Source organism: Salmo salar, chromosome ssa04 (genome assembly GCF_905237065.1).
Source record: "Salmo salar chromosome ssa04, Ssal_v3.1, whole genome shotgun sequence".
NCBI lineage: Eukaryota > Metazoa > Chordata > Actinopteri > Salmoniformes > Salmonidae > Salmo > Salmo salar.
The window spans coordinates 42,374,134-42,494,847 of NC_059445.1; the positions used below are offsets into that span (position 1 = coordinate 42,374,134).

The window sequence follows — 120,714 nt, forward strand, 5'->3', positions numbered from 1 at the left end:
AACAATAACTTTATACTTTTATTTAGGTAGGAACTCCTCATACATGTACTTACTCAGCAGACGACAGACCCCCGTAACAGTTTGGAAGACTGGACGAGAGAAGCAGGCCTGAAGCCTCAGAGTGGTCCCGTTGGGTAGGCCCAGTCTCAGGGGCTTGTGCTGGGGGGTGAGGCTCAGGCGAGCATCGGCATGGATCTCATACTTCTCAAGGGTCCAGGATAGTTGGAGCAGCCACTGCTGCTTCTGCTCCCACCACAGGGCATGGTCTGACCAGTCCTTCTTTATCTCTGGGGTGGACAGAGGAGTCTGTCCATGATTTACATTAACACATCTATGGTGTGTCTCATAGATACTTTGAATCTTGTTTTGAAATCAATATTCATGTTCTGATTTACAGATATTGTGGAGTATGTATCTATAATAATTTACCACACCCCACGATTAAAAGATATCAACAACCCTGAGGAATAACAAAATAGATACTCATATGCAATCTAAAAATATACTGTATCTTAAATATCCTCCCAAGATGGAAGTTGAAGTGTACGTTGGTAGGGAACTCACGTGTCTTCTCCACAATTCTGAGTACGACACCACCAATGTGCAGGTCTGAGGTCACGCTAACTTTGAAGGGTGTGGCCTCAGGGCCAAGCTCCTCCACTGTCACAGACAGATCCCAAGCAGCCATACTTACAGGGGGAAAATATAGCACTCGTCTTTTATTATTGGTAGTAATTGTGATAAGTGATGCTACATCATGGATTTAACAATAAACTCTCGTTTGAAGACGCTGTATTACAAAGTGGTAATACAAAGATCGGGTTATGCCACATTTAAGGTAGTAACACACATTAACACATTTTTCAATTAAAGCAAAAAGTAAAAAGGAAAGTAAAATGCTGAACTCTGACAGTGTACGGTTTTTTATAAACAGACAAAACTGGGGAACATGGTAATGCCCTGAATCGAACTACAGGTCAAATCTTAGGCCGACCCTAGTCTTGGCCATTCCCCACATTATAATGTGTTGGTGGAGTACATTATTACAATATATTTTAATAAGACAGAGAAAAATGATATTACTTCCTGTAAATGAATGACCCCTTTCTTAGTCATCTGTTTAATAACCCAATCTAAGCTTTTATTTCTGCTCCTCCTTTTAGGACAAGTCCAATTGGACTTTTAGATTATCATAGGAATAATAAAACGTTACACCAGTAAGCCACTATTCAGTGTGGGCAATTCTATTACTCTTCTGTGCCTCAACATCACCCTGTCTGTCTCCATTTTCATAGAGTATCTCTATCAGTGTCTCTAGAGTCTCTGCCCTGGGAGGACATTGTTGTTCCCTTACCTAGTTGTAATCCCAAACAAAATGTTCTTTGGAGTCAAACACCAGGTGCCCTCAGTCTCTACCACTGTTGGGTGGTCTTTGCAGCTTGTGAAATATCTCGGTCACTTCCTCCTGTCTATCTCCCTCTCGGTCTTAGTGGCTGCGGTCTTATCCTGTGTAAATGTCAAGAGATAGAGGACTGTTCCTCTTTCACATACCATCAGGGCTGTAGGTTGTTGTATTAAAGGGGGAGTTATCAGATACTGTTCCCGAGCAACTATTGTTTTGACAAAGATGCGAGAATCATTTTCCATATGCGTAAACACATATTGGTATTGGGATAGTTATAAGAACAACTTGATTAGTTACCATCTAAAAAAAAATGTATTCTACAATAAAAATGTAACAAAAAAATAATAATGGAGAGTTAAAGATGCAATCCAGGATCTTCAGCGCTTATACATTTAAAATATTGTACGAATTGGAATTTGTAACATATTTTATGCAGGACGTAACATATCATACGAAATGGATGACGTAGTACGCAATGCTCAAGTACACGTTTTTGACTCGAGCACTACTTACAAAACTACTGGAAAAAATTATACAAAAGCTCTAGTGCATCACTAACTTAGTTTGTTAATGGGTAGGTGGAGTTTAGACACTCCTTGGGGCTTGTGAGGAAGACCCTCTAGTGGTCAATTACAGGTTAATCATGAGATGCAAGGATTGCTTTTAGGGCATTAGGGAAATACTTTTCGTACATTTAGAAAGTACGGAAACTTTTTTTTAACCAAGCAGTATGCAAAGCCATGCTGATTAGCAAAAGTGGAACATGCTTGATGAAGAGTTTTCCCAGTTTGGAAAGGAAGAAAATAGAAGCAGAAGGATGCATAACCATAAACACGGATCAATATAGAAATAAACTCAGCAAAAAAATAAATGTCCTCTCACTGTCAACTGCGTTTATTTTCAGCAAACTTTACATGTGTAAATATTTGTATGAACATACGATTCAACAACCGAGACATAAACTGAACAAGTTCCACAGACATGTGACTAACAGAAATTGAATAATGTGCCCCTGAACAAAGGAGGGGTCAAAATCAAAAGTAACAGTCAGTATCGGGGGTGGCCACCAGCTGCATTAAGTACTGCAGTGCATCTCCTCCTCATGGACTGCACCAGATTTGCCAGTTCTTGCTGTGAGATGCGACCCCACTCTTCCACCAAGGCACCTGCAAGTTCCCAAACATTTCTGGGGGGAATGGCCATAGCCCTCACCCTCCAATCCAATAGGTCCCAGACGTGCTCAGTGGGATTGAGATCCGGGCTCTTCGCTGGCCATGGCAGAACACTGACATTCCTGTCTTGCAGGAAATCACACACAGAACGAGCAGTACGGCTGGTGGCATTGTCATGCTGGAGGGTCATGTCAGGATGAGCCTGCAGGAAGGGTACCACGAGGGAGGAGAATGTCTCCTCTGTAACGCACAGCGTTGAGATTGCCTGCAACGACAACAAGCTCAGTCCGATGATGCTGTGACACACCGCCCCAGACCATGACGGACCCTCCACCTCCAAATCGATCCTGCTCTAGGTGTTAGGCCTCGGTGTAACGATAAACGCGACTCCGACCATCACCCCATGTGAGACAAAACCGCGACTCATCAGTGAAGAGCACTTTTTGCCAGTCCTGTCTGGTCCAGCGACGGTGGGTTTGTGCCCATAGGCGACGTTGTTGCCGGTGATGTCTGGTGAGGACCTGCCTTACAACAGGCATACAAGCCCTCAGTCTAGCCTCTCTCAGCCCATTGCGGACAGTCTCAGCACTGATGGAGGGATTGTGCGTTCCTGGTGTAACTCGGGCAGTTGTTGTTGCCATGCTGATCTGTCCCGCAGGTGTGATGTTCGGATGTACCGATCCTGTGCAGGTGTTGTTACACGTGGTCTACCACTGCGAGGACGATCAGCTGTCCGTCCTGTCTCCCTGTAGCACTGTCTTAGGCGTCTCACAGTACGGACATTGCAATTTCTTGCCCTGGCCACATCTGCAGTCCTCATGCCTCCTTGCAGCATGCCTAAGGCACGTTCACGCAGATGAGCAGGGACCCTGGGCATCTTTCTTTTGGTGTTTTTCAGAGTCAGTAGAAAGGCCTCTTTTAGTGTCCTAAGTTTTCATAACTGTGACTTAATTGCCTACCGTCTGTAAGCTGTTAGTGTCTTAATGACTGTTCTACAGGTGCATGTTCATTAATTGTTTATGGTTCATTGAACAAGCATGGGAAACAGTGTTTAAACCCTTTACAATAAAGATCTGAAATTATTTGAATTATCTTTGAAAGACAGGGTCCTGAAAAGGGGACGTTTCTTTTTTTGCTGAGTTTACATTGAGATACATTTTGCATAACAGGATTAATTTAACTTGTACATTGCACTTATTTGGCTTTGTGTGTGACTAACATGTGTGAGAGTGCCACTTCTGAGAATGGGCAGGTTGTGTAATCATAGGACTAAAATATGATCAAATCTCCCATATTTCTATTCTAGTTCAATTTAGTGGCATCCAGTGTCGTGAAATCCAGCAGACCAATGGCTATGGTGAGATGCAAAAAATAAATAAAAGCTTGAAGGGAACAGTACATATATTTTAAACACAACCCTCCCCCCATTACTCTTTGAAACCAGACAAAACATCCATGGGTATGACATTGCAGACCTTCAGGAAACGGCGTCCTGCGGTTGTTGGCTGGCAGCCATTTTGTGCGCCATGTGAAGTAGAAGAGCTTTTATACAAAACACCAACTACAGAGGCTACTTTTCCCAGCTCTGTGTTGTCAGTCAAAGGGGTTTAATGAAGGGAGAAGAGATTCAACGTTCAATCACCTTTAATCCAGTTTGAACACCTGATCCCAAGATCAGCACTTACAAGACCGAACAACATTTAATTCTAAAGATCTGGAAAGCACAGTAATGTGAGATTGTAAGCCCGTCTTCTGTACACCAGTAGCAAAACTACATTGACCTCAAGTTATGAAAGATATCCTGGGGGGGGGGGGTCATCATAGTCAGGTGCCTTACATAGATATTGACTGGCTATCTGATCCAAGCAGGAACCAGCAGTTTTAAATACGCAAAGGAAGTGAAAAACGAAGCAGTCATATTGCACCGAGACATTGTTCGAACACCCAACAGAGACCACAAAATAGAGCATTACTTGTTTTGTTATTAGCTGATGTACTTTTGTTATTAGCTGCAGTATCATCGTACCAAACAAAGCTCTAGCCTTGTCTTCAGCTACTTTAACAGGGCTTTGATACCTTTTCCTAATTCAATTATTTGTTTCAGAGAGTTCTCTGATGAGGAATAGACTAAGTACAATTTCATTAAGGCCATAAGATGGACAAAGTAAAAATGAAACCCTTTGTTGGTTGAAGTTTCGGCAAGATAGCGTACAGTATAATTTTGAGGGTGGAAGGGAGAGAGGGGGTGTTGTTATAACTGGAGGGAATGGAATCTTGATCCACTGTGGTCTTGCTGTTCTTCATGGGTCTGGGCCTGTTCTCTCCTTACTCATCACCGGATGGCTATAAGTCCCACATCTATCAGTTTCTGGATCTTCTGAGCAATGCCTGGATTTTTAAGGTGACTGAGAGGGAGAAATAAGGGAGGGAAAACCAATTAACTTATTTTCAAACTAATTTCGCCAATTAGTGTGTGATTATGGTGCATGTGTTGTATACTGTGTAGATAGTGAGTGTGTACATGTGCGTGTGATGATGCACAGAGCTGGCCCGCTTACTCGCTGAGTGCCTGTGGATCCTTCTGCATCTGCTCCAGGATCATGCGCATGGCTGGGTCACTCATGATCTGCTGCACTTCCGGGTCAGCCATGGCCCTCCTCTTCACATCCTCTGGACTGTCGTCGTTCCTCACGTGCTGGCTCATCAGGCAGCGCTGGATGCCCTCTGTGGCCTCCTGCACCCGGAATGGAGAGCCAGATAGTTCAAAAGGTTAGCCTCAGCTTTGTCCGTGACACACACAAAAAAAAGAACGAAAAGCCATGGATTCATATTTAATAGATATTTCTGGGCTCTACTTTTGGCGTTAAGTCGGCGCAAATTGTCAAACGCACATTAGTTTGCAATTTTCGACCAGTTAAAGCCGGCGGTCCTAATTACAAACCCTAGTGCCAGGATTTGTTTTTACTTGTTTTATAATGAGCTCGCTTGCGCTGAGGTGGGAGGGGTGGAAATCTCTAAAGTGTGTCCTTTCATTCATGTGCCAAAGTACCAACTTCAGTATGCACTGGTGGGGATATTTAAGACCAACCGAAAGCTGGTCTTCGAGGTAACGCATGGATTTTGACAACAGAAGCGCAACCTATCCAGCCACGACGCACAGTACCCAAATGCACATGGAACAATAGACAGGGATGTAAACTGCTGAGGGACCAAAAAAGGTGACACTTTTTTTTGTTGCCCTGAAACATGCTAAAAAAAAAATCCCTGTTAGGGGGAAATGCAGGTTAACTAATTAAACAAAGAATATGATCTACATGATCAGTCTGTGTAAAATAAAAAGTGGTTAATGTGAACCTCACTCACAGCTAAAAAAATGTAAAGAAAGCAATTCAATGTTAATCGTTGCCTAGACTTTACTGCAAATGACACTCAAGTCTTGAGAGAAAACACACTAATATTGCAGTTAGCTATGACAGCCTTTATAATAGAACGCTTGTGACCACACACATCTAAATATTGCAGTCGAGGAAGAAAAACTCTTAAAGTAGAAATAGAATTAAACAAACAGGCGTTCTATTTTTGCTCTATTAGTGACCACCATAGTAGACATCGATCAAGTGCACAAGGCTACATGTGTGCAAAAATAACATTCACTGAGTTAAAAAAAAATTATAATCCCCCCATACTCACACGCAAGTGTTACTGTCAAGTTCAACACAACAAAAGCAATATATTTGGGCTACACTGCACATTATTACATTGTACACTTTCTGCCTGTGGACATCTGTTCTACAATGTGCCAGCAAAGCATGATACCCTTTGTCAGCATAACTGGTCTCTTTCAGGCAGAGAGTACACCTGGCATACCCATTTTTATCCACTGTATTGAAGAAGTGAGAGGGAAAGTGTGTGGTGTTCCTTTCACCTCTATAGTGGCATCCAGCTTAAGCCTAGCCCAGCTCCAGCTACACTTGATCCCTGAATCCAATTGTTTAATAATATAATTATCTTAGGGATAGGTGTCCCGTCAACGGGACAGTTGTAAATCATGCAGCGCCTTGTCACGGTCGCAGATTTTAGAGAAACAACAAACGTCGGTACATATAAGTGTCCTATATCGGCTGAAAGCTTAAATTCTTGTTAATGTAACTGCACTGTCCAATTTACAGTAGCTTTAACTGCCATGCTATTGTTAAAGGGAGAGCTCCTAACAACAAAACACTTTTCACCGCAATAGGTTTGATAAATTTACCTCTGAAGGTGAAATGTGTACTTACATTCTGAAATCTTGCTCTGATTTATCATCCAAAGGGTCCCAGGGATAACATGAAGTGTCATTTTGTTAGATAAATTGCTTTTTCATATCCTAAAAAAGGTCCATATAGCATGCACGGTCGATTTTGTATTTCCACTCGTTCAATTTGCAAAGAAAGGAACCTGTGAAAATCTAACCCTAAACTTCAAACAGTCGAATCACGTCCGTATGTATTCCTCAGAGATCCTAGAATGTAACCAGACTTCAATATATCATTAGGGGTGTAGTATATCCTATAGGACATCAAATTTGGTCAGAGAGCGACGCCTTCATGGCATGCCGATGACGCGGGAGGTCTTCACTTGATCGACTAACTTCGTCAAATAAGCACCAATCGGGGTCAAACAAAGCGAGCTAGATAGCCAATGAGCTGAACTGTACGGGAGTATCTGGAAACCTTGTATCTGTCGCAAAATGTAGCTGCTAACCTTATGCGACAGCATGCCTTTTCCTTTTGGAAAAAATTATACGAATATTCAGAGTTATAAAGTTATGAAAACTGGTTGTTTTGCAAATGTTGAACTTATAATATGGCTACTAATACTGGAAAAGCTAAATCGAAGTCAAAGTTTACAGATTTGACGATATTCTTGCAGAATTTTTTTATATGAATGCAAATGTCTCCTTCACGATTTGCCCAAATATACCTGGGTGACTTCACACTAAATGTCATGTAGCTTGCTCATACGTCAAGTTATCCGTCTGAAATGTTGCACATACACTGCTGCCATCATGTGGACACCATTGGAATTACAACTAGAGTGATGGTTAGAAGTGGGACCTTTGTTGCATTTTCTTCTACCAGATCTATTGTGTTATATTCTCCTACATTCAATTCACATTTCCACAAACTTCAAAGTGTTTCATTTCAAATGGTACCAATAATATGCATATCCTTGCTTCAGGGCCTGAGCTACATGCAGTTAGATTTGGGTATGTCATTTTAGGCGAAAATTGGAAAAAAAGGGGGCTACCCCTTAACAGATAGTTGGTTAGCTAGTTTCACACATATTGCCAGGGTCCAGTAAGCAACTAAGGCGTTATAACTTGAGGAACGGCAAGGAGTCGTATACCAGTTAATACTATAGCGAATTGGTTAGGTTACTAATGTTAGCTCATCTGAGCCATCTGACTTTATTAGCAAGCTAATTTCACACCATAAACTGAATTATTTGATCCGTTAAAATTTGCTAATGTTGCTCAACATTACTCTGGCTAGCTAACGGAGAATTCAATCCAGCTAGCAAGATACTTAACAATGCTAATACTTGTTCCACCACACTTTCTCCCTCACCTCAAACTTTCCAAATGCCAGTTGTTTTTCAGTTACAGCTCATGACGTAAAGTAAGCTAACCCCATTCCATACAAATGTGCGCAACCGCGACATTCAAAACGAGGCTGTAAAGAAAACTAATGGGACTGTAGCGACTGTGTTGACATCAAAATCTGGGGTGTGAACTGTTTCTATTCAAGCGTTGATTGACATGGTAACGGCTCTATAGTATTGGAGAAAAGATGAAAAACAAAAAAGGACCCCTCCGACGCTGAACGTTACATCGTGACGTGTCATGGCGTAATGTACAGCACGCATAAAGCAACTAATTCTGTTTTACAGCCTCTCTCCACCAGGTGTAGCACTTCTCTCACCATTTAAAAACAAGAAAGGGACAGGGTAAGGGGGATACCTAGTCATTGTTTGCGTCATCACTGCAAGCTATCATGACTCAAAAGCAGCTGTTTACTTCTGAAGATCAGGTTTTTGGGGCGGTGCTAAAGTGATTCAAATTCGACACAAACCTTCAAATAGGTATGTAATGACACATTATATAAACTCTTTATAGTGTTTTACTTACAGTTGGACAGATCAAGAGGAAAAAAAAGCCGTTTCCCCACACGACACCTCTCCTTCTCACGCGATAGGTTTTGCCTCCCCACCCGCCATTTTTAAAAAGACCCGACGGAGCTCATTGCCTTCTTGAATCACGCAGAGATGGGCATCATGAAGGTCTCGTCATTGATTTTGTTGGAAAGGGGAGAAATTGTGCTTTACAGTGGTATTGATGTTACAGTTGATATGGAAGTATTACGTTTTTTGGGGCGCTAAAATAAAGGTCAATTGTACGGACCAGCGCGATGTACAAAAGTGAGTTAGCGCGCACTGATGCTGTAACTAGTAAATGAGTTGTCTCTTCTTTCTTCAGCCGAGTGCTGCTCTGCATTCTGTTGTTATGTGAACGATTGGCTGAGCCTTGGATACAGCCTCTAGTATTGCTCCAAACGCGCATTACTCGTTCGCTTACAGCCAGTAGTGATCCAGACACTGGATGTTTTTTGGATTTTAAAATCACTTGTTACTGTAGCCTATGCTATTGAATAAACTGTCATATCAGTCCACAGTGGACTAGGACGAGAAAATTCCGTGCCCCCAGTCGAATTGAAATTGATGACAACACAAAGCCTGTCAATAACCTACAGAACTTGGGACAAGCGCATGCAGTATTAAGCCATGAAACACCTTGAGTGGCCAAGCCCTCGTCACACCTACAACTTGTTTATTCATCAAAACCCAGCTCTTTCGCACCACCAACCGCTATTGTGCTCATAATAACTGCTGTGAAAACAACTAAAATATTTCTGACACACCCCCGGACCTTAGAATTACCATAGCATTATGCTTGTTAAAATAGAGCTCGTTGTTTCTTTTAGTAAAGGAGATTCTGCTAGTGTACCTATATAAATCTGTCATACTGTACCTTGGAGGTAGAGTCAAGCTCCAGAGCCTTTTCGTAGGCAACCATCGCTTTAGTGAAATCTTTCATGGCCTCCAAAGCTGCTGCCTTCCGTGTGTATCCCTTTACTGTGGAGAGAGAGAAGTTAAATGAGGTCTATGCTTTTAAAGGGCCCACGCTCGATACAGTTCAAAACAACTGCACATCAGCATTCAAGTACTCAAGACACAGCCTACTGCTTTCAGTCTCCTGATGCCCAAAATCAAGTAAGAGCAAAAAGTAAACAGGCCTGCTATTAGAAAAGCTATGGGGCCTGTATGTGCTAAGTAAAAGAATGGTGGACTGACAAGAGTGAGTAAAATACTCCTTTAAAAGAGGTATTATCGAGATTTGAATTCAACTTATGTACATTTCAAACCTCCCCACTTTGGACTTGACGTGTCGATGCATGGTCCATACATGCATCATAAACCATCTGTAGTCATCTCCTAGCATATGAATCCCCAAAATTGTAACATTCAATTCTTACACCTTAGCTAAGCCCGTTCCTTAATTTACTGCTGGGCGCTCCGCAAGACGGAGTTGCTTGCATGCTTTTTTTAATGAAAGCGAGAATAAAATCAATATAACTATATGAATGCATCCAAAGTTGAACGCATCACAAATTAACAGTTAGATATAGTAGACCTTGGCAGTTAATGTCATTTATCCTTCAATGCATTGATCTGGAAACAAAGTAGCCCATTCAAGAAGAATATGCTTTTTTGGACCAGCAAATATGTAGGCTACAGATGAGTTGGCATTTCAGCCGCAAATACATTAGAAGATCATTTCATACCGATCAGAAACATTGTGGTCACAATCTTGCTTCCTAAATGATGAATTTGGGTACTAAGGATTTAGCTTACATCTATCCATTTAGATAACCCGTTCGCAAAACACACATTTTTATTCGCTCCATACATGTATTGGCTATAGAAGTGTTTCCCCCCCCCCCCCCCCCTTATAGATTATAACATTGTGGCCTACCTTCCTGTAATGTCAATAACCCAAATTAATAATTGCATTTGTCCTTTTTGGTGTTGATAAACTCACAACAGCTATCCAATGGTAGTCCAAAAACACACTGCAGCTATCGATTGCCCCAGCTGTCCATCATGTAGCATAAGGCTTATCTATAATATATAGGCTACCGGACTTGCAGAGAGTAGGGTATTTGATGCAAACATAGAAGTAGCCTATAACTTTTCCAACGAGCCTACAAAATTACATTATCCCATTGACAACTCCCAGTCAGCTCGCTCGTTCGCTGGCTAGTAGCCTACAACAACCTAACCTGATGGAATCATGCCCAATGAGGTTGCAAGGTTAAAGTTGGCAGAGTATTGTCCAATGAGGTTGTGGGGTGGGCCCAAAACATCTTTGTGCACACACTGGCAGGGCTAGAGAGCCACGACGTGATACATAAAATTCACAATTTTCAGGGACCTTTTTGGGTCTTGAGTGCTACTTTCAAAACTACTGGCTTGAAAGTTGACGAAACCTTAATAATGCATCTTTAACACAAATATAAAGCAGTTTCAAAGCTCAATACATACGGAAGGCAGGGTCAAGTTTGATACAGTCCTCGCAATCCTAAAAGATAGGAGAAAGAAAATATCAGTCAGTCCTTTTTGACTGATGAAGTACAACAGTGGATATAATATACAAGCTGGTGTTTATAAATTAGTAATGGCGAGGATGAAGCTCCTACACGCATGGCACGACTGTAGTGAAGTGTGCTGTACCTTCAGGGCAAGCTGGAACTCCAGCAGCTTCGTGTAGCAGGCAGCTCTGTTGCTGAAGAGCTTGGCGTCATTGGGGTTCCTTTTGATGGCCTCTGAGTAATGTCTCATGGCTGAAGGATAGTCTCCTGTAGAACAGAGAGGATAAACACAGCATGTCAGATATCCTCACACTACCAGGGAATCGTTGGAATACATGCACAACTCAGGGCTGCCAGCATTTGAAGAAAGTTTGGAGTGAGATTTGCTATGTGAATTTCATTGCCCCCTGGCACAACCCCTAGACCAGAATATTTTACTGTGTTAAAGCTAATTTCCTGCATTTCTATGTATTTTGACATGGCTTAGGCCCATGACCAGGGTGGACTATATAACTCAGCAAAAAAAAGAAAAATGTCCCTTTTTCAGGACCCTGTCTTTAAAATAATTCATCAAAATCCAAATAACTTCACAGATCTTCATTGTAAAGGGTTTAAACACTGTTTCCCATGCTTGTTCAATGAACCATAAACAATTAATGAACATGCACCTGTAGAACGGTCGTTAAGACACTAACAGCTTACAGACGGTAGGCAATTAAGTCACAGTTATGAAAACTTAGGACACTAAAAGAGGCCTTTCAACTGACTCTGAAAAACACCAAAAGAAAGATGCCCAGGGTCCCTGCTCATCTGCGTGAACGTGCCTTAGGCATGCTGCAAGGAGGCATGAGGACTGCAGATGTGGCCAGGGCAAGAAATTGCAATGTCCGTACTGTGAGACGCCTAAGACAGCGCTACAGGAAGACAGGACGGACAGCTGATCGTCCTCGCAGTGGTAGACCACGCGTAACAACACCTGCACAGGATCGGTACATCCGAACATCACACCTGCGGGACAGATCAGCATGGCAACAACAACTGCCCGAGTTACACCAGGAACGCACAATCCCTCCATCAGTGCTGAGACTGTCCGCAATAGGCTGAGAGAGGCTAGACTGAGGGCTTGTATGCCTGTTGTAAGGCAGGTCCTCACCAGACATCACCGGCAACAACGTCGCCTATGGGCACAAACCCACCGTCGCTGGACCAGACAGGACTGGCAAAAAGTGCTCTTCACTGATGAGTTGGGTTTTGTCTCACATGGGGTGATGGTCGGAGTCGCGTTTATCGTTACACCGAGGCCTGTAACCTAGAGTAGGATCGATTTGGAGGTGGAGGGTCCGTCATGGTCTGGGGCAGTGTGTCAAAGCATCATCGGACTGAGCTTGTCGTCATTGCAGGCAATCTCAACGCTCTTGCGTTACAGGGAAGACATCCTCCTCCCTCATGTGTTACCTTTCCTGCAGGCTCATCCTGACATGACCCTCCAGCATGACAATGCCACCAGCCGTACTGCTCGTTCTGTGCGTGATTTCCTGCAAGACAGGAATGTCAGTGTTCTGCCATGGCCAGTGAAGAGCCCAGATCTCAATCCCATTGAGCACGTCTGGGACCTGTTGGATCAGAGGGTGAGGACTAGGGCCATCCCCCCCCCCAGAAATATCCAGGAATTTACAGGTGCCTTGGTGGAATAGTGGGGTAACATCTCACAGCAAGAACTGCCAAATCTGGTGCAGTCCATGAGGAGGAGATGCACTACAGTAGTTAATGCAGCTGGTGGCCACACCAGATACTGACTTACTTTTGATTTTTGACCCCTCCTTTGTTCAGGGACACATTATTCAATTTCTGTGGAACTTGTTCAGTTTATGTCTCAGTAGTTGAATCTTGCTATGGTCATACAAATATTTACACATGTTAAGTTTGCTGAAAATAAATGCAGTTGACAGTGAGAGGACGCTTCTTTTTTTGCTGAGTTTATATTTAACCACAGGTCAGGTGTATTCAGGAACATTAAAATGAACAAAACATTTTTTTGACAAGCTTGTTACTTTCAGATTTTTGGTGGATACATGTCTTTATTCAGATAGTAATGAGATGGGGGAGAACGGCGAATGCTAGAAAAAGTTGAAGCAGGAATTGATCCCCATTCTCAGGTGGAAAGTTGTACGCCACACGTCCCGACAGTGTTACCACTGTTTCAGTCTTTGGTTGGACATTAGCACTCGGAGCTCAACAATTGGTGTTGCCTCATTAGTCAGTATGTGTTACACCTGTGCTGGTGTCATCTCGTTAGTGGGAAGGTGTTTCACCTGGGCTGGCCCAGGGGATATTTAAGAGTGGCTGGCCAGTGCTCCAGTCTTGAGAGATGTGGATGATTAACACCTTTTAGTTGGCTCTCCCCATTTGATTTCTAGAAAAACATTTCTCAATCACCCAACCTTGGTTGAGAGCTTCAAGTTCCTTGGTGTCCACATCACCAACAAACTAGAATGGTCCAAACACACCAAGACAGTCGAAGAGGGCACGACAAAGCCTATTCCACCTGAGGAAACTAAGAAGATTTGGCATGGCTCCTGAGATCCTCAAAGTTCTACAGCTGCAACATTGAGAGCATCCTGACTGGTTGCATCACTGCCTGGTACGGCAATTGCTTGGCCTCCGACCGCAAGGCACTACAGAGGGTAGTGCGTACGGCCCAGTACATCACTGGGGCTAAGCTGCCTGCCATCCAGGACCTCTACACCAGGCGGTGTCAGGAAGGCCCTAAAAATTGTCAAAGACCCCAGCCACCCTATTCCCTCTACCGCATAGCAAGCGGTACCGGAGTGCCAAGTCTAGGACAAAAAGGCTTCAATTTTTTTTTTTTACCCCCAAGCCATAAGTCTCCTGAACAGGTAATCAAAAGGTCACCTGGACTATTTGCATTGTGTGCCCCTCCCCAACCCCTCTAACGCTGCTGCTACTCTCTCATATGCATAGTCACTTTAACTATACATTCATGTACATACTACTTCAATTGGCCCGACTAACCAGTGCTCCCGCACATTGGCTAACCGGGCTATCTGCATTGTGTCCCGCCACCCACCATACTACCTCAATCAGCCCGACTAACCGGTGTCTGTATGTAGCCTCGCTATTGCTTATTTTTCACTTTATTTCTTTACTTACCTATTGTTCACCTAATACCTTTTTTGCACTATTGGTTAGAGCCTGTAAGTAAGCATTTCACTAAGGTCTACACCTGTTGTATTCGGCACACGTGACAAACTTTGATTTGATCCCAGAAAAAGATAAATATCAATATTCGGGTGGTTAATGCCTACTAGTTAAAGATCATTGTCCTCATCTTACTCTACATAGACAAAATGATGCATGTATGAGTTGAGTCCCCCTACCATCTGCCTGTTGCATGTGCTCAATACTAAAATGTCATATTTGATTCCTGGAACGTTTGATATCCAATGCTAATTAGTATGACAGCGGAGTCAATCACCACCTTCCAGAGACACCTGAAACCCCACCTCTAAGGAATACCTGGGATAGGATAAAGTAATCCTTCTAACCCCTCCCAAAAAAGATGTACTATTGTAAAGTGGTTGTTCCACTGGATATCAGAAGGTGAATGCACCAATTTGTAAGTCGCTCTGGATAAGAGCATCTGCTAAATGACGTAAATGTTATTCAAAAGGGCCCATGAATCATGAATGGCTGCAATAATACAGCCTCAATTAATTTTCAAAGACAAGTAGGCATATCCGATTTCAAATGTGATTACAGTGGCAAAATTGGGTAGTGGAATAATAAGTGTTCTTGCTAACAACAGTAATTACCCTATTTTAGCCCATTAAGAATGAGAATTGTTCCACTGATCAGACTAAACAGAAGTAAATATACTGAACCAAAATTTACAACATGTAAAGACACTTTCCATACACACGAAAAGCTTCTCAATGTGCATAAATTTGTTTACACCCATTAGTGAGCATTTCTCCTTTGCCAAGATGATCCATCCACCTGACAGGTGTGGCATATCAAGAAGCTGATTAAAACGGCATGATCATTACACAGGTGCACCTTGTGATGGGGATAATAAAGGGCCACTAAAATGTGCAATTGTCACAACGCCACAGATGTCTCAAGCGTGCAATTGACCACCAGAACTGTTAATTTCTCAACCATAAACCGCCTCCTATGTCGTTTTAGAGCATTTGGCAGTACATCCAACCGGCCTCAACAGCAGACCACGTGTAACCACGCCAGCCCAGGACCTCCACATCCAGCTTCTTCACCTGTGGGATAATCTAACACCAGCCACCCTGACAGCTGATGAAACGGAAGAGTATTTGTTTGTAAAAAAATAAATAAAAAAAATCCCTTGTGGGGATGAAGTCGTTCTGATTGGCTGGGCCTGGCTCCCATGGCTGCACCCCTGCCCAGTTATATGAAATCCATAGATTAGGGCCTAATGGATTTATTTCAATTGACTGATTTCCTTAGGAACTTTAACTCCAGTAAAATCATTAATTGTTGCGTTCATGTTTTTGTTCAGTATAGATAAAACTTAAGATTACAATTTCCCCCCCCCATAATCAAACTTATAGTTTTGGCTTCACAATGTTTGACAAAATTATTTTCATAGTTCCAAATCAGGTCACCCTGCCAAACTTCCCTGCTAAAATGTACTGTAGGTCTGTCTGCTGCCTTTTCATTGTCTCAGTCTAAAAGCCATTCTTGAAACGCTGGGACTAATGTAAATGAGAATTAAATCGACTTTAGTACATGCTATCAAAAGGCTGCATTCTGCAATAGGGACGGGAGTTACAGCAACCTCATTTTGTTGACATTGTACATAAAACAGCGCTACCGTGCTGCTCTTTTTACAGTTTTATATACTCAGCAGAGAACGTTTTCATTTTCTCCATTAAACTCCACTCTAATCTCGAGGGGCGTTTCTTTAAAACATGCATCCAATCCCATTGATCCCTTACATAACTAGACCAATCATATTCTTCAATGTGCCGCGGTTCACAATGCTGTGGCAAGACAGGACAATGAGAGGTTCCGCTTGTGATAAATTGCAGATGCAACGATTTAGAGCACAGTTGAAAAGTTAACGCACTATATACAATGGACTAATTAGAAAAATTAAAAAGCAGTACTTTCCAATGCGTGAGAAGACGTGGCGTGACAACGGTCAAACGTGTGTCACGGCCAATGCGTTAGAGTTCGCAGCTCTGCACAACTGCTCGTTGATAATCTAAAAACGGTACACAGACAACTAGAGAAACCGTACCACTAAGCGCACAAATAGGAGTGACATACATTCAACAACTGTAGCTCAAAACACACCTTTCTGGAAGGACTCATTGCCCTTGTTCTTCTCTTCCAAGGCCTGCTCTGGATTGATGTAGGCCAGCTTCTCCTGCTCCTTCAATACCTTCTCCGCCTGCAGACACAGTGACGGGATAGTGAGCAACGATTGGTCAAATTGGTCATCTACCCCAGAACAATGTATCCCGTCAGCCCTCATTCAATACAGGCAACACTTTCTGTACCTGCTGGCACTTCTTAAGGACATCAGGGGTGCGATGCTCTGTCAGACTCTTGTTGTAAAACTGGACTGCTTCTTTGTATTTCTCCTGCTTGAAGTACGAGTTGCCAATCCTAGCCAAGGCCCTGAGAGAGGAGGATAGGGATAAAGAGACATTAAGCATTGAGTGTATGCACTTACAATTAGAAAGCTGGATGACTCATGCTGACATTTACATTTCCCTGGTTTGTAGCAGAGCCCACCGTTACCCAAATGTGACCTGGCAATGGTGAATACGACTTAATTGGCTGCTTATTCAGGAGACCTAATCTTCCCATGATTGTTTGTCCCCAGCAGACACCTAGCAGTTTTTACCCTGGAGGGTGACTCGCATGTATACTTATTTTCAGTGAATTGAGAAGGAACTCACTTGGCAATCTGTCTGTAGTCCTCTCGGTTCTCTCTGCCCACCTCGATGGCCTTGTCACACAGCTCCCTGCACTTCTCATACTCAGCCTTCTCAAAGAACACAGCTGGGATGGACACAGAAAGAGAGAGGATACACCTTAGAAACCAATGCAACTAGCTCTTTATCACACCTACATTACATTGACTGCATGATGGTGCCATGATATAATTTCCATGGTAGGAAAAGCTCTCTCACTTAGAGTAGACTGTATAGCCGTTAGACAATAGTTATTCGTATCAGCCGGACAAAACTATTCTGTAAAATAACTTGCTGAGGACCCACATAAAATGATTAAATGTTATGCTGCTTTATCTGCCCTTGATCATATGGAAATATACATTTTTACCCAGGATTAAGGGGTAGAAATGTTCACTCAGTTAATCACATTGATTCTGATCAAGCCAAATAATTCCACAGCCAATTAGTTATATCATGGATTTAAAAAAATTTGTTTTAAACTATACAGACTTCAGAGAAATGCATCACTGTGGATAGTTAAAATGGTAAAACTACAGTTTAAGTCATGAAATATTAACACCCCTCCTAAAACCATATTTTAGTCTAAGGCGGCAGCTAGAGCGAGTTGTAGAAGATTCTAGAATTCACTCACACACTATCGTCTCTGTGTGTGTAGTGATGATTCTATACCTGCTTGATTTGAAATATATGTCATGTTGGTTGGGTCGTGCATGAGGGCATCTTCATAATGTTTCAGTGCAGTGGCAAAGTCTTTCTTCTTGTATGCCTCGTTCCCCAGGTCCTTCTCCTTCAGAGCCTGTGAAAGCAGAATGGACATTTAAGCTGTAAAAGACAGTGCTGAGAGGGCAATAAATATTGCAAATCTGTCTGGGTGCAGAGGAGATGCATGCATGAATTACTATTTCCCCCAGACTGAAGGTCTACAGCCCTCAAACTCAACTCTGGACCCCGAAGCTAGTTCCACTAGGTTTTTTTAATTGTTCCCCTCTAATCAGGGACTGGTTTAGACCTGGGACACCGGGTGTGTGCAATTAATTATCTGGTAGAACAGAAAAGCAGCAGGCTCCGGAACTTGTAGGGTAGGAGTTGAATACCCCTGGTCCATCTATTTACCTGTCTCTTGTTCTCGGGTAAGTCTTCCTCCTTGGGAGGAGGTGGCTGAGTCTCTTTGGGTTTGGGAGGAGGGGGTGGAGTGGGCTCGTCGTCTTCATCCATGCCTGCCAAGTCTAACCCCAGCAGGACTGACAGGGTGGTCATTACTCTCGGGTCCTGGAGCTTCCTACGGGAAGAGGGACAGAGGCAAAGAGTGTATTTGATTCAGATCACAGAAAAGTAATAGGAGATACAAATGAATTTAGTGTTCTGGGGCATATTACTAGAACCAGACAGTCTGGCATGATGATCTTTGTGCCGAATTAATTTTGCATTAGGGAGGGGACTGCATGAAAGTATGCAGTATATTTCTAAATGTACAGATGCAGTGCAACAAGACCAGTGGTATCCATGGAAACACTCACGAGCCAAGCTCAGACGGTTTATCCCTGAGCTGCTCCAGTAGCGCTCTGTACTCTGGATCTTTCATCAGGGCATGGGTTCGAGAGTCACTCTCCAGCTTCGCAAACATGTTGGGCATGGCAAAGGGGTTCATCATCTTTTTTTCTGGTGAGTCAAGATGAGGTGAAATTCACCACAGGCCAAATAAAGAATGGTGCGCAAACAAGATCCCATTGTGTTTCCTTATAGTCATGTGAGGGAGTGTGATGTTCAAATGTTTCTACCTGCTAGCCGGGCTTCTATGTTCTGCAGTCCCTCCTTGAGCTGCTGATTAGTGGGTTCTTGTCTGAATCCCTCTTGGTAAGTCGCTTTGGCATCCTCAAACCTTCCAAGAAACTCCTGGGCTGCTGCTTTCCTTGAGTAGCCCTGTGCAAGCAAAGATCATGGTAATGGAGGCATGTCACTTTTGACAACAGCTAGTGCAAATCTAAGACACCCTCTCTGGACAACTGTGCTGTCTCACCTTCCCCCAGTCAGGTTTGATCTTGATGGTCTGACAGGCGTCCTCCAGAGCGCTCTCGTAGTTACCATTCTTGGCATGGGCAGCCGAGCGATTGCTGAAGAGGACATGGTTTGAGGGGTCGAGGGCCAATGCTTCGGTGTAGCAGCGTATGGCCTCGTCAATTTTCCCTGCACTCAGTGCCTTGTTGCCCTGATCTTTCAACTGTGACACCTGTGAGTGGAAAAAGCGACTTTGATTAATTCACTTTAGCAAAATTGTAAACATATTGCCTGGTATAGTACTTCTTTACTTGTGAGTTTAGTGAAAAAAACGTACTTGATTTGGCCTATATGAGATCTGTAAACATCAATCTGATTCCTAAAGCAGACAGGGTCTGTAGGAACTAAGCCGTCCCAAGTCAGTCACCTGTTCCTGACACTTATATGCCATGAGGATGAACGCAGAAACCTATCCTTTACCATGATGCACATTAGCCATGTTTCAGCTAAACCATGTAGGTTAACGCACATTTGAAAGATGATTTACTGAGGTGAACTGCTGCTATATGATAGCTAGCTAGTAAATTTGATTTCTGACTGTCTTGTAGTCCTGCCCAAACGCGAACTGTTAGCTAGCTAGCTGGTTAACTTGTCAGCCATGCCCTCTTGCTAGCTAACCAGTACCCTAGCTAGCTTGCTAGATAGTCATGTTAACGTTAGTAAACTTGAATTAGCGAGCTACCTAGCTAGCAGTAATATTAGCAATTTCAGAGCATAAAGTCATCGTGACTGCACCGGATCGACAGAACAGGCCTATGTTAGCTAGTTAACGTTATATTAGCTAGGTACATACATAGCTACCAGTAACGTTGGTTAGCTAACTATATAATCGGCTGGCTAAACTGGCTGGTAATACTCACTGTAAATTACATCCGCTCCGGACAAAAATATTTGCCGTCTAAATTTGATTCGATTGTAGATACAATTGAACTCGATTGTTAGCCGCCTAATATTATAGTAACATTACCGGTTAGCTAGCTAACAATAGCACTTGAGTCCGCATAGTAAAATATCTAGCTACTGCTTTCTGTCAATCGTAAAATAAGTCAAACACCCCTTATTGACCCCAATACCGTTATAAACGGTGCGGAAATACTGTAAATATCGCAGAGAAAATAGTTTGACCATAACATTGATGACAATTGCTAGATACTCACTTTCTCCATGTTGTAACCATGAGGTTCCAGAAACTACTGTGAGACGACAGGATGAGAGCTCCACCCCCTGCAGAATATGAATCAAGGTTGCCAGAATCTTTGCAAGAAAATCTTTACTTGTCTAAATCCAACAATCTGTTTGTGTTATTTATATGGTATGTATTAGAAAATGTATCAATATAAAAAGTGTTACTAAAGATGAGGTTGAGAACCAAACTGTGCTCATACACTAATCTTATGATCACTCCGGAATGCATTGCAACGCCAGTGCTTTGCCATATATATATATATATATCCGAAATATTGCGTTACGATGTATGATTGGTTCAGTTTCGTTACTCGAGGAAATCTCAGCAAACCAGAGGCTAGTTCGCGTTGAGTACGATGAGCAAAACAAGCATCAAGTTACATTGTTCTAGAAGGCTCTAGGTTTTTTTATTTAACTCGGCAAGTCAGTTAAGAACACATTTTTATTTACAATGACGGCCTACCCTGGCCAAACCCGGATGACGCTGGGCCAATATTGCATAAGTGTTTAAGTATTTACTAAATAAACTAAAGTAAACAAATAAATGATTTAAAAAAAAATATTAAACGAAAAATACCATTAAGGACTGTTCACTACATGTTTTCTATTGAACTTTTATTTAGGGATCTGGAACCTCTTCATTAGATGTGCCGGATAGGAGGGAGGTGAAATATGGCACATTTTTGCTTTCTGGTGTTTTTTAATGTTCCCTAAATGGGTTAATATCCTAAGAATGATCTAGAAATAATATCTAGACATATTGCTAAACACTTGTGGTTGTTCTTATCAGTCATCAGTTGAGTGTGATATGTTGTCAGTTGTCCTGATATGACAAATGGACAAAATTATTTAGAGCCAAATCTCCTGTTAGAAAGCCCTGAGTATATAATAAAGAATGGAATACAGATGTGATGCAGGAAAACTTCAATTCGTTTTATCTAATTTCTACGAGCATGTCACATGTGCAACCAGAGTAAAAAAACTCTAGACCACCTTTACTTCACACACAGAGACACATACAAAGCTCCCCCTCGCCCCCCATTTGGCAAATCTGACCGGAATTCTATCCTCACTCCTGCTTACAAGGAAAAACTAAAGCAGGAAGTACCAGTGTCTCGCTCAATACGGAAGTGGTCAGACAACAGGACTGTTTTGCTAGCACAGACTGGAATATGCAGTGGTGTAAAGTAAATCATTTCAAGTACTACTTATGTCGTTTTTTGGGATATCTGTACTTTACTATTTTTTTTTTTGACTACTTTTAATTGTACTATACTACATTCCTTGAAAATAATGTACTTTTTACTCCATACATTTTCCCTGACACCCAAAAGTACTCGTTACATTTTGAATGCTTAGCAGGACAGGAAAATTGTAAAATTCATGCACTTATCAAGAGAACACGTGGTCATCCCTACTGCCTCTGATCTGCTGGGCTCAATAAACACAAATGCATAATTGGTCGATTGTGTCTGCATGTTTGGGTGTGCCCCTAGCTATCCGTAAATTTTAAAAACAATAAAATGGTGCCATCTGGTTTGCTTAATATAAGGAATTTGAAGTGATTTATACTTTTCCATTTGATAATAAGTATATTTAGAACCAAATACTTTTAGACATCAAGTAATATTTTACTGGGTGACTTTCTATTAAGGTATCTATACTTTTACTTAAGTATCACAATTTGTTACGTTTCCCACCACTGGGAATATGTTCCGGGATTCATCCGATGGCATTGAGAAGACTACCACATCAGTCACCTGCTTCCTCAATAAGTGCATCAATGACGTCATCCCCACAGTGACCATACGTACATATCCCAACCAGAAGCCATGGATTACAGGCAATATCTGCACTGAGCTAAAGGCTAGAGCTGCCACTTTCAAGGAGTGGGACTCTAATCCGGACGCTTATAAGAAATCCTGCTATGCCCTCCGATGAACCATCAAACAGGCAAAGCATCAATACAGGACTAAGATTGAATCCTACTACATCGGCTCTGACTCTCTTTGGATGTGGCAGGGCTTGCAAACTATTACGGATTACAAAAGGAAACCCAGTCGCAAGCTGCCCAGTTACACAAGCCTACCAGATGAGCTAAATACCTTCTGTGTTCGCTTCGCGGCAAGCAACACTGAACCATGCATGAGAACACCACCTGATCCGGACGACTGTATTATCACACTCTCTGTAGCCGATGTGAATAAGACCTTAAAACAGGCCAACATTCACAAGGCTGCAGGGCCAGATGGATATCCAACATGAGACATGTTGACTGAAAATGGCGCTGACAGAGAAGAATTCCGTGCATACAGCTCTTAGGAAACTTTGCAGTATTTAGTTTTTTATGTATTATTTCTTACATTATTAGCCCAGAATTTTTTTTGTGTTATTACATATAGCTGGAAAGAACTATTTGATATCAGAGCGGCGATAACTCACCAGCACGACCAACATTACGACCAGGAATACGACTTTCCCGAATCAGATCCTTTGTTCGCAACCCCCAGGGTAATTGAACTGATTCCAGAAGCCTACTCAAAACACTGCCAGTGGAGGAGAGGTACTCGGAGTGGATTTCTAGTCCGACTTAGGAGGCGTGCACACTACCCACCGCTTCCAAGAATAATACTCGCCAATGTTCAGTCTCTGTTTCATGGAAACATGGTTCTTTCGGGATATACTGTCTGAGTCCAACCAGCCAGTTGGGTTCTCAGTTCATCGCGCAAACAGGAATAAATAGAGAAGAAGGGTGGGGCTGTATGTTTCATGGTTAACGACTAATGGTGTTATTGTGATAACATACAGGAACTCAAGTCCTTTTGTTCATCCGACCTAGAATACCACACAATCAAATGCTGACCATATTATCTCCCAAGAGAATTCTCTTTGGTTATAGTCACAACCGTGTATATCCCCCCTCAAGCCGATACCACAACGGCCCTCAAAGAACTTCACTGGACTTTATGCAAACTGGAAACCACATATCCTGAGGCTGCATTTATTGTAGCTGGGGATTTTAACAAAGCAAATTTGAGAAAAAGGCTGCCGAATTTCTATCAACACATTGACTGTAGTACTCGCGATGCTAAAACACTCGACCACTGCTACTCCAACTTCCGGGACGCCAACAAGGCCCTCCCCCGCCCTCCTTTCTGGAAATCTGACCACGACTCCATTTTGCTCCTCCCTTCCTATAGGCAGAAAGTCAAACAGAAAGTACCCATGCTAAGAACTATTCAATGCTGGTCTGACCAATCGGAATCCACACTTCAAGATTATTTTGATAACGCTGACTGGGATATGTTCCGGGTAGCCTCTGATAATAATACTGACGAATATACTGATACGGGGACTGAGTTTATCAGGAAGTGTATAGGAGATGTTGTACCCACTGTGACTATTAAAACCTACCCTAACCAGGAACCGTGGATAGATAGCAGCATTCGCGCAAACTGAAAGCACGAACCACCGCATTTAACCATGGCAAGGTGACTGGGAATATGGCAGAATACAAACAGTGTAGTTATTCCCTCCAAGGCAATCAAACAAGCAAAACGTCAGTATAGAGACAAAGTTTAGTCGCAATTCAACAGCTCAGACACGGTTCAGGCGTATGTGGCAGGGTCTACAGACAATCATGGACTACAAAAGAAAAACCAGCCACATCCCGGACACCGATGTCTTGCTTCATGACAAGCTAAACACTTTCTTTGCCCGCTTTGAAGATAACACAGTGTCACCGACACGGCCCGCTACCAAGGACTGTGGGTTCTCCTTCTCCATGGCTGACGTGAGTAAGACATTTTAAGCGTGTTAACCCTCGCAAGGCTGCTGGCCCAGACGGCATCCCTAACCGCATCCTCAGAGCATGCGCAGACCAGATGTCTGGTGTGTTTACGGACATATTCAATTTCTCCCTATCCCAGTCTGCTGTCCCCACATGCTTCAAGATGGCCACCATTGTTCCTATACCCAAGAAAGCGAAGGTAACTGAACTAAAAGACTATTGCCCCATAGCACTCACTTCTGTCATCATGTAGTGTTTTGAGAGACTAGTCAAGGATCATATCACCTCTACCTTACCTGTCTCCCTAGACCCACTTCAATTTGCTTACCGCCCCAACAGATCCACAGAAGATACAATTGCCATCACACTGCACCCTGCCCTATCCCATCTGAACAAGAGGAATACCTATGTAAGAATGCTGTTCATTGACTCCAGCTCAGCATTCAACACCATAGTACCCTCCAAACTCATCATTAAGCTCGAGGCTCTGGGTCTGAACCCTGCCCTGTGCAACTGGGTCCTGGACCCAGGTGGTGAAGGTAGGAAACAACACCTCCACTTCTCTGATCCTCAACACTGAGGCCCCACAAGGGTGCATGCTCAGCCCCCTCCTGTACTCCCTGTTCACCCATGATTACGTGGCCACGCAGGCCTCCAAATCAATCATCAAGTTTGCAGACGACACAACAGTAGTAGGCTTGATTACCAACAATGACGAGACGGCCTACAGGGAGGAGGTGAGGGCTCTGGGAGTGTGATGCTAGGAAAATAACCTCTCACTCAACATCAACAAAGCAAAGGAGATGATCATGGACTTCAGGAAACAGCTGCTGGAGCACTCCCCTATCCACATCGACGGGACTGCAGTGGAGAAGGTGGAAAACTTCAAGTTCCTTGGCGTACACATCACTGACAAACTGAAATGGTCCACGCACACAGGTGTGTGGTGAAGAAGGCGCAACAGCAACCTCAGGAGGCTGAAGAAATGGGGCTTGGCACCTAAAACCCTCACAAACTTTTACAGATGCACAACTGAGAGCATCCTGTCGAGCTGTATCACCACCTGGTACGGCAACTGCACCGCCCGCAACCACAGGGCTCTCCAGAGGGTGGTGCTGTTTGCACAATGCATCACAGGGGGCAAACTACCTGCCCTCCAGGACACCTACAGCACCCGATGTCACAGGAAGTCCAAAAAGATCATCAAGGACAGCAACCACTCAAGCCACTGCCCGTTCACCCCGCTATCATCCAGAAGGCGAGGTCAGTACAGGTGCATCAAAGCTGGGACCGAGAGACTAAAAAACAGCTTCTATCTCAACTCCTTCAGACTGTTAAATAGCCATCCCTAGCACATTAGAGGCTGCTGCCTATATACATAGACTTGAAATCACTGGCCACTATAATAAATGGAACACTAGTCACTTTAATAATGTTTACATATTTTGCATTACTCATCTCATATGTATATACTGTATTCTATTCTACTGTATCTTTGTCTATGCCGCTCTGACATTGCTCGTCCATATATTTCTATATACTTAATTCCATTACTTTACTTAGATTTATGTGTGTTGGGTATATGTTGTGAAATTGTTAGATATTACTTGTTAGATATTACTGCACTGTCGGAGCTAGAAAACACAAGCATTTCGTTAAACCCACAATAACATCTGCTAAACACGTGTATGTGACCAATAAAATGTGATTTGAAGTGTCTTCGCTGACGTTTTCAACATTTTCAATGTTTCAAGCAGACCACCATAGTCCCTGTGCCCAACAACAAGGTAACCTGGCTAAATGACTACCGTCCCGTAGCATACATATCTGTAGCCATGAAGTGCTTTGAAAGGCTGGTCATGGCTCACATCAACACCATCATCCCAGAAACCCTAGACCCATTACAATTCGCAATGAAGCAATCTCTAATGCACTCCATACTGCCCTTTCCCACCTGGACAAAAGGAACAACTACGTGAGAATGCTGTTCGTTGACTACAGCTCAGCGTTCAACACAATAGTGCCCTCAAAGCTCATCACAAAGCTAAGGACCCTGGGACTAAACACCTCCCTCTGCAACTGGATCCTGGACTACTTGACGGGGCCGTCCCCAGGTGGTAAGGGCAGGCAACAACACATCTGCCACACTGATCCTCAACACGGGGGGGCTCTTCAGCGGTGCATGCTTAGTCCCCTCCAGTACTCCCTGTTCACCCATGACTGCATGGCCAAGCATGACTCCAACACCATCATTACATTTGCAGACGACACAACGTTGGTAGGCCTGATCACAGACAACGATGAGACAGCCTATAGGGAGGAGGTCAGAGACCTGGCAGTGTGGTGCCAGGACAACCTCTCCCTCAACGATCGTGGATTACAGGAAAAGGAGGGGCGAAGACACATTCACATCGACGGAGCTGTAGTGGAACAGGTCGAGAGCTTCAAGTTCCTTGGTGTCCACATCACAAACAAACTATCATGTTCCAAACACACCAAGACAGTCGTGGTAACCTGCCTAAATGACTAGCGACCCATAGCTCTCACATCTGTAGCCACAAAGTGCTTTGAAAGGCTGGTCATGGCTCACATCAACACCATCATCACATAAACCCTAGACCCAGTTCAATTTGCACACCCTCCCAACAGATCCACAATCTCTATTGCACTCAAAACTGCCCTTTCCCACCTGGACAAAAGGAACACCAACACCATCATTACGTTTTCCGACGACACAGCGGTGGTCCGTCTGATCACCGACAACGATGAGACAGCTTATAGGGAGGAGTGTGTGGTGCCAGGACAACAACCTCTCCCTCAACGTGATCAAGACACAGGAGATGATCGTGGAATACAGGGAAAGGAGGGCCGAGCACCCCCCCCCCCACTCTCATAGACGGGGCTGTAGTGGAGTTGAGAGCTTCAAGTTCCTTGGTGTCCACATCACCAACAAACTATTATGGTCCAGAAACACCAAAACAATCGTGAAGAGGGCACAACCACGCCTATTCCCACTCAGGAGACTGAAAAGATTTGGCATGGGTCCTCAGATCCTCAAAAAGTTATACAGCTGCACCATCGAGAGCATCCAGACTAGTTGCATCACCGCCTGGTATGGCAACTGCTCGGCCTTCGATCGCAAGTCGCTACAGAGGGTACTGCATACAGCCCAGTACGTCACTGGGGCCAAGCTTTCTGCCATCCAGGACCTCTATACCAGGCAGTGTCAGAGGAAGGCTCTAAAAATTGCCAAAGACTCCAGCCACCCTTGTCATAGACTGTTATCTTTGCTACCGCACGGCAAGCGGTACCAGAGCGCCAAGTCTAAGTCCAAAAGACTTCTTAACAGCTTCTACCCCAAGCCATAAGACTGTTGAACAGCTAATCAAATGGCTACCAGGACTATTTGCATTGACCCCCCCCCCCCTTTTTTTACGCTTCTGCTACTCGCTGTTTATAATCTATGCATAGTCACTATACCCCAACCTACGTGTACATATTACCTCAATTATCTCGACTAACCTGTACCCCCGCACATTCACTCGGTACCGGTACCCCCTGTATTTAGCCTAATTATTGTTGCTCTTTTATTTTTTACTTTAGTTTATTTAGTCATATTTTTCTTAACTCTTATTTTTCTTAAAACTGCATTGTTGGTTAAGGGCTTGTAAGTAAGCATTTCACGGTGTTGTATTCGGCGCATGTGACAAATACAATTTCATTTGAAGAGTGCACGGCAACGCCTATACCCCCTCAGGAGACTGATTTGGCATGGGTCCTCAGATCCTCAAATAAGTTCTACAGCTGCACCATCGAGAGCATCCTGACTTGTTGCATCACTGCTTGGTATGGCAACTGCTCTGCATCCGACACCAAGGCACTACAAAATACTGTGTGTAAGCTTCCTGCCATCCACAACCACTATACCAGGCGGTGTCAGAGTATGGCCCTAAAAATGTTCAAATTCTTCAGCCACCCAAGTCATAGACTATTCTTTCTGCTACCGCATGGCAAGCAGTACCGGAGCGCCAGGTCTATGTCCAAAGGCTCCTTAACAGCTTCTACCCCCAAGCTAAACAGTTAATCAAATGGTTACCCTATTTGTATTGAACCCCTTTTTTACGCTGCTGCTACTAGCTGTTTATTATGTATGCATAGTCATTTAACTCCTACCTACCTACATGTACATATTACCTCGACTAACCTGTACCGACGCACGTTGACTCGGTACTGCTATCCCCTATATATTTAACCTCATTATTGTTATTTTATTGTATTACTTTTTTTTAAGTAGCAAATATTTTATTACTTTTTTTTTTGAAAAACTCTGCATTGTTGGTTAAGGGCTTGTAAATAAGCATGTCACGGTAAGGTCTACACTTGTTGTATTTGGCGCATGTGACAAATTCATATTTGATTCCTTTCCTATTGATATAACTAAATACATTCATTAATAGCAATGAACATGAGAAAATATTGATGTACCGATAAACTATTTTAGAATAGTGCTATAAATATTCTAGTGTTATAAAACATTAAAGTTGTTTAATTTCATTAATTAATCTGAATTTATACTTAAAATAGCATTATTACAAGTCTATTAATATTATCATACTGTCTTCAGTATTTCTGATGGGTGTACAATATATCCTATTTACACTAGATATGAAATCCACAGTGACATGGAACTCACAGTATATTCAACTTGAACTCAAAGGGTTAAGGATTTTGTATTTTGGTGTCACATAGACATAATAGGTAAACAAGTAGCCTACATCAATATTTAATGTAACATGCTGACCACACTGCTCGGGTCGCGTGCACGAGCTTTGCAAATTAATTGTACACACAAATGTTATTCAATCATTGCACCCACACTTCTCGCGCGTAAACGAGCGTCTGCGTTGCCAGGCGCTAAAATAGAACTTGGTTGCTAGGCTTGATGCGCTACAAGTCCCGCCTCTCCCATCTCCTCATTGGTTTTTAGGAGCATATACCCACGTGGGTGATTGAAAGATGAACTGAGGTACACACTCCAGTCCAATAACAACCCAAATGTTTATATCCCAGGACAAATTAGCTAGCGACCTATCCCCAAATTCATATAGTTGGTTCAGAGTTGGTTTTGATATTTCAACCTGCGTGTTCTGATCATGTCTGGTGTGGGTGGACAAAATCAACATGGGCACGATTGCGCACGCACGCGAGAGGTCTGGCCAGCTTGTAAGGGTTATTAAGGTGATCTTCCCATTATTAAACTCAACCCTGTAATGGTCATATCCTGATTCCTCTTCCATATTCACATCATGATGATTGTGATTACCCACCCTTATAGGAGACCACTGCAGCACCAGAGATGCCTGATTGAGCTGCAGCGTTTCTCATACTGCTTACAGGCCTTTCATTTCACCCGTGCCAATCAATACTATAGGCAGAGTGGCTCCTTACATGCAACCTATTCTGCTTGAATCAGACTCATCTCCAGGAGTTTCGGGACATGTTGATGAGCACATTTAAAGTAATGTTGATATGCCTTATTTCACTAAATGTTTAGAATGTGTATGTTTTGGGAGGTTATCATCTGATCATAATACATATCATGCCTTCATTTATATGCTTGCCATCAAAGTTCAGTGATTTTATACGGCACCTGTTGCTGGGCTGCAACCTGGACTCAGGACTAGACGTGACACTTTAATTAGTATGATATGTTACATTCTGTATGGTATTAATTGATTTGTGGATGTCCATCATCCATTTTGTATGATATGTTATGAATTATAATTCATATGATATGTTCTTTATATTTAAAAAATTGCAATCCATACAATATTCTATGAATTTGCTAAACGTATGATGTGTTATGAATTCCAATTTGTTGTTGTTAATGTTAGCTAGGTGGATACAGTGAGGGGAAAAAAGTATTTGATCCCATGCTGATTTTGTACGTTTGCCCACTGACAAAGAAATTATCAGTCTATAATTGTAATGGTAGGTTTATTTGAACAGTGAGAGACAGAATAACAACAAAAAAATCCAGAAAAACGCATGTCAAAAATGTTATAAATTGATTTGCATTTTAATGAGGGAAATAAGTATTTGACCCCTCTGCAAAACATGGCTTAGTACTTGGAGGCAAAACCCTTGTTGGCAATCACAGAGGTCAGCCATTTCTTGTAGTTGGCCACCAGGTTTGCACACATCTCAGGAGGGATTTTGTCCCACTCCTCTTTGCAGATCTTCTCCAAGTCATTAAGGTTTCGAGGCTGACATTTGGCAACTCGAACCTTCACCTCCCTCCACAGATTTTCTATGGGATTAAGGTCTGGAGACTGGCTAGGCCACTCCAGGACCTTAATGTGCTTCTTCTTGAGCCACTCCTTTGTTGCCTTGGCTGTGTGTTTTGGGTCATTGTCATGCTGGAATATCCATCCACGACCCATTTTCAATGCCCTGGCTGAGGGAAGGAGATCTCACCCAAGATTTGATGGTACATGGCCCCGTCCATCGTCCCTTTGATGCGGTGAAGTTGTCCGGTCCCCTTAGCAGAAAAACATCCCCAAATCATAATGTTTCCACCTCCATGTTTGACGGTGGGGATGGTGTTCTTGGGGTCATAGGCAGCATTCCTCCTCCTCCAAACACGGCGAGTTGAGTTGATGCCAAAGAGTTCCATTTTGGTCTCATCTGACCACAACACTTTCACCCAGTTGTCCTCTGAATCATTCAGATGTTCATTGGCAAACTTCAGACGGGCATGTATATGTGCTTTCTTGAGCAGGGGGACGTTGCGGGCGCTGCAGGATTTCAGTCCTTCACGGCGTAGTGTGTTACCAATTGTTTTCTTGGTGACTATGGTCCCAGCTGCCTTGAGATCATTGACAAGATCCTCCCGTGTAGTTCTGGGCTGATTCCTCACCTTTCTCATGATCATTGCAACTCCACGAGGTGAGATCTTGCATGGAGCCCCAGGCCAAGGGAGATTGACAGTTCTTTTGTGTTTCTTCCATTTGCGAATAATCGCACCAACTGTTGTCACCTTCTCACCAAGCTACTTGGCGATGGTCTTGTAGCCCATTCCAGCCTTGTGTAGGTCTACAATCTTGTCCCTGACATCCTTGGAGAGCTCTTTGGTCTTGTCCATGGTGGAGAGTTTGGAATCTGACTGATTGATTGCTTCTGTGGACAGGTGTCTTTTAAACAGGTAACAAGCTGAGATTAGGAGCACTCCCTTTCGCGGTCTGCAATGTTGTCGAGACATTCCCTAGCGGAACGCCTAGCTATAACAGGTTTTAAGAGTATGCTCCTAATCGCAGCTCGTTACCTGTATAAAAGACACCTGGGAGCCAGAAATCTTTCTGATCGAGAGCGGGTCAAATACTTCTTTCCCTCATTAAAATGCAAATCAATTTATAACATTTTTGACATGTTTTTCTGGATTATTTTGTTGTTATTCTGTCTCTCACTGTTCAAATAAACTTACCATTAAAATTATAGACTGATATTTTCTTTGTCAGTGGGCAAACATACAAAATCAGCAGGGGATCAAATACTTTTTCCCCTCACTGTATCCACCTAGCTAACATTAACAACAACAAATTGGAATTCATAACACATCATACGTTTAGCAAAATCATAGAATATTGTAGGGATTGAAATTTTTTAAATATAAAGAACATATATGAATTATGAGGTGTCTAACATTAGTTAGGCTAGGGGTTAGGGTTAGCGGTTAAGGTTAGGTTAAAAGGTTAGGGTTAGGGGAAAGACTAGCTATCGTGCTAAGTTGCAAAGTATCTAAAAAGTAGTAAGTAGTTGCAAAGTTGCTAATTAGCTAAAATTGTGCATGATGAGATTCCAACACGCAACCTTTGGGTTGCTAGACGTTTGTGTTATACACCCACCCATCCATCCCAACCAACCTAAGTAACCTGCTGTTTTATGTAACCATACCAAATGTAACATATAATACTCATTTAGGTGTCTCAGATGAACATTTACTATGGTATGTCTAGTCTATGAGACCAGGCTGGTCCTGATCAAGGATCTTTGATCCTTTGTGAAGCCTTGCTGCCGAGTTGCCCCTGTATGTCAGCAGATGGCAGCAAGAGCTCAGCATACACACTGCCTTGCTGAATTAATTCATGATGGCCGAAAGAGATTGTGTGTGTGTGAATGTGTCTGTGCGAAGTTGGTGCGAGGGGGACATAAACCATGAGCGAGGCTGTCTCCTGCTGCTATACGTCAGTAGTCTAAATGATCCCATCCTAAATGTATTGTTGTGTCATTCCAAGCACTTTCAAAAAACCTACTGAATAGCTTGTCAGAAAAAATAACTGACAATGGCAATTACAGAACTGCAGAGATGAAGAATACAGACAGGGTATTGGGTTTGGCTCTGCATGAGATGAATATTGTAAAAAAAAAAGCTTGACATGTCCATGACTCACTGCATATTCATCAAAATGTCATATGTCCCATCACTCCTATGCCCCAAATACTGCTGAATCAACCTACAGAACTGCACTTTGCAGGGAGGTAACATTTCCTTTCAAAATGTTTTCCCATAAACCTTATTCAGTCACCTCTGAATCACATTATTTGTATGCGATAGTCGATGAATTTGTAGAGCATACTGTACGCGTGTGAGAGTGTCAGCATAAAAGTGTGTCTATATATACATATTCCTGTATGTGTTTGCACGTGCGCATATTGATGTGCGTATGTTTGTGAGTGATGGAGAGTGAGGGGAGAGTCTTTCACAGCTCACTGCACAGCTAGATTGCCTGCAGAAGAGGTGACAGCAATGAGAGAAAAATGAGAGCGGCAGAGCCAAAAGAGAAGAGGGCAACACCCTAAGAAGGGGTAAGTATGGGAGGAAAGATATGTGATATGTATACCTCGTTTTAGACAGAGAAACAGTACGTGTTAGAAAGACACAACAGCAATTGTGAAATTACATGGCACTTGATGTGGTGCTATCTAATGACATGAAGCAAACACATGAATCACTAAGAGAGGAGGACAGAGGGTGAATAGAGGATTTTGAAAGAGTGGCGCTTTCGGGGTTGGAGGAGGGACTCTAAAGACTAATGACAAAGGGGTAGAGGGGAGGTCATTCTGAGAGCTGGGGAGAGGAACAATAACAGGGAAGGTTGTGGGTAGGGGACAGGGGTGGGGGGGACGGAGAATCAGTTTGTGTGGCGGAGGCATCGATTGATTTATTCCGGCTGTATCGATTAACCGACAGCCCTGTCCCGTGAAGGAAAGCATGAGGATTAAGGCACTGGCTTGTGTAATGAATGGGGTACCTGGAGTGGGGAGAGAGGGGCTGGCACTAAATCAGTGCGGTGTTGAGCATCCACATGGGCCCAAGACACATGAACTAGGTATAACAAGGTGTGTGTGTGTGTGCTTAGGCAGTAGCAATGAGCTGTCTAAATCAGTGTGCAGTCAGATCAGGCAACAGCAGTCGCTTCCCAATGAGTCAGTCCCCATGCAGAGACTGCCTGCTTGTGCCGGGTGGCCTTAACCCACAATAGAGACAAACACAGAGCTGATTGCATGCTTATTATGACAATCGCATTTGATGCGGTTGAGAACTTGTACCTGCGCTTCATTTCTCCTAACTGGACTTCTTTACACCTAATTGGCTGCATTGTATCTAAGAATCAAACAGAATTATACATCTTAATTCAATCCACAATGACTATCGTAAAGTGATTTGGAATGTAATTAGACAGCGGATTCCGTTACTTTTCCAGGGCTATGGCTCGAAGTCGAGTCCGTTGGGCTTTGAGCAGAATGAAATTGGATTGACTGATTGATTTATGTATGTCAAATGAAGGACACACAGACAGAGAAGTTCCACGCAGAGCAAGAGAAGGAAAGAGGAGGGGAATCACGGATGGATGAACGGATGAAGCAGAGGCAGTGGATTAGGGTGGTGGGGTATAGAAAGAGACAGAGACAAATGGAGTGTGAGAGACACGAGGGAAAGAAAGTCAGACTCATGCCTGCTGACCTCACCTCTACTCTCAGCTAATCAATACAGGGGGGATGGGGGGAGGGCTGTTTGTGTCACTCCCAATAAAGATCGGAAATACAGTGACATTGTGCTCGCCCGTCTCACCCCCCCCTCCAACCTTGTGACATGTTTCTATTTAATATGGTATCCTGGTAATCCTATGAAAGACAAGAGGCCTGGAGCACTTAGTCTGTAGACTCTAGAGGAGGGGGGGGATGGGGGACAAATGATTGTTTCCCCGGGCCTACAAGTCTGTTTCCTTCCTTTCCAGTCAAGTGTGTTCATTAAAATGGACTAAATCTACAGGAATGCATACAGTATATGCTAGCGTACATCTCTGCCTGAGAAGATAAAACCCAAAATGGTTACTTCCTCCTTCGGAGAACTAAGCACAGAACCGAGGAAAGAGACATTTCTTTTTTGACCTAAATTAGTTCCTTGGAAGGTGCCTACTGTTCTTAGCAGCTTATTGTCCCAGCAGACAAATTCCCTTGTTATTCACGTTCTTATAGTCAGCAGAATTGCTGTGATAATGTCCCTTCAGTATTAGGGTGTCCAGTAGCATTAGACGTAGTTTAAAGATGCTCATAAACAGGCCAGTGAGAACAGGTTAACTGTTCTAGGAGCTGTGTGTGTTTGAACAGAGGAAATAAAGAACAGAAGACCATGAGTAATGGTAATCATTGTGGGTCTATCAGCTGTGTGCGTGCGCACGCGCGTGTGTGTATTTGCCTGTGGGATATGAGGGGGCAGAAGCAGTGGAAATCAAAACATCTATACCACAGCTAACAGAGCTGCTTGGCTTCTGTTGAGAACAACTGTGCTAGGTAGACAACTTTAACAAGGAACACACACACACACACAAAACCGGGCTCTGGACTCCACAAGGCTTTGCACGTCTCCTTTAATCACATAGAAAAAGAGACATCTTTATACAAAATAGTTAATTGTTCCTCAGTATAACACAGAGTCCAACAAAGGAGGATGTTTCAACAGCAGCAACCTACAAAAAGTACACAGGAAAAATATGTAAGGGCAGACCAAAAAAAAGAACAGAAAACACACTACTGATAACAGTCAAAATAATTCCTCGCTCTGATTCTTAAACCATCAAACCACGGACCCTTGTGTTAGTTGGCGCCTGAAACCTGGATCCACTCAGCATACCAAAGGCATCCACCTCCTGTGTGGGTTGGGTGATGGGCACTCCACGAAGGGAAGGGGCATGAAGAGAGCGCGCAGAATGTGGATTTAAATGTGCAATAAAGGATGATAATTATGATAAATGATGAGAGCACCATTTCACCCGGAAAGCTTAAACAAAAGTGTGCTGGGTGACGACTCCCAAGCTGACCCCGTTTGCGCTCTCTGTTATCATGCGGTTCGCATCGGTCTGAGCACAGACAGAAGAAGTATATTCTTTTGACAGAAACACCGACTCGGCAAACAAGGTCTTTCTGTGAAGCTAGAGCAAGGGGAGGAGACGTCTGTGTTAATGGGCTGCAGGTGGAACAACTGCTACTCTGATTCGTTCAGGAGCCACACGATTTGACACACACACACACACACACACACACACACACACACACACACACACACACACACACACACACACACACACACACACACACACACACACACTACACACACTACACACACACATACATACAGTACACACACACACACCAACTGCTGGTCCAGTCAGCAGGAGCAGTAAAATATGCAGAGGGTCAAAATAACTAAACAAAATGACCGGAAGTGCTGCCTGCTCTTATGGCAGTGCACACAATCTGCATACTTACTAAGGTTCTGTGTAGCTCAGTTGGTAGAGCATGGTGCTTGCAACACCACGGTTGTGGGTTCGATTCCCATGGGGGACCAGTATGAAAATGTATAAAAGTGTCAGCTGAAATGGTACTTTCTCTCTCTCAATTTTGCCCAAACATACACATCGAGGCATGCAAGCTCAACTAGGAACAATATTTGCACACCAAAGAAATGCAATGTGTTTTATAGAAGAGTGGGGGAGTAATAGAGGTGACAGGGAATTAACAGTGAAATATGCAGGCCTGGTTTCTGTATGTAAGCTGGTTACCTGTGATATGATTCTTCCCCTCACTAATACCCCAATGTGTGGTTACTTTCAGATCAGGAAAACTATATTTTAACAGTTTTTTGTACTCTTGCATGAGGTGAAATGGCGACATTGTTGCTGTAATGTGATCGATTATACTTTAATTGTGACCCCTCTGTAAGAATGGATTTCTAAGCAGGTGTACACTTAATAGGGACACTACCACAAAAAATTGTACACTTTTAAAAGGCTCAGTATTTTTGTTTTTCCTGTAGAGACAGGTGTGGATGGTATCTCAAAGTGGAAATGAGTGATTGTCATGTTAACAGCATAAAATGAATAACATTAAATTGCTATAATTTCTATCAACATTTTCCAAAATATAAACCTGCCACCAACCATGTTGGTTGTTCCAGTTTCACATTTTGTATTTAAAATAAAATGAACACTCCTCAGACATATTGTCTGACATTCGGCCTACTATGAAATCCTATCAGACAGAACAGCCAAGGAAGCACGATTCGTTTCCACCTTGGAAACAGTAAAGTGATAAACAAGCAATGGAAAATATTACAGCAATGTGGAGTAGCAGGGTATGACAAATAGGTTTATGCACGGATGAACTCCGTCGTTCCAGAGCCATCATTTCTGTGCCGTCTTCTGCATTTGAATCTGTCTCTCGCTTTTCCTCTGTGTCTCTCAAGGTCTATCTCTCTGCCCTCCTCCCTCCCTCTTACGTTGCTGTAAGTGCTGATTCATTTACATTTGTAGTGCTACTTGGAAGGAGAAGTGGACTGAGTTAAGGACTATCACTAGTACCTACACAAAGTAAAATAAAACTCCCCCACTGTCGTCTCACCCCCACCTCAGATCCTTCACCTCACTCACCCCCACCTCAGATCCTTCACCTCCCTCACCCCCACCTCAGATCCTTCACCTCCCTCACCCCCTCCCACAGTGCAGGTCCACAGTGTTATGGTTTTGATCATCTACCTGATATATCTCGCTGTTTACACACTCATTTTCCCAATTCATGTTTACGACTGCTGTGTCTGTCCACAGGATGCTCCACAGAAGTCCTCTGTCCTGTTGGGAATCGGCCCACTGGGGAACAACACAGAATGAGTGAGGGAGGCTCCCCTTCTCAACCGAATACCACCACCTTCTAAGGTAACTGGATAAGTACACAGGCACAAGAGGGAGAATGGAGGTTGGACTCTTGTGTCTCAAAAGAGTGATTTGTCAGTTGGGGGGGGCTCTATTATTAACCAACTTCTGTATAGTAATCGTACAATGTATCTTTTGCTTCAGATAGTGTCATTAAAAAGAGGTGTACATAAACATTCAAGCTGGTGCAGTCAAGAAAATGTTAACCATCAGTTGGACCTCAGGAGGTGTTTTGTATCTTCTTCTTGCTCAAAAAAAAGAACGAAGGAGTAACTTCCCCATCACAAAAGTCAAGGTCCAGTGTGAGTCATCCCCCCCAAAAAAAAAAATCACAAAAAACAAAACCAATAAATAAGGGTAGCAGTGAGGGACTGATCAAAGAAACAAGCAGGGAACAATGACTTCTCCAAACACAGTCCAGTGGATGTCTATCTAAGTCAAGTATCTACAAGCCTGGGCTGCATTGAATTCAATGCATTGTTCCGTTATAGAACCTTGTGAAAGTCATCAAGGACCCTCACCCCTGACAAGACCCTCACCCTGTGGAACCACTGGATCAGGCCACAACTAGTCTGCTAGTCACAGCTTTACAGAGCCCTGTCTTCATGTAACTGATAGGACAAACTGGGCACATCAGGATAGTTGAGGCATTTAAACGGATGAGAGAAGAGGGCAAAATATGGCCAGTGGGCAAGTGATGCGTATCTAAGAAGTTTGTCTCTCTGACTCTTTCAGGACTTTTTAACCTTATATCTTAGTGTCTCATGAGGCTTGCCATACATAAGCCCTGGAATGGAACTGTACCGTAAGTGAAAATATCCTGCCGTTTCAACACAGAGTGCACATTCTTCTCTCTTGTCTCACTGAGAAAGGGAGCAGTGACAGAAAACATCCACTGATCATTACTAAGGGTGTGAAGAAGCAGTCTGTATCAACACCTGTAATGGGCCGTTCGTTCGCTCCTGCTGCTGTGTACCAACGAGCTGTTTCCTGCAGGCATCCCAGCCAATTATTCAAATAGTGTCAGTGCAGTGAACAGCTGGCTTAGTTGGAATGGGAGACTAGAAGAGGAAGGCACAAAGTGGTTCTTCAGAAGAACCCATGCGGACAAAATACAGTATCCATACAGTACATCTAGAACAGTGTGGAACGGGCCAGGACTATCACGTGTAACAGTAGTCTATATCTGGGATCCCTCTTTCTCTATAGCCACGGTTGGTGCCATACCCTGCATTGGACACTTGGTGGGCACCTTTGTAGAGGCCGGTGCCATTGGAGGGGAATATAGTGTGGATGATGTAATCCTCCCGGAGGGGCTTGGGCGGCTGGTGGGTAACCATGGGCGTCATCTGGAACCCTGGGCCTCGGATCTCCAGGATGGTGGTGTCCTTCTTTGTGCCTGACTCAATGTAGTCATCGTAGTGCTTGCTCTTTCTGGAGCTGCCACGGCTGTATTGATCACGAGAAGACAGGCGTCCGGCCCGATGCCCGTACCAGCAGAAGATGGCGAATATGAGGGCCAGAGAAACAATGACAGTAGCTCCTCCAATGATCCCAGCCAGAGGCAGAGTAGCCATGTGTTCAGGGTCCTGGTTGTCCTCCTGGCCCACATCTGGCTGACTGGGGTCTGACGTCTCAGCTTTAGCGCACACTGGAGCTTCATCTGAGTCAGTGTCTCCGGCTGTCATGGCTCCTTTACCCCCGGAGCTGGTTGCCAGGGGGACCATGCAGATGATGTAGCTGGAGCGGGGGTGCAGGGAGGTGAGCAGGTACTCTCTGCGGTCTCCTCTCACCAGGGTCTCTGTGATGGAGCCCATCGCAGCGCTGGTTCCCAGCCGCAGCCAGCTAAGTCTAAAGGAGGAGGTGGGCTGGGCCACGCTCCAGGTGACACGGATGCTGTCGTGGGCCAGGGGCTTGACATTCAGGGCCAGGCTCTTACCCACTCCACTGCTACCCAGGGTGTAGTCTAGACCAGAGTCTGGGAGCCCCAGGCCGGGCCGCTTGGAGCGCAGGGTGAAGAGAGAGCCCTGTGGAGGGGAAAGGGTAGTGGAACTAGCAGCAACTCCTCCTACTCCACCCACTCTGTCTCTGGTCCCACTGCCTGTGGCTCCAGCCCCGGCCCCAGCAGGCACTACCCCTGTGACTTCACACTCCTCCATCTGGCTGGTCAGGTCCTTGAGGGCCATGTCTCGGACCTTTTCGGGCGCCTGGCAGGTAAGGCCCCTCACCGTGATGGAGTTACCCCTAGCGTGCAGCCAGTCATGTAGCCAGCGCAGGTTACAGCCACAGTGCCAGGGATTCCCCCGCACTAGCAGTTGTCCCAGGCTGTCCAGGTCTTTGAACAGGCCCCGAGGCAGGGTGGTCAGGTTGTTGCCAGACAGGTCTAGTCTCTGGAGCCTCCTCATGCCGTCCAAGGAGCCACGGGGCATGTGGATCAGAGCATTGTCCTGCAGGGAGAGACGTTGCAGATGGGCACTGGGCAGGTTGACTGGCGGGGTCAGGAGGGAGTTACGCACCAGGGAAAGCTCCGTCAGGTTGGAGAGGCGGGAGAAGGTGTCGTCTGCAATGCGCTGATTGGCCAGGAGGTTTCCGTCCAGGACGAGACGTCGCAGGGAGGAGAGGCCGCGGAAGGCGTGGGTGGGGATGGTGGAGATGCGGTTGTCGTCCAGCCTCAGCTCCTCCAGAGAGGCCGGGAGCCCAGAGGGGATGCTGGACAGGTGGTTACGGGACAGGAAGAGCAGACGCAGCCGCGGGTTGTCAACGAAGGCCTTGTCTTCGATGCTGACGGTGGAGACAGAGTTGTCGTCCAGGTGCAATTTCTCCAGCAGTGGCATGCGGGCCAGGGTGGCGCGGGGAAGCGTACGGATGTTGTTATCCTGCAGGTGCAGCTCCCGGAGGGAAGGGGGCAGGTGCATGGGGAAGTCATCCAGCTCGTTATCGTACAGGTAGACCACTAGGACGGTTAGGTGTCGCTCCAGGGAGGTGGGAAGCCCGGCGTTGTCTATGTGGTTGTTCTGAAGGTAGAGCACAGTGGCAGAGAGGGGCAGAGGGGGGATAGAGCTCAGGCCACGGTCGTTGCAGTAGATGAAGTCCTCATCACATCGGCACACTGAGGGGCACACCAAGTCTTCCTCCTCATCGTACCCTGTGGCTGCAGCAACCTCCAGCACCTCGGCCAACAGAGTCAGGCAGAGCATCAGCAGGAACAGCCAATCACGCAGCTCGGCCACTCCCTCCGGCGCCATGGTGCTGATAATCGACTTCCCTTCCTCTCGGTCTCAACTTCCCTTCCTCTCGGTCTCAACTTCCCTTCCTCTCGGTCTCAACGTCTTAGCTCCTTGAATCCTAATGATGAGCTCAAATCAGGTCGGCTCCTTCAGCCCTAGAAAGAATGAAAAGGAGACAGGTTTTAGTTAACAATCCGCTCAAGTGACCAGATTACTAAGGTTTCATTGAAATTCCAAAATCACTTCAAATTGGCAGGATATAACAAGCTTGACAATGTACCCTTATTTAATTCTGCCTAAACCATATCCAACAAATGATTCATGGTCACATGGAAATTGAACTGCTACAGTATACTAATCCCTTTTAATATCTCGACTTCAATCCCCTTGTCATGGTGAAGTGGCAGTATTGTAATCTGCTTCCAGCAGGAGTTGGAGGAGAGTATTTTTCTTGAAATCAATTTCAGTAAAAGAAACAATGAAACATATCAAATATATCAAATCATTTTGAGAAATTGAGTCAGACAGTAAAGGGAAATTACAACACAATCCATACAGTTTTGTGATCTGTCTACTGAAAGAACCGGGCCTGGTTAAATCCAATAACTAGGGTCTGTTATTGCTGGTCTGACCACATGTTCAGGGACATCTCCTGGCCCTATAACATACACAATAGTGTATTTGTTTGAATTCTCCCAGAGCGCACTGGCCAAGCAGATTGTGTAAACAGAACATCCCACAGTTTTTACATGAACTATTCCGTGTGTGTGTGTGTGTGTGTGTGTGTGTGTGTGTGTGTGTGTGTGTGTGTGTGTGTGTGTGTGTGTGTGTGTGTGTGTGTGTGTGTGTGTGTGTGTGTGTGTATATGTGTGTGTGTAAGCATGAGTGTACAGTATGTGTTTGTGGCAGAGTAGAGCGAGGCACTGTGTGTATTTTTGAGTCTGAGCAGCTGTGCAAATAAGTCTATCAAACAGAGTGTATTTGGGTCAGTCCCTTTAAAGGCAAGATTGATTGATGTGGCAGAGAGAGTGGGAGGGATTAGGGGAACATATTGAGTTGTGATTGGGTGGATTATGCAGGCGTCAGAAATAATGGCACATAGTTTATCTATCTTAAGTACTTCCAACAGTTATATTAGTTTGTCCATTCCATGGTTACTCATTTGGCTTACGCTTTCAGGGCTGGTCCAATCCACAGAAAATTACCTAATTTACAGCTATGGTACAGATGCATTAAGGTTGTGAGAGACTGTGTGTGTGTCCGTGTATAATTGTAGGGGTACAAGCTGTGTTGCAGTGTACAGTCACAGATGTCTATAGACGTGTGTGAGCATGAGCCAAGCTGTACACGACACGTACTGCATGTGTCCACACACGTTGCTGCAGTCAAAGTTACAGTCATCTGTATTCGGGAGACGTCGGGCAATGTGGGGCTGCGTGAAGGGAATGGGGAGGGTGTTTGTGTGGAAATGGGCTGGCCAGACAGGCAGTCGCCTAAGGCAGGGTACAGTACACAAAACAGCCCTACACTTTCCAATACTGGAACTGGAGCAAGATGGAGAGGACAGCCGGATCAATTTACATGGAGAAAACGAGAGAGACAGAGAGAGAGAGAGAGAGAGAGAGAGAGAGAGAGAGAGAGAGAGAGAGAGAGAGAGAGAGAGAGAGAGAGAGAGAGAGAGAGAGAGAGAGAGAGAGAGAGGAGAAACAGAGGAGGGAGAGAGAGGGAGGGAGGAGGGAGAGAGAGACAGAGGAGAGAGACAGGAAGAGAGAGAGAGAGAGAGAGAGAGAGAGAGAGAGAGAGAGAGAGAGACATAGGAGGGAGAGAGAGAGAGCAGTTCTAGAATAAGCGCATTGACTGTTGCTATCTTCACCATGATATCCACCACAGAAACCATATCTAGCAGCACTCACATCCACATATTCATGATAAGGAAAATCTGGGAATGATAACCAAAGACGATGGCAGTGTATCGGGAAATCCCCTCGATTGATGGCAGAGTGGAGATAATACTGGCACGAAGCTTATCTTATCTTACATGCCCATGTCCTTGAATCTAATTTCAAATTTAGGGATTGGTGCAGAGGAAGGCGTGATGCAAACAAGAGATGGCTAAGGTGATGAAGGAAATAAATAAATCAAAGGATGGTCAAAATAGAGGAGGCTGAAAAGAAAAAAAAAGATTCCCCATATACTTTTGCTATGCTACAATGTGGCCCGATTCAGTCATCCTTGTACTATCAACTCTCCAAAATGTAATGCCCATAGATTATTGTTTGTATGCATCTCAATATAGGATGAATGAACCATTCTGCAAGGCCTTGTCTTTGGCAGTAATGTACAGTATATAGTATTTTCTGTGAGAGAGAAACTATTAGAACCCCATTCATTGTGCTTGAGTCAGCAGAGTCCAATCAGTGAGCTTCATTGCTTGTCTGGAAAAGACCCTAGGCCTCTTCAGAGTCATTAGTTCTGAACGGATGCTACTGCTAGTAAATCTGAATCAGCTGCCTTCAAAATGTCCTGTAGTCTACAAACGAACGTGACAGAAACACATGATTGTATTAAACACGTTAAAAATATATCATTATTAATGGCTTTGAAAGATGCACACCAATTTATAAATAATTACATGAACGTATCTAATCCACTCAATTTATAAATTCAGAGCAGATGCTTAAAATCAAAGTAACGTGCAGACGGTACTGTTACCATATCTTACATTTCATCTGAATACTGTCCCTTAGGGCCAAATCCTAACATGGAGATGCGCACATTCAACTTTAAGTCAAATCTCCCAGTGACAGTACTACATGATTTCTGTGAACATTTCAGTAACAGCCATGAATGTTAGGTTAGAATGTTACCCATGAGTCATTGAGGTTAAGTGCCTTGATGTGAGCACTACACCACTATGCATGTTCCACCTGGGATTTGAGACAGTATCCATCTTGTTGCTAGTCCATTTCCCTACCCACTCTGCTGCTGCTGTTACTACTGTCGCTGCTGCTGCTCTATGAATTCATTTGGCTCCATGTCTCTTCCCCAGGAACCCCAGATTAAAAGTAAATCCTGTAAGCATTAACAGAGGAGTCGTGGCCCCCCTGCAGCAGAATGCTGCCACATGGAGTGGAGGGCCACTCTGACACATGAGCAGAGACGAATACCAAATACATCAGATTATATAAAATAGGAATATATGAATATGAAATGGTGCATGTGATTTTCTGGTGCTGACGATTTCAGTGAATTCCTGACTGTGATATGTCCAGGTTGGCTGTTAGATCTGAATTGAAAGAGGTGCTACATCATCATGGACGTTTTGCCATGTTAGCACTTCACTCTCTCTGTTATTGCATTTCCCAGCCAGACTAGAAGTACTGTAGTGGATAAACACACAACCTGCTATAGATTCCACTAGCTTATAAGGCAATACTGCACAAACAAGGGTTTTTAGAAAACTCAATATCTATGCATTAACTTTTTTTTTATCCACTTATGTTACTTGGCAATTACAGGAAAGACTCTAGATTTAAAACTCTCAAGTTCTCTTTCTCTCTCTCTCTCTCTCTCTCTGACTCTATATCTCTCTTTCCGTCTCACATACACTGCTCCAAAAAATAAAGGGAACACTTAAACCACACAATGTAACTCCAAGTCAATCACACTTCTGTGAAATCAAACTGTCCACTTAGGAAGCAACACTGATTGACAATACATTTCACATGCTGTTGTGCAAATGGAATAGACAACAGGTGGAAATTATAGGCAATTAGCAAGACACCCCCAATAAAGGAGTGGTTCTGCAGGTGGTGACCACAGACCACTTCTCAGTTCCTATGCTTCCTGGCTGATGTTTTGGTCACTTTTGAATGCTGGTGGTGCTTTCACTCTAGTGGTAGCATGAGACGGAGTCTACAACCCACACAAGTGGCTCAGGTAGTGCAGCTCATCCAAGATGGCACATCAATGCGAGCTGTGGCAAGAAGGTTTGCTGTGTCTGTCAGCGTAGTGTCCAGAGCATGGAGGCGCTACCAGGAGACAGGCCAGTACATCAGGAGACGTGGAGGAGGCCGTAGGAGGGCAACAACCCAGCAGCAGGACCGCTACCTCCGCCTTTGTGCAAGGAGGAGCAGGAGGAGCACTGCCAGAGCCCTGCAAAATGACCTCCAGCAGGCCACAAATGTGCATGTGTCTGCTCAAACGATCAGAAACAGACTCCATGAGGGTGGTATGAGGGCCCAACGTCCACAGGTGGGGGTTGTGCTTATAGCCCAACACCGTGCAGGATGTTTGGCATTTGCCAGAGAACACCAAGATTGGCAAATTCGCCACTGGCACCCTGTGCTCTTCACAGATGAAAGCAGGTTCACACTGAGCACATGTGACAGACGTGACAGAGTCTGGAGACGCCGTGGAGAACGTTCTGCTGCCTGCAACATCCTCCAGCATGACCGGTTTGGCGGTGGGTCAGTCATGGTGTGGGGTGGCATTTCTTTGGGGGGCCGAACAGCCCTCCATGTGCTCGCCAGAGGTAGTCTGACTGCCATTAGGTACCGAGATGAGATCCTCAGACCCCTTGTGAGACCATATGCTGGTGCGGTTGGCCCTGGGTTCCTCCTAATGCAAGACAATGCTCGACCTCATGTGGCTGGAGTGTGTCAGCAGTTCCTGCAAGAGGAAGGCATTGATGCTATGGACTGGCCCGCCCGTTCCCCAGACCTGAATCCAATTGAGCACACCTGGGACATCATGTCTCGCTCCATCCACCAACGCCACGTTGCACCACAGACTGTCCAGGAGTTGGCGGATGCTTTAGTCCAGGTCTGGGAGGAGATCCCTCAGGAGACCATCCGCCACCTCATCAGGAGCATGCCCAGGCGTTGTAGGGAGGTCATACAGGCACGTGGAGGCCACACACACTACTGAGCCTCATTTTGACTTGTTTTAAGGACATTACATCAAAGTTGGATCAGCCTGTAGTGTGGTTTTCCACTTTAATTTTGAGTGTGACTCCAAATCCAGACCTCCATGGGTTGATACATTGGATTTCCATTGATTATTTTTGTGTGATTTTGTTGTCAGCACATTCAACTATGTAAAGAAAAAAGTATTTAATAAGATTATTTCATTCATTCAGATCTAGGATGTGTTATTTTAGTGTTCCCTTTATTTTTTTGAGCTGTGTACTTCTATTCCGGGAGTACATCCGGGAGTAAATTTTTTATTAGTTGAGTTGGCAACACTTTTAACCAAAGTAGAAATTAAAAGCAGAGAATACCCATTAATAAATCAAATCCACAATTTAGATTTCAGGATGGGGGGGTGTAATGGTCGGATGGGGGCAGAATATATATTTTAGACGGATTAGTGTACATGAAATCGTTTTTTGCTGCCGTCACTCTGACCCTGCTTCTCAGTTTGAGCATGGTGGTGGTTTGGAGCGGTTGAATTGGACGTGCAGAGGCCAGGCAGAACCAGAGCCCAGGCAGAACCAGAGGCCAAGCAGAACCAGAGCCAGCCTGTATCATCTGTTGAGGCTATAAGCCACCCCCTCCTCCTGCTCATCCTCCCTCCCCATCTCTGTTGGCATACAGTACACTGCCCAATTTAGAGATAAAATAGACATACAAATTACACAGGAAATGACCTGTGTGTATGTCATAGGCTGGTGGGAGGACTTATAGGAGGACGGGCTCACTGTAATGGCTGGAATAGACTCAATGGAACGGTATCAAACACATCAAACATATGGAACACATGTTTTACTCCGTTCCATTAATTCCATTCCAGCCATTACAATGAGCCCGTCCTCCTATAAGTCCTCCCACCAGCCTCCACTGTATGTGTGTCCACATCTGCGTGCACATATTTGCCGTTGTTTATGCATGTGTGGGGAGGACTCAAGCCAATGTTCTAGTGTGCAATATAAAGAGAGAGGTTTGTGTAACATGTCTAATTGAAGACACCGTCTCTCTCTCTCTCTCTCTCTCTTTCCTTTCCTCCCTCTCTTTCTCCCTCTGCCTTCCTTGTCACACTCCTCTCCTGCACGTGCCCTGCGTGAGCAATGAGGTGGCTGATTGAGTCACAATTTCTCCCTGGTTTTCACTCTCTCTCGCTCTCTCTCTCTCCCTCCCTCCCTCTTTCACCATGCTTCCCTGTTTCACAACCTCTCTTCCCTCTCTCCCCTACACTTGCTATTCACACCGTTCCCTCTTCCTCTCCCTACACTTCTATGTATTTATATCAAAACATGTCTTAATCCTTCATTCTCTGTTTTATGAGTAAGTCGCTCTTTTTATCGCCTGCTCCTCGTCTTCCTTTGATTCTTCCATTTCATCTGTCCCTCTTCCTCTCTCTGCATATTTCTATGCATCCTTTGGTGTGTGACCAGTGCACTACTCGCTCCTCTCTTCCCGTACCTCTCTCTCTTTTTCTCTCTCCCTCTCGTTCTGTCTCTTTCTCTCTGGTCTACGCCGGTGGTTCTTTAATCCCGTCTTACACTGTCCCTTTCTCCTTCAGCTGATGAATACCTAAAAGAGAAAGAACATGGAAACCCTCTCTCTGACAAACGCTCTCTCTGACAAACCCTCTCTATGTCAGACCCTCCCAATAAACAAATGCTGGATAATAACCTTCAGCATCTCTTCCAGTCCCGTACACTAATTATTATTGCACCAATCAGGTTACAATACAATTCAATTCATCAATCTGTTAGCCTATTACAGGCTGATGTGCTATCTAAATGCGTTACTTTGAATAAAAAAAGCCCTTTGTGTTGTAAATTATACAGATTTGTGTTAGCGAGAAAGTGCTAATTAAATCCATGGCTAATTGTTAGTGGAGATGATGTGAACACAGCTCTCTCACCTTGTCTTGTCCAAGCTGGAGCTGTGAGTCTGTCTCCCCTGGAGCCTGTGGGTCCTGGTGCAGTGGATATATAGATACAGTCCACCTCCAGGATTCAGACTGCTCCCAGGCAGCCCTACTGTACACTTGCCTTAGGCCTTGGTGTGGGCTTGGATTTTCCCAAGAAAAAAATCCTTCAGAGAAAATGCTGCTGGCTGTGGGAGTAACAGAGTGTGCTCTATCTCAGTAGAGCCCTCGCTTCGATTCCCGGAATGTCTGATCTCAAAGCCATATCCCAATCGAGTCCACATCATCCCATCCGTTTCCCTCTCAGAGCTGGGCAGAACGGGATGGAATATACTAAGGAGACTGAATATTTCGACTGATCTAAAAATAATAAAAGTAGGTTTAGCCTAAGATCCTGTTGCCCTATTCTATTCTATTCTATTCTATGCCTCAGTTCCTTTACTAAAACTGAATCCCACATATATTAGTATATATATTAGTCATATATTAGTCTTCTAGGAGACAGAAAAGTGTTCTTGAACAAACAACATTGCGAGCATTAAACCATTATTGGGCTTTGGTATTTGAAAATAATTAACTGAGGCCAATCATAAGACATGATACTCAGTCCCATTCAAAGACTCGGTATCTTCATGCCGACTCCAGCCTTGCTTCTTTGAGGGTAGCGTTCTGGAAACTTTTGAAAATCTTTTTAGGTCGACCTGTTCTGACGTAAGTAGAGACAGATTCCTCTCTGTGTTGATCAGAGGAGATGAAATCCCTCTCCAGTCACACCTGTCGTTTGGTGCGCCGCTGTAGCCTCAGCCTTTCACAGTTACTCTCTGTGAAGAAAACAGGAAAAGCCATGCGTGATGCCCAACCGTATCATATAAATACAGTAACAATGACGTACAGTCATGATAAATAACACTTGAACTTGATGAAAGGGAAAGGGTCACAGGATATAATGTTTATCGTGACAACATGATGTGTTCCTATGATTAAAGAACGATGAAAAGCAGAACAAGATACCGCATAAATCTGAATAAATACTATGGAATAATTTGACCATCTATCCATCCATTCATGAATCAATATGTACAGTATCTATCGGTTGTATTTAAATCAGGGTCGGGGGTCAATTTGAATTGACAGTTAATTCAGAAGTAAACTAAAACTCCAATTGAATAATAATTAAAAAAAAAAGACATTTATTGTCAATTGTTTCTCAATAAAGGAGAAGCTATTCATTTAAAACGATTCAAGTTTTTAGTTCACTTCCAGAGTCGAGTGTTTTGAATTGGAATTGACCCCAACCCTGATTTACAGTGTAAACCCTCCAGGTGTCTGTTATAACACCCTGTTATAACACCACATATGAAGCTCTGGAGGAAGCCATTGATGTGAGAGCAGAAACAGCCGGGATACAACAACAATCAGAATCTCATCACATAGGTATTGTCAATTATGCTCCAGGGATTTAGTAGAACGTAAATACACATAAACGCCCTTCGTACACCTTTTTATACGTTCAACAGCATTTATCCTACGCACCTATGGGTAATGGGTCATGCTGGGTGAGGAACGATGAGCACGTTGGAGGATTAACATTCAAAGGTATGCAAAATGTAGACCCTGTGTCTCACATTGGACTGTCGCGATGTGTGAGAAAAACAGCTGCGATAACACCCTTCCAAAGCAGTGGGAAGTATGAGAGACCTTGCTGAAGTGTGAATAACATTCACATATGGGTGTGTGAAATCTCTGTGTGAATAATACTACATTTATGTAGGGTTATAGCTGTGTGTGTGTGTGTGTGTGTGTGTGTGTGTGTGTGTGTGTGTGTGTGTGTGTGTGTGTGTGTGTGTGTGTGTACGGCTCAGTGTGTTCCTCCCTCTAGCTCTTCAACTATTCTACACACACCATCACCTCATCTCTGCCTCTCAATTTATCATTTAGTGAGGGATGTGGGAGGTGGGAAGAGAGAGGGAGAGGGAGATGACAGGGAAGAGAGGAGAGGAGGGGAGGGGTCATGAACTCATTGGAGAATAGGTTGGAAGCAGGAATTACTGTCAGCCTGAGCAACGGTTCAATTAGGCTGAACTCAACTAGTGACAGGGAAGGGACACTGGTCAATCCTAAGGAGAACCCAAGCATGCTCAAACACAAACCCTCCCTAACGTGTGTGTGTGTGTGTGTGTGTGTGTGTGTGTGTGTGTGTGTGTGTGTGTGTGTGTGTGTGTGTGTGTGTGTGTGTGTGTGTGTGTGTGTGTGTGTGTGTGTGTGTGTGTAAGGGTATTATGAATGTGATTTTGAGGATTATTGCGTTTGTATTTGTTGAGTGTGTGTGTGTGTGCTCGGAATGTGTGATCAGACGCCGTGTACGCTTGCATCTTTTTCTCCACGTGGGTCTTCTGCAGCTTCGTGTGATTGTGAATACATGAATGTGATAATGTTGTGATTGGCTGAATTAGGCCATCTGTCAGGATGTGAATTGTGGGTATGATGTGTGGGTACTGGATGCAGAACAGCCACCAAGAGACGGCCAACAGTCCCAAGTCCGCAGTAAAATGGGAAGATGCGCCGGCTGTATTGCTCTGTGTTCATTAGCTTATTGTATTATTAAAATTGCATTGAAGCATCACAGCCCTTTTCCCTTCTGCCTGCCTTCCTCTTCCACTCTCTCCATTTTGCCTTTTATTGTTCCCAAAGGTATTAGCAAAAGGAAAATCCTATACCGTTTTGACAAAGATGTGTCGAGTACATAAACAAAGAATACAATGCAGTGTGTGTCCGTTTGTTAGTCACTCTGATTTAATATGAATCAGTCACTGGAGACAGCGGAGACGCAGTAACCTGAAATGATTGGACACACACATACTCTCTCGCACAGACACGGTGCGATGTGACTGGACTTTTAACACTGTGCTGCACATAACATCTATTCACTGGCAGTGGCGAGAGAGAGAGAGAGGAGAGAGAGAGAGAGAGAGAGAGAGAGAGAGAGAGAGAGAGAGAGAGAGAGAGAGAGAGAGAGAGAGAGAGAGAGAGAGAGAGAGAGAGAGAGAGAGAGAGAGAGAGAGAGAGAGGAGAGAGAGGAGAGAGAGAGAGAGAGCAGTGGAGTGGGGGAATAACAACAATTATAAATACAGAGCGAAGAGAGAAAGTATGTGAGAGTAGCTCACATTATCAGATGGCCCCAAACTTTTCTTCTTTCACACCTAGGACAACATTTACAGTAAACTCCTCCTTATTCCCTGTCTCTGTGTCTCTGAGGCTGGGCTCGGCGGGCAGCTGAAAGAGAGTGTTTTCTCTTCCTCCCTCCACTGTAGAGCATCAGTCCTAATAAGAAAGCTTTTAGCACAGTTAATTAAGAGACCCATATGCAGCATGTGATGCTCAATTTACCCTCTCTCATTCTCTCTGTCTCTCTCGTTCTCTCGGTCTCTCTCGTTCTCTCGGTCTCTCTCCTTCTCTCGGTCTCTCTCCTTCTCTCAGTCTCTCTCCTTCTCTCGGTCTCTCTCATTCTCTCTGTCTCTCGTTCTCTCGGTCTCTCTCCTTCTCTCGGTCTCTCTCTTTCTCTCGGTCTCTCTCCTTCTCTCGGTCTCTCTCCTTCTCTCGGTCTCTCTCCTTCTCTCGGTCTCTCTCATTCTCTCTGTCTCTCTCATTCTCTCTGTCTCTCTCGTTCTCTCGGTCTCTCTCGTTCTCTCGGTCTCTCTCGTTCTCTCGGTCTCTCTCCTTCTCTCGGTCTCTCTCCTTCTCTCGGTCTCTCTCCTTCTCTCGGTCTCTCTCCTTCTCTCGGTCTCTCTCATTCTCTCTGTCTCTCTCATTCTCTCTGTCTCTCTCGTTCTCTCGGTCTCTCTCGTTCTCTCTGTCTCTCTCATTCTCTCTGTCTCTCTCTCTCGTTCTCTCTGTCTCTCTCGTTCTCTCTGTCTCTCTCGTTCTCTCTGTCTCTCTCATTCTCTCGGTCTCTCTCGTTCTCGCTGTCTCTCTCATTCTCTCTGTCTCTCTCTCTCATTCTCTCTGTCTCTCTCTCTCATTCTCTCTGTCTCTCTCGTTCTCTCTGTCTCTCTCGTTCTCTCTGTCTCTCTCATTCTCTCTGTCTCTCTCATTCTCTGTCTCTCTCATTCTCTCTGTCTCTCTCATTCTCTCTGTCTCTCACCCGCTCTGCCTCTCTCATTCTCTCTGTCTCTCTCCCCAGCTCTCCCTCCCTCTAATCTCATTCAAAATCGTTCTCTGTGACTCCCTTTCTCCTCATTTGCGGATTTCTCTCCATAAATCTCTCCTTCCATCCCTCTGCTCTGTCTGCAGTCTGGCCTTTCTGTTTCATGTACCCTTTTGTGCCGGTGCCATTTTGAGCCCTTCAGACAGTTCTCTATTCTGCGATCAGCCGTCTCTCTAAATGCTTAACTAGATGAGATTGGACGTGCCTTATTCAGGCGGAGGAGAGAGGGTGAAGAAGAAAGTGGTTGCAGGGGAAATGTGAAAAAACTAAAAAGGCGGGGGAAATATTAATTGACGAGATAGCGGCAGGAAAGCAGTCTTCATCGGAAATACAAATATTGGTGCGGACTGAGCCAAATAGAGTAGCAAGTGAGACTAATGTCAAGAGAAGAGGGACTATATAGGGGGGGGGGGTAAAAAAGAGGGACAGAGAATGATGTGGGTGTGGAGGGTCAAGAAGGACAGACAGTCTGTAACGTGGGTTGTATAAAGGGAACCAAGGCGCGGCGTGTGAAGTGCTCACATTTTCTTTAATGAAAACACTTAACAAAAAACCACAAAAACGACAGCCAACAGTTCCGTCAGGTACATGGACAAAACGGAAAACAACTACCCACAAAAACCCAGGAAGAAAAACCCCTACTTAAATATGATCTCCAATCAGAGACAACGAGGACCAGCTGCCTCCAATTGGAGATCAACCCAAAAAACAACAACATAGAAACAGAAAACCTAGAACACAAACATAGGAATAGAAAACATAGAAAAACACAAATCACCCCCTGTCACGCCCTGACCTACTCTACTATAGAAAATGACATCTTACTGGGGTCAGGACGTGACATAGGCCATGTTTTAAAGGATATGAGAGAGGAAGTTAGGAAATGAGAAAGGTGACATAGATAGGAGGGGAGAGAATCAGAGGGGGTGACGGAGGGAGAGATTTTTAAACGTTCATCCTTGTGATGCAGCTCTAATTAAAAACATTCTCAGGTTCATGATCAGATGATTCATTATTTCACTGGCCATAAAAGGGCTGTGTGAGCATCCCCGGGGGACGAGGACAGGTCACTAAACCTGTCACTAAACACACACACTACTGTCCATGTGCCACACGCTAATATACGGTGCACACAGAGGTGAGCGTGCCAGTAAGATTTGTGGATGAAGAGACCACCCCCCTTTTATAAGGATCAGAGTGTGATCGCTCTGCTTCAAGCATGTGATCAGGTTGACACGTCCACTTGTTTTTATTGGCTCATTTGGATCCATTAGCTTTTGCAGAAGCAGCAGCTACTCTTATTCTAATCAAATTAGCATTTTTCCTCCATTTTACAGGATTGGCTATTCACTAGTTCAGGGTTTCCCAAACTCGGTCCTGCACTCAGCAAAGTAATTCAAGAGAATATGACTAAAAAGATTCACCATTCACTCTACATACAGTGTTTTTTCTACCTGTGTAGTACCAGTGTAATAACACTTTAGTAACAACATTTATCATCAACATGTTCTCCAATAAACAGATATGTAGCTAAGTACATGAGAAAAAGGACATTACCAATCATACATGTAAAGCTATAAGAATGCATATGGCTGGAAAGTGCACAATACCCATTTGTCCCTATCTTATGATGTGTAGTGGGAGACAGATTGCAGAGTTGCAGGCAGAAGTTGTTCGTGCCCTCAGCTGAGTTTGATCAATTCTGTCTGCTGATCTCCACTAATCACTGGAGCCTGTCACGGGCACAGACACGCCCCTTTCTCCCCCGAGAGGAAAGATTCTGCTGCCGACACACACACACACACACACACACACACACACTCACACACACTCACACACACACACACACACACACACACACACACACACACACACACACACGGTGTGCATCACTGACCACCTAACCACATCATCCCTCTATACCCCCTCTTGCACATGGTAAAGTATCCTCTCCATGTCTCCCCAGTAACAAAACAAATCTAGACCACATCCCTCTTCTCTATCCTCTATCTCCTTGTGCTCTTTCTGGATAACACGCTCAGATACAAACATGTCCATGACACACTCACACACACACACACACTCTCTGCTCTTTCTCTCTCCTGCTCTCTGTATCAGTGTAATTGATGCAATGACTGGAAATAAACAGGCAATTTAAGTGCTGGACACCTCACTGCTCTCTCTCTCTCTCCCTCCTCTCTCTCATCCTCCTCTCTGCTCCCCCTCTCTGCTCCCCGTCTCTCTACCACCTCTCTGCTCCCCCTCCCTCTGCTCCCCCTCTCTCTACCTCCTCTCTGCTCCCCCTCTCTCTACCTGCTCTCTGCTCCACCTCTCTCTCTCTCCTCTCTGTTCCCCCTCTCTCTCCCTCCTCTCTGCTCCCCCCTCCCTCTGCTCCCCCTCTCTCTACCTCCTCTCTGTTCCCCCTCTCTCTACCTCCTCTCTGCTCCCCCTCTCTCTACCTCCTCTCTGCTCCCTCTCTCTCCCTCCTCTCTGCTCCCCCCTTTCTGCTCCCCCCTCCCTCTGCTTCCCCTCTCTCTCCCTCCTCTCTGCTCCCCCTTTCTGCTCCCCCTTTCTGCTCCCCCCTCCCTCTGCTTCCCCCTCTCTCCCTCCTCTCTGCTCCCCCCTCTCTCCCCCTCCTCTCTGCTCCCCCCTCTCTGCTCCACCTCTCTCTCCCTCCTCTCTCCCCCTCCTCTCTCCCCCTCCTCTCTGCTCCCCCCTCTCTGCTCCCCCTCTCTCTGCTCCCCCTCTCTCTGCTCCCCCCTCTCTGCTCCCCCTCTCTGCTCCCCCCCTCTCTACCTATATGCTTCCTCTCTACCTCCATTATCTAATGCAGAAGTCCCACAGTCACACACAAGTGGAGGAAGGGGGGAACAAGGTAGATGCACAGAGAAAAAGTGGTGAGAGGGAGAGGGACAGAGGGCGATCAGAGAACACAGGCTAATCTCATCTGTGACTCATATTTGGATGACACCTTTAAATGACATCTTCAAACCCCTCAGGAGGGCAACAGGGTGTCACCCACTAAACCATTGTCGCCACCTCTGTTCCCTGGTTGTTTGATCAATATAGACTCTGTTTTTGGTCAATTCCACATTTGGGAGGGTGTGAAAAATGACATGGCGGCTTTGATTGATGGCGCAGCAAGGTAGAGAGGGAGGAGAGCTGAGTGAGCAGCACTCGGTCTGTGACTTCCATTTAAAAAGTCTCCGCAGTTTGAATGATGGGTCACCCTGTCCTAACCACTCAGCCCAATGAACTGTGCTAGCCTCCAACCTCTGAAAGCCTGCAGGCAGCTAGCTCTGACAACAAAGACACAAACAACCACCCAGTCTGAGCTAACCAGCCACATCAACCCCACCAACCTCCGAATGCTGAGTCGATGGAGGACGCTCTGCAAGTGTGTGTGTGTGTGTGTTTCTCTCATCCCAGTTCCCCCTGTTAGTATCACTTCTGTTCAGTCAGACTGCATGAATATTAAAAGGTTGCAGCCCCAGTTATGTGTGCTTCTGAGTTAATAATAAATAGACTCTAATGATTTAATGGGTTCGCATGTTGACACATCCCATAGGCTTTGGGCCACTTGAGCCACCATACTCTACATACACGCGCTAATGGAGAAAGAGAATGAGGGATAGAAAGAGACAGCAGAGAGGGACAAATGGAAAGAGACGGCAGTAAAGAGAGAAGAGGGGGACATTGGCAGAGCTCCCATTTAATTCTCGAGGTCTTGATCCTCTCTCTCTTTGACAGAACATCTCTAATGCTGTTTCTTCTCCATCGCAGTCTCCACATTCCCACTTGATTTCGAATTTGTCACTCTCCCTCTGTCTCTCCTCTTGTTCCTTTGGCTTTTCCTATTTCTCTCTCAATTGCTTTTCTTTCTGCCGGCCACTCCACCAATCCCCCGCTCTACCTCAACACCCGTCCAGATGCACGCACACACACTCTCTCTCTGTGTCAACCTTCATCTTGTGGGTCCTTTCCCAAACTGACCACAAGGCAATATTCCATTAGCTATATTGCCTATTTTACAATTGAAAGTGAGTGCAGCTTCCATTGTCTCCCGTTAGCCCTTCAAAAGCGTCTTGTCATAAACCCACTCCCTTAATAACACCGCCACAAAGGGCAATAACTTCACTTCCGCCTTGAGACAACTTCCTATGTTTGCCAAGCCAGTATTTCTCGAAAAATCCCTTTTTCCCCTCTCTCCTTTCTTTCCAGACGGCGTGTATGCTGGAACAAATCCACACCCATATGGTTCCCTATGAGTGTCCTCCACTGAAGCCTTCTAGTTGTCAGACACTTTGCCAAATTGCATATCAAGAATTCAAGGTGGCACTCTGACAATGCTTCTGTATTATTTCAGTAGGACTGTGAAAAGGCGTCTGTTACTCAGACAACGCCCCCCCCCCCCCTTCCCAGCAAGATGAGTCGCACAGTGACAGGCCTGTACAATACACTCTCATAGATATTCTTTTGATCCACGTTAGTTTTTACCAATGCGTCACCTGAACCCGACTACACACTGGAACCTTTGTATTTGAGTATTAACTCTATTCACGGCCTGAAAGCAGCCAGACTACCATAGAAACGCAATAGACTGAGGTAGAAACAATTAGTGGTTAGCCGTTCCATTCCGAAGCCTTGTTAAAATTGCACTCTGGCTATACAAGGACAGAGAGGAGAGAGAAAAAAAACTGCCAGGAGACTCAACAAAACTCTATTTGAACCCCAGCACTACTGATGATCCTAGTTCATTTCACAAACGAGATGACAGAGCCTGAAGCACAGAGAGGACTTCTCAGTGGCAGGAGGCAACTAGGGAGGGAGGGAGGGAGGGAGGGAGAGAGAGAGGGATGAACCTGTCCAAGCTGCTGGAGAGACAGGTCTGTGTGCACATGGGCCTGTTTGTACTCGACACACACACACACACACACACGCGCACACACACACACGCACACACACATGCACACACATACACGCACACACACGCACACACACACGCACACACACACACTTACACAGCCACACACACACACACACACACACACACACACACACACACACACACACACACACACACACACACACACACACACACACACACACACACACACACCTCCCAGGTGCAGCTTTCTGGAAGGCCATCCACCTGCACCTGATCCAGTCTCATCTTTACAACAAACCGTATGTGTGTTTAAATGGGACTTATTTCATTCAAGCCTTCCTCTGTTGTTGTGAATGCGGCCTGCTAATGTAATCCAATTAGGTGCGGTCCTCTGCCTTATCTCATTACGTTAAGATCCCCGTGACGGCTCGTCTGCCGCTTAACGCACATCATCCACTAAGACATGATTGATTGAGGGGTTGAATTGAAGGATTGATTGATTGGTCGGTTGATAGAGAAAATGTCCCCATATGGCTAGTAAAACACAAGTGTGGGTTTAATTTCTTTAGAGTTCAGATGAAGGGCATCATTTGAGGTAATCCACACACAGACATCTCAGGGGTGCTATAAAACAGCTGGGACTGGCTGTGGGCTCAGTTACCTCTGAATATCTCTTTAGTCTACACTCAGTCTCCTGTCAGTTCCTCAAACTGTGGCTCAGAACGGGTCTCTCTGGAAAATGGTAGAGAAATAACCAGCGATATAGGGTAACCGGTACGGAGGTGGCACCACAGGTTCAAAAGTGTTGTGGCAAAACTCGGAAGTGTCTTTCTGTGGCCTGGAGTTTTTCCTGATCTCGTGACCTGGTAAGGTAAAACTCTGGGTCCTATTTGTAGGCTATGACAAAATGTTATTAGTATAGATAGCTTCCCTTTTTATTTGTGCTGTGACTATATGGCTGAGGTTTTTCATGTCGGGTCATGTGAATTGGAAACACTCCTGGTCTAATGTGGATCAAGCCCTTTCAAACTACCCCAAACCTTGTTAATATTCATTCTGAATCTGATATATATATATATAAAAAAGCCAAAGACAACTTCAATGGAGAACATATACTCTGTAGTTTTGTGAACTACTATAGCAGAGCTGAGCAATATGCAAAGAATGCCTTTAAAGGCCCAGTGCACTCAAAAACGTGATTTGTCTGTGTTTTATATATACAGTATTTACACACTATGAGTTTGGAACAATAGTGTGAAATTGTGAACGTTATGATAATGCCCTTTTAGTGTAAGAGCTGTTTGAAAAGACCGCCTGGAATTTCAGCCTGTTTTGGTGGGATGGAGTTTTGGCCAGCCTGGTGCCACCACCAATTAGTTAATAGACCAATAAGAAAGAGAGTTACAACCCACTGGGCAAAAACTGGTTTAATCAATGTTGTTTCCACGTCATGTGCCGTGTGAATCAATGTGGAAAACTGATAACATTTGAAAAAAAGTCATCAATGTAAGGGAATTTCATCATCTTTTCACCCAACTTTTACCTTAAATCCAAAGACGTTAGTTGACAAGTCAACCAAATGTAAATCAAAACTATACCTTGAACTGCCATCTGTACCCAGTGGGAAACCTCTCTGCCAATAACAGCTAGTTTGGGGGAGATACTATGTCAACTTGCCCAATAAGAAACGCCTGCTTTCTTTTTCGTTGCAAAACGTTTTTCTATGTTTTTCTATGACGTGAACTAATGAATATGTCTGGTAAACGAGTTTGGTGCTGCTGCTTTGAAAGTGGTGCGCCACACCAGATTGAAAAGGTACATGGGTAAATTCTGTCTCACAACACATTTTCCCGGCGGCTCTGAACTGATGGAATCCAAGAAACCATTGTGCTACATTGCTCACCTGATTTAAGAGAATACAGAAAATGTTACTTTGTGATTGGATTAATGGATGCTTCTTTCCCAGACACTTTATAACCAGGCACAGGGGAATAAATAATTGATCTACCATTTCCTTCGAAAGAAAACAAAAATACTTAGTAAATTTGTTTTATGAACACATCCTTTAAGTTTTGACCTGTCAGAGTTGTAAACATACAGCATTTGATCTATATGTTTAACCCAAAAACCTGTAGTTCCCTCAAGGAGTAGAGGAACTGGAAGCCTCACGGGAGAAATCCATGATGCAACTCACAACATCAGAAAACCAAGCTAGCCAATTTAGAGCAAACATGCCAGCTCGCCTGTCATTAATTAATGTTGATGATTAAAATAGCGGTCACAAAGAAATCCATCTGATAGGATGGCTGGAAGGCATGCAAACTGTCTCACACTTTCACAGAGCCCTGACAAATCCTGCTCTCTCTCTCTCACAAGTCTTCCTCCCTCTCTATTCATTACTGAATCCACGCTCTTGTCCCTGTGTTTTCATCTTCAGCTTGATCCTGTTCGTCTACTTCATTTTCTTTCTATTTCTGCCTCCCTCTAATCTGCTACTGCATTGTGTGCGTGGCTTTAATATGAAGTGTTGGACAAGCACTGCCCGTAATAATCCCAGATTACACATAGCTATTGAATGCATGTGTTTACGTGTGTGTTTTATATGTGGAAACTCACGTAGATGTGTTTCCGGGCACAACTGTAAAAATGTGTAGGGGTGTTTATATGTGTGAGAGAAAGTGTGTGTGTGAGACCATGCATGGTCCTAATCTTGTACTATAATCTTGTCTGCGGCCGCTCTGTATTTGCGTAGCCATAATCTCATGTGTTTGCAATGGCTGGCATCTGTACTTTCATAATCTGGTGGAGAGGTCTGTAACCCAGCCCTCCAGAAAGCCCAGAGTGATCAGATCAACGATTTTTTAAACCTTCAGCCCCCTCACAAACATCAAACCAACCCAAATGTCATGTCCCATTTGGGGAAGAGGGCTCAAACCTATCTCTGGGAATTTGAAATCAACAGTCTGTCAGAATTTTGATATGAAAACTTTGCCATGAAGTGTTGATGAAATATCATTATCAGAACCAGAAAGAGTCTGTGGAGACCTTTCCTTAACGATACCTTTACAGAGTTGTCTGCAGGTTTGATCAAAGAAATGTAACCATATTTTATGATCTGAAATAAAAGATCACAGACATTTTCCATACACATAAAAAGCTTTTTCTTAAAATGTTTGAGCACAAATTTGTTTACATCCCTGTTAGTGAGCATTTCTCCTTTGCCAAGATAATCCATCCACCTGACAGGTGTGGCATATCAAGAAGCTGATTAAACAGCATGATCATTACACAGGTGCAGATTGTGCTGGGGATAATAAAAGGCCACTCTAAAATGTGCAGTTTTGTCACACAACAACATTGGCATGCTGACTGTAGGAATGTCCACCAGAGCTGTTGCCAAAAAATGTAATGTTAATTTCTCTACCATAAGCCGCCTTCAAAGAATTTGGCAGTGCGTCCAACCGGCCTCACAACCGCGGACCGCGTGTAACCACGCCAGCCCAGCACTTCCACATCTGGCTTCTTCACCTGGGGCGGCAGCGTAGCCTGGTGGTTAGAGTGTTGGACTAGTAACCGAAAGGTTGCAAGTTTGAATCCCCGAGCTGACAAGGTACAAATCTGTTGTTCTGCCCCTGAACAAGGCAGTTAACCCACTGTTCCTAGGCCATCATTGAAAATAAGAATTTGTTCTTAACTGACTTGCCTAGTTAAATAAAGGTAAAATAAATCTGAGACCAGCCACCTGGACAGCTGATGAAACTGTGGGTTTGCACAACCAAATAATTTCTGCACAACCAAAGAATTTCTGCACAAACTGTCAGAAACCATCTCAGGGAAGCTCATCTGCGTGCTCATCGTCCTCACCAGGGTCTTGACCTGACTGTGGTTTGGTGTCATAACTGACTTCAGTGGGCAAATTCTCACCTTCTATGGTCGCTGGAGAAGTGTGCTTTTCACGGATGAATCCCGGTTTCAACTGTACTGGGCATATGGGGTCATGTGGGCTAGCAGTTTGCTGATGTCAATGTTGTGAACAGAGTGCCCCATGTTGGCGGTGGGGTAAGGGTATGGGCAGGCATAAATTATGGACAACTAACACAATGACATTTTAATCTATGGCAATTTGAATGCACAGAAATACCGTGACGAGATCCTGAGGCCCATCATCGCGCCATTCATCCGTCGCCACCACTTCATGTTTCAGCATGATAATGCACGGCCCCATGTTGCAAGGATCTGTAGACAATTGCTGGAAGCTGAACATTTCCCAGTTCTTCCATGGCCTGCATACTCACCAGACATGTCACCCATTGAGCATGTTTAGGATGCTCTGGATCAACATGTACGACAGCGTGTTCCAGTTCCCACCAATATCCAGAAACTTCTCACAGCCATTGAAGAGTATTGGGAAACCATTCCACAGGCGACAATCAACAGCCTGATAAACTCTATGCGAAGGAGATATGTCGCAATGCATGAGGCAAATGGTGGTCATGCCAGATACTGACCGGTTTTCTGATCCACGCCCCAGTCATGTGAAATCCATAGATTAGAACCTAATGAATGTATTTCAATTGACTGATTTCCTTATATGAACTGTAACTCAGTAACATATTAGAAATTGTTGGATGTTGTGTTTATATTTTTGCTCAGTGTAATTTCTAATCTTTAATAAAATATCTCATTGTGCTTCTCTTCTTGGTTTTTGTGTGGGTTTTTTAGTAAAGGTCTGGTTCTGAATGTATTACAGTACCAGTCGAAAGTTTGGACACACCTACTCATTCAAAGGTTTTCTTGATTTGTACTATTTTCTACACCGTAGAATAATAGTGAAGACATCAAAACTATGAAATGACACATATAGAATCATGTAGTAACCAAAAAAGTGTTAAACAAATAAAATATATATATATTTGAGATTCTTCAAAGTAGCCACCCTTTGCATTGAAGACAGCTTTGCACACTCTTGGCATTCTCTCAACCAGCTTCATGAGGTAGTCACCTGGAATGCATTTCAATTAACAGGTGTGCCTTGTCAAAAGTTAATTTGTGGAATTTCTTTCCTTCTTAATGCGTTTGAGCCAATCAGTTGCATTGTGACATATTATGGCAAGAACAGCTCAACTAATCAAAGAGAAACGCCAGACCATCATTACTTTAAGACATGAAGGTCAGTCAATCCGGAAAATGTCAAGAAATGCAGTCGCATAAAACATCAAGCGCTATGATGACACTGTCTATCATGAGGACCACCAGAGGAAAGGTAGACCCAGAGTTACCTCTGCCGCAGAGGATAAGTTCATTAGAGTTACCAGCCTAAGAAATTGCAGCCCAAATAAATGCTTCACAGAGTTCAAGTAACAGACACATACCAACATCAACTATTCAGAGGAGATTGCGTGAATCAGGCCTTTATGGTCGAATTGTTGCAAAGAAACCACTACAAAAGGACACCAATAAGAACAAGAGACTTTCTTGGGCCAAGAAACACGAGCAATGGACATTAGACCGGTGGAAATCTGTCCTTTGGTCTGATGAGTCCAAATTTGAGATTTTTGGTTCCAACCGCTGTGTCTTTGTGAGACACAGAGTATGTGAACGGATGATCTCCGCATGTGTGGTTCCCACCGTGAAGCATGGAGGAGAAGGTGTGATGGTGTGGGGTGCTTTGCTGGTGACACTGTCAGTGATTTATTTAAAATTCAAGGCACACTTAACCAACATGGCTACCACAGCATTCAGCAGCGATATGCCATCCCATCTGGTTTGCGCTTAGTGGGACTATCATTTGTTTTTCAACAGGACAATGACCCAAAACACACCTCCATGCTGTGTAAGGGCTATTTGACCAAGAAGTAGAGTGATGGAGTGCTGCATCAGATGACCTGGCATCCACAATCACCCGACCTCAACCCAAATAAGATGGTTTTGGATGAGTTGAAGCGCAGCCAACAAAGCAGCCAACAAGTGCTCAGCATATGTGGGAACTCCTTCAAGACTGTTGGAAAAGCATTCCAGATTAAGCTGGTTGAGAGAATGCCAAGAGTGTACAAAGCGGTCATCAAGGCAAAGGGTGGCTACTTTGAAGAATCTAAAATCTAAATATCTTTTGATTTATTTAATACCTTTTTTGTTACTACATGATTCTATATGTGTTATATCATAGTTTTGATGTCTTCCCTATTATTCTACAATGTAGAAAATAGTAAAAATAAAGAAAAACCCTTGAAATAGTAGGTGTGTCCAAACTTTTGACTGGTTCTGTTTGTTGCTGTGTTATATCAAGAAATGCCTTCTTACTTTTTGTTTTCACTCGGGAGCATCTAAAATAGTATGCCAATTATACAGTATTTCTTCTGATTTGTATGCAAGTCTCAAAACACTTGAGGGTTTCAGAGTCAAAATGCCTTAAGTGCTGAATTACCATTTCAGGCCAACATGCACCACTGATATGTATTTAGGCTAATTATGGAAATATATTCTCACCTCCGCAGCAGCAATGATGGTTTGGTAATTGTCATCCACCGAAAACAAAACTCCACTCATTTTCATTGGGAACACTATTTCCCCGAAAGTCTTCTTAAAACCAGTGCAGAGGTTTGAAGAAGTGTGACTGTAAGTGTGACACACCAATTAAAAATAAACAACCAACAGCAGGTTCTTTTTTTAATCCTACACTTAATCAAAAGTTATTGTGCATTCTTCAAAAGTCGGACTTTCCTGGACTAATTAACCAGGACGGCTGTGGAATAACCTAAAAAGAACTGTGCTGTTGGACTTCAAGGACCCGAGACACTACATGATGTGCAGAATGGCCTGTAGCATGCTAAAGTGATCGGAGCACGTGTTCCTTGTGTAAATTGTTGAATTAAATGGGGTCAATGCTCTAAAGGACTAGACCAGGAGAGCGATGTACACTCTGTCAGGGCTTTAGGAGGAAGGAGATGCTCAGCTCAGCTATTGTGGTCTTAATACACTGACTGCATTTTTATCAACAATTAGAGTACACTGAATCCTGTTACTGTAATCCAGTTTCTCAATATGGTGCAGCGTATTGACTGTGGGCTTTACGTAATATGAATATGTACGCTCCATTGAGTGTGTGAGAAAAAGGGAGAGTGAGTGAAAGAGAGAGAGCTGTGTGTGAATTAGTCATGTTCTATATGTATGTCTCTGTGAGTTGGCAAATGTCTGCACTTGTGCTGGCATGTCCACTGTGCCCTACTGGCTGCCAGCTGTCACTGAGTGAGAGAAGAGGATGGAGGAGAAGAGAGGGATCGAGGGAGGGGTGTCAATGTGAGGACACAAACCCTAAGGCTCTCGTTCTCTCTTGCCTCTTATTTTTCCCCTTCCTGATGACATAGGCAACATGGCTGCTCAGAGGCAGATACACTAGAGCCTGTCCTTTCCAATGGAAGTAAATTAATCAGAGTGGGCAGAGCCAAGCACAAACTAGTGAGATCCTATTGGTGCATTCTAGCATTCATTTGAATATTTCCGTTAGGGAACAACTACTCTGTGAAGTGCACGTGTGCAATAACTAAATTCACCCTTGCACTCTTAAACAATGCACTTTTAAAAAACTTTGGCAAAGGCTAATGTCTACAAAACGCAGTCCACCCTATTTGTTACAGATTCTAGTTTTGGAAACAGAAAACTGTATTGAGATCAAATCTTTCATCGATGAAAAAAAATGTGCAGAATGTCAGCCAAAATCCATCTCTCACCATCTTCTCCCACTGCCAGCCACTGTGCTTCATCTCATCACCATACAGTACTTGGTAGAGAGCGGAAACGCCAACCGGATGCTTCGGTTGGGAAGGGGGGCAAAGAATGGTTTGACAGAAAGTTGCAACTGCCTATTGCTAATGCTAACCATACTGAAAAGGAAAGGGAAAAGGGGGTACCTAGTCAGTTGTACAAATGAATGCCTTCAACTGAAATGTGTCTTCCGCATTTAACCCAACCCCTCTGATTCAGAGAGGTGTGGGGGGCGCTGCCTTAATCAACATCCACGTCTTCAGCGCCCGGGGAACAGTGGGTTAACTGCCTTGCTCAGTGGCAGAACAACAGATTTTGACCTTGTCAGCTCGGGGATTCGATCCAGCAACCTTGCGGTTACTGGCCTATCGCTCTAACCACCACACTGAGTAGTAATGTAATTAGCATATCATAGTACTGGTAAATGCATATGCTAATGACAACAATACTGAACATTGAGTAGTAATGTAATTAGCATATCATAGTACTGGTAAATGCATATGCTAATGACAACAATACTGAACATTGAGTAGTAATGTAATTAGGGTGGCTGGTAAATGCATATGCTGATTATACTGTACGTTCATGTTTGCAGAGGCCCTCAGTAAAGATAATAACAATATACTATCATTATGCACACATTTTCATCACTGTGTTTGCAGAGGAAGTACGTGTTAAACCTCTCTCAGTTAATGTGCCCATGCCATATTCAAATGACTTCACTGAGTAATAAGGATAAACTGCCCAAGAATACATTTGGCTTCGTTCTCTGTATAAATAGAAAAGCCCAGGATTCTTAAAAAAAAGGTTTTGCCTCAAATGACACCAGGAAAACTCTGCCATAATAACCCAGTTAAAAATGGGAGGAATTTACACTGAACAAAAAATATAAAACACAACATGCAGCAATATCAAAATTACAGTTCATAAGGAAATCAGTCAAATTGAAAAACATTTATTAGGCCCTAATCTATGGATTTCACATGACTGGGAATACAGATATGCATCTGTTGGTCACAGATACCTTTTAAAATAAGGTAGGGGCGTGGATCAGAAAATCAGCCAGTATCTGGTGTGAACACCATTTCCCTCATGCAGCACGACACATCTCCTTCACATAGAGTTGATCAGGTTGTTGATTGTGACCTGTGGAATGTTGTCCCACTCCTCTTCAATGGCTGTGCAAAGTTGCTGGATATTGGTGGGAACTGGAACATGCTGTCGTACATGTCGATCCAGAGCATCCCAAATATGCTTAATGGGTGACATGTCTGGTGAGTATGGAGGCCATGGAAGAAGTGGGACATTTTCAGATTCCAGGAATCGTATACAGATCCTTGCGACATGGGGCCATGAATTATCACGCTGAAACATGAGGTGATGGCGGCAGATGAATGACACGACAATGGGCCTCAGGATCTTGTCACAGTATCTATGTGCATTCAAAATAGGCCATTGATAAAATGAAATTGTGTTCGTGGTCCATAGCTTATGCCTGCCCATATCATAACCCCACCGCCACCATGATGCACTCTGTTCACAACGCTGACATCAGCAAACCGCTAGCTCACGTGCTGTTTGCCATCTCCCAGGTACAGTTGAAACTGGGATTAATCCGTGAAGAGCACGGTTTCTGACAGTTTGTGCCGAAATTCTTTGGTTGTGCAAACCCAAAGTTTCATCACCTGGTCTCAGATCATCCCGCAAGTGAAAAAAACGGATGTGGAGGTCCTGGGCTGGCATAGTTACACGTGGTCTGCAGTTGTGAGGCTGGTTGGACATACTGCCAAATTCTCTCAAACGATGTTGGAGGTGGCTTATAGTAGATAAATGAACATTCAATTCTCTGGCAACCGCTCTGAATGACATTCCTGCAGTCAGCATGCTAATTGCACGCTCCCTCAAAACTTGAGACATCTGTGGCGTTGTGTTGTGTGACTAAACTGCACATTTTACAGTGGCACAAGGTGAACATTTGAGAGAAATAAGCTTTTTGTGCGTATGTCTTGGATCTTTTATCTCAGCTCATGATACATGGGACCAACACAGTTGCGTTTATATTTTTGTTCCGTGCATATTCTGAGTCAGAGAGTACAGCAAGGTATATATTTGCATGAAGAAATCAAGACCCATTCCCAAATGATTCATTCGTTCCTGCGTGCCTCCAACCAGATCCTTGTATACTCCATTTAGGTAAGGAAGGAAGAAAAGAGTGTGATTGATCACTCATAATGGTACCTGCTGTTCTGCCCCTCAATGGATGAGGCGCTATACTTCTGTCTTAAGTCATTGTCAATACCTGGGGAATTTTTCTCTGACTTTAAGACCATCCTCCAACAGCCATAAATGATGCATGTACCCATCGACAGAGAAAAAGACAAGAGGTAAAGAGAGAGAGGAGAGACGAAAGGAGGTAGAGCAAATTAGAAAGAGCGAAATGGAGAGGGTAGGCTGATGGGTCCAGTAGAGAGAGGGGGCTCAGGGGGGAACTCAGCCTCTAAAAGGATAGATAAATCATTACACTGCAACTCTAATACATCTACAGGCATTTAGAGCTGCTCTGTTGTGATGGAAAACCTAAGAAGCGCCTAAGCTCGCGCCACATGCGACGTAAAAATGTCAAGGAAAAGCAATCTCACAAAGAATGAGTTCCTCGTTGGGCTGTATCCCTGTTTTCTAAAGCTAAACCGGTGGAGTCAGTGTCAGTCAATCTCCCGATGTGATTTGCCAAGTCGAGGAAATAGCACAAATGTCTGATTAAGGGGTGGGACTGACTGAGCAGATGAGATATTGTGTGAGGCTGAAATATATAGAGACGGTAATCTTTAAACCACAAGTGAGCCTAGGGAATCCATGGGATAGGCCTAGCTGCCAAGAGCTTATTGGTATTTGTCATAATTTATACATTGATATTTTAGTTAGTTGGTTTAGTCAGGTAAATGTTATAGGTATATTTGGGTTTTTGCTGGCCAGAACATGTGTAAGTGGGATATTCTAAATGTACTATGTGGGCAGACCCACTTCATTGAGCCTTTCAACCTTTACTGGCACCCTAGTATAGCCTACCCAAAGGGCCTGATATCACACCTGTCATAGAGGGGAGAATGCCAGAAAAAGAGAATACAGCAGTATCACTGAAAATTAGTGCCACAACCAAATCCATTTTATCCATAGGCTATAGCACCCTGGTTGGCTGTCTTATCTGCTAATGTTCTGCATTTATAGCGACACGCACACTGGCACAAGCACGCAAACACAAACACACAAGCAGAATTTGTCACGCACAGGTAACCTACACGGGAAGTAACCACTCTCCCAACCTGTTAGCTCTGCCATCAGCACCTCAATAGGCTAAATGCACGAAATGTAGCCTAACTCCAACGTTTTATAGGTAATTCAACTGTGCATTAATTTGCTATTGAAAGTGCATCCATCAATTGGTCCTCTGGTAGGCTATATACCTTTAGTATGCTATTCATATGAAAGAATCGCTTGATTTTGGGGGGATGCAAAACCGAGAAGCTAACCACATTTACAACCTTATCGATTGTTTTACCTTCCACATGATTTTTTGGTGGATGTTTACCTTCCAAACAAGTTTTGTGCGTTTAGTAGGCCTACTTTAGACAACACTGTAGTTTTGACTTGTTAGACTATCTGCACGCAAGCCTCACCCAAACTAATCCATAATGAAGTACCAAGCTAGGCTACTGACAATCCTCCCCTGGCAAAACGATCAACATTCACCTTACCTCTATAGCAGTCGTCCTTTGCTCCGCTTTCTTTCTTCCGAGCCTGATAAAAGGCGCCACTTGGAGCATTGTTCGGGAAATTTGCAGGTTCCTCCCGATGCCTTCCAGAAGCAGACGAAAATAAAATATTGCCCTTGCTGAATTGTAGTTCCAAATTAAAGTCGCCAGCGCAATTTGAATGCGTGGATCAGTCACTCACTCAGCATCATTATAATAATGTGCTGCCAAGGCTATCTCCCTCTCTCTCAGCAGCCTACCCCCCTCTGCCTTTTTCAATATCCTCCCGCTGCGACATAGCTAGTCTACAGTAAACGTGCAATTAACCCGAAATAAATGAAATATGCCGACAGCTGGACCGCTGACGAACTTGTGCGTTGTGTTATAATAATTTGTGTTTCCTCCTTTTCCTTCTTTACTGCCTATGTTGTTTTCTTCTATGTTCTCATCATCCTCTATTTTTCGAAGGAATAAATTGCACTGAAACGTGATTTATTTCCCCAAATTGCTCGTCATCTCTCTGCGCTGACGCTCGCTGGTAAGCGTTTCGGGGATGTAGGGGAGAGAGGGAGAATAGGATGGAAAGTGGTGCTGAAGGAAAGCAAAAGCGGCTCTGCTGTCGCGAGGAGAGAGGGAACTCAACCGAGAGAGGTGACTTCTCAGCATGCCTTCGAGGGAGAGTGAAGAGTGCTGTTGACAAAGCCCATGTTCTGTGCCTGAAAACAGATGTGACCTCTCTCTATCGTACACACACACACGAAAAGACATGCACAATGTTGTGAATCATATCCATGTCTCTAGTTGTTTTTCACATAGACGCAGATGAATAAAGCGCAAGGTAGCACCAACCTCTGGCCCACACTCGTTTGTACTTGAGTAAAGTTTGCGTCTGCTATTTTCAGAAGGAAATGACAAAAAAAATCAAAAACAAAAAGCTGAAAACATGCACACCATAATATCTTCTAATTCTAACCACAACAATGCCTTATTTTTCTTTGATGATAAAACACAAGCTTCACATTGTAAACTAGCTTTCACATATCTAGAGAGGAAGGGAAAAAAGGAAGGGTGCAGTTTGAGAGCATTGGAACAGGACAGGTCCCTTGTGGATGATGAATGTGGATGATAGATTCACCACCATGGCGGTCAGTCAGAGCTTGAAAAGGGTGTTTTCGAGGTTAATAGAGAGGTTGGACATATCTTGCAGTCCCCTGATTGGGTTGGACCTCAGAACACCGAAGACTCTGTTTGGCTCACCAGGTGGGCTGAGCTTTCCAGTAAAGTGTATGTTGTGAACCCCACAGGTGGCAGCATGCTCACACAGCAATTTTATTGAATTTTTTTTGCAGTTGAGTGAACGCTTCAATACCTGATACATTACCAGCGGTAGATGTGGGCCATGTTTTTATCCGCACTGCTATCAGAATGCTATTGGACTACTTTATTTCCCATTGGGAATCAAACGTAATCCCATTAGACCCTATAGGATTCTTGCAATCCTATAGAATTTGTGTCACCTCTATCAGAATCCCATTGAACTACACTTTTTCCTATTGTAAATCAAAAGTAATCCGATTGGAAAACTGGACACAGACATTTTATGAGACTCCTGTTTCCACAAATCTAGGATAAAGACAGTATCACCAAGATAAGGTTGGTCGACAATTCTCTGTGCTACACCAAACGGTACCTGTCAGTACTCCCTAGTAATGATACCAAACATATTTAGTTAAATCACATTATCTGGTGTAAAAATCTGTAGCTAGGTCCAACATCATTGTGACTTTGTTGCAGTAGTATCTATTGACGACCATCCAGCCCAGACTGTGTGACTGCATGTTCCTGCTTTCAACTTGAGAAGGGCCAGTTTTGATGCAATTAGTCTGGAAATAAGATACGTAGCGTTCCTAAAATGTCCTTAGGGCATATTGCATGCATACTGTTACTGCTGGAGTCTACGACTAACTTCCTGTAATAGAACGTCATCAGATATATTCATGAATAATTACAGCGTTGACCATTATTATGCAACATTGAAATGCAATAATTCAATTTACTGATGAAATATTCAGAATGAGAAGAGATAAACAACACATGACAAGATTAAACCCATTACACTCAATATTACACACACACACAGTTTAAGGGATTTAATATGCATATAATTACAGTTAGTAGGATTGAATGCTCTGGTTGTTACGTACAATTGAAACAAAGTATGAGGAACTTGTTTTTAACATGGTTTTAACCCTTTATGGCACAGTAGAGTCACAATGGGACACTGTATAAGTTTTCCTCCATTACAAAGCTTTGAAAATATGTTTGAGTGTGTTGGCTGTTGTAACCCAGAGTGGTACACCTAATTGACAATGCTTCACTTGATGTCCATCTAGTAACCTATGCCATATTTTCCCATAGCATTTGAATGATCAAAAGTATATGTGCTGCAAGCACTTACTGTTAGCTATGTCATAGGCCTGCCTAGTATGTCGTCCAATGGGGAGACGTTCAGAGACATCAGCCTGTTTGCCTGAGTGATTATATAAATGCATTTGTCTCTTCTCCTCCCTCTATTCTTTCTCTCACTGTTTGCTTGTTTCTCTCTGCAGCAGGAATGCATAGGGGAGGAAAAGAGAGAGGAAAAGAAAAGATTCGCTGTGGCACCATTTTTTTTTCTTCCTCCTGTTATGTCAGAACTTAAAGAGTGGACTTGACAATGCAAGCAATTAAGCTGAGAGCGGTAGCAGCAGCTGCAGAGGGAGGAGGAAAAGATGGATGGAAGAACGGAGGCTAGGACTTATAAATATTACATCACAGGAACATTTTGGTAATAGTCTCAATGGGCATGTAAAAAAGGGAGAGAAAGAACGAGAGAGACAGACACACACACACACAGTGAGAGGGAGAGAGAAATTGACACAAGGGCCTAAACAACAAGCCTCCAATATAATTGTCTTACGTAAAGTTAAGTGTAAATAAAGACAGTTTCATGGTTTAGCTATGCTTTTCTTATTCATTTCTGTAACAATACATGTAAATGCTAAATCCTCACACTGTTGAGTACATTCAGACCCTCAGTCCATGCTGTGAGACGGTCTTCCATGTCCAAGGTAATAGCAGCATCTTATTTCATCATCTTCCTCTCTCCCTCTTACTCAGTCTGTACTTTTGCCCTCTGTCTCCGTCTTCATCGCTCCTTTCATTCATTTAAACCATTTTTTACCACTTGTCAGTATTGCTGTGACAGAGTGAAGGGGAAAAGAGAGGTGCCACCAGAGACAGATACATCTCCATTCTCTCCATAATTAACTTGGTTTCAGTGGCTATCCTTTAGGCCTCGGCGTTGCCATAGCTACCTCATCCCCATTTTTTTTCATCTGTGTGTCTGACTGTGTATGTGCTTGGATACTCCCTCCCTGTCTCTATCACACTTCCCCCCTCCCCCCTCTATTTTGATTCCTGTCACACAGACACAGACCCACACACACACACACACACACACACACACACACACACACACACACACACACACACACACAGAAAACTCACTTGCACATACACACCAACATACTTGTAGCCCGCCAATCATTTTAATAAGGATTCAGAACACATCAAACCTAAGCCTAGTCTTTGGACTCATGTAGTTTTGAATCTCTGCAAAGCGCCGGTAGGTCACCGTCTACCTCAGCCTATTATACACTAGATCATGTTTGTGTACAAATGGGCTTTTGAACTATACTAGAGAACTTCAAAGTAAAATAAAAATGAACATGATAATGATAGTATTATTGCACAGGATGTTATTTGTTTGTACGAATCTGTGTATATAATCTCCCAATCTTCTCTCTGGTGTCTAGGTTACATAATGTTGTGTATTTCCATACAAAGGGTCCATAGTGGCCACGGTGGCTATGCAAAAAAATGACATCAAAAGGACGACACTAGATAAAGGATGATGTCAGTCCATTTTATTTCCATCTCTTTCATGTACCCCAATCTACATCTCATCTGGGGTTTTGTTAAAGGAAATGTTCACCAGGGGGGTGGAGGGTTACAGAGGCTGGGAATCCAATCAGAGCATCAGATACACAGCTGTTGAGCTAGTCGCTGATTGGCTGGCAAAGGTACAGCAATAATGTGGATGGCTAGATTGGGAAGTAAACCAGGGGGTCTTGATTACTGTAACACCCTTCCTCCCTGTCAAGGGACCTTTAATGACCACAGTTAGGACATCTGAATGACATTTCTAAAGGACATGCTGTAAAGCCAATAGGGCTGATGATAGTGAGTATCAACCTCTGCATGAATAGTGTAAATTAAAGCAATGATGCATGTGCTACACTACATGACCAAAAGTATGTGGACACCTGCTCGTCGAACATCTCATTCCAAAATGATGGGTATTAATATCGACTTGGTCCCTCTTTTGCTGCAATAACAGCCTCCACTCTTCTGGGAAGGCTTTCAACTAAATACTGGAACATTGCTACAGGATTGCTTCCGTTCAGCCACAAGAGCATTAGTGTATGGACCTCGCTTTGTACACAGGGGTATTGTCATGCTGAAAAAGGAAAGGGCCTTCCCCAAACTGTTGCAACAATGTTGGAAGCACAGAATTGTCCAGAATGTCATTGCTGTAGAGTTAAGATTTCCATTCACTGGAACTAAGGGGCCTAGCTCGAACCACCTTCTCCACAAAACTTTACAGTTGGCACTATACATTGGGGCAGGTAGCGTTCTCCTGCCATCCTCCAAAACCCAAATTCGTCCGTCGGACTGCCAGATGGTGGCAAGCTTTACACCACTCCAGCTGACACTTGGCATTGCGCATGGTGATCTTAAGCTTGTGTGTGGCTGCTCAGCCTTGGAAACCCATTTCATGAAGCTCCCAACGAACAGTTCTTGTGCTGACGTTGCTTCCAGAGGAAATTTGGAACTTGGTAGTGAGTGTTGCAACCATTGTTGCTCCTAGATGTTTCCACTTCACAATAGCAGCAATAGGGCTGATGACCGGGGCAGATCTAGCAGGGTAGAAATATGATGGCATCCTAAGGTGGCGTCCTATGACGGTGCCATGTTGAAAGTCACTAAGCTCTTTAGTAAGGCCATTCTACTGCCAATGTTTGTCTATGGCGATTGCATGACTGTGTGCTCGATTTTATGCACCTGGTCAGCAACGGGTGTGGCTGAAATACCTGAATCCACTAATTTGAAGGGGTGTCCACATACCTTTGTATACATAGTGTATCTGTACTTCTATGTATGTCACAGTTACTGTGTGGCTCGCTCTGCTTTCTCCCCTCTTCATTTTATTCTGTTCCTTTAGCATGCGTACTGGTAGGTTCTACAGATGGTTTTGCCTGAGGTGCAAGGATGATGGTGTGTCTGATATGGCAAACCCAGGTGCCTGGCTATATAAATGTGCATTAGCAATGAATGAACACATATCTTGGGAGTAGACAAGCTTTCAACAACCGCTCTATTTGTACCTGTGGGTTTTATGTGTGTGGGTTCACAGTATTTGTAGGTTTGAACGAGAGCGAGACAGAGCATGTGTGATGCATCTGTGCAGCAGCAACTTCTTTTGTGTGTCATGTAAGTGTAATTTATGGGTGCAACGCACCGCTGTGTAACTATTAATTAATAGTGGAGTGTTGACTCAGTACTCTTTGGGGTGTTGTGTGTGTGTGTGTGTATGTGTGTGTGTGTGTGGGGGGGGGCTGTTAAGTGCCTTGCTGTGTGCTAATCAATAAAATAAAATGTTATTGGTCGCGTACACGTTTATACCAGTGATAAATCTGCGCTGCTAATTCCTACTCATCAAAACCCATCACTCTCCTCCTCCTCCACCACCTCCCTCGCTTCTGCCTCTCATTGACCTTCTCGCTTATATTTATCTTAGCCTGTCAACTTAGTTTTGCCAATATTGAGAAATTCCTCTAGACAAAGTATGTTCTCCACTTCGTCATGTCGAAGCTCTCATTTGGTAAATTGGTGAAGGAAAGCTACGTTTATTGGGCTTGCCTTACATCCTGGCATGTTTGGCTACTGCAGAGATACTGTTGCAATGGCAGATGCATTTGTATTTATTTTGCTGCTGGGAGTTTGTCTTTGGAACCCAGTGGTGGGAATAGTAAACACTGGCATGGTGGTGGTGCTCTGCAGTGTGCCTGTAAGATAGTGAGTCAACTCCTTGAAGAGGCATTCAAGAGCATGCTGCTCTTTTTCAGGAGTGATATCTTCCCAGTAGTACCTATGCAGTACCTATGCGATTTGGCACTGCAGGCTTTTTGAACACAGTACGGTGGTATTATTTGTGTCTATGTTTGCGATGGTCATTGTCAGTAACTGTGACCATATGTTTCAAAGCGAGCTCTGTTTCAGTTCCTGCCGTTACTGTGGCCAATTGTATAGATTTCTGTTTCCATGTGTGACTCAGACTCTTGTTGTGCCTCAGAGGTTTTGTAATTAAGTCACATTTACAGACAGTACAGGCTTTCTAGTTGGATGTCGTACTAAAAGCCCATACACATTCCATTCTGCCCATCTATCTATGCAAGCAAACTCACTGACGGAGATTGTATGAGTATTCTCTGTTCAGAGGGGAAAAGATCAGCATTTGAACTGACGTTTCTATTGATGGAACATGTACTTTATCAACAACACTAGTTTCAGTAATGCCTTGATGGTTACTGGTCATGTACCTGGAGACGGAGTGAAAAGTACATCATCCCTACATCCCTCGCTCTCTTTCTCATGTCCTCCTGGGTTTTGCTGAGAGCAGACAAGCGTAGAACCTTGGTGTTAATTATTGAGGGACAGAGAGAGAAGAGAGGAGATCATTTCCAAGGGATACAGTATGCCTGATGAAGCGAGAGAGAGAGGGGATGGGGAGTGAAAGGTAGAGCGGGAGGAAAGAGAGCTATGAAAGAGAGTCTGTGAGAGAGACAGAGTGAAGTTGTGATAAAACATCAGGGAAAGTCAGCAAGACATGTTGGCACCGACAGCCAAACTATTCAGAAGATAGCAATGTAGAAAATATATCTATCTATCTATCTATCTATCTATCTATCTATCTATCTATCTATCTATCTATCTATCTATCTATCTATCTATATATATATATATATATATATATATATGTGTGTGCCAGGTTTATAAATAAGGTCTCACAACTGGTTGCAGGCTCCGGGCCTTGTTGGCTACTTAGTGCTTGGCCTATTTGCACCTGCTAATGAGCCTGTGTGTATGGGTTTATATATATGTGTGCGTGTGTGTGTGTGTGAGTGTGTGTCTGTGTGTGTGTGCGCATTGTGCGTATGTGAATCGGAGGTGTAGGATGTGTGTGACACAGAGAAGCCCATGATCCCCAAGGCCACCGCTGCTCTCACACTGACTCACTGAGCGCCACACTGCACAGCCCCTCAATCAACTCTAACATGTCTGCTCTCTCTTCCTTTCTCTCCCTCCGTCCTCTACACCCCACAGGTCCCTCGCTTGCTGTTTCCCCCTAGATAATCTCTCTCTTCCATTTTATACACTTTTTTTAACATGACCAGTTGTATTTGTCGCTCTCGTCCAGTTTTGTTGTCTTTCGTCTTGCTCTTACTGCAGTGTTGATTTTCCCTCATCCTTGCCATGTTTATACCACTGTGTTTTTGTTCACGTACACTGAAAAAAATGAAGGTTCTTAAAATGGCTCTTTCTCAACTCTTATTAAGGTTCCTTGGAGAACTCTTGCCCGATAAATAACCTTTGAGTTAAGTGTGGGGTTCTTGACGTGGCATCGACGGTTCTTCAGAATTCGAAAAGGTTCTTGAAATTTGTGGAAGCTTGCAAATGTGTCCCTTTCATAGCACACAGCAAATTGGCCAGTGTTAACTAGTGTTGATTTTTCAGTGAAACATTTCTAGCATTGATTCAGTAGTTAAATTAACACTAGAATCCCAGTGTTGCCATTAATAACCAAAGTTGAACTAAAACCACGCCCGTCATTATCATATTTTCCAGCATGCAGGTTGATCTTGATTAATCTTACGCTACTCAGATATTACGCTACTCAGATATAAATAACATACAGGTTTCTAAACTATTCCAATCTGTTCCTTGTACTTAACGCACCCGTTACTGAAATGGTTGTTCCAGTTTATATGTTTAAGTTTAGTCTCATATCTTAGTCTTCCCAATCTGACAGTCATTCTGAATGCAGGTTGCAGGTGAATAAAAATCCCAAATGTTGAATATCCTCACTCTGGCTGGATTCCAATAGTAATTATACATCACTTTGCAAGCCAGCATAATGTGACTTGCAGGCCTGGTGTGGCCTGTTAAACTATGCCACTGTATTAAGGTAAAACTAGGCCCTTAAATGAAGGCTTTATTAAATATGTATAGTGCTGTCTTCAGTGATGGGAAGTTCAACTATTTTTACTGACTTGGATCTTTCCAACTCGTTCAGTCAAAATAACAAATTATTTATAAAAGTGTGCATCAAACAATACACTTTTGTGTTTGCTAGGCATACAAATAAGATTAGTTCTTGATACCTTTGAAACAAGGTCTATTTGCGGCCGCAGCCGGACTAGATTGTGAACAATTTTTGTTAGAATGCAATTGCTTGACTGCCGAGAGGGAGATTAGCACAATATCGTTTGCGAACTGCAGCAGCCCCGCAAAACGAATGATTCGTTATGGAGTTCGACCTTGTTAAACAGAGTCAGGCTATAGGTTTTGGTTCTACAAAGCTTTTTCCATTGATAACATAAAATAATCAATTCATTGCATTAATTCTTGCACCATGCGATCAATTAATGTACATGATCATATATTTTTATTCTCTATGCTGCCTGCATGATCCATTTTTCTTTCCTTATATATATATATATGTTAGTCTGGAGCTGCTGAGCCAGAAGAGTGAGTATTAATCCTGCTGTATTCATTGCGTCCAGCAGATCAAACAAAAATGACTTAAATTAATGAGTCACATGAAAACAAAAACATGACTCTCAAGTCAATAAAAAGAGTCGTGAATCGTTTGTGAACTGCACATTATTAATTGTCTTAATTTTAATGACAACATATTCACTTAGGATCTCACTTCTGAAGGCTGCAGGACTGAAAATGAATAAACACAACCACCATGTCTCTGTCACTAGCAAACACGTCATGGGTGGTACTGGTAACTCTAAAATAGACTCGAAAGGCACCCTGGGAAACATGCAAGTAACATGCTGACCAAACCACACACGCAAGTTGTTTGTTCACCCACACCAGGTTGAAACACACAGGTTGAACCAATTATATTAATTTGGGTTCAGGTCAAAAAGCATGAAAAATGTATAGCAATTTAGCTGGCTAGCTAATTTGTCCTGGGTTGTTATTTTACCTGAAAAAAGATCCTCTACTCCGACAATTAATCCACAGATAAAACGGTAAACAGAATTCTCCTCCTTCCTTCAGGCTTCTTTTTCTTCTTTGGACTTTATATGGCGGTTGGCAACCAACTTTACAACATTACTACAATGGCCAATTTGCTGGGGCAGTAGGTAGCCTAGTGGTTAGGGCCAGTAACCGAAAGGTTGCTAGATCGAATCCCTGAGCTGACAAGGTTAAATCTGTCGTCCTGCCCTTGAACAAGGCAGTTAACCCACTGATCCTAAGCCGTCATTGTAAATAAGAATTTGTTATTAACTGACTTGCCTAGTAAAATAAACTGACCGGAGTGTGGTCCTCAGTTCATCTTTCAATCACCCACGTGGGTATATGCTCCTAAAAATCAATAAGGAGATGGGAGAGGCCGGACTTGCAGCGGCGTTGAGCGTCACAAATAAAACCAATTTCTATTTTAGCGCCTGGCCACAAAGACGCTCGCGAGCAGTATGGTTGCAACGATTAAATGTGTACATTTATTTTGCACGAGTCACCATGAAAGGCTTAAAACCATACAGCAGGGCTATTCAAATCCGGCCCTGAACGGCCGAAACATTTCTGGTTTGCGATTTTCTTATGGTTCCTTAAAGAACCATCCCATTTATGGTTGGTTCTTCAGAGACCCTAAAATGGTTTCCCTATGACATAGCTCTCAATAACCTTATTTGGTTCTTATTGCACCTTTATTTTTAAGAGTGTACTACATCAACTCATCCTCATCTTATCTCTCCCTCAAGTCTTTGTGGGGTCTCCCCCTCTAGTCAGCCTGATGGAACTATGTCTTATTTGATTGGCTGTCATCATTATCCTTGGAGTGTGAGTGGCATGAATAATCCTCTCTTTGATTACTGATTGAGCATGCTCAAGCCCTTTGGTTCCTGCCTGATTATATCAAACTATTATTCTACCTGCAGGGCAGCAAAGATCAATTGCACCCCCCCCCCCAAAAAAATGTGCCTGGCCAATCACAGTAAAAAGAAACACATCATAAATGTTACACTTTAAAAAATATATATATTTCACCTTTATTTAACCAGGTAGGCCAGTTGAGAATACGTTCTCATTTAGAACTGCGACCTGGCCAAGATGAAGCAAAGCAGTGCGACACAAACAACAACACAGAGTTACACATGGGATAAACAAACATACAGTCAATAACACAATAGAAAAAATCTATATACAGTGTGTGCAAATGAGGTAAGATTAGGGAGGTAAGACAATAAATAGGCCGTAGTGGCGAAGTAATTACAATTTAGCAATGAAACACTGGAGTGATAGATGTGCAGAAGATGAATGTGCAAGTAGAGATACTGGGGTGCAAAGGAGAAGAAAGAAAAGACAATATGGGGATGAGGTAGTTGGATGGGCTGTTTACAGATGGGCTATGTACAGGTGCAATGATCTGTGAGCTGCTCTGACAGCTGCTTAAAGTTACTTGACATGGGGCTCAGTTTCCTCTGTTTGGATCCCATGACTCTCTGGCTGAACCTACACAAGGCAGTAGCCCTCTTTTCCATAAGCAGTGAGGACACAGCTGTTGTTAATGTGTGTAATACTGATATTATGAATCTGTGCCTTTTATTATGACCTCACATCTGACATAACTCATATAAAGCAGAGTACACATCTGCACAGAAGCCTCAGATACATGCGCAAATAAAACAACCAAATTATTCAGCTCTCGTTTATACTCAACAACAAGATAAACAAAGTTAGTGAATAAATCTACTATCCAATCCCCACTCACAAGGCCCGAGTCAGTTCCCCCTTCATGTTCTTCCCCCACTGCCCTCTCTTTCCCTCCTATCCTATTTATTCCCTCATCCCTCTCTCTCTCCCCTCCGTCTCTCAGTGGGAGTGTGCAGTAATTACACAGTCAGACTGTGTTTACAGATGAAAAAGCTATTTAATTTATTCCAACAGTTAGCAGTAATTCCCCACTTTAATTTATAGCTCCCCCACCCTAGGGAGAGAGAGGGAGAGGGAGAGAGAGGGAGAGAGAGCATACACTGAGTGTACAAAACATTATGAACACCTGCTCTTTCCATGACATAGACTGACCAGGTGAATCCAGGTAAAAGCTATGATCCCTTATTGATGTCACCTGTTAAATCCACTTCAATCAGTATGGCTGAAGGGGAGGAGACGGGTTAAAGAAGGATTTTTAAGCCTAAAAGACAATTGAGACATGGATTGTGTATGTGTGCCATTCAGAGGGTGAATGGGCAAGACAAAATATTTAAGTACCTTTGGACAGGGTATGGTAGTAGGTGCCAGGCGTGCCGGTTTGTGTCAAGAACTGCAATGCTCCTGGGTTTTTCTTGTGCCAGAAGTCAACATAGGCCAGCATCCCTGTGGAACGCTTTCGACACCTTGTAGAGTCCATGCCCCGACAAATTGAGGCTGTTCTGAGGACAAAGGGAGGTTGCAACTCAATATTAGGAAGGTGTTCTTAATGTTTTTCCCACTCAGTGTAAATTATAGTATCTACCCTACACTATACACACTGCTATAATTTAAGAGATCTGAAAATCTGTTTCAGATTTTTTAGGACTTTGCCTTTCAGTTCTATTGAAATATTTTAACCCACAGGAAATTTTAAAGGACTTTACTCTTCTTTTGAAACCAATTGGAATGAGTGGCGTAGGACGCACCCCTACAGCCGGCAACCAAGCTTTAGTGGAAAGGAAAATAACCCAAATGATCTACTTTAACATAACCCATTAATCTGTCCATTCATTCATGTCCCTGGAAGGTATGTGGTGTTTTTGTGCTGACTGCTGTGCAGTGGTGGGAAAAAGTACCCAATTGTCATACTTGAGTAAAAGTAAAGAAACAATAGAAAATGACTCAGTAAAATACTACTTGAGTAAAAGTAAAACAGTATTTGGTTTTGAATATACTGTACTTAAGTATCAAAAGTAAATGTAATTGTAAATGCTATGAATCATTTCAAATTCCTTATATTAAGCAAACCAGACAGAATGATTAAAAAAAAAATCAGGCCAGGGGCACACTCCAACACTCCTGATTTACAAACAAAGTATGTGTGTTTAGTGAATCACCAGATCAGAGACAGTAGCGATGACCACGCGTTATCTTGATAAGTGTGTGAATTTAACAATTTTCCTGACCTGCTAAGCACTCAAAATGTAAGGAGTAAAAAGTAGATATCTTCTTTAGGAACGTAGTGGAGTAAAAGTAAAAGTAGAGATGGCCCCAAAAAACTACTTAAGCAGTACTTAAAAGTATTTTTACTTAGTTACTTCACACCACTCCTCTTAGGCTTCATTATCACCAGTTAACAACATCTCCAGTGTGACAAGCTGGATGGCATGCAAGGACATTTCAGACACTGTGTTCGATGACGTCAAACGCCACGTTTAGCTACAGACCGATCAATAATGGGCGTGTGATGAGCGCAATGTCTGGTCATTATTCACCTCTCCACTTAAAACACATGCGACACCTTTCACTCCGAACAATGCTTTGGCCAAACATTTATATTCAAGGCATTATTTTCTGCTTTAAAAACACCTTCCTCTGCGTATTTGTACAGAGCGCAATAATGGAGTTAAAGATGAGTTATTAACATGTTGTGCTCTATCAATGTGATTCCAAAACAATCAATGACTTTGTGGCCATTAGCATTGTGGTTAATGGTAGTCTTGCTGTGGGAGTTACTACTTCATACACTCAATATTGACAGTCAGAGGACCCACATCCACCACGGAGGCCAGAGCGAACAGCATGAGAGAGAGGCACTCTGTCTGGGCATTAAGTGGTGTCGTCAGTCCAGCCTTTTAGTGTTTGGACTTCATATCTACAGAGAGCCTCTGTCCCCAGGGGGAAAGCGAGAGTGTTATGTACTCATGTTGTGTGTTTTCCATGGGCTCCCAGAGTGTTTGTGTCTAATAGACTTTTGAGTGGGAGATGCATGGTGTATCGCTAGACTGGGGATAACCGTCCTTTACTTTAAGGATGAAGGAGAAGGTAGATTCTCCATTCGGGAAGGAAACTTTTTAGTAGAAGCGTAAGCTTAATCTGGGTCGAGGGAACTGGTCCCAAGATATCCTGTGTCAGACATGGACATGGACATGTAGAGTAGGTGTTCTCTATTCTGGTGTCAGCGTGGATAGAGCCTGGGCTGAGCATGGGGAGAGGGAGAGTTGTCAGTCTGTTAGCAGGCCTGGTGGCCCCTGGAGGGTGTTGTACCACTGCTGGATCGCAGCATGGGGCTGCTCCTAGTGAGGGAGAGGGGCGGTGGGAGGGTAGCAGGAGGGATACTGTATGTGCAGCAGGGAGACATTGTAGTTTAGAGTTGAAAGGCAGTAAAAGACAGGAGGGGTCTGGTCTTGTGTTGATTACTTTTTGGGTGTTCTTGGTAATAGGGATCCCTGAACCTACCTGTGTACCACCGGAAGGCTCACCCCAGTGGAGCAGGGAGAGACGGAGAGAGAAACAAACAGCATTCATCATCAAGGGGACCTGGAGTCTGGTCTCTCTACCGTCTGTGTAATTAACATCAGTGAATGCCCTGGTGGCCTAACACAAACATATCCCCAAGGTTCTTCTCTCTCTCTCTCTCTCTCTCTCTCTCTCTCTCTCTCTCTCTCTCTCTCTCTCTCTCTCTCTCTCTCTCTCTCTCTCTCTCTCTCTCTCTCTCTCTCTCTCTCTCTCTCTCTCTCTCTCTCTCTCTCTCTCTCTCTCTCTCTCTCTCTCTCTCTCTCTCTCTCTCTCTCTCTCTCTCTCTCTCTCTCTCTCTCCCCTCTTTTTCTTATTTTTTACAAATGTTTTACTATTTTCTATGAAATAACACATGGAATCATGTAGTAACCAAAAAGTGTTAAACAAATGAAAATATATTTTAGATTCTTCAAAATCTTGAGGAAAGCTTTGCACACTCTTGGCATTCGCTCAACCAGCTTCACGAGGAATGCTTTTCCAACAGTCTTGAAGGAGTTCCCACATATGCTGAGCACTTGTTGGCTGCTTTTCCTTCACTTTGCGGTCCAACTCATCCCAAACCATCTCAATTGGTTTGAGGTCTGGTGATTGTGGAGGCCAGGTCATCTGATGCAGCCCTCCATCACTCTTCTTCTTGGTCAAATAGCCCTTACACAGCCTGGAGATGTGTTGGGTCATTGTCCTGTTAAAAAACAAATGATAGTCCCACTAAGCGCAACCAGATGGGATGGCGCATCACTGCAGAATGCTGTGGTAGCCATGCTGGTTAAGTGTGCCTTGAATTCTAAATAAATCACTGACAGTGTCACCAGCAAAGCACCCCCACACCATCACACCTCCTCCTCCATGCTTCACGGTGGGAACCACACATGTGGAGATCATCCGTTCACCACTCTGCATCTCACAAAGCCACAGCAGTTGGAACCAAAAATCCATTGCTCGTGTTTCTTGGCCCAAGCAAGTCTCTTCTTATTATTGATGTCCTTAAGTAGTGGTTTCTTTGCAGCAATTCAACCATGAAGGCCAGATTCACAGATTTATTTGGGCTGCAATCTGATGTGCAGTTAATAATGAACTTATCCTCTGCAGCAGAGGTAACTCTGGGTCTTCCTTTCCTGTGGTGGTCCTCATGAGAGCCAGTGTCATCGTAGTGCTTGATGGTTTTTGCGACTGCACTTGAAGAAACTTTCAAAGTTCTTTACATTTTCTGGATTGACTGACCTTCATGTCTTAAAGTAATTATGGACTAACGTTTCTCTTTGCCTATTTGAGCTGTTCTTGCCATAATATAGGCAGGGTCTTGTGGCGGATGAATCAGAATTAGTTGGGTAACATAGATAATTAAGATGTTTTATTTGCATAATATGCTTATGTGAGATACTTGTCATTAGAATGTATCCCTTTGGACTCTGGTATCTTTCAGTTGCACTTTTCCCTCAGCTGGGGCTCAGTCACTTGGGGCCCAGAGAGGGGAGAGGTCAGACTTGTCTTTTACATGTCTCTGGTGCTATGCAGAATATCAGAAAGGGAAGAGGACAGAATGGAACATTGTCTACATATGTGTGTGTGTATGTGTGTGTGTGTTTTACTGAGGATGGGCCTCTATGAGATAGCACTGACAGAGGAGATTTACGATGTCTTTTGATAATAACGCCTAAAGAGCATTCCAGAGGACATGAGCTAATGGTTCTGTTCTATACCGTACCAGGGAGAGACGGTTCCAGTTTGGAGTAGGAGGACCAGACACTGGTCTATACAATGAACACTGTTGACACCGCAGTTGCTGTCTGCTATGTATTATAGATATCTTTCATACAAAACTTAACCTTGTGACCCATTCTATGTATCTGTGGTTCGTCATGTACGCTGAGAGGGGTGTATCTTGGCTATAAAAGATCTTTGTACTTTTGTGTAGTCACTTTTCAATGGTTCATTAGAGATAGCGCATCATTGAAAGTCAAGTGCTTTTGCAAAAGCATCTTAATTATTAAAGATGTAGTTTTAAGAATAACTCTGACTGGTGTGTGAAGTTTATAACTCTGGAATGAGTAGGTATGTCCAAACTTTTGACTGGTACTGTATATATATTTTTCAATGCCTCCCGCCATGACACTTAACTATATACTTATCTCAAATGAAACCCCTTCTAAAGCAGGGAACATCAATGATGTTACACATTTAAATGTTGTTAAGAGAAAGAGGACTCCTAAAGTTCTGAAGGGGTGTGGAGACAAATACAGATGTAGGATCTTAATTTGACACAGTTTGCTACAGCTGGAAAATAATCCTGCAGCAACAGGAAATGTGAATTATTATGTGGATTATAATTAATGGACATTTTTGTAAGGGTTGATACATTTTTCTTAAGTCTGAAATTTCAAAGTGGAAATAACAAACCTCAGAAGCCGTTTTAAACCTCAAATACACTACAAGTATAAAATGTCCTGCATTGCAAGAAAGTTCTCCTGCAGCAGGGTGATCAAACTAAGGTCCGACACATATAATGTCATTCATGAAATGCAGATTAGAGCTGTGGTATTGTTATTTTGTTGTCTGTCATGTCACACTGTTGTATTGTTACAATGAGTTATGTAAACTGTGCTCCTCCTGTTAGTCTATAGCTCCTTCCATCAACCCAGGCATTTCATCTGTCCACTTCAGTGTTTTTTAACAGTTTTTTCTCATTCCCTTCATCTACTGTAATCTGTTTTAAAAAAACAATATTCCAGTGGTGAAACAATCAACATACCAACATGAATATTTTTTTCAAATAAAATATACAATATGTACCTATATATATATATATATATACACACCTAATTTACCTTGCGGCAAAACGTCATATAGGCAGCGTGCTTTGCATTGAAATATGCCCTCTCTACCGTTGACTGCATTTTGATATTACATTTTTTTCATTGTTATGGATAGCTTTGAGGGAAACCCCCTCAGAAAAGCATTAAAACCCCTTAAGTCACGAAAGGGCTGGATTTGAATGGATTCAGATGGAAGCAGAAAGAGAGGAGGTATTTAAGCTCCCAGACAGGCAAGACAGAAAGGCCACCAAATCCATCCTTTTAATATTTTAATTATTTATCTCTTTTATTCTCTGGTCTCAACTCAAGTGCCTTTTCTCCTCTTCATATCTGCCTCTTTTCGTTGGCTGGTCACCTGAGAGAAAAATATGGGAGGAGAAGAGACAGGGCTGAGGGGAAGGCAGGACAGTGAAAGAGAACGGCAGGGGTAAAATGAGCAGATAGCCAAAGGGAATGAGGCCAGGGATGCTTTTGTGGCACTGTATGGTCAGTGTGTCTGCTCTGCTGAGCACCAATGGGGAGTGGCGATACTGGTGAGGCCATCTCGCTGTCCCATACCACCACTGACAACAAAAGTAAAACCACTCGCTGCATTATAAATAAACCGGCCTTCTGCAAGCAAATCTGCGCCCGCACACATGCCCTTGAGATGTTTCAATTTGAATTGGTGCTGAGACATAACTGACAACAGCACTACTGAGAGATTCTGTTCACTCTGAATGTGCGGTACACATTTCCATCTCAATCAAATTGATGAGCAAACAATTCGCTAATGCTATCTCACTTCCTCTCCCTTTCACACCTTCTCTCTGACATGCATACACTCTCTCTCTCACGCTCTGTTGATGTATGGCCTAGGTGACAGGTAAAACAAACACAGGGCCAATCGATGCTGTAAACAGGAGTGGAACGAGGTTGTAAATAAGCCGTCGTGGCAGAGGAACAGGACAGCCAGAAAGGGGCGGAGGAGGAGAGGAGTTCCTTTTTCATTTCCTGCTTTAATATCTAATTTGTCTGTCAATGCAATCAATAAAATCACACGCCTCCCCCTTTCATCATCATTTTGCTACGCCGCAGACCTTTTAGAGGACCGGAGGGGACTGAGCAATATCACTGAACCACTCTGATCAAATCTGGTGCCAGAAGTCAAATGAACATTTGACTTGACAGGAAACACTCCAATGAGCAATACAGAACTGAGATTAACAGATAACTAGCATCACGTTCAAAGTATTTTATACCTGTTTAGTATGCAGCCTTGGTGATGTCATCTTGGTGATGTCACCAACCAACCTATGATTAATAGGTTGATATCGTTCATCCCAGCAGGTCCATTGTGTCTGTCCTTGGGACTCTTGTTCCTGCTGTTGTTGTTTCTGGGGGGAGATTAAAAGGCGTCACACTGGAACTGCTATAGTAAGGTAGGGACAGGGGGGTGAGAGGGACAGGGAGTTGTGTTGAGTCAGTCTTGCCTGGCAGTTTATTTTTAATTTTATTGTAATTTTTTTTTACCCCTTTTTCTCCTCAATTTCGTGGTATCCAATTAGTAGTTACAGTCTTGTCTCATTGCTGCAACTCCCGTACGGACTCGGGAGAGGTGGAGGTCGAGAGCCTTGCGTCCTCCGAAACACAACCCAACCAAGCCGCACTGCTTCTTGACACAATGCCCACTTAACCCAGAGCCAGCCGCACCAATGTGTCAGAGGAAACACCGTACACCTGGCGACCGTGTCAGCGTGCACTGCGCCCGGCCCACCACAGGAGTCACTAATGCATGCGCAATGGGACAAGGACATCCCTGCCGCCCAAACCCTCCCCTAACCCGGATGTCGCTGGGCCAATTGTGCGCCGCCCCATGGGTCTCCCGGTCACGGCCGTCTGCGACAGAGCCTGGACTCAGAACCCAGAATCTCCAGTGGCACAGCTAGCCTTAGACCACTGCACCACTCAGGAGGCCCTTGACTAGCAGTTTATACGAACCCACCAATCATCACACAGAGGCTAACATAAACCAGACATATGCATGCAGCATCCACACAGCCACTGAGTGAAGACACAACAGAGACAGAAGGGCCTGAGGTCGGTACAAGCAGACAAACAGCAGAAAAGGAGAGAACCAGCAAAATGGAGAGAAGCACAGGGCAGAGGCGACAGTGGAGGTGCAGAGAGACATGCATCTCAGAACCACCACACCCTGTGTGTTTGTGGGTTATCGTCACCCCACCCTGTGTGTTTGTGGGTTATCGTCACCACTCGCCTGTCTGGGTGGTGAGTTATTCTCAACACAGGGCTCATCCCCCACAGACTCCAAAGACGTGTGAAATTACTAATCACGGATTCCTTCTTGAAGATTCCCAATTAGAGATCTAATTTTCCACACCACTGGGTCGACTTGCTCCGTCACGGAGCATAGGGGATGGAAATATCGAAGGTGGAGAAGGTTGGAGGAGTTGCCATAGATACATATGGTTAGACGTGCTGTGTGTATCTATTGAGAAGAAAACCTCCGATGATGGCACTTGAATGCATTCAGATATACAGTCCAGAACAGGATTGACTGTACCTCGTAGGGTAAAAAAAGAGGTCCATTGGGAATACGACACAACCGCTCTAATCAGTCCTTCAGAGTGCAGTCCTAGCTGGCAGAGTGAGGGAGTGTCTGAAATCCCTCTGACCTGTTTCCTGTTGGGCACAACTGTTACGATGACTGCCCCAAACTATTTTATCCTGACACATACTAGATTGTGAGAGCAGAGACAACGATGATAATGATGATGGGGGGGGGGCTGACTGGTTCTGAACGACGAGGTTGCACTCCACTCCAACTGTTTGCTAGGCACGGTTCCCTTCTACTCTACATGTCCACTACTCCCCACTCCGCCCTGCCTCGTAACCCTGGTGTGAATCACCTCAGTGGTAATCATGAAGCGACACCGACGCTCTGTTTGTTCACAAGGGCGAGAATGTAGTCAGTGCATCTCTCAATGGTTTGAGTCAGCTCCAGCACACAGACAACCTATTAAAGGCATCAGGCCTGTGAGGACTCAGTGACGGTACGCACTGTGAATACGATTCAGCTTTCAGATCAATAGAGATGGAGAGAGAGGACGCTAATAAGAGCAGCGGTGTCTCCACAACGCAGTCGATGGTGGCCCCACACGAAATGGTGGCCCTACGCGAGTCGTCTCTGTGCTTATCGGACTGGACCCTTAAAATGCACACACACGAGAGAGTTGGCCTTGACCTAAATCACAGATGGACACGACAATTCATGACGGTTCATACCTTTTGAATGCTCCACGTCCCAGTAGACAGGCCGACCATTTCACAGCCCCGGAGTCTGATGCCGTCAGGCTTGCATTGAGCTCCTCTTAACGGTCGCCCACATAAGGGACAGTAGGCTACTCATAAAGTACTAATGGGTGGGGCAGCTTATTTATTTGAGAACAGAAATATGTTTGTGTTGGCTAGTTCATCCCACCCCCATCTCCCCCTGACTGTCTGTCCCGTTGTGTTTAACCTTGTCAGAGTTGCACTGCAGCATCCCATTAGTGTCTGTCTGCTGTTTCCAGAGAGGGGTGAGCATTATAAGCTCATTTAGAATGACTTTCACTTTTTAATAAACTGCTCTCGGCCCTGTCGATCAGATACTGGGGGAGGTGCACTTAACAATGACAGAGAGACAGATATGAGTCGTTATTTCGTGGAAATGGTTTAGAAATTATACCAACCAAAGGGCATATGTCTGAAACCCCCTCTCACTTTGTGCCCTTCCTCTTCACCTCTTCTCCTCTAATTTGACATGTTTGACACCTTTAGCTGCCGTCTCATCCTCTCCTCGGTGCTGGCCCTACAGTGCTTTTTCATACCCTCCAGCTAAATGTATTCCTTATTTTTTTTACAGCCATGATTCTGTGTCTGTTCCTCACGCACACACTACACTTCCTCGGCCAACTGGGTCAGTGTGTCAACCGCAGCAGGCCCCACCTGGTGCATTTGTCGGAATGTATGAATATGCATATGAATTAATCAGTGTTTAAGGGACGTTCCGTTAGTGATAACATCAGTTTGCATTTCATTCATTTGACCGGTCAGAGAGAGAGAGAGAGAGACGGCTGGTGGTCGGTCAGGGCAGAGAGGGGCAGGATGAAGATAATTGGTGTTAAGGGTGGGGTTCAATGTAACATCCCAGCCAAGCGACAGAGAGAGTAAGACAGGGGTCATCCCTCTCTCTCACTCTTTCTCTCTCAAATGAACCAGAAATGAAGGGTTAGGAAAAAAGGGGACGGGGGGAAAGAGAGAGCAAAAGAAGAGGGGGATTGTGCCAGAGGGGAGGGCGAGGTTAATGGAATTGCAGGAGTAAAGTGTGTGTGTGTGGGGTGGGGGGGTAAATGGCATGTGAATTCAAAATGCCTTTTTAGCCACTGAATCGATGCACAGCCTCTCTCTGTCTGAGAGCCTGTCACAGTAGGGGATGGGGGTCGACGGGTAGTTATGACTCGTGGCATAGGGGTGAATGGGTGCAGGGTGAAGAGAAACTGCAGGAAACTGCTATTTATATTCAACGAATTAGAAACTAATGTCAACAATCGCATAAATGTATTTTAAATGTATTTTAGGCCAGAAACCGATGCACTGCTGTAGTTGCCTCGCTTTGCATTACACATCTCAGACAAATTAATGCTGAGCCAGGAATTAATTGGATTCACAAAATGAGTTTTTTACCAATAAACAAACAACGGATGAATCATTTACAATACATCTGTGAGAGTTTATGCAAAGACTATGCACGCTTTTAATCTCTTTCATCGGCATGCAATGAAAATCATATGCAGAGGACATAGGGGAGCCAACTAAAGAGGAATATGTTCTTACTATAGGAATGATTTTAATTTGTTTAAAAAGAAACACAACAGCTTTTAATTAGCACAAAAAGACCACCAACTGAGTGTTTCAAGCAATGACCTCCAACAATCACCAGTCACAAACCAAATCAACATTGTAATTACTGTAGAAAGAACACAGAGGATCCAGCATAGCCTAGGCTTGCTATAATTATGATATAAATATTCAATACTGTTCAATAATCCAAGGCCCTCAACAACAAAGCTGTTCAAAGGAAACATGTATCAATGTTTAAAAAGTATCCACTTGAAACAATAAAAGATCATTTTGTTATTTTTCAAGCTATTTAACTGCCAGTGTCGAAGTGGACGCTCACTGCAGTGACAGGAAGATGCGAGCGAGCGAATGTGTAATTGTGTGTGTGCCCACACTCTGTGGCTGCATTTACACAGACAGCCCAATTCTGATACGTTTTCCACTAATTGTTTTTTTGACCAATAACAGACCTTTTCCCGGCAGACATTGTTCCGAGCGGATCTGATTGGTCAAAATACCAATTAGTGAAAAAGAAAAAAAAAGGAATTTGGCAGCCTACGTAAACTGCAGTCTCTGAGTCCGATGTCTCAGATCTACTCAGATTTTGACTGTTGCAATAATAGTGTATTGCGTAAATGTCATTGAGTGAGAGGCAGAGAGCGGTAAAGGGGTAGAGGGACAGACACAGAGGATCACTCTTACCTCCTCGTGGCAGCTGGCTAATGCAGTATTCAGCAAGCCATCTCCCAAAGCAGAAGGACACTGACACTGCCACCCCGCACTTGCTGTATGGAGACGCACACACACATTCCTTCCTTGTTTCCCCTCTGCGCCAGCAACACATCAGTCAATGTGACTAGTGCTTGGAGTTACAAATGAGCACTCAGCACCAGTGACCTTGCATGCGGACACCCTCTTCGCCTCTACAGTCACATGATTTCTGGTTTGGCCCTTTCTACCCCATACTACGGGGACTACTTGGGTTTCATATAGTACTGGTGATGGAATGTTGCCTCCTCGAGTTCTATGGTGCGCAGAGGTCATCTTTAGGTTTAACAGAAGTTGTCGGAAAGCAAGTTACATTTTGACGGCAGGGGAATAAAAAGTGGTACATCTGCCATGAAATCAACCTCACTGTATTGACTGACACGAGTAGAGCTGCCCTTCTCTACTGTTCTTTATTTAAAAGCTTGGTGGAGGAATGCAAGACGAAGTCTGTATGTGTGGTCTGTTCGCAGGGCTTTTGGGTCTGCCAAGAGTTTGTGTGTATCTGTGTGAAAGGGCTGGATGGATCTGCTCACGTATACATTTCATCCATTCCAGTGTGTGTGTGTTCTCACCGAAGGCAGGCTCAGGCCTCTTGGGGCACTTCCAAGGCTGCAGATTGTAATTGATGGAATGGTTTTGATTTAGCGTTCCATCTGTGTCATGCTCAATATATCACAATTTCCTATGCAAATGATCCACTCAAGGATCGTTTTGATTAATGGCACAATGAGTCACATTATAGCCATTGGTTTTCAATGGCTCATTGTTCCCGTTGGCCTAGTACTGGTAAGCACCCTACTGTCCCCTGCTGGAAGCGTAATAATACTACAGGCCATTTCTGTCAACTCTCAATAATACAATTGATAATGTATGTCACACATATTTCCTGGATCCACAAAATGAATTCCAAGACAGTTGAATTTAAAAACATAAATGGTCATCATCTCTAAACCAAAAATACTAAATTGATGTCTGAGACTAGTAACACAGACTACGACCAGATAGAGTAAAGTCATTTATTTTGCTCCAGACTGAAGTGTTCTTGACCCAAACCAAACATCACAAGCTATCGTGACATAGGGAATCTCAATGTCATGATATGCTTTGAAGAAAGAATTTAAAATGTTGGGCAAAAAAGGACAGTAATACATGAAATGGGTAGTAGCTCATTAAAAAAAAGAGTCAAATTCATAACATTAAAAAAAAGACAACACACGACATCAACAGCCAAACAAAAGCACGGTTCCCGACAAAATAATGTTTAGAAAGGAGTGACTAAAATGGGATCAAATTTTTTTTTTACTACAGTAACTTGCAATAATACTTTACCTGAAGACTAATAAGGAAAAGAGCACATCCAATCCCCAGAATCAGTCACGCCGCACGCACGCACACACGCACGACAACCATTACCACAGCATTATAAAAACACATGACATGTAATAAATACTAAAATAAGCACTGTTTAAATCTGAAATGAGTATCACTGATTAAAATGACTACATTTGTGTGATATCCAGGTACAAATCAAATCAACAGTCAATATATTCCGGTAAGAAAAGTGATAAGTAAATGATCAGTGTAACTGACATTCAATGATCAAACACCTAAACGTCTACAAAAACACTAACCTCTAAATCAGGGTGACACTATTTACTCACAGTAAAAATAAGTCTTTTTTTCCATTTGGCCCTTTGCACAATATAATGAAAAGTTGCCCTGCTCAGAAATGTACATCATAAGCCTTAGGCCACTGTGTATGGGACTATGATATCAAATCAGAATGTCGACCACCAAGTGTTCCATCTCCCGGTCTTCACTGTCAGAATCATGACGGTTGTTAAATGAAGCACACTTATGCATACAGAACAATGGATGCCGTTATTTGATTCTCAGGTGAACTTCAGCGAACCAGTTAACTATGCAGACAGACAGCAACGTCAATAGAAGGCTGATATCTCAAGCCATAGGAAATTATTCTAAGGGTCCTGTAAATTGGCAGTATGTGACTAGAACCATTGGGTTACAAAGACAGCGTCCCATGGACTGGGACCACCCCTCAAGGTCAAAGTTAATTTGGACAGCTGTCTGCAGTACCAACATTCTTTCTTAATCTCAACCACATCATTAAAAACAGAACGAGACTTCCAACAGACTCCCAACCACTGCCTCTCTGTTTTACCACGCGATGACCACTGTGTATCTATCCATAAGTGCTCTGTTGTAGAGGCCATGACCTCCCTGTGTATATATGGCTTGTGCTCATTCATGGCTCTGCATTTCCCCTTTCACTCCGCTTTTCTCTGACTCGTTCTGCGACAGGGCTCCTTACCTCAGGTACTGACAACATGCAAAACATCAGCATTATCTCCAACTGCGTGCTCATCGTCACCCTGCTAAAAAGTGACTGAAAACTTCATAAGTATGATCTTAAAGCCGACAAAAATGTCTTCCATAACTTACCATACTGATGTAAAGCCTCTGACCGGAATTTCGAAAACAATAGTCTAAAGCTTTGTTCCATTCAAGAAATGACACGTTAGTTCATTTCTTGAGAACAGTTATGAGATGGGACAAGCTACTGCAGAGCACTGCAGCTGGTATAAATACATATAAAGTCCTTGCATCATTACGATAATGCAAAATGCCATTCAGCATATTCTTTCAAAGGAAACAGGGACATGAACCCTTTTGTTTCATCTTAAGTATTGGACTAGTCTCTTAGTTTGTTCATAAATAAGATCTTAGAATTTGGAGATTCTATATGACTTTGGACTTAGAGGGGATATAACAAATCGAATCATCTCTGGTCTTTCAGAGCCAGTATTCCAATCTGTCATAGCTGAATTAATGTGCTTTATTCTCCTAACTCCATTCCTCCCACTCCTCTTGCTCCCCTCCTCGGCTGCTAGCTCTTTTCTAGCTTCGGGGGCAGAGTTTGGTGTGGTGGCTGTGTTTTTAGGTTTATTGTAGCGGCAGAGGCAGCTGAGGAAGATGATGATGAGGAGGAGGAAGAGGAGCTCCGTCGAGTCTCCACACCTGTACTTGTCATCTTGAGCTTGCGTCGCTTTGCAAGGGGGGCGTTGTCGACACTCTTCAGAAAGAAGCCCTCCCTCTTCCCCTTGTTGAAGGCCTAATGGAGAGGATGTACATACAATAATATAGCCTGCTTATTCTATTACATTGCACATGCACTTCCATTATATACTCAGTTGACAGTCTATTAGGTACACCCCATTGTTCACGAAAATGCTTCGCTCCTACAGGCAGTGAGTCACGTGGCCGTGGCTTGCTATATAAAAATCAGGCAGACAGGCATCAAGGCATTCAGTTACTGATCGATGGAACGTTGGAATGGGCAAAAAGACTGACCTAAGCGACTTTGAGCGTGGTATGATCGTCGATGCCATGTGCGCCAGTTCTAGTATATCAGAAACGGCCGGCGACCTGGGATTTTCACGCGCGACAGTGTCTAGGGTTAACCGAGAATTGGGCGACAAACAAAAAACATTGAGTCAGCGGCAGTTCTGTGGGCGAAAACAGCTCGTTGATGAGGTGAAAAGAGAATGGCAAGAAGCTAACAGGTGGGCCACAAACAGGCAAATAACGGCCCAGTACAACAGTGGTGTGCCAAACGGCATCTTAGACCGCACAATTCGTCAGTCCTTGTCATGGATGGGCTATTGCAGTAGACGAGAAAAAAAAAAGCATCTCCAGTGGGCACGCAATCACAAACTTTACAATTGAGGAGTGAAAAAACACATTGCCTGGTCTGACGAATCCGGGTTCTTATTGCGTCATGCTGATGGCAGAGTCAGGAGTTTGACGTAAGCAGCATGAGTCCATGGCTAGTGTCAACAGTACAGGCTGATGGCGGTGGTGTAACGGTGTGGGGAATGTTTGGTCCCTTGATACCAATTGAGCAATGTTTCAATTCCCCGAAGAATTCCGGATGTTCTGGAGGCAAAGGGGGCTCCGACCCAGTACTAGATAGGTGTACCTAATAAACTGATTGTATTTCTCGATTGTCGTTACATTGCACATACCATTTATTATATTAATATATTATAGCGTTTTTATAGTCATATTGTGTTGTTAGGCCTGAGACTTAGTCAATATATCCTCCAAAAAACAGCTTAGAGGGAATGATCACTTTTACATGGGTTACCAACACATTCAAATAATAATTGACATACTTGTCATTAAAAACATTATTTTGATGAATTTATTCATACCATTTCATCCTTCCACGAGTTATAGTCCCAACGCAAATCAAGGGTTGATACCCAAGTTGGCTGGTCGCTCATTCTATCGGTTAGGTTGCCAGAGACCCAGTCCTGAAGTTTCTACTCCACATCTATGGTCGTTCATTCTAAATGTTCCCAACTGGGGCTAACACAGTCACGTCAAACAGTGCAGCCAGATTAATCCACCATTTTCTGCATTTGCGCTTCTTTAAGCTGCTTAATAGTAACATTTACTTGGATACATCCATTCCAGTGAGCTAATGATGCGCGATTTCACCTGGCATAGAAAAAAATTGGCTCTTTTGGAAGAACACTGTTTAGTGGAGCTAGCCAGCTAACACAATGATTCAAACTGAAGTTGGAAAGACAGCAAAATAGCTGCATTTCATTTGACCTGTTTTTCTATTGACATTTCTCTGCATATACAGTACCAGTCAGAAGTTTGGACACTTACTCATTTAAGGGTTTTTATTTTTACTATTTTCTTCATTGTGGAATAATAGTGAAGACATCAAAACTATGAAATAACACATTTGGAATCATGTAGTAACCAAAAAAGTGTTAAACAAATCAAAATCTATTTTATATTTGAGATTTTTCAAAGTAGCCACCCTTTGCCTTGATGACAGCTTTGCGCACTCTTGGCATTCTCTCAACCAGCTTCATGAGGTAGTCACCTGGAATGCATTTAAATTAACAGGTGTGCCTTGTTAAAAGTTAATTTGTGGAATTTCTTTCCTTCTTAATGCGTTTGAGCCAATCATTTGTGTTATGACAAGGTAGGGGTGGTATACAGAAAATAGCTCTATTTGGTAAAAGACCAAGTCCATATTATGGCAAGAACAGCTCAAATAAGCAAAGAGAAACAACAGTCCATCATTACTTTAAGACATGAAAGTCAATCAATCTGGAAAATGTCAAGAACTTTGAAAGTTTCTTCAAGTGCAGTCGCAAACACCATCAAGTGCTATGATGAAACTGGCTCTCATGAGGACCGCCACAGGAAAGGTAGACCCAGAGTTACCTTTGCTGCAGAGGACACGTTCATTAGAGTTACCAGCCTCAGAAATTGCAGCCCAAATAAATGCTTCACAGAGTTCAAGTAACAGACATCTCAACATCAATTGTTCAGAGGGGACTGCGTGAATCAGGCCTTCATGGTCGAAATGCTGCAAAGAAACCACTACTAAAGGACACCAATAAGAAGAAGAGGCTTGGGCCAAGAAACATGAGCAATGGATATTAGACAGTGGAAATCTGTCCTTTGGTCTGATGAGTCCAAATTTGTGATTTTTGGTTCCAACCTCCATGTCTTTGTGACACAGAATAGGTGAGAGGATGATCTCTGCATGTGTGGTTCCCACCGTGAAGCATGGAGGAGGTGGTGTTATGGTGCTTTGCTGGTGACCCTGTCTGTGATTTATTTAGAATTCATGGCACACTTAACCAACATGGCTACCACTGTCATCAAGGCAAAGGGTGGCCACTTTGAAGAATCGCAAATATAAAATATATTTTGATTTGTTTAACACTTTTTTGGTTACTACATGATTCCATGTGTTATTTCATAGTTTTGATGTCTTCACTATTATTCTACAATGAAGAAAATAGTAAAATAAAGAAAAGCCCTTGAGTGAGTAGGTGTGTCCAAACTTTTGACTGGTACTGTATCTATAAAAACAATATACCAATTCATGATTTCGACTGGCTGAGAGAAGCTGCCTGTCTGTCTGGTCCCTACACATTCATTACTGTGTGGGACAGCTGGAGATCGAATTTCAATATTGAAACATTGCTGCAAAAGTCAGAGACAGATGGCAAGGTTTATACACGTCTTTGCTGTTGAAAATCAATTGCTAGTCTAAAAGAAATGGAAGATAATGTCTAGATGATTTTTTACAGTGGAGATCTAGTTGATAAATTGCCTGCCTGGGCTGATGAGACAGTGGATTGATTGCACAGGGAGATGGAACGGTAGATAGGCATTCCAACATCATAGCCCTTAGCCGGTGGTAACTTGTGGAACAGCTGGGACACGGTTTTAACCAATCAGCATCCAGGATTAGACCCACCCGTTGTATAAATACTCATATTTGTTTCACTTCTACTTTTGACTTGATTATTTTATTGAATACTTTTTAAAATAAATGTTGCACTGTTTGAGAGAAGAGCTTGCAAGTAAACACTTCATTGTACAATACGCAGTACTCTGCAAATGCCAAATTGACTTTGATTTGGTTAGGGAGAGTAGGAAAAATTAAATCAAAAAGTTAAAAGGAACACAAGGAATGCAAACTACTTTTTCCGCACTGGATTTGAGTAAAAGAAAAAAAGAGATTAAGAGTTCCATTACCTTGTAGGTGGCGTTGACATAGGAGCGGACGATGGGGCCACTGGACTCGAGCACATCTGGGGTGCAGAGGGGGGTGGAGGATACGATGGCCCCGCCCTGCAGCCAGCTGTTCTCTCTCAGAGCAGACAGCTTGAGACGCCTCTCTGGATCCACCGTCAGCAGCCCTGAACACAAACAGGGAGGGGGGGGTTGGTTTAGAAGAGTTGGGGAAGGAGAGCAAAAATGAGAGGTGGGACAGGGGGGGTTAAGGAAGGGTAGGGAGGGGCAGAGAAAGCAAGACGATAAGGGAGTGATGGATAAAGGGATTTCATTATTTTTAAATATATATATATATATATATATATATATATATATATATATATATATATATATATATATATATATATGTGCCTTCAGAAAGTATTTAGACTCCTTGACTTTTTCCACATTGTTAGGTTACAACCTTATTCTAAAATTGATTCAAGTTTTTTTCCCTCATCAATCTACACACAATATCCCCTAATGACAAAGCAAAAACAAGTATGTAGAAATTTTTGCTAATTTATTCAAAATTGAAAACAGAAATATCACATTTACATTAGTATTCAAACCCTTTACTCAGTACTTTGTTGAATCACCTTTGGCAGCAATTACAGCCTCGAGTCTTCTTGGGTATGACACTACAAGCTTGGCACATCTGTATTTGGAGAGTTTCTCCCATTCTTCTCTGCAGATCCTCTCAAGCTCTGTCAGGTTGGATGGGGAGCGTCACTGCACAGCTATTTTCAGGTCTCTCCAGAGATCGGGTTCAAGTCCGGGCTCTGGCTGGGTCACTCAAGGACATTCAGACACTTGTCCCGAAGCCACTCATGCGTTGTCCCGTTGAAAGGTGAACCTTCGCCCCAGTCTGAGGTCCTGAGCTCTCTGGAGCAGGTTTTTATCAAGGATCTCTGTACTTTGCTCCATTCATCTTTGCCTCGATCCTGACTAGTCTTCCAGTCCCTGAAAAACACCCCCAGAGCATGATGCTGCCACCACCATGCTTTACTGTAAAGATGGTGCCAGGTTTCCTCCAGATGTGACACTTGGCATTCAGACCAATGAGTTGAATCTTGGTTTCATCAGACCAGAGAATCTTGTTTCTCATGGTCAGCGTTCTTATGGTGCCTGAGGAGTGGCTTCCGTCTGGCCACTCTACCATAAAGGCCTGATTGGTGGAGTGCTGCAGAGATGGTTGTTCATCTGGAAGGTTCTCCCATCTCTCTGTCAGTGACCATCGGGTTCTTGGTCACCTCACTGACCAAGGACCTTCTCCCCTAATTGCTCAATTTGGCCGGGCGGCCAGCTCTAGGAAGAGTCTTGGTGGTTCCAAACTTCTTCCATTTAAGAATGATGGAGGCCACTGTGTTCTTGGGTACCTTCAATGCTGCAGAATTGTTTTGGTACCCTTCCCCAGATCTGTGCCTCGTCACAATCCTGTCTAAGAGCTCTACGGACGACTCCTCATTTTTGCTCAGACATGCACTGTCAACTGTGGGACCTTATATAGACAGGTGTGTGCCTTTGCAAATCATGTCCAATCAATTGAATTTACCACAGGTGGACTCCAATCAAGTTGTAGAAACATATCAAGAATGATCTATAGAAACAGGACACACCTGAGCTCAATTTTGAGTCTCATAGCAAAGGGTCTGAATACTTTTGTAAAGATGTCTGAAAACCTCATTTCGCTATGTCAGTGTGTAGATTGCTGAGGATTTCATTAAAAAAAATGTTTTTAATCAATTTTAGAATAAGGTTGTAACATAACAAAATGAGGAAAAAGTCAAGGGGTCTGAATACTTTCTGAATGTGGTGAACAGATGGAAAAAATTATGAATTGCATCATGTCAATGAGTGAATAAGGAGGGATGCACAACACACCTTTCACAAGCTCTTTAGCCTCGTCTGACACACCCTTCCAAGCCTCTCCAGCCAATGAGAAGTCACCCTCTTTAATCTTATGCATGATGTCGGCAGCATAAGATGAGGTCATCCCCGCCCGCTGCTGCTGCTCACTCTGAAAGGGCACCTGTCCTGACAGCATGGTGTACTGCCAGAGAAAAACACAAACATCATCAATAACATAACGATAATTCGTTTTACTAATGACACATTACAGAGTCAGTTAGTAGTGTAAGTACCAGGATGACCCCAAGGCTCCAGAGGTCGCAGGCCTGGTCGTAACCGGTGCTGTGGAAGAGCTCAGGAGCAGCGTACTGCAGTGTGAAGCAGGGAGTCTGCAGGGGGGCGCTGCCCGCAGGGCACAGCCGGGCAAAACCAAAATCTATCACCTTGAGCACCGAGTCCTCCCCCTCGTCTGCAAACAGCACATTCTGCCAGGCGGAGAGAGAGCGAGAGCAGTGAGTGGGCTGTGCAGGAACAACTCCGTCAACAGAAGGTTACATTCATTGGCTGATGTAATGGAGCAACAAATGTCAATTTATTTCACCCTGAAACAACAAAATAAAATGGGACATGCTTAGTGGTTTTTACAGCATTGCGAAACACCTTGATCTCATTACACTCACTGCCTGCAAAATTTGGTCGGTGTAATATTGCAGCCATTTCAACGTGTTACTTCTTCCTGGCCATATACACTGCTCAAAAAAATAAAGGGAACACTTAAACAACACAATGTAACTCCAAGTCAATCACACTTCTGTGAAATCAAACTGTCCACTTAGGAAGCAACACTTGACAATACATTTTACATGCTGTTGTGCAAATGGAATAGACAACAGGTGGAAATTATAGGCAATTAGCAAGACACCCCCAATAAAGGAGTGGTTCTGCAGGTGGTGACCACAGACCACTTCTCAGTTCCTATGCTTCCTGGCTGATGTTTTGGTCACTTTTGAATGCTGGCGGTGCTTTCACTCTAGTGGTAGCATGAGACGGAGTCTACAACCCACACAAGTGGCTCAGGTAGTGCAGCTCATCCAGGATGGCACATCAATGCGAGCTGTGGCAAGAAGGTTTGCTGTGTCGGTCAGCGTAGTGTCCAGAGCATGGAGGCACTACCAGGAGACAGGCCAGTACATCAGGAGACGTGGAGGAGGCCGTAGGAGGGCAACAACCCAGCAGCAGGACCGCTACCTCCGCCTTTGTGCAAGGAGGAGCAGGAGGAGCACTGCCAGAGCCCTGCAAAATGACCTCCAGCAGGCTACAAATGTGCATGTGTCTGCTCAAACGGTCAGAAACAGACTCCATGAGGGTGGTATGAGGGCCCGACGTCCACAGGTGGGGGTTGTGCTTACAGCCCAACACCGTGCAGGACGTTTGGCATTTGGCATTGGCCTGACTGCCATTAGGTACCGAGATGAGATCCTCAGACCCCTTGTGAGACCATATACTGGTGGCGGTTGGCCCTGGGTTCCTCCTAATGCAAGACAATGCTAGACCTCATGTGGCTGGAGTGTGTCAGCAGTTCCTGCAAGAGGAAGGCATTGATGCTATGGACTGGCCCGCCCGTTCCCCAGACCTGAATCCAATTTAGCACATCTGGGACATCATGTCTCGCTCCATCCACCAACGCCACGTTGCACCACAGACTGTCCAGGAGTTGGCAGATGCTTTAGTCCAGGTCTGGGAGGAGATCCCTCAGGAGACCATCCACCACCTCATCAGGAGCATACCCAGGCGTTGTAGGGAGGTCATACAGGCACGTGGAGGCCACACACAGTACTGAGCCTCATTTTGACTTGTTTTAAGGACATTACATCAAAGTTGGATCAGCCTGTAGTGTGGTTTTCCACTTTAATTTTGAGTGTGACTCCAAATCCAGACCTCCATGGGTTGATAAATTGGATTTCCATTGATTATTTTTGTGTGATTTTGTTGTCAGCACATTCAACTATGTAAAGAAAAAAGTATTTAATAAGATTATTTCATTCATTCTGATCTAGGATGTGTTATTTTAGTGTTCCCTTTATTTTTTTGAGCAGTATATTTTTATAGATTCTAGAATATATTCAGACTCCCTCTCTGTGAGTCAGTCTGTTGGCCCACCTCTGGTTTGAGGTCTCTGTGGACCACTCCAGCCTCGTGCATGAAGCCGACAGCTGACACCAGGCTCCTGAGCAGCTGACTGGCCTCTGCCTCCCCAAACAATTTCTTCCTCTTGATCCTCTCCAGTAGCTCCCCCCCACGCAGCAGCTCCATCACCAGGTATGTATGGAACTGAGAGAGGGAGGAAGAGATAGTGATTGAGAGGGAGATGGGAGAAGAGAGAGAGAGAAGATTAAAGTTGTGTCTGTGATGAGAAAATTGTTTATTGCTGCATGATTGCTTAAGTTCCCCAATATATTCCCCAAATGTCAGACATTATTGTCATTCGAGTCCTGCCACCTTGTAAGTAAACACAGCCAAAGTGAAGAGAAAGAACACCTGACAGTTTTGTCAGTGCGTGTTTGCTGATGGCATTTCTACCATCATTGTGTACCTGATCGGTGTAGACCTCGTGCAGTCTGACGATGTTGGGGTGAGCCTCACACTGCCTGAGGGCAGCAATCTCCCTCTGAGTGTTTACTTCCATTCTAACGAGACAGAGAGACAAACAGAGACAGAGAGACAGACAGACAGAGTTCAAAGGCATTCATGCACTAAAGGTCAACAACACAAACCACCTCAGTGCACCAAACAGGTATGGTAATGCATTGGAATAGAATATATTAAAACACAGCAGCGTGAAGTGTGTAATTCATCATGCTGGTGTAACAATGACACATTGCATTAGTGCGTGACAGTCTCTCAGCCAGCGCCACGCCCGGCTCACCTGCGGCTGATGATCTTGACGGCGTACTCATGGCCGCTCTGGTGGTGTCGACACTTCCTGCACACAGAGAAGCTGCCCTCGCCCAGGGGCGCCCCCTGCAGGCACAGCTCATACAGCTGGAAGAACATAGAGTCCTGCAGAGGACAAGAGAGAGGGAAGTCAAGTACAAACTACACAGGAAACTGTGGAATGTGTCAAAATGTGCTCCACTGCATGAAATGTCCAAATCCTACCCTTGCTAAATGTGAAAATGTTGCACATAGATTTGTTTTACTAATGAAGCACAGGTTGAGCTCATGTCAAACAGTGTTGTACATAAGGCCCTCTCTGGATACAGTCCAGTGATAGTGATTTGTCAAACGTCTATTTTCCACTGGCAATTGACTGAGTTAATAGACCCAGAAAAAAAACATATTTTTTTTTCATTTCGGTTGACGAAAACGAGATGAAATTATCTCCGTGACTAAAATATGACCAGTGAGTGGACTGGACAAACATTTTTGCAGAGATTGAGAGCTTTTTAGTGTTCTTTTTTTAGTTCAATCAAAAGCATGACATTAGCAGAATTGTAAGGCTTTCTCAATGCAATGTTGCAATTCTGTTATTGGTGGGAAATAAATACCATGCTCAGGTCATTCACGATTCACCTCTCTGCCCGGCAACCGTTATCCAATCTGGCAACAACAAATCATTGATGCAAATAAGGCACACGCCATGGCTACTCTCCCGGTGGTACAAGCTCCCGGTAGAAAAAGGGCCGATGTTTGGAGCCATCTTGTCAATTCAAACAAGACCGAATGCAACGTTTCCACAGTGTTTGCACCCACAAGATGACAGGGAATAAAATACTACCAACCTCAAGAGACATCTGATAACTTAGATAACAACAGATTGATAATCCTAGCTAGATAGTTTGCTGCAACCTATCAGACCACTACGGATGACAGAACTTTGATTACAATATAGCTGCAGTATGTCAAGGGGTGGCATTTTTATCTGCTGCAGAGTAATGTGTTCTTCTGCCAACTTGGCTGTTGGGTAGAGAATCATGCAATAGGATGCTATGCAGAAAAATATGTTGGTAGGACAAGCCTATGTATGTTTGTGCACATGGAAGTCAGTGATTTTTGTTTACTATAGGTTAATGAGGCACAAAAAATAAAAAGTGACTAAAATGAAAGGATTTAGTTGACTAAAATGGCCCACTGTTTATCATTTTGACAATAACTAGACTAAATAATTATTCAAATGACAGAAATGTGACTAAGACAATGATATTTTATACAAAATGACTAAGACTAAATAAAAAATAAAAAATAAAAGGAAGTGCCAACATTAACACCGATACATTCACCAAACCTCTCGTCTATCCTGAGGCCCATGAGAGGACTAGTTCCATACCGCTAACGTAGCACTGCGACGGACAGTGGCTGAGCCCGGCCGCTCTGCTCCCATCTGGCCCTCCATGAAGTCACCCATCACCACGTTCTTGTTGAACAGAATGGAGGGAGCAACGAAGGAGTAGCCCTGAAATTGAAGACAAGAGTCTTGTGTATGTCCAGGGTGTCTTTCGGTGACAGTGGAAGCACACAATGTGTATTTAACGTACCTGGAACAGGCGGTCAGTGCTTGGTGGGGTGCTGGCTGGAGAATAGACAGGATTCATGCCAGTGAACTCCTCAGCAAAGTTCCCTGTATCCAGCTCGCTCCTGATCTCTGGTTTGAATGGGCTGACTACCTTCTTCTCAGCAAGGTCTGACCAACTGAGACCCTATGAATATAGAGCAATGGGAGGAGAATGGTGAGCAGAGTGTGTGTGTGTGTATGTGTGTGAGCACGTTGGGAGAGAGGGAGATGGGCCTAGAGACAGAGAGCGGCAGGAGAGAAGAGGAGCACCTTGAAGAAGGCGTGACTCTTGATGTCCTCGGCCCCTCGTGGCCCCGAGCCTAGTCTCTTGTGGGGGTCTTTAACCAACAGCTTCCTCAGCAGGTCCTGAGCCACGACTCCGATCATAGAGGGGAACGGCGGCTCACAGCGTAAGATACGCCTGAGAGGAGGGCAGGAGGGGGCGGGGCAAAGAAGAGAAACAGGGAAGAGCAATCACTTTGCCTTCAGTGCTTTCAGAAAGTATTCATAGCCCTTGACTTACTCCATATTTTGTTGTTACAGCCTGATTCAAAATGGATTCAAGAACCCATCTACACACAATACCCCACAATGACAAAGTGAAAATGAAATGCATAAATATCAACAACAAAAAATATCCCTTTGCTATGATACTCCAAATTGATCTCAGGTACATCTAACTTCCTTTGATCATCTTTAAGATGTCACTACAACTTGATTGGAGTCCACCTGTGGCAAACTCAACTGTTTGGACATGATTTAGAAAGAAACATACCTGTCTATATAAGGTCCCACTGTTGACAGTGTATATGAGAGCAGAAACTATATCATGAAGTCCAAGGAACTGTCCGTAGATCCCAAATTGTGGTGAGGCATATCTGGGGAAGGGTTTAAAACCATTTCTAGAGTGTTGAACATTTCCAAGAGCACAGTGATCTCCTTGGAGAACATACAGAACTACCCAGACTCTGCCTAGAGGTGACCGTCCGACCAAACTAAGCATCAGGGCAAGAAGGACGTCGGTCAGGGAGGTGACCAAGAACCCAATGACAATTCTGACAGAACTACAGAGTTCCTTGGTTGAGATTGGAGAACCTACTAGAAGGACAACAGTCTCTACAGCACTTCACAAAACTGGGTGTTAAGGGAGAGTTGCCAGACGGAAGCCACTCCTGAGAAAAAAGCATGAAGGCATGCCTGGAGTTTGCAAAAAGGCAAGTGAAAGACAGATCATAAGGCATAAGATTCTGCGGTCTAATGAGACGAAAATTTTACTCTTTGGACAGAATGCAAAGCGCCATGTCTGGAGAAAACTAGGCACAGCTCATCACCCGTCTAACACCATCCCTACCATGAAGCAAGACTGGTAAAGAGAGAAGGAACAATGAATGAAGCCAAATACAGGCAAGTCCTTGATGAGAGCCTGCTTCAAAGTGCAAATGACCTGTAGGAATGCTCAACCGGTGTTGCTCATTCAGCCGAAAGAAACTTTCAATCGGTTCTCCCCATTAAGCAACGAGTCGGAGTCAGAGGCCGAGCCTCCTCTGGTCTCTCCTCTACCCGTTACGGGGTCTGAGACGCCAAAGCCTCCCACCATTAGCTCTGACAAATTGAAAACCCTAGTCATTGGCGACTCCATTATCAGCAGTATTAGACTCAAAAAGAATGATCCAGCGATCATACACTGTTTACCAGGGGGCAGAGCTACCGACGTTAAGGCTAATCTGAAGATGGTTCTGGCTAAGGCTAAAACTGGCGAGTGTAGAGAGTACAGGGATATTGTTATCCACGTCAGCACCAACGATGTGAAGATGAAACAGTCAGAGGTCACCAAGCGCAACATAGCCTCAGCGTGTAAATCAGCTAGAAAGATGTGTCAGCATCGAGTAATTGTCTCTGGCCCCCTCCCAGTTAGGGGGAGTGATGAGCTCTACAGCAGAGTCTCACAACTCAATCGCTGGTTGAAAACTGTTTTATGCCCCTCCAAAAGATAGCATTTGTAGATAATTGGCCCTCTTTCTGGGACTCACCCGCAAACAGGACCAAGCCTGGCCTGCTGAGGAGTGACGGACTCCATCCCAGCTGAGGGGGGGGTGCTCTCATCTTATCTATGAACATAGACAGGGCTCTAACTCCTCTAGCTCCACAATGAGATCGGGTACAGGCCAGGCAGCAGGCTGTTAGCCAGCCTGCCAGCTTAGTAGAGTCTGCCACTAGCACAGTCAGTGTAGTCAGCTCAGCTATCCCCATTGAGACCGTGTCTGTGCCTCGATCCAGGTTTGGCAAAACTAAACATGGCGGTGTTCGCCTTAACAATCTCACTGGAATAAAGACCTCCTCCATTCCTGCCATTATTGAAAGAGATTGTGATATCTCACATCTCAAAATAGGGCTACTTATTGTTAGATCCCTAACTTCCAAGGCAGTTTTAGTCAATTAACTAATCACTGATCATAATCTTGATGTCATTGGCCTGACTGAAACATGGCTTAAGCCTGATGAATTTACTGTGTTAAATGAGGCCTCTCCTCCTGGTTACACTAGTGACCATATCCCCCACGCATCCCGCAAAGGCGTTGCTAACATTTATGAAACCAAATGTCAATTTAAAAAATAAAAAATGTAAATAAAAAAACACAGCGTTAACATCATTTGAGCTTCTAGTCATGAAATCTATGCAGCCTAATCAATCACTTTTTATAGCTACTGTTTACAGGCCTCCTGGGCCATATACAGCGTTCCTCACTGAGTTCCCGAATTCCTATTGGACCTTGTAGTCATGGCAGATAATATTCAAATTTTTGGTGACTTTAATATTCACATGGAAAAGTCCACAGACCCACTCCAAAAGGCTTTCGGCGCCATCATCGACTCAGTGGGTTTTGTCCAACATCTCTGGACCTACTCACTACCACAGTCCTACTCTGGACCTAGTTATGTCCCGTGGAATAAATATTGTGGGTCTTTATGTTTTTCCTCATAATCCTGGACTATCGGACCACCATTTTATTACGTTTGCAATCGCATCAAATAATCTGCTCAGACCCCAACCAAAGATCATCAAAAGCCATGCTATAAATTCCCAAAGATTCCTAGATGCCCTTCCAGACTCCCTCCACCTACCCAATAACGTCAGGGTACAACAATCGGTTAACCACCTGAGGAACTTAATTTAACCTTGTGTAATACCCTAAAAAAAAAAAAACATTTGTCATAAGAAACTAGCTCCCTGGTATACAGAAAATACCCGAGCCCTGAAGCAAGCTTCCAGAAAATTGGAACGGAAATGGTGCTACACCAAACTGGAAGTCTTCCGATTAGCTTGGAAAGGCAGTATCAAAGAGCCCTCAAAGTGCTCCATCATCCTATTTTTCCAACTTAAGTGAGGAGAATAAGAACAATACTAAATGTATTTTTAATACTGTCGCAAAGCTAAATAAAAAGCAGCATTCCCCAAGAGAGGATGGCTTTCACTTCAGCAGTAATAAATTCATGAACTTCTTTTAACGAAAAGATCATGACCATTAGAAAGCAAATTACGGACTCCTCTTTAAATCTGGGTATTTCTCCAAAGCTCAATTGTCCTGAGTCTGCACAACACTTGCCAGGAAGTAGGATCAAGGGAGACACTCAAGTTTTTTTTTTTATCCTGTATCTCTTGACACATTCATGAAAATAGTCACGGACTCTAAACCTTCAAGCTGCATACTGGACCCTACTCCAACTAAACTACTGAAAGAGCTGCTTCCAGTGCTTGGCCCTCTCATGTTGAAGATAATAAAACAGCTCCCTATCCACTGGATGTGTACCAAACTCACTAAAAGTGGCAGTAATAAAGCTTCTCTTGAAAAAGACAAACCTTGACCCCCAAAAAATAAAAATAAATATATAAAATAAATAATAATTTAATAAATAGGCCTATATCAAATCTCCCATTCCTCTCAAAACATTTTGAAAAAGCAATTGCGCAGCAACTCACTGCCTTCCTGAAGACTAACAATGTATACGGAGCGCTTCAGTCTGGTTGTAGACCCCATCATAGCACTGAGACTGCACTCGTGAAGGTGGTAAATTACCTTTTAATGGCGTCAGACCAAGGCTCTGCATCTGTTCCCGTGCTCCTAGACCTTAGAGCGGCTTTTGATACCATCGATCACCACATTCTTTTGAAGACATTGGAAACTCAAACTAGTCTACACGGACAAGTTCTGTCCTGGTTTAGATCTCATCTGTCAGAATGATAGTTTGTCTCTGTGGATGGTTTGCCCTCTGACAAATCAACTGTAAATGTCGGTGTTCCTCAAGGTTCCCTTTTAGGACCTCTATTGTTTTCACTATATATTTTACCTCTTGGTGATGTCATTTGGAAACATAATGCTAACTTGCACTGTTATGCGAACGACACACAGCTGTACATTTTGATGAAACATGGTGAAGCCCCAATATTGCCCTCCCTGGAAGCCTGTGTTTCAGACATAAGGAAGTGGATGGCGGCAAATGTTTAACTTTTAAACTCGGACAAAACAGAGACATTAGTTCTACGTCCCAAGAAACAAAGAGATATTCTGTTGGATCTGACAATTCATCTTGATGGTTGTACAGTCGTCAAAAAACTGTAAAGGACCTCGACATTACTCTGGACCCTGATCTCTCTTTTGACTAACATATCAAGACAGTTAAGGACAGCTTTTTTCCATCTACAGTTGAAGTCGGAAGTTTACATACACTTTAGCCAAGTAAATTTAAACTCAGTTTTTCACAATTCCTGACATTTAATCCCAGTAAAAATTCCCTGTCTTAGGTCAGTTAGGATCACCACTTCATTTTAAGAATGTCAAATGTCAAAAGAATAGTAGAGAGAATGATTTATTTCAGCTTTTATTTCTTTCATCACATTCCCAGTGAGTCAGAAGTTTACATACACTCAATTAGTATTTGGTAGCATTGCCATTAAATTGTTTAACTTGGATCAAACTTTTCGGGTAGCCTTCCACAAGCTTCCCACAATAAGTTGGGTGAATTTTGGCCCATTCATCCTGACAGAGCTGGTGTAACTGAGTCAGGTTTGTAGGCCTCCTTGGTTGCACACGTTTTTTCAGTTCTGCCCACAAATGTTCTATAGGATTGAGGTCATGGCTTTGTGATGGCCACTCCAATACCTTGACTTTGTTGTCCTAAAGCCATTTTGCCACAACTTTGGAAGTATGCATGGGGTCATTGTCCATTTGGCAGACCCATTTGCAAACAAGCTTTAACTTCCTGACTGATGTCATGAGATGTTGCTTCAATATATCCACATAATGTTCCTTCCTCATAATGTCATCTATTTTGTGAAGTGCAACAGTCCATCCTGCAGCAAAGCACCCCCACAACATGATGCTGCCACCCCCGTGCTTCACGGTTGGGATTGTGTTCTTCGGTTTGCAAGTCTCCCCCTTTTTCCTCCAAACATAACGACGGTCATTATGGCCAAACAGTTCTATTTTTGTTTCATCAGACCAGAGGACATTTCTCCAAAAAGTACAATCTTTCTCCCCATTTGCACCTGCAAACCGTAGTCTGTCTTTTTTATGGCGGTTTTGGAGCAGTGACTTCCTTGCTGAGCGGCCTTTCAGGTTATGTCGATATAGGACTCGTTTTATTGTGGATATAGATACTTTTGTACCGGTTTCCTCCAGCATCTTCACAAGGTCCTGTGCTGTTGTTCTGGGATCGATTTGCACTTTTCGCACCAAAGTACGTTCATCTCAAGGAGACAGAACGCATCTCCTTCCTGATCGGTAAGACAGCTGCATGGTCCCATGGTGTTTATACTTGCGTACCATTGTTTGTACAGATGAACGTGGTGACTTCAGGCGTTTGGAAATTGCTCCCAAGGATGAACCAGACTTGTGGAAGTCTACAAATATTTTTCTGAGGTCTTGGCTGATTTCTTTTGATTTTCCCATGATGTCAAGCAAAGAGGCACTGAGTATGAAGGTAGGCCTTGAAATACATCCACAGGTACACCTCCAATTGACTCAAATGATGTCAATTAGCCTATCAAAAGCTTCTAAAGCCATGACATCCTTTTCTGGAATTTTCCAAGCTGTTTAAAGGCACAGTCAACTTACTGTATGTAAACTTCTGACCCACTGGAATTGTGATACAGTGAATTATAAATTAAATAATCTGTCTGTAAACAATTGTTGGAAAAATGACTTGTGCCATGCACAAAGTAGATGTCTTAACCGACTTGCCAAAGCTATAGTTTGTTAACAAGAAATGTGTGGAGTGATTGAAGAACGGGTTTTAATGACTGTATGTAAACTTCTGACTTCAACTGTACGTAACATTGCAAAAATCTGAAACTTTGTCCAAACATTATGCAGAAAAATTAATCCATGCTTTTGTCACTTCTAGATTAGACTACTGCAATGTTCCATTTTCCGGCTACCTGGAAAAAGCACTAAATAAACTTCAGTTAGTGCTAAACATGGCTGCTAGAATCTTGACTAGAACCCCAAAAAATTATCATATTACTCCAGTGCTAGCCTCTCTACACTGGCTTCCTGTTAAGGCTAGGGCTGATGTCAAGGTTTTACTGCTAACTTAAAAAGCATTACATGGGCTTGCTCATATCTATCTTCCCAATTTGGTCCTGCCGTACATACCTACACGTACGCTATGGTCACAAGATGAAGGCCTCCTTATTGTCCCTAGAATTTCTAAGAAAACAGCTGGAGGCAGGGCTTTCTCCTATAGAGCTCCATTTTTATGGAATGGTCTGCCTATCCATGTGAGAGACGCCGATTCGGTCTCGACCTATAAGTCTTTATTGAAGACTCATCTCTTCAGTAGGTCCTATGATTGAGTGTAGTCTGGCCCGGGGGTGTGAAGGTGAACGGAAAGGCACTGGAGCAATGAACCACCCTTGCTGTCTCTGCCTGGCCGGTTCCCCTCTCTCCACTGGGATTCTCTGCCTCGAACCCTATTACAGGGGCTGAGTCATTGGCTTACTGGAGGGGTGCGTCACTTGAGTGGGTTGGTCAACTGGCAGCTTAATTTAATAGTACCCGCAAAACACCAGTCTCAACGTCAACAGTGAAGAGGAGTCTCTGGGATGCTGGCCTTCTAGGCAGAGTTGCAAAGAAAAAGACATATCTCAGGCTGGCCAATAAAAATACAAAATTAAGATGGGCAAAAGAACACAGACACTGGACTCTGCCTACAAGGCCAGCATCCCCTAAGTCGCCTCTTCACTGTTGACGTTGAGACTGGTGTTGTAGGTACTATTTAATGAAGCTGCCAGTTGAGGACTTGTGAGGCATCTGTTTCTCAAACTAGACACTAATGTACTTGTCCTCTTGCTCAGTTGTACACTGTGGCCTCCCACTCCTCTTTCTATTCTGGTTAGAGTCAGTTTGCGCTGTTCTGTGATGGATGTAGTACACAACTTTGTACGAGATCTTCAGTTTCTTGGCAATTTCTCGCCTGGAATAGCCTTCATTTCTCAGAACAAGAATAGACTGACGAGTTTCAGAAGAAAGTTCTTTGTTTCTGGCCATTTTGAGCATGTAATCGAACCCAAAAATGCTGATGCTCCAGATACTCAACTAGTATAAAGAAGGCCAGTTTTATTGCTTCTTTAAATCAGGACAACAGTTTTCAGCTGTGCTAACATAATTGCAAAAGGGTTCTCTAATGATCAATTAGCCTTTTAAAATGATAAACTTGGATTAGTTAACACAACGTGCCATTGGAACACAGGAGTGATGGTTGCTGATAATGGGCCTCTGTACGCCTATGTACATATTCCATAAAAAATCTGCCGTTTCCAGCTACAATGGTCATTTACAACATTAACAATGTCTACATTGTATTTCGGGTTCAATTTGATGTTATTTTAAAAATGGACAAACATTTTTTTGCTTTTCTTTAAAAAAACAGAAGGACTAAGTGACCCCAAACTTTTGAACAATAGTGTATGTTGAAAACGTTTTTGGGAGATGCGATGGATCATTGGGATCATTCAATATTCCCTTTTGTTGTTCAGTGAAATCCTCCCATGTGAAGAGTCAACTAATTTAATTCAAGTTCAATTCATAACTAAATTGTTTTCTTTACTTCTATTGGAAGGATTTAATCATTTGCAATTATGTCTACTTATAAGGTAAAAGGTTTATGTTTGCCTCCATATGATATGGTAAATATATTCAATGCGAAAAACATCTACATTTAAATGGTATTAATATTAATTTGCATATATTTCTGTTAATTTCCACAAAGTTTCCACCTCTGAATATTCTCCAAAATGTGCAACCCTACTTGAATCACATTGAAAATCTGAGGAAAGGCTTGAAGATTGCAGTTTACTGCCGCTCCCAATCTAACAGCGCTTGAGAAAATCTGCAAGGAAGAATGGGAGAAAATCTCCAAATCCAGATGTGCAAAGCTGATACAGATAAACCCAAGATGTCCTTAAAGCTGTAATTGCCTCCAATGGTGCTTCTACAAAATATTGACTCAGGGGTGTGAATACTTACAGTACCAGTCTAAAGTTTGGACACACCTACTCATTCAAGGGTGTTTCTTTATTTTTACTATGTTCTACATTGTAGAATAATAATGAAGACAGAAAAACTATGAACACATATGGAATCATGTAGTAACCAAAAAAGTGTTAACCTCTCTAGGGTAGGGGGCAGTATTTTCACATCCGGATAAAAAAACGTACCCGATTTAATCTGGTTATTACTACTGCCCAGAAACTAGAATATGCATATAATTGTTTGATTTGGATAGAAAACATCCTAAAGTTTCTAAAACTGTTTGAATGGTGTCTGAGTATAACAGAACTCATATGGCAGGCAAAAACCTGAGAAGATTCTGTACAGGAAGTGCCCTCTCTGACCATTTCTTGGCCTTCTACACTCTCTTTATTGAAAACAGAGGATCTCTGCTGTAACGTGACACTTTGTAAGGCTCCCATAGGCTCTCAGAAGGCGCCAGAACGTTGAATGATGACTCTGCTGTCCCAGGCTGAAAAACAGTAGCGCATTTGGTAAGTGGTCGATCTGAGAACAATGAGACGGGGGCGCGCGTGCACGAGACGACTCCATTTTCAACTTTGAGTCTTTGAACGAAAACAGGGTTTCCCGGTCAGAATATTATCGCTATTTTACGAGAAAAATCGCATAAAAATTGATTTTAAACAGCATTTGACATGCTTCGAAGTACGGTAATGGAATATTTTGAATTTTTGTGTCACGATACGTGTCCGCGCGTCACCGTTCGGATAGTGTCTTGAACGCAAGAACAAAACAGAGGATATTTGAACATAACTATGGATTATTTTGAACCAAAACAACATTTGTGGATGAAGTAGAAGTCCTGGGAGTGCATTCTGACTAAGAACAGCAAAGGTAATCCAATTTTTCTTATAGTAAATCTGAGTTTGGTGAGTGCCAAACTTGGTGGGTGTCAAAATAGCTAGCCTGTGATGGCGAGCTATCTACTCAGAATATTGCAAAATGTGCTTTTGCCGAAAAGCTATTTTAAAATCGGACACCGCGATTGCATAAAGGAGTTCTGTATCTATAATTCTTAAAATAATTGTTATGTTTTTTGTGAACGTTTATCGTGATTAATTTAGTAAATTCACCGGAAGTGTTCGGTGGGAATGCTAGTTCTGAACGTCACATGCTAATGTAAAAAGCTGTTTTTTTTTATATAAATATGAACTTGATTGAACAAAACATGCATGTATTGTATGACATAATGTCCTAGGAGTGTCATCTGATGAAGATCAAAGGTTAGTGCTGCATTTAGCTGTGGTTTTGGTTTTTGTGACATTATATGCTAGCTTGAAAAATGGGTGTCTGATTATTTCTGGCTGGGTACTCTGCTGACATAATCTAATGTTTTGCTTTCGTTGTAAAGCCTTTTTGAAATCGGACAGTGTGGTTAGATTAACGAGAGTCTTGTCTTTAAAATGGTGTAAAATAGTCATATGTTTGAGAAATTGAAGTAATAGCATTTCTAATGTATTTGAATATCGCGCCACTCGATTCCACTGGCTGTTGAGTAGGTGGGACGATTTCGTCCCACATACCCTGGAGAGGTTAAACAAATCAAAATATATTTGAGATTCTTCAAAGTAGCCACCCTTTGCCTTGATGACAGCTTTGCACACTCTTGGCATTCTCTCAACCAGCTTCACCTGGAATGCTTTCAAACAGTCTTGAAGGAGTTCCCACATATGCTGAGCAATCGTTGGCTGCTTTTCCTTCACTCTGCGGTCCAACTCATCACAAACCATCTCAATTGGATTGAGGTCAGGTGATTGTGGAGGCCAGATCATCTGATGCAGCACTCCATCACTCTCCTTCTTGGTCAAATAGCCCTTACACAGCCTAGATGTGTGTTGGGTCATTGTCCTATTGAAAAACAAATGATAGTGGGACTATGTACAAACCAGATGGGAAGGCGTATCGCAGCAGAATGCTGTGGTGGCCATGCTGGTTAAGTGTGCCTTAAATTCGAAAATCACAGACAGTGTTACCAGCAAAGCACCCTCACACCTCCTCCATGCTTCACGGTGGGAAGCACACATGCAGAGATCATCCGCTCACTTAGTCTGCGTCTCACAAAGACAAAGACACAGTGGTTGGAACTAAAAATCTCTAATTTGGACTCATCAGACCAAAAGGACAGATTTCCACCGGTCTAATGTCCATTGCTCGTGTTTCTTGGCCCAAGCAAGTCTCTTCTTCTTATTGGTGTACTTTAGTAGTGGTTTCTTTGCAGCAATTCAACCATGAAGGCCTGATTCACGTAGTCTCCTCTGAACAGTTGATGTTGAAATGGGTCTGTTACTTGAACTCTGAAGCATTTAATTGGGCTGCAATTTCTGAGGCTGGTAACTAATGAACTTATCCTCTGCAGCAGAGGTAACTCTGGGTCTACCTTTCCTGTGGTGGTCCTCATGAGAGCCAGTTTCATCATAGCGCTTGATGGTTTTTGTGACCGCACTTGAAATTTTCCGGATCGACTGACGTTCATGTCTTAAAGTAACGATGGACTGTCATTTCTCTTTGCTTATTTGAGCTGTTCTTGTCTTAATATGGACTTGATCTTTTACCAAATAGGGCTATCTTCTGTATGCCAACCGTACCTTGTCACAACACAACTGATTGGCTCAAACGCATTAAGGAAAGAAATTCCACAAATTAACTTTTAACAAGGCACAACTATTAATTGAAATGCATTCTAGATGACTACCGCATGGAGCTAGTTGAGAGAATACCAAGAGTGTTCAAATCTGTCATCAAGGCAAAGGGGGGCTTCCTAGAAGAATCTGAAATATAAAATACATTTGGTTACCACATGATTCCATATGTGTGATTTCATAGTTTTGATGTCTTCACTATTATTCTACAATGTAGAAAACAGTAAAAGAAAGAAAAACCCTTCAATGAGTAGGTGTGTCAACTTTTGACTGGTACTGTATGTAAATGAGATATTTCTGCATTTCATTTTCAAGAAAATGTGCAAAAATGTCTAAACATGCTTTGACTTGGACATTTTGGGGTAGTGTGTGTAGATGGGAGAGAAATCCATTTTGAATTCAGGCTGTAACACAACAAAATGTGGAATAAGGGGTATGAATACTTGCTGAAGGCACTGTGTAAACAGCCCTCATTACAAGACAACCATTATGGCCAAAAAGAACATGATTGAAAAGAAACAGCTTACCAGAATGTCTAATTATGCTGCAGGCTTTATGTTACACATAGGACGCAGCACAACTAATTTATTTGTTATTGTATTCAGACAGCGAGATAAAGAGAGGGAGAAAGAAGCCACCTTTACAATAGATGTCATTATTTTGATAAGTAGCCGAGGGCCACGGGCAATGATGAAAGAGTTGGATGGAACCATGGTGTGTGTGTGAGGAGGGGTGGATGACACACAGCACTCACTTGGACACCTCACTCTGGGAATTCCTCTCCCCCTCCAGTGTGAATGGGGACGCCCCCGTCAGCAATTCAAACATCAGGATACCCAAACTCCACCAATCTACTGACTGGGGTGGGCAGGAGAAAAGGGTCAAAAGGAAGAATGAAAAAAATACATTCGTGTTCTACAGTAATTGATGTCTAATGAACCGCTGTAGCTCATAGCCATGCCCCGAGTGATGGGTTAACTCTTACCTTTCCATGACCAGACTTCCCCCTGATGATCTCTGGAGCCATGTACTCTATGGTGCCACAGAACGAATACGTCCTTTCCTTCTGTAGTGGGGGAAATAAAACACACGTCTCAGTCTGTAGTGACAGAAATATATGCATGGATGCATGGATGCATACATGCACAGATTGCGTCCACACAAATAGAGGCATCAATGAAAAAAGGTCTTCCTTTTTGTCATACCTCCTCCTCCAGGAACTCTTTGCTGAGCCCAAAATCTGTCAGCACCAAATGTCCCTCGCTGTCCAATAGGATGTTCTCCAACTTGATGTCCCGGTACACGATGCCTAGCTGTACACATCATGCCGAGCAAGAAGTTACATACACTTGATAACATAACATTAACAGATAAGAGCAAAGTATCCAGCCTAAATTTGATCATGTAAGAGGACCACAGATACAATTAAGGAATGGAATATCAGCAAGGTTATGTAAAGGACAGAAAGGCTCGATAACATACCTTGTGGAGGTGCTCCAGAGCCAGGATAATCTCCCCGATGTAGATCCGCACCTCTTCCTCAGAGAAGTGATCCCGCTGGTACAAGTGTGTGAACATCTCCCCTCCGCTCACATAGTCTATACACAGACAGATACAGATAACACTTGAATAGACAAGCAACAACACATACACAGGCAGAAACACAGTATACACACACAGAGACACACTTTCAGCACTTCCAAGGTCATAGCCAGAGAGTTCCACGTATGGGTTTGTTTGATCCGGCGCTCACCCAGGATGAGATGGAGCTTGGTCTGGGTCTGGAAGGCGTAGTGCAGTGTGACCAGGAACGGGGACTGGCGGATGTGCTCCAGCACCTGTCTCTCTGTACGCGTGTGCTCCGCTGTCTTCGCCTTCTGAACGATGGCTGCTTTCTTCAGCACCTGAGACGTTATCATCAACAGGTAGGTCAACCCGTCCATGAATTCTCTCCACATCAGACAATGTCAACGCTTTGGGTTGTCTTTGGACCAATGTCAAAGACGATACAGGGACTCACCTTCATGGCATACAGCTTCCCTTCATCGTGACCACTGTTCTTTCTGACCAGAAACACTTTCCCGTAGGCTAGACAGAGACAGAGAGGAAAGGTTGGAAACGTTTATCACATTTGATTGTAGCCCCTACCACCCACCACATTTACAACCTTAACTTTTCATTCTAAATGTTCCACAAAAAAAATTGACAGTAAAATTAAGTTATCCAGGTCTCCAATAATACTATGGCGCTATCCCGAGTGGTGCAGTGGTATAAGGAACTGCATCTCAGTACAAGAGGTGTCACTACAGTCCCTGGTTCGAATCCAGGCTGTATCACATCTGGCCGTGATTGGGGGTCCCATAGGACGGTGCACAATTGTCCCAGCGTCGTCTGGGATTGGCCGGGGTAGGCCGTCATTGTAAATAAGAATATGATCTTAACTGACTTGCCTAATTAAATAAAGGTTCAATAAAAAAAATTATAGTTATATACATCGAGTATAAAAAAACATTATGAACACCTGCTCTTCCATGACAGACTGACCAGGTGAATCCAGGTGAATGCTATGATCCCTTATTGACGTCACTTGTTAAATCCACTTCAAATCAGTGTAGATAAAGGGGAGGAGACGGGTTAAAGAAGGATGTTTAAGCTTTGAGACATGGATTGTGTATGTGTGACATTTAGATGGTGAATGGGCAAGACAAAAGATTTAAGTGCCTTTGTACGGGGTATGGTAGTAGGTGCCAGGCACACCAGTTAGTGTAAAGAACTGCAACACTGTTGGGTTTTTCACACTCAACAGTTTCCCGTGTCAAGAATGGTCCACCAACCAAAGGACATCCAGCCAGCTTGACACAACTGTGGGGGGTGCGCAACTCAATATTAGGAATGCGTTTCTAATGTTTGGTATAGTCAGTTTATAAGCATCGACCCAAGATTGGCGCAGTGAGCCTCACCTCCTGTGCCCAAGACTTTGAGAAGCTCAAAGTTCTCCATGCCCACTCTCTCAGAATGGCCTGTGAGGTTCGCTGGCGGGGGGAGAGTACAGTATCAGTGTTTGCACGCACACAACACAGGCAGGCAGGCAGGCAGACACACAGGAAACATAGCAGAGCACAGTAAACTGAATATTTTGTGACACCACAACAAACATGATTGACGGTCTGCTTGCATTCATCCATGGCTGTGTTCCCAGGAGTCATGGTTCCCTGAGATACCACCACTCACCAAAATATAGCACATCAATCTGCACCTGAAGACAACTGAACACAGCTTGAACATACACTACTACTTCTGCTATTGCTGTGTCAGTCAAGGTCAGGATGCAATTATGTCAGGAAACATATTGATCAACACAGAATTACACAAACTCCAAACAATCACTTTTAACTCCAAACAACTTACATAGAGCCCTAGCACAATAGCTAAATTACAGAAGGCAATATTTACCCAAAGTGTACCACATCTTGAAATCCTTTGGCAGATGATTCAAATAATCAATTATGAAACAGTGCAGAGCTAGATTGCCTGATTAATCAGACTGTGCTACACAACTGAATTGGTATACAGTCAAACAGGAGTGCAAAATCGTGGACATGTTCCTTACAAAGCTAGAATGTTTAATAAAATGACGTTTGAACTTACTCTATGGTTGGGCTATCAACTACTCGAAATGGAAAACAAAATATCCCCAGGAAATTATTATTAAACCGACTTCGCAACCCAGGTCTGTGTGGTGATCAGGATGTGTTTGCTTATGACCGAAGGTACGTGTACAAGACAGAAGTAGATGCATACTAACCAAAGTCTCGCGGGTGTTTACGTGGTTTGTGCTTTCAACTACAGTACTGGTGCTCTAGTCTAAAAAGTTGTATAAACAATACTTTCCTGTGGATATTTTGTCTAAAATGTAGAGCAGCTGAAGGACCAACCTTACAGACAAGCAGTAGAGTAAGTTAAAATGTAATTGTATTAAACATTCTGTCTTGTAAGGGACATTTCCACTATGTTGTAATCCTATGTTTCAGACTGTATACCAATTCCATTGTGTAGCAGTCTGATTAATCAGGCAAAGCGCTAGTTACGTTGATGGTTACTTACCATTGGTAATCTCATGTTTGACAGTGCAGGCTTTTCTCCGGATCCCTGTATCGGAGTCATCGCTACTACTACTATCCGAGCCCTCCCCAGACATATCAAATATGTATTTGGCTACTCTTCAAATGAAATAAACCGATTTAGCTATATTCGTATGTGTGTTCTATAACCTAAAACGCACCAGATGTGATGTATAGTCAGAGAAAATGAAAGGTTGAGCCTTATACGATTTCATTTGGGGGGTTTTGTATGTATTGTGATCATGGTTGTGTTGTTGTGTTTTCAAAACAATATCATTGCTGCACTAAATCCCCTAGACATCCTGCTGTTCCGCCTAATCTTCAGGCGCACATTGATTTCCACTACACGACAATGATGATCGTCTGAGTCAGAAATCACAAAGCAAGGCTTTACTTGTACTAAAGGGCAAATACTAGCACCATCTACCAAATATAACTATCACTGTAAAAATCAACCAGTTATCGCCAATCTGTAGCTAGCTAACTAACTGTGCCCATAAAGAGGATGTTGTTTCCTATTACGACAGACAGACTGCTGTTGATCTCTCCAGCACTGACCTGGTTACAATGTAGCGCCGATCTTACCAGACAGCGTTAAACTGGCTACATAGTAGCCTATCTCTTGCTTGCTAGCTACCTTTTGCAACAATATATTTTGACAAACTGAAACTAGCTAGTCATTTGTAGCAAAGCAGTAAGAAACAATTAGTAATACCACAACGCTAACGCTATATAAAAGCTCGCTAACGTCACAACCTAGCTAGCTATCTTGTCAGAGATAGCTAGCCTGCTGACAATCGGTTTATTTTAATTTCATAGCAAGCTTACTGTTGATAGCATGTCGCGAAGAGTTTTTTTTATCCGGTTTCGTCCGGATAGGATGTGACTCGCGCTTAAGATATGCACTTTATGTGTGCAATTCATTTGACAACAATGACTGAAAAACTAGCTACCGGTAGTTTAGCTATCTAGCTAGCTGATGTTATGACTGGAATTCCGTAGTACGGAAGCCGCAATGTTACAGCTTTTATAACTTTTGGAGAGACCTGTTAGACCTCTGAAGTTGGTTTCTACAGCAGGTGACATTTTTGCTGATATTAATGAGGATATCAAACTAAGTTATTACAAGGATGATTATTATTATTATGATTTTATATTGATTAATTATCAGCTTTATTTTTATTTTTTTATTGAACCTTTATTTAACTAGGCAAGTCAGTTAAGAACAAATTCTTATTTACGATCACGGCCTACCCCGGCCAAACCCAGAAGCTGGGCCAATTGTGTCAGCCCTATGGCACTCCTAATCATGGCCTGGATTATAATTAATTAGAATTGCTCAGTAATTTATCTAGTAGGCCTACACCTAATTATTTCCAATTGTTTCATCTTATTCCATATAATGTCGGTTGTATTTCTGGTTTGCATAATAAACCACATATACTGTATGTGAACAGTACATTTACCCCTTCTCCACATACATTTTTGTCATTTAGCACAGGGTTTCGCAAACACTGTCCCTCCGGGTACACGTTTTGGATTTTGCCCCAGCAGTACACAGCTGATTAAAATGAAGCTTTGCTTATTTGAATCAGCTGTGTAGTGCTAAGGCAAAAACCAAAACACTCTTATCCAGTGTTACATTTGCATACTTTTAAAAGATATATAGATTATTTTTATTTTTTTTTGCACTGCACCCCCTTGAGAATCGAGCCCAGAACTCTGGCATTGCAAGTACCATGCTCCACCAACTG

At 43.5% G+C, this 120,714-nt stretch overlaps 4 protein-coding genes across 5 annotated transcripts in view; all 4 read right to left on the reverse strand.

Moving 5' to 3' along the window:
* LOC106603186 (fermitin family homolog 3-like) overlaps window positions 1-2,344 on the reverse strand; it is a 17,039-nt gene extending 14,695 nt beyond the window's left edge. Inside the window, exons 1-3 of the mRNA XM_045716949.1 lie at window positions 1,355-2,344; window positions 565-689; window positions 54-287 (exon numbers count right to left, since the gene is read on the reverse strand). Coding sequence (XP_045572905.1) covers window positions 54-287; window positions 565-688 — 358 coding nt within the window. The 5' untranslated portion in view covers window position 689; window positions 1,355-2,344. The remainder of the gene's footprint in view (window positions 1-53; window positions 288-564; window positions 690-1,354) is intronic.
* A 1,859-nt stretch (window positions 2,345-4,203) lies between these two features.
* LOC106603127 (stress-induced-phosphoprotein 1) lies at window positions 4,204-20,751 on the reverse strand. Its single transcript, XM_014196401.2, has 14 exons — window positions 20,461-20,751; window positions 19,266-19,475; window positions 19,027-19,168; window positions 18,766-18,907; window positions 18,362-18,527; window positions 17,918-18,044; window positions 17,231-17,333; window positions 16,826-16,946; window positions 16,620-16,716; window positions 11,410-11,534; window positions 11,221-11,257; window positions 9,647-9,750; window positions 5,136-5,311; window positions 4,204-4,982 (listed from the first exon to the last, which is right to left on the reverse strand). The coding sequence occupies exons 1-14, from the start codon at window positions 20,467-20,469 to the stop codon at window positions 4,910-4,912; spliced, it is 1,632 nt and encodes a 543-aa protein (XP_014051876.2). The 5' UTR covers window positions 20,470-20,751; the 3' UTR covers window positions 4,204-4,909.
* A 14,439-nt stretch (window positions 20,752-35,190) lies between these two features.
* flrt1a (fibronectin leucine rich transmembrane protein 1a) lies at window positions 35,191-69,249 on the reverse strand. Of its 2 annotated transcripts, XM_014196397.2 has the most exons (3): window positions 68,255-69,249; window positions 47,644-48,470; window positions 35,191-40,928 (listed from the first exon to the last, which is right to left on the reverse strand). In XM_014196397.2, exon 3 carries the CDS (start codon window positions 40,789-40,791, stop codon window positions 38,710-38,712), a length of 2,082 nt encoding a protein of 693 aa, XP_014051872.1. In that variant the 5' UTR covers window positions 40,792-40,928; window positions 47,644-48,470; window positions 68,255-69,249; the 3' UTR covers window positions 35,191-38,709. The 2 variants fall into 2 exon arrangements, with proteins under 2 accessions (XP_014051872.1, XP_014051874.1); XM_014196399.2 differs by lacking the exon at window positions 47,644-48,470.
* A 22,364-nt stretch (window positions 69,250-91,613) lies between these two features.
* Window positions 91,614-118,599, reverse strand: ks6a5 (Ribosomal protein S6 kinase alpha-5). The gene is given in 5 exon segments (NM_001146433.1): window positions 91,614-91,964; window positions 116,678-116,743; window positions 116,860-116,927; window positions 117,800-117,871; window positions 118,488-118,599. Coding segments are annotated over 4 exon segments (204 nt in total). The 5' UTR covers window positions 117,840-117,871; window positions 118,488-118,599; the 3' UTR covers window positions 91,614-91,934.
* Window positions 118,600-120,714: the final 2,115 nt, after the last annotated feature.

Coding starts and splice junctions, on each gene's coding strand:
- LOC106603127 (XM_014196401.2), bottom strand. Junction 16,717..16,825: donor TCCTTAAGAAGTGCCAGCAG/GTACAGAAAGTG, acceptor CTGTGTCTGCAG/GCGGAGAAGGTATTGAAGGA. Junction 11,535..16,619: donor CAATGAGTCCTTCCAGAAAG/GTGTGTTTTGAG, acceptor TCTGTTCTACAG/GAGACTATCCTTCAGCCATG.
- flrt1a (XM_014196399.2), bottom strand. CDS start 40,791: ATGGCGCCGGAGGGAGTGGCCGAGCTGCGTGATTGGCTGTTCCTGCTG.